Here is a 132,496-nt window from a genome sequence, read left to right on the forward strand (position 1 = left end):
TATATATATTTTATATCTATAACATATATTCTTGGTCTTTTCTAAGCTAAACATTCCCAGTTTCTTCAACATATTCTTATAGAAATGATCTTTACCACACTCCCCTCACCATCTAGGACAATCTCCTTAGTATTCCAGCTTGTCACTTTCAAAACTGACATAATAGTCCTGATGTGGTCTGATGATGGGAGAACACAATAGGACAAATATAACCTTTCTTCTTTAAACTTTTCAGTGGTGTGGGAGAAAGAACCTGGAGCATGGAGTTTGGAGACTTAATTTATAATCCTGGCTTATGATGATTTAGTAATTGTGTGTGTGTGTGTGTGTGTGTTTGTGTGTGTGTGTGTGTGTATAAGTGTATGTCTATGGGTAAACCATTTAATTGCTCTGAACTGAGCTGTTTCCTAATCTTTAAAATGGGGAGAATGATACCAGTATTATTTATATGTTATGTTTATTTTGAGGAAAGTGTTTTGGAAATCTTAGCATTCTAATAACTATGCATGGTTATTCAAAAGTGTGAATTTTTTCTAAGTAAACAAATGAGATGGGTGTCTTGTTACAGTGAAGCAAAAGGGCATCATTTCCTTCTCCCAATGCTCCCCCTTCCATAAATAAATAAACTGACAAGATTTATGGGACTTGACAGAATGACTGAATTTAATGCTTCTTGAGGTTTTCTGTTTCTGCATGGTTTTGTTTTAAAAATAACAAAACGAGATAAAATAAATTAATTTATGTACACTTTACAAATGTTGTGTCGATTGGGGGTTTGCAGCAACAATAATAGAAATGGTAATGCCAACATTATTTGCTGTTGCAAGAGCTCAACCACCTGCAACTTAACAACATCCGTCATCCTGAGAGTAATGAGCACACTGATCTTGTAAACATATTTAGAAGCATTTGCGGTGGACAATGGAAGGTCCAGCTTCATCATATTCTTGTTTGGTGATCCACATCTGTTGGAAGGTGGACAGAGAAGCGAGGATGGAACCACCAATCCAAACAGAGTACTTCCTCTCAGGAGGGGCAATGATCTAGAAAGAGAAAAATAATATCCACAAGGATCAGACAACATAAGAAAAGAATGGTACTGTTAGATTTGGGGGGGGGGGGCACTGACAAAAGGAAAAGCTATATAGATGAGAAGTGCCGAGCCCCAACAGTTTTTCTTTCTCTCAAATAAGTATCATTGCTCAAGGGGGCTTAGAGACAGGAGGTCCTGGGTTTAAATCTGACCTCAAACACTTCCTAGTTCTGTTACTCTAGACAAGTCATCCAATCCCCATTGCCTAACCCTCACCACTCTTCTGGCTTGGAACCAATAAGCAGTATGGATTCTAAGATGGAAGGTTAGGGTCAAGAAAAAAACAAAAACAAAAAAAAAGAATCATTTATCAGTGAATTTGGAGTTTTAAAAATTGACTAAGAGTGATAAACTCTCCACTAGCTCCCTTCCTCCTTCAGGATCCTACCTTGATCTTCATTGTGCTGGGGGCTAGGGCCGTGATTTCTTTCTGCATGCGGTCAGCAATACCAGGGTACATGGTGGTACCACCAGACATAACATTGTTAGCATACAGGTCCTTCCTGATGTCAATATCACACTTCATGATACTGTTGTAGGTGGTCTCATGAATACCAGCAGATTCCATACCTTGGGACCAAAGGGAGGACAGGAAGAGAGGTGGGGGGTGGAGGGAGAGGAGAAGGAGAAGGAGAAAAAGGAGGAGAGCAGAAGATAAGTTTTTAAAAAGAAACAAACAAAAACCCTAAACCATTTGACTAGATGGACTTCTCGTGGATTTATTAGATTATAGACAGACAGCCCCAGAGTAGCCTCTTACCAATAAAGGAAGGCTGGAAGAGGGTCTCTGGGCAACGGAAACGCTCATTGCCAATGGTGATGACCTGACCATCGGGCAGCTCATAGCTCTTTTCCAAGGAGGAGGACGAAGCAGCAGTGGCCATCTCATTCTCAAAGTCCAGGGCCACGTAGCACAGTTTCTCCTTGATGTCGCGCACGATCTCACGCTCAGCTGTCAAGTGGAGGAAAAAAGACCTGATGGGTTAGCTGTAGAAGATGGAAAGCCACAAATGCTCGCCCGTGGGGACACACACAAACCCAGTTACACATCCTATTTGCCTAAGAAGCCAGACCACTGGAGACCCCCATACAGACTCGCTCCTGGCCTTAGCAAAGCTTGTCCTTACTGATTGTTAGGAGTGGAGGGGCTCTCGGGACCCCGCGGCGCCTAAGAACAAGCACTGTGGGTAACTCCAGGGGCCTGGCTGACACCCATATCTTATTCCTCCACAGTTTCAGCCAGTCTACTGCTGCTCACCTGTGGTCACGAAGGAGTAGCCACGCTCAGTGAGGATCTTCATCAGGTAGTCTGTGAGGTCCCGACCGGCCAGATCCAAACGCATGATGGCGTGGGGCAGCGCGTAACCTTCATAGATGGGTACGTTGTGTGTGACACCATCGCCAGAGTCCAGCACGATACCTAAGAGACAGGGAAGATGACAGATGGAAGAGGATTCCAAAGACTTGAGTCTAAAAAAGGCACGAATTGGCCGAGTGTCCACACATACACACGCGTGTACACACACACAGGCACACACACACACACACACACACACACACACACACACACACACACACACACACACACACACACCCCAAACGCAGCAGAGGTATGGAAAGCTGCAATAACATTGTTCTCAGCATCAGAGCTCAGGGTTTGCCTCAAGTGCTGCGAAGGTGGGGAGGGTGGGAGTGCTGAGGCTGGACAGTGCGGCTAAGTAGAAAGGTAGGGTGTGTCCCTAAGTAGGCGGGTAATGCTACTCCGGGATTTGTTTAGGTTTTGCTAATTTCTTTAGTGGTGTAGGTAGATGCCTGAGAGTGTCCTGGATCTAAGAAGCAACTTCGGGGTCATTTTACTGGGGGTAACAACAGGGGAGCTGATTATTTTAAAGGGTGCACGCACCCAGGGCCCTCGCTACCAGCCTGTGTATGGAGAAGGGAAGGGGTGGCAAAGGGCGGGGGCTGAGGCAATGAGGGAGGGGGAAGGGCCAGAACTGTGAAAACAAGCTGAGGAAGAACAAAAGGGACATAGCAAGTAGCTGTAAAGGTGCACCAGCTTTGAGGGTCCGGGGTGCTGTGACTGGGATAGGATGTGTTTCTTTGTAAAGGCAGGTTCCTGTGAAGGAGGAATTCAAGTGGGGGTGGACAGATGTTCTGAGGATCTCTAGGCAGTATAGAGTGTGCCCAAAGGCAACACGGTGGAAGGCCCAGGGTGGAGTTATGTTTCCCTGGCCAAGTTCAAGCCTGTTTGTTTTCGGCCCTTATAGATCAACCTCTTACCGGTGGTACGGCCGGAAGCATAGAGGGACAGCACAGCCTGGATGGCCACATACATGGCCGGGACGTTGAAGGTCTCAAACATGATCTGAGTCATCTTCTCGCGGTTGGCCTTAGGGTTGAGGGGGGCCTCAGTGAGCAGGGTGGGGTGCTCCTCGGGGGCCACTCGGAGCTCATTGTAGAAGGTATGATGCCAGATCTTTTCCATGTCATCCCAGTTGGTGATGATACCGTGCTCGATGGGATATTTTAGGGTCAGGATACCTCTTTTGCTCTGAGCCTCGTCGCCTACGTAGGAATCTTTCTGACCCATACCCACCATGACACCCTGGGGCACAGGAACAAAAGAAAAGAAGAGAAGAAAGAAAAAAGCATTAGAGTCCCCCCAAAAGGAACTTTGGATTGACTGATATCCCGTGTGTCGGATAGACGAGGGGAATAGGGAAACTCCCACTAACTTTGAGTTATCTCTAACCTAGACCCACAAAAGGTCTGGAGGACGAACTGAGTGAGGGGTAAAGAATTCACATTTACATATTACTTGTAGGTTTTCACAAAGAACTTTCCTCAATACCACCCTAAGGGGGTATTTGGCAGGAGTAAAATTGCTTTCCCCTCTCTTTTTTATAGTTGTAGTGCTGTCCAGATCGACTCTTAGAGACCCCATTCAAGTTTGTTTTTGTTTTGGCAAAGACCCTGGAATGGTTTGCCATTTCATTTGACGCTTGAGAAAACGGAGCTAAACAGAGTTAAGTGACTTGCCTAAGGTCACATAGCTAATGTTAGTCTGAATTTAAACTCGCTTTCCCGACTCCAGGGCTCTATTCATTATGCCACCTAGCCACTCTATCTCCCATTTTACAGATGAGCCCACAGCAGCTCAGAGGTGATTTGCTCTAATCACCAAGCTAGTAAAAGTGCCACAGACGGGATTAGAACCCATGTCTTTTTATTTAAAGTTCCTGACCTATTTCCTCAGCACCACCCAGTCTTCACTAGTTGGGCTCGAGTGCTTTGAGATCCATACAAGGTTGGTGCTTTCAGAGGAATAGTACCTCTATGAAGTACTTTCTAAAACAAGACTGATTTCAACACTCCGCCCCTTGCGCCCAACACCCACCCACAGAGAGAGAGAAAAATATTTGGAGGATTAGGCTTCACCTGATGACGGGGACGGCCCACGATGGAGGGGAACACTGCCCTTGGGGCATCATCTCCGGCAAAGCCGGCTTTCACCAGGCCAGAGCCATTGTCGCACACGAGGGCGGTGGTCTCATCTTCGTCGCACATGGTGTCTGGTTTCTGCAAAATGAAGCCCTGCTTTAGTGCTCTGTCTCGCCACCCAACTCCCGCCACCTTCCCTGGGGCATACGAAGAGCTGGGACCCTCGGTCCGCAGCCATTCCGGAAAGGCAGGGAGACATCCACTATTGAAAAAGGAAGGAATCCTCCTTACACTATCTATCACTGTTCCACGCTCATAGTAGGCACTCGCTCAGTAGTGGTGTTGCGCTTCTCGCCCTCCAGTTAAGTACACTTCAGTTGCACACTTTAGCTGAATTACTGTTTCTTTTCATTGTTAGGGTACAACACATTGGGATTGGGCTGAAGGACCCCAAAAGATGGAGATGCCCATCATCTCTCTTTTTAAGACTTAGTATCCAGAGACAATAGGGATTCAGCCTTACTCTCCCCCTGCCCCCTGAATTTGTGAAGTTGAATTATTTCAGCCTGAAGATGTGGTTATTAAAGTAACATGCCACATGCCCTTCTTATACACTAGGAGAGAGGGAAGCTCAAATGGCTTTAGGGACCTTTAAAAACAAAGAATTCCAATCACTGGTTCATAAAATTACAGCTAGAAGGGACCTCGGGGATAAGCCATCTATCTCTGTCTCCCCAGGTGGGACATTTCCATCTGCCTTATCGGATCCTAGGTGGAGAAGGGGAGTGGGGAGGGAAATTGGATTCACCCTCCCTCCCCAAAGGAATCATCTTTCCGGAAGCTCTCTGTTTAAGCCTGAAGAATTTCCCCGCCCGCGTTCCTTGTCGGCTGTCGCTATTCTAGCAGCTGTGACTGAGTGGGGTCCCTGTAAAACCTCAGAATCTAAATCCTAAAGGCTTGGATCTCAAAATCACTGCGTCCTCTCACTGTGCTCTTCATTCTGGGGGTGGGGAGTGAAGGCTAATCTCACTGAAGAAGACACCGTTCTTCCTCTCCTCTAACTCAGCTGGCTTCCTCGTGTTTGGCCCTGGAGCTCAGCTTAGGGCGTGTTTATTCCTTGCTTCCTAACTGTCCGTGGGTCAAGAGGACAGGTCGTCCTTGCCCCTGAGCCGGCTAGATTCCTTTTTCAACTAAATCTGGGATGGAAGGGCAAGCGGAAGCCAGAGCTGAAGTGGCGAGGTTGGGGAGTTGTCCCTAGGGAAACTGTTTAGGGCCCAGAGAAGCGGAGGGAACTCGACGTGAGCAGCTCTAGGAAGAAGAGGTTCTGAGAAGTGAGAAAGTGGGAGAAAGTCGGGGAGGGCGGTGCTGAGCTGGGATGATTGTTGTTCTCTCCACTAGAAAGTGTTCCCACTTCCCCTCCTTTGCATCCTGGCTCCCCTCCCCTTTCTTCCCTCCCTTTCTCCCTCCTCCTCCCCTTCCTTACCTGTGTGGGTGGCTACTGGTGCCTCTTAGCTCCGAACTGGGCCCTTGGGTATGCCGCGGGAGGCGCTTCTCTTGGGCTTGTCCGATGTGGTGGGTCAGCAGCCCCCTGGGCAGGTTTTTATATAGCCCACGAACTCTCTGCTCCCCGCCCCCCGCCCAGACCCGAAGGAATGTCTCTACCCTTCTGTAGCCATATTTGGGTGTTGGGCACTAAGAGCCCCCTCCCCTTTGGTCCCTCGGCCTTGGCCCCCAACCCTCGGGCTCTGCCCAAAGAAGGAGAACCCTGGCCTCGGCCCAGGTAACACGGGCCAGGCCGTATAAGGAGTGTCTCCCCGGGCCCGCAACTCCTCCCCAATCCGCCCCTCCAGCTGGTCAGGGGAAGAGGGGGGCAGGGGAGAGGGTCAGGTTGGAGGGCGGGGAAACAAGAGAGATGTGCACGTGTGTACATGGGTGTGCGCGTATGTACTAGGGTGCTTCCCATCCCTGACCACTAAATGACTATGAACATAGCAGAAACTGGGAGGATGGGTTGGTTTGGGTTTGGGAGTATCAGCGGAAATGCGAAGTACTGGCCCCCGAAGTGCAACCCCTTATTTTGATCCTTTTCACACCCCACCAAATTCTACCGATTGTCCCCTCTTGGGAGCAGGGAGGAGGCGGTGTGTAAGTAGTGGGGGGGTATGGGGAGGAGGAGAGGAACAACAGCTGCTGTCCCGGGATGCCTTCTGCGAGTTCATTTGCCTGAGAGCAAGGGAACAAGGCCACTCCATTGGTTTTCCATCACCCCACCCCAAGGGGAGCAACAGGCAGCCGGACGAGCAGCTGTCCAGGGGAGGACAACTGACCAAAGAATCTGAGCAGGCCCAGAGAGAAAGCGAGGGGGCTCCTAAGGAACAAGGGCCAGGCGAGGTTGCCATACACTCTCAGGGCAGGGACACAGGCCAGCAAGGAGCTGTCCCTCCTCACTCGGGCTACCAGAGCAGAGGAGTCCTCTCCACTGTAGTTAGCTAGTTAGTCGAATTTTGCTATAACCCCAACTTCCTGGCACTACCCTGGCCCCAGGGACTGTGTGGTGGGCAGCTAAGAGTTTATGCCTTGGGCTTTTAAGCTAGTTTCACTGCCCGGGACAGGTGGACTGGAAGTGTGAAGCTGGGACAGTTTGCTGGCGGGAAGAGGAAGACAAGGATAAATGATTAGGGAAATGCTCCTACACAGAATTTCCTCTCTTCTCTCTCTCCATTAAGAAGGCATACAAATGTTCCAGCAGCATTTTATTTTATTTTATTTTATTGCCACTTGAAAAGGCTATATAAAATCAGCTTTATATATAGAGGATGATTACCATCCCTGTGCAGCCCAGGCCACTTGCCAGTATGCATTGGAGAGTTACCATATACCGAGAGCCTGGAGCAATGAATTCTATTTATACCACTGATATGTTAGACTCTATTTTTTCCACTTTTCTAAATGGATTTGAATCTACTTGTGGCAAAGTGGAGGAGGTCCAGTACTAATTTGAGGTCAGTAGAGTTTACATGCACAGTTGGTGACTGTCTTACTTTTGATAAGTAGAACAAGGCTAGTAGCCTGACTGAAGGAAGGAGGTTTGAGGGTTTTATTTAATTCTCAGATTTCAGAGGTGGCCATTAGTGGGTTTTTTGGGCAGTGGGCAACCATCCTGGAATTATTTATTTTTCCAACAGTACTTAAGTTTCTGGTTCATTACTGAAATAGCACTTCACATTTGTTGGAGAAGATAAGCTACTGGAACAGGTGTGGCTTTTCTTTGGGAGGGAGAGAAAAGCAAATGCTAGTCACTCTCTTCTGTTCAACAGCATCTATTCCTCTACATGGTCAAGGGCAAAAGAAAATCAGCTTAAAATAGAGATGGGAGGGGGAGCCCATAGGAATAGTGTTCTGAAGTTTCTGTCTCATCACAGAATGCTATTATTTCTTCAAAGAGTTTTCTCTTCTTTAAGTTTTCCAATTATTTAGTGTTGGCTAAATGGGTCAAGAGAATGAAGAAAACTGCATTTCATTCTTAACTCTTTCCTATTCAATTCTGTGTAAGGGAAATGGAAGCACTCTGGAAAGGAAACCTGCCAGAAAAGCAGAATGTACCTTTTTAAGGGAATGACTGGCTTGGGTCCTTGGAGGTGGTAAGCAATTTGCTTTCAAAAAATAGCTGTCTAAACTAACTTCTTTTGTATTTAAATTTCAATGGGGGAGAGTGAGAATTATTGAAAGTCTTTCTTAGAGTAGCACAATTTTAGCCCTCTAGTAAGGTCTTCCTAACTGACAAAGCCCACTTAGCATCAGCTTCAAAAATACATTAAAGTTGTTTATGAATAATACATGCAAAAGTTAATGGAAATCTGCTGCTAGAGATATAGAGATAGCTCAGGGCTTCGGAGAGGGAGAGAATACCCTATTAGGGGATTTCCTTCTTCCTCACATGATTGAAGTGGTTTAATTGGCATCTAATGGAGTCTTTTAGGAGCTACACATTGTTCCATTACAGACCTGCTAAATTCTTATTGCTTTAAAGGAACAGGCTTGATGGGTATTTTGGGGAGTTGCTCATCCATACATGTACAATTTTGGGAACAGTCAACTGCCTGTCCCTGGGTGAGCTGGTACTCTCTGGATAACATTTGAGAACTATCCATCAATAAAGGTCAACCATGTAGGGTATGCTTGACAGAGATTCTGTTTGGCAATGTTTCTAAAATTCCATGTCTTGGTACTCCCCCAAAAGGGCCCCTTCTGCTCCAGCCTGGAAGCTCCACTCCCTACCCCACCCACCTTCCCATCCTGTTTTCCAGTCCCCTTGTACTGTACCCTACCCCCACCTGAATGCTCTTTTTCTACTTTATATGATTCTAAAATTTTGCTTTTCTTTTTCATATGCTTATTACATTCCGGAGATTCTCCCCCCCCCTCACCACCCTCCCTATATATAACTAAAGCATAGTTCATATCTTTCAAGAAGTTCCTTTAGAATCTCCTTAAAAAAGCAAAACAAAATAAAACTTTCCCTTACTAACTTCATTCTATGTGCTCATTCAACAAAAAACTAAACATTTTTGTGGAAAGCCTTGAATACTGTGCTGGGGGGGGGGTGAGGATGGGAGAAAGAAGAGGTTCTCTAAAATGATATATCACTCACTTTCTACTCTCATAGTAGTTCCATTTTGTATTAGAATATTTTTCTGATTCAGTTCAACAAATGATACATTCTCATTGTACAAATACTTGCTGAGTCTCATGGATGAGTTTCATGAATGTCAAGTAAGTCAAGAAGCTAGATTATAAACTCCTAAAAAAGAGAAGCAAATAATACTGGGCATACAGTAGGTCCTCAATAATTTTGAACAAATGACAAACTAGATTGGAGTAAAGCTGTTGCCATGCTTAAACAAGAAGAGGGATAACTGGCAAAAATTAACACTTCATACCAACCAGATCAAAGTGCATGACAGCCAAAGGACTTGAGTTTTCCCTTTTCCTGTTTGGGAATTCTTTTCTTCAACTCAGACTGGCCTATCTCTGCTTCTGTTCAAGTCTTAAAAATTGATTAGGCAAATAGAATAGCATGCTTCTCCCTCTTCCCCTTTTCCAGCTTTATTTCTGATTATCTGCCTTACAAAGATGAAAAAAGTTAAAAAGATTAATGCCCTTGCAAATTGCTAGGCTAGTTTTATAAAAAAAAAAATAAAGCATCTGTGGCACAAAATCATAATGAATTACTTAATGTTTGGGGATGATGGAATCTGTAGTTGGTATCTGAAAATTAGAAGGATTTTTAAAATACTTAACTAAGACTTTTTCATGTTTAATTGGAAGAATTTTTAAGTGATATATAGAAAAACTATTTTTCCTTTATGTTCTCTCAGGGATTAAAATGTCCAGGAATAGGCAGGTAGAACTAAACCATATTTCACAGAGCTAAGCCACAGCACAGACAAGGATGACAGATTTCAACAGAATAGTGTCTGATGTCCCTGGTGGGAAGGATTTTTTTTTTACCTTTGCTCATATTATTGGAGAAAGTGGAAACAGGTAAAGTACTCTTTCACTAATTTCAATGTCAAAACCAGCTGTGCTTGCATAGTGCTAACAAAAATCCCTTGATATTGATGATAGATATACATTCTATAGATCCCAGAAGGGGAAAATATATTCAAATATTTAACAAAAATTAGTTTGGCATAACTAAACTGGACAACATTAAAAATCTGAAAGTTTTTACATTGAGGAAATGAATTTCAAAAAAAAAAAAAGTTCTTTTTACCATACTTCTAAATCCTTCCTTAATCATTATCACATAAAGTGTTCATTCCAAGATCTTCATGATCCCTTAACCACCACTCTTTTCAGTCCTATCCTTGTTCTTTGTGCTGAATATGCATACATACATTGTCACTTATTTTCCCTGTTTATTACCAAAGAAGTCTTGGATTTCTGCGAGCACTGACAAGCTTCCAAAATGATTGCCTTTGATGCATGCGTTTTGGTAGAAATATCTTATCTGTAATTGGACATTTACTGAATAATCACACCATTTATCATAATTTCTAAAAGTTACTAATATAACTGAAAAAATTCCTATGAGTATTTCTTTCAGAAGGATATTCTTTAGTGTTACTTTATAGAAAGTCATGTAAAAATAGATGCTCAATGTTTTATAATTATAACTGAGTTTAAATGTGTTTAGCTTGGGTTGAGATATAATCAATCAAAAAAGTGTTTATTAAATATTAGCTATATGCTTATATTGTGCTAAATATTGGAAAAAGAAAAAAACTACAGGAGAAAGAAACAAAAGATAAACATCAGATTCCAGAACTATTGAAGAGAGATAATGATAAATCTATAATTTTCTAGGGCATAAAGCATAATCTTACTGACCTAAGTAAATCATTAATGAAAAACAAAAAAACCTCACTCATTAGGTACCACCCGACCCAATTTTTTAAAAAAATTGAATGAAAATAAAAATTATTCTAAATTCCAGTATTTAAAACTAATTTGAATTTCTAAAATGTCACTTTTTAAAGGTTAATAGTGGGGGAAAGTGGTCAAAGGATGGTTCTCAAAAGAACTGCAAACTATTAGCAACCATATGAAAGAATATTCCAAATCAAAACAACTCTAAGTTTTCACCTCCCAGCCTGTAAACTGACAATAATGATTTTTTTTTAAACAGAGGAAGCCAATTTTGGAAGGGTTGTGGTAGGCAGGCAAATACATTGTCAGTGGAGCTGTCAATTAGTATTATCATTGGGGGTCGGGGGGATTGTAATTATGCAAATAAAATGTCCATATCTTTTGACTTGGAGATTCCAATGCTAGACATATATTTGAAGTAGATCAGTGAAACATCTAAATACACCCCAAGATATTTACAGCATCTCTTTTTGAGGTAGTATAGAACTGCAAAGTAGATGCCCATTGATTGAGAAATGACTAAACAAAATGTGGCCGATGAATATAATAGAATATTTCTGTGCTGTAAGAATGAAGGATACAATGAATAAAGAGAAATAAGGAAAATTTTCTATAAACTGATGCTGTCAACAGAGCTAGGAAAACAATATAAATGACGAAAACAATGTAATTGAAAAGAACTGCCACAAAACAATTGAAGATGAATGGTACAAAATAATAGACTGTTACCAAAGAAGACACATGAGAAGATGTGTCCCCTTGCTTCTGGGCACACTAATGAGTGTGAAATGTTGCATACAACAGATTTAAAAAAAGAAGAGAATACGGGTCCTAAATTAGGGCAGTAGTGATGTGAACAGAGAGAAGGGTACAGATTTAAGAGGGAGATCTAATGAGACCTATAAGATAGGTTAAGAAAGAAGTCAAGGATGACACCAACATTTCAAATGTAAGGTACTAGAAAGATGGTGGCACACCCTTAACAGAAATAGGAGCATTTGGAAGAGAGATAGAAGATAGGGAGAAGAGGAAGAAAAGATAATGAATTTGCTTTTGAATATGCTGAGCATGAGATGGTATTGGGGTATTTAGGTCAAAATAGACATTCCAGCAGGCAGCTGATATAGAATTGGAACTCAAAAGAGAGATTAAAGCTGGAAATGAGATTCATTTATGTTGAAATCAAAATTGAACCTATGTAAGAGGATGGTGTCACCATCTTGTTTAAAAGTAAAGGGCAAGAGCAGTGAGGTAGCTTAGTGGATAAAGAGCCACATCTAGAGAGGAGAAGTATTGGGTTCAAATATAGTTTCAGATACTTCCTAGCTGTAGGACCTGGGCAAGTCACCTACTGTGGGTCAGGTATTGGGTTACATATGAAGGATACAAGAAGAAGCCAAAGTCAGCCTCTGCCCACAAGGAGTTCACAATCCAATGGAGGAAGAAGCATGCAAAAACACATAAACAAGTGTGCAGGTGGAAAATTTGTCACACTTGAGCTATATTCCCAGCATCCTTTTAAGGTATGTCCTCATTTTATATAAGGATGTTTGGGAGATAAATTTGGCTGAGACCCACGCTGTGAGGCTCTTTTTCAGAGCTTGTGCTTTTGATAAAGTGCTGCAAGTGTGAGTCTCTGTCTCTCTTTGCTCTGCTCACTTGACTGAAAGAATCTTTTTTTTTTCTCCACCCTTCTCTTTTAATTATTATTAAAAAATTCTACAAAATTTTTGGAGACCATGAAGAGACTAAGAACTGGAGGAACCAGATTTTTTTCTCCTGCCATGGTTTTCCCTCTCCCCTCTCCTCTTTTCCTTTTCCCTTCTCCCTTCTCCCTTCTGAAAACCCTTCAAAGCCTTCTCAGGCTCATTTCCTACACCTGCCCACCAGGAGAGCCTAGTAGCCGTGTCTCTCCCTCACAGAGGCTCTTCCTGCTAACACCTTCTGCTGTCACTGCTGCTTGCTCAGTTTTTGTTTTGTTTTATTTCTCCCCCCCCCCACCTCTAAAGGCAGAACCAATTAAAAAATATATGTGTGTATATACATACAATAACTAAAACACACACACATCCATGCTATATTATTGTAGAGAATAAAAACAGAAAATGATCGCTTCTCTACAAGAAAGTCTTGGCTTTTGTCAAATTGGAAACCATTAAGGTTCCCAAATGGCTCCTTTTCCTAATGCTGATAGGAATTCTTCTTTTCCTACTTATTAATATTAATATGCAAATGGATAAAAATCAGAAATTGCAAGCAAAAATACAAGCAGTAGAAATTCAGTTGGAAAATTTTAAACACTCTTCACATGATCCAGTCAAAAAGGAGGATCCCATTCAAATGTCTAATTCAAATTTTTACAAGCCTGCTCCCAAACTACTCAGAGAGGAAAATCCCATTTCTCTTGAAAAATAGATGGACTCTTCGCATGTGTCTTGGGAAATATCCTCTCTCATTTTGAGCAACTCTTGGCTAAAACTCCTTCTCCTGCTTCTTTTCCTGATGCCCCTTCCTGCCCTGTCCCTCCTCCTACCCCACTACCAATCCCAGCCCAAAAAAACACTCATCCCCCTACCATACAGGTTCCTACTTGTACTACCTCAGTGTCCACACAGACACCTCCTAGAAAACCACAGGAACTGATTGATTCCTATAAATTTTTTCCCCTTAAGGGAAATGCCCACATTAGCACCAAATGGGGACGTCTTAATGTTAAGACAACATAGACCTTTCACACCTCAGGATATTAAAGAATTTAAACAAGATGTTCCCAATTACAAAGATGAACCTATTCTTGTCACTAAAAGATGGCTGATATATTCTTTCATTTTGATCCTTCTTATAAGGATGTTGAACAATTGCTCCATGCCTTTTTCACAGAATGTGAGAAGGATAAGATCATCTCTCATGTTAATCATTGGGACTATAATGATCATGATGAACATAAGCAACTACAACATGCTAGGGATGCCATTTTAAAAGCAATGAGGGAGTGTTCAGAAAGACCTGATGATTGGACTAAATTTGAATGCCTGAAACAATCTGATGATGAGACACCCTCCCAATTTATGAATAGGCTCATTGAACTGGGGGGTAGGTACCTAGACCTTGATATTTCTACAGAAAGTGGTATTAGACATATAAAAAGACATTTTATAAACAACTATTCCACAGTTCCAAGATTATTTTAAAACAAATTGCCCAAAGTGGCCTGAAATGGACGTTGATTAGTTAAGGAAAATTGCTGCTTATGTCTTCAAAGGCAATGAAGAAACACAAGTAAACACTAATGATCTACTAGAAAAGATCCAGAAAGAATTAAAATCTTTAACTGAAAGAATTGATAAAGAAGAAAAATGGCATGAAACTCCACCAATGCCACTTGCTCCTCTCCAAGAACCTAGTTATCGATCCCTTACCTGCCACTTCTGTGGAAAGAAGGGCCACATAATGATGAATTGTCAAAATTTCTTTCAAGTAATCAGAAACAATAATCAATGGAATAATAGATATAGAAATTATAATTACAAAAATTAATTTAGAAATTGTAATTTTAGAACTGATAGCTTTTCTAGAAATTTAAATGAAATAACAGATAATTCAAACCAAATGACACCACAACAAAATCTCTTAAGTGGAACTCATCCATGAACTGCTCAGGGTGCTAATTCCCCTCCACATGGGGGAGAAGGTGGTGTCCCTTAAGTTCTCTTGTTTTTGTTTTTTTGTTGCTATTAACTCTTTTCAGTTTTGTCTCCCCTTAAACATAGCAAAGAAGAAGAACCTGTCTACCCTCTTACTTTACTTGTGCCATCCTGTATTTGACCCCCTTATATTTATTTGTGGCTTTATGGAAGTCTATAACAACTTGAATTTGGAAAACTTATATTTTGTGAATTTTGAAATAATTGGTATTTTCTTTGTACCTATATAACCTTGCAGAAAAACTGTATTAGTGACCTGTACTGACTTGATTTGCATTTTGTACTTTTTTTGTGAAAATTTTGTATCTTCTTCAATGTATTATTGGTTTTATACCTCATTTGCACTCACACTGTGGACCATGGCTAAGGTAAGAGAAAAATGCATTTAAATTCTTGAGTAAGAACCTTTATATTCTATATATAACCCTCCTTAAGTGACACTGATTGTAATATATATATATGTACATATATATATATATAGTTAGTTAGTTAGTTAGTTAGTTAGTTAGTTAGTTAGTGGTAGTCTCTCGGTGACCGAGAATGACTATTGTCTTTGTGCATTATCATCTATTGATGTACCCTCATGTGGCTTTGAAGTACAAAGGCACAGAGTGTGTGGCACATGGGGCATGGGACTCCAGTTGTTACGGGAGATGCATTTGTGGCCTGGTGTCGGCGTTCACGCACAGCGGCAAGACGTCGACATCGTTCATCTTCAAAGGTGGTGGCGGCATGGTTAATGTGGGTTCACCAGCTGCTTCTGTCAGAGGCAGCGAGTTCTAGTTGCTTTGGTGTAATGCCAGCCCACTTCAAGTTGGACTTTAGCTGATCCTTGAATCTTTTCTTTGGTCGACCTTGTTTCCTGAGTCCAGCTGACAGTTCACCATAGAATACCTGTCTTGGTATTCGCTGTGGGTCCATGTGGATGACGTGTCCAGACCATCGTAGCTGGGTTTTGAGGACCATGACTTCGATGCTGGTGGAGTTGGCTCTGTCGAGGACTTCCTGGTTGGTGATTTGGTCCTGCCATCGGATCCTCATGATTGACCAGAGGTAGCGTTGGTGGAATGGCTCCAGCTGTTTCACGTGCTTCCAGTACAGTGTCCATGTCTCACAACCGTACAGGAGCGAGCTGAGGACCACTGCGTTATACACTTTGAGCTTCGTCGCAGTGCTTACACCTCTGTGTTGGAGGACTTTGGAGCGCAGCCGCCCGAGTGCCTGGCTGGCCTTTTGGATCCTGGCATTGATCTTGTAGTCTAGGGACCCGTCGTTGGCGATGGTGCTGCCCAGGTACTTGAAAGTGTTGACATTAGAAAGCTGAGTGCTGTCGATTGTAATGCATGGCTGGTTAGTTGGCCTCCCTGGTGCAGGTTGGAAAAGCACCTCTGTTTTGCTGAGGCTGATAGTCAGGCCAAACAGTTTTGTTGCAGTGGAGAACCTGTCCACAATGGTTTGGAGACGATTTTATTGGTGGGCCATGAGAGCACAGTCATCTGCGAAGAGAGCTTCCAGGATGAATCTCTCTGTTGTCTTTGTTTTTGCAGTCAGGCGGCGAAGGTCGAATAGTGAGCCATCCAGTCGGTATTTGATGTAGACGCCCAGGTCTAGATCCATCACAGCATGTCGTAATACTTGGGTGAAAAATAGGTTGAATAGTACCAGAGCAAGGACACAGCCTTGTTTCACGCCATTGAAGATATTGAAGGGATCGGAAGTCTCTCCACCAGATAGGACTTCCCCTGTCATGTCGACATGAAAGAGCTGGATCAGTTTGACGAATTTTGCTGGGCAACCGAGCTTGCGAAGGATCACCCACAATGCGTCCCTGTTCACTGTGTCGAATGCCTTTGTCAGGTCTATGAAGACAATGTAGAGACTCAGGTTCTGCTCAAGGCATTTTTCCTGCATTTGCCTCACCGTGAAGACCATGTCGATGGTGCTGCGATCTGGTCAGAAGCCACATTGTGATTCAGGCAGGTTCTGCTCTGAAACAGATGACAGGAGTCTATTGAGTATAACACGGGCGAGGATCTTTCCGGCAGTGGAGAGTAGTGAGATACCTCTATAGTTGTCACAGGCTGCTCGTGCGCCTTTGTTCTTGTACAGCGTTATGATGGAGGCATCTCTGAGTTCTGGGGGCATGTCTTCCTCTTCCCATATGCTGGTCAGCACTATGTAGAATGCCTGGAGCGCCTTTCCCTTTAAGGCCTTGTACACCTCGGTTGGGATCCTGTCTTTACCGGGTGCCTTGCCTGCACTCATTTGTTTAATGGCTTTTTGGACTTCCTCTATTGAAGGAGGGACATCAAGTTGTTCAATGGTGCGGTTTTGGGGGATCTGGTCTAGGGTGCTTTGGTCGACTGAAGAGGGTCAGTTGAGAAGCTGACTGAAGTGTTCTTTCCACCTGTTGCTGCTGCCTTTTTTATCTTTTATGAGAGTGTCACCATCAGAGGATAGCAAGGGAGTGGTGGTGGGTTTTAATGGCCCATAGACAGTCTTGAGGGCACTGAAAAATTGTTTGTAGTTTTTCGTATCAGCAAAGTGCTGGATTTCTTCTGCCTTTTTTTCCCACCATCGGTCTTGCATCTTCCTGATCTCACACTGCACCATGGCTTGGAGAGACTTGAATCTGTCCTTTTTAGGAGCAGAATTTGGGTTATTTTGCCACTCCATAAAGGCTTTGTTCCTTTTGCTCAATAGGTTTTCAATAGCAGTGTTGTTCTCGTCAAACCAGTCCTGGTGGTTGCGTTGTTTGGGGCCTAGGACTGCCTTTGATGTTTCCTTCACTGCATCTCTGAACTTGTTCCATTTCTCGGGTGAGCTTCCAGTGAGTGGTCCCTTGGCAGACAGCTTGTCGTCCAGGCAAGATTGGAATGTTTGCAAATAAGATGGATCTCTAAGATGACTCATGTTGTAAAATGCACAAACTGTCTGGGCACCTTTTGGATGGTGAGGCGCAATGGATTTGTAAGGTCACTCTAACCAATCGATGGTCTGTCCAGCATTCAGCTCCTCTCATGGCTCTGGTGATCTGTACATCCTGGATGTCTCGCCGGAGTACAATGATGTAGTCAATGAGATGCTACTCTTTTGATCGTGGGTGTATCCACGTTGTTTTATATTTGTTCACCATTCTGAACACAGTGTTCATGATGGTGAGTTCAAACTCTGAGCATTTGCTGAGTAGCAGTAGGCCGTTGTTCATTTTGCCCATGCCGTGTTTGCCGAGCACTCCTTTCCATCTTTCATGGTCTTGGCCAACGCAGGCGTTGAAGTCTCCCAGTAGTATCAGCTTGTCATTTGTGGGCACTGAGTGCAGGACAGCACTCAGGTCAGAGTAGAACTGCTCGATGGTCTACTCTGTGCTGGTCAGTGTTGGGGCATACGCGCTGATGATTGTGGCATACCACAATCTTTGCTGAGAGGTCTTTGCTGAGATATAAATGGATCTTCATGAGCCTCTCGCTGATGCCCACAGGCAAGTCTGGCAGCTGTTTGAGCAAACTGGTCTTGATAGCCAGGCCAACACCGTGGATTCTGTCTTCATTTGAGGCTCTACCTTTCCAGAAGAAGGTGTATCCAGTGGTGTGTTCGCTCGAGTGATCCCTCTTCTGGTAAGCGTGTTTCGCTTAGGGCTGTGATGTCAATGTTATATTGCGCCAGTTCTTTACCGATTAGAGCTGTTCTTCTCTCAGGTCTTGGGGTATTCTCTCTATCAAGTAATGTTCTGATGTTCCATGCTCCTAGTAGGAGTTTCTTTTATATATATATATATACATATTATTGTCACTGATTATAAGATATGTATATTTTTGAATTTTTAGCACATTTTTATAATTACATGTGCAATTTAATTTTCCTAAGCACATGTCATCTCCCTAAATTGAAAGATTTTAGATTATTAACTTAGTGTGGATTTTCTAACGTCCATTAGTTCTAACTGTAACTGCCTGCCCCAAAAGCCTTAGACTAATGAAACTACCATTAATATTTAAATATTATAGGATTTAGTACATATGTCTAATTCGAAGAAATGGGAACAAAAAGGAACGCAGACCCAATCTACACAGTGCCAAAAAAGCATAGATATCTACACAGTGCTACAGAAGCATGTATTTAACCTGAGTGGTGCCAAAAGAGCACACAGGTCAAAAAAAGAGAAGCCAATCCTGCTAGGATTGCTGAGACTTATTGAGACTTCTATGCCAATAAAAAAAGGACTTGAACCTAGAATGAGACTCAAGGTTGTGGTGCTTAACATATGTTAAGACACAGGACTCCTTGTACCACACTCCTTGTGAAATTTATATCAAGTACCTAACAATTGGCTAAACTGGTTCCATAATCTACTGCTGAGAAAAAATGACAAAAGAAGAAATATATCAGATCAAAAAAAAAAAAAAAGAATCTAGTCCCTTTTCCTAACTCCCTTGCTGTGGCAGTTGACTGTGGTCCTGGCTGCTGAGTGGGTAAGTGCATGCTGTTGGACACAGATTACTTTAATTGGGCATTATTCAAAGTCCTGTTGTAATTTTGTATTTAGAATTTTTTAATATAAAATTTAGGATTGGATGTTTAGAAATTTTATCCAAAAGTTATTTAGCTTTTTTTTTTTGCTATTTTTTTCTGATGATTTTAATTTGCAGTGATTTATATGCCTCATACCTCAGATGTGTTTCCCTGTGTAATTTCCCTGTTTTCTTGATATTCTCCTGGGGTGGGGGGTATTTTATAATGAAAAGTTTTAAGTTCTGTTTGAGAAAAAAAAATTTTTTTAAGGATAAGAAATTTGCTACCTCCCAGAATTCAGAGGCTGATTTCCTTGTGGAAGATGCCATGGAGATGCCCATGGACACCTCACACTGCTCCAGGAGTTCCTGAGCAAAACTGAATGTACATAACTGAACTTTGGGGGATTGAATACATTTGTTTATATGTACTTTGTTGTACCAAAGGGGACTACCCCCTAATTGGTGTTCTTATTTCCCTTTTGTTTCCTTATCCCCAAGTTGTTGTATTTTCCCTGTGTAAAATTGTATATACTTTAGTTAATTATGTTTAAAATGATCCATTGGGGAGACTGGTCTCCCATAGGATCACAAGGGGAGACTATGCAGGTGGAAAATTTGCCACACCTGAGCTATATACCAGAATCCTTTTAAGTTACGTCCTCATTTTACATAAGGATGCTTGAGAGATAAATTTGACTGAGACCCATGCTGTGAGGCTTTTTTTTCGGAGCTTGTGCTTTTGGTAAGCGCTGCAGGTGTGAGTCTCTGTCTATTTGCTCAGCTCACTTGACTGAAAGAACCTTTTTTTTCCACCCCTCTTTTTAAATTATTATTAAAAATCCTACACAAGCTATACACAAGACAGATGGGAAGTTATTAAATGAGAACTCTAGAGTAAGAGGGAATGAGAAAGGTTTCCTATAAAATGGGATTTTAGTTAGGACATTAGATACTTCCTAGCTGTGTGCCCCCGGGTGAGCCACTTTGCCCTGTTTGCTTCAGTTTCTTCATCTGCAAAATGAGCTAGAGAAGGAAATGGCAGAACGCTCTGGGATCTTTGTCAAGAAAACCCCAAATGGAGTCATGAAGAGTTAGCCTCGCCTGAAATGACTAAAGTTGGGACTTAACAAGGAAGCCAGGGAAATAAGCGGGAGAGGATGAGGAAGGAGACAGCCAGAGAAAATGCCCAGAGCAGGGAAAGAGCACATCTTGTTCATGGAACCCCAACACGCCAATGTCACCGGGGAAGCTGGGTGTAAGAAGCCTGGAGAGGCAGAGGGAGTTGGGTGGGGGTGGGGGTGGAGGAGGCCATGAAAGGCCATTAATGCCAAATAAAAGGATTTTTTATTTGCCTCTGAAGGTAATAAGGAGTTCTGATAAGGTGGGAGGAGCAGGAACACAGAGCTGGACCTGTGTCTTTAGAACACTTTAGTGGCTGAATGGAGAATGGATTGGAGTGGCAAATAGTACTGTGATAAAGGTATGATGTGATGAGGCACAAACTAGTGTGGTGGGCAGGATCAGAGGGGAGAAGGGGTTGAGACCAGAAATCCCCAGGCCTAGAAACAGATGGGATATGGGGGCTGAGAGATGGAGAGAAGCCAAGAATGATTATTGATTTCTGAGCCCAAGGGCCTGAGGATGTTGTTATTTTCCATGGCTAATGGGGGGAGGGGGGGAGGTAAGAGTTGGGGAGGAAAGAGGATGAGTTGTTTGATTCAGTTTAAGGTATTCCACTAGAGATTTCTGAGAGGTGGTTGGAGCTCAGATTGGAGGTCCACAGAGAGGTTGGGGAAGATAAGTAGACAATTGCTGGCATAGAGAAGAATTTAATCGATGGAAGTTGGTGAGTTCGCCAAGTGAAAGGAGTCCAGAACAGAACCCTGGGGGACACCTGCGGTCATAGGTGTTTTCTGGGTGAGAATCCAGCACAGGATCCAACAACTGAGGAATGGTCAGATAAGGTAGGAGAGCCCAGAGAGCAGTGTCTTGGAAACCAGTAATGAGAGTATCAAAGAGAGGATGATAATAGTGTCAAAGGCTGCAGAGAGGCCAAGGAGAATGAGGACTTCAGAAAGGCTGATGGATTTAGCAACTGAGATCATTGGGAACTTTGGGAGGAGCAGTTTCTATGGAATGAGGTCCGAAGCTGGAATGTGAGGGGTTAAGGAGAGGAGAGAAAATGGCAATTCTAACATAAACAGCTTTTTCAAGTTTTAACTACAAAGGGCAGAAGATGTAGGACAATAGCTAATGGGGATGAAAGCAGCAAGTGGAGAAAACCCAAATTCCTTATCCTGGCACTTAAAAGCCCTCCATAATGTAGAGCAAATCTGCCTTTCCATGCTACTTTCCTTACATTCCAAACAGGACTACTGACTGTTGTCCAATCTTGGCTTCTCAAGCTTCTTCTTGTGCCTCCATGCCCAAAGCCACAGCTCCACAATTCTCCTTGCTGAAATCTGTCTTTCTTCCAGGTCTAATTCAGGTGCCATCCCCTTCATAAAGCCCACTTCGGTTGTCGTCACTGAAGGTCATCTCTCCCTTCAAATTTTCTTCTGTCACATTCTACTTTGCATATTTGTGTATTTGTCTCATCCTCCTATGAAACTAAAGGCTCCTTGAGGGCAGGCACAGTGCTGTTTTTCATCTTTGTATTCCCCAAACCTATCTTGCACATGAAAGCTGTTTAACCAAGGTTGAATTTAGTCCGACATTCTTTTGAGATTATTTTGATATTCATATTATTTAGGAACAGTACAAATGTTTTTCCGTACAAGAAATCAATAAGCATTATCAAATGTAAAGACTAAAGTTAACTTTCTTTGTTAGTTCCAAGACATGTTACTGATTGGGTTTTTGCGGGCATAACATAATTATGGTGGTTTTGCCATGAGATGCTTGGACACAGACATTCCTAACCTTTTTTATATCTTGGACCCCTCCTTTGGCAATCTGGTGAAGACATAATTTGAATAATGTTTTCAAATAGATAAAATATGTGACATTTTAAAATAAATTACGTTGAAATAGTTATATTTTTAAAAGAACAAATTTGTGGACCCCAGGTTAAGAATCCTTGCTCTAACAAGATCTTTGGGGTCAGGGGAGATGAAACTATCAATGTAGTCAACTCTTCTGCATCTTACGTCTTAGAGTTATGGTGCTGGGGGTGGTACGGAATGGCAGGATTAAGTACTAACATAACTAATAACAGTTGGAAATCCAATGTACATAACACTGGACATGCCAGACTGTATTCTTTTTTCCCCCAAATGTTGCTGCTATCCCACTATTTCCGGCTCCACCCTTAAAATATGCTTAAGTTGGGGAGCTCTATATATGCTAAATTCTCATTTGCAAGTTATAAACATGTAAACAGAAGAATTAAAATGAAGGTAACTCTTTAGATTGCTAATATATTTATTTCCTTGGTAAGCAACTACATCATTAGTCTATTCTTTTAAACACACTCAATCTTTCATTTAAAGCTTCTCTTACCAAGAGTGAAGAGAAAGAAAAGAAGGCTGTGTTTTACAGAACTAAGAACTGATCTCTCCTCAACTAATTTAACTTATGACCTTTTCAGCTGTTGGATCAAGTTGTTTTAGCAGGCATGCTGCCAGAGAACCACAAAGTAAGGATAGTGTAACAACTCCCTATCCAATCTCTAGCTGTTAAGCCATCTGTTAGACAAAGATTGTTTGATGACATTAATCAGAATAAAACAGTTCTTTAACTGCCTTCATCTTCTAGATTAAACTGTATCAGTTTTAGATATTTAAGGAAAACCAAGCCTGGTGATTAACCATTATTGTGTGCTAATATGTGAGCAATTTCATATTCAACATATAAGAATAAAGTTGCATTTAAGTCTAGGGTAGATCCTATAATAAAAAAGTAGTTCTGGAAGGTGGGAGGTGCTTATGAGCTTTAGGTTTAGGTTAGTCTTTTATGAAACAGAATTACATTTAATCTGCTTATCTATTATTTCAAATTTAATGAAGATCCACTTTAACAATACATTTGTCATCAATCCTATATAAAGTAGGCCTCCCTTTGCCCCCTTAACTAAAAAATACTCAAAAATTCTGTAAGGTTTTTACATCTCTGGCTTTTTTATCCTTAAAAGCATATGCCAGGGGAAAGTTAAGTGGCTCAGTGGATAGAACCAGACCTTGAGATGGAAGGTCCTGGGTTTAAATCTGACCTCAGACACTTCCTAGCTGTGTGACCCTGGACAAGTCACTCAATCCCCATTGCCTAGTCCTTACCACTCTTCTGCCTTGGAACCAATACATAATATTGATTCTAAGACAGACAAAAAGAGTTAAAAAAAAAAGCATATGCCAGTTGCTTCTGACTGTGTTCTGATTAGGAAGAAGTCTTAAGAAATTAAACTAGATTAATCTCTCATTTTACAAATGAAGAAACCCAGAGTCAGAATAAGAACCCATGTTTTCCTAACTCACAATCCATACGCTCTTTTGCCATGGAGCCAATACCTAGTGTATTGATTGATTCTAAGACAAAAGGTAAAGGTTTAAAAAAAATGAAGATCAACAACTATGATAACAACAGACAATATGGAATGCTATTTCTAGGATCAAGAGAGATATTTCAGGTTTAGAAATGATGTAAAGAAAATACTGCAGGAAGGAAATAAAGACTAAAATTCCTTAAAGGCATACAAATTTTATGTCAGTTTCTGGAGTACAAAAGAAACATCACCCCATTTAGTCACAAACTTTTAAATATTTTTAATACAACACCAAAAAATTCCAAATATATACACTGATGCAATTCACTAGAAACATTTAATGCCTTTGAAAAAGAAATTATACTTGTCCCTGTACATAATGTTCATAATTTGCTTTCAAGACAAATTCAAAATAAGGATTATTCTTTAAGCTTCCTAGTTCTTCTGCTTGTAGTAAGTCTTTCACCTCTGGTAAATATTCACTGAGCTGAATACCTGTAAACACATAAAAATATATTAGTAACTCCATAAAATTATCTACTCAAGAAATCTTATTGAATATAGAAACACTTATGCTTCCATTAATCATTCTTTTATATTTGATAAGTGTCCTTTTAAAATTGTTTCATTTAAAAAGCATTTCAACAATTCTAACAAAATAATATTCTTAAACAGAAAGTTTATAGGGCTGAATTAATTTTCTTGGATTAGTTTAAATATCCACCATTAAAATCCTATTCCAATGCTTCACTAATGGGATGAAGATCACAAAGTTCTTGAAGTCTAGGTCAATGGAATACAAGCTCTCAAGTGGAAAAGGCTTTACAAGTATGCATATAACAACAGACTTCAGTCCAACAATGGTGCATCTTCACACATGGACCAACATAATTAACTATGGAATGGTTCATCACTACAACGGTAAGCATTCGGTGCTGAATTATTTGGCCACAGTAACTCATGAAGAGTGACAAAGAATAGAGGGTTGTGAGACACAACAGTAGAGATTATAGTGACAGAGATGAAATTACAAAATTCTTTAAAGAGCTAAACTATAAGTTATACATGAAACCCACACCATGATTTCTGAAATATGATTTCCCTTTTGCCCTTGGCTTAGGTTTTCATTTAACATGAAAACTATTACAATTAAGAATTATTTTTAAAGGAATTATCAGAAAACTTGCTCTACTTTTTATTTTATTTGGGGGTTCCTAAATTTTAAAACACTTGTCATTTCAAAATTCTGGCCAAATTTCCTAAGGTATTACAATGTTAAGTTTGAAAACAGACAGATTTAAGGATGTATTTTGTTATTGTCTGTCCACTCAAAAAATCAAAATGAGATATTTTTGCTAGTATAAAAATAACAAAGGTCCAAGTATAATAATAATTTTAAGAGTCCATTTAATAATTATAATCCAAAAATGTATATGTGGAGACAAATTCATTTTGAAACATAATGTTCAAAAATAAGCATATGCATTTCCTTCATTTAATTAAGATCTATTAGTCAAATTTCAAGTTCAAAAATATAAATTACTTGATAACTTAAGATACCTGACTATGAGGTTCTCAATAACAAGGATTTTTTTTTTACTTAAGAACCTCTTTAATAAGACCTATAAGTATGCAGTAAATTTTTTATTGTTTCATATGAAGAGAATAAATGTTTAACAATGTAATAAATTATTAACACTTCCAGTACTTAGTATCCTTGATTTCTATTAGCAAAGAGATGCTAATCATATGGTGTCATATTAAATAATTTCTAAAGGGACAATTTTTGCAAGAAAATATAGAACAACATTATTATTAAAATACAGATTTTAATCCTAACATAAGAGTCATTGTATATATAGACTTAGAACTAGAAGAGACCTTGGAGGTCACCAGTCTAGGGCCCTCATCATTTTGATGCTGTTGATTTTTTTCCCCTATAGGATTCAAGGCAAAATATTTTGCAAGGGGAAAACAGTATAAGTAGTTTAGACAGGGCACTTAAAAATATACGTGGAAAGATGACAAATACATCCACATTTTGCTTATACCTAAAGATATCAAGTGTCAAGCTCAAGTATCTGGTCGTAACCAAGAGGATAGTAATGTAGAGCAGAAAGAAAGGATTTGGAGTTCAAGGCTGATTCTGCCTCTATTTACCCAGGGTGACAGTGGCCAAGTCCATATACTCCCTGAAACTAAAGTTTCTATGAATGAATGACAGTTTTGGATCCAATGACTTCTAAAGCCCCTCCCACCTCTAAATTTATGATCCTTTGATCTTAGCTTATCAACACATGTAGATGGTTTTCTAATGTTATATCCCCCTTACCGCCAATCTTAAAATCTACATTTTCTAAAATGGGCCCATTCTAGTCTAGAAATTCATGGATTGTATTATATTTGGAACTCCAGAAACTGAAAAGTCAAGTCAGCTTGGCAACTTAAATGAATCTGAGACACCAGCTCTTTTGTAGGGATTGGTAAGTATTAAAAAAGAGCCAAATCTGGAGAATAAATTTCTGAAATAGATTGAAAAAGAACCAATTCAAGTCTCCCCATTTGCAGAAAGAAAACCTATCATATATCTTGTCCCCACCAATTGTTATATACATATTATTAGATAATTTTTAGGTGCCTGGCAAACTGCCGTCTCTCTAATTAATTCTGACTTTGAGATTTGATGATACAGATTTTAAATGATTTAAACTACAGTTTAACCACTTAATAAAGAATTAAACTTATCTATAGAGCAGCTAAAGAACTGTTTAAAAAGAACTGATGGTGAAATTATACTTTCTAATTCAACATTTATTCATTCAAAAAATCTGTGTTAAACACTGAAAAATGTGAAGAGTCCTATGCTAAGCACTGGGGGAAATACAAAAAAAAATAATAAGATCTTGCCCTCAAAGGCCTTATAATAGAACTATAACAAATCACTTACCCTCTTTTAAAAGTTTCTCTAAGATTTTCACAAAGATACTGTCTTTAGATACTTCAATTGGATCATCTTTACCATCTGAACTGGACCAACTACAGAACATAAAATCATCATGAGGTTTGAAATTTACAAGGTGAAACTTTACAGTTGACTAAAACATGGAGTCGTAGGGATGGAGAGGGAGCATTTCCCAAAGAAATGTTGCAAGCCAATGGCAAAATGAGTTATGCAACCATAACTTCCCGAAGTACAGGTAACAGAATGCATTAACACATGCTTTGTTTTGTTTTTTAAAGCTCAAGTAAAATGGGCATTGTCTTTGAACCTAAATAAGGTCACACATACAAGCCGGGAAATTTCTGTTGTTTGAAAGCAAGTAAGCATAAATCACAGGTCAATAAAAAGCTATGTGGTCAGTTGTAAGCCTACATTCCATAACTCACTACATCTAATTAAAACAATGATAACAAAACAAATAAAAAAGAACAAGTATGAATAACTTTGTATGAGTGGGGAAGGAGAGAGAAATCAAGAAAGGAGACTTGCTGGATGCTTTTGAGGATGGCTTCTGAAACCAAATTAACAACAATTTTAACTATCTGGGAGTGCTGAGAGGAGGGAGGGGAGTAGATGATTAAGTAAAAATAGCTCTGCTCGCTCCAATAAGGGAAATGGTGAACAGGGGAAAAGTTTTGGCAGTCAGACCAGGACCTCTTTAAAAGTTCTTCACTGAGAAAGAGATCCATGTCCACAACGGATTGTCAATCCTTCTTACATGATAAATTTTAAAGGAATCACTTCCACAAATAGAAATAAAGAATATGTATGAAGAAGGCAGATACATAAAAAGGAGAGACTTGACATTATGCCTTCAAATCTAAGAACTTTTAATCAAAATGAAATTGGTATCTGGGGACCTTAGCTTTGTGAAACAGAAAAAAAAATTAAATTTCTATTATTTTCTCACATCAGTTAACACAGGAAAAAATGTCTTGCATGCTGGATTTCCAAATATTCAAACCAGGCATAATGCTTATAGACATATCCTTCAAATGTTCCATTTTTACCATTAAAAAAATACCAGGATCACATTGCTTCTTTCCAAAACCAGTTCTTAAAATAAGGCCCTTATAGGTTTGCTTTTTCTTTTGCTTTTAAAATGGGCAAGGAGCATTCAACTGAAAATGACACGAGGAAAAATATATCAACAAAGTCTAATGGAGTAAATATGTTGTGCTCTCTCTCAGGTCTTACTTGTCTCTTTGAAGTGCTTTGCAAAGAATTTCAAGTTTCAGGTCATTTATGTTTGCATCTTCCTCCTTCATATGGGGAGAAAAAAGAGATTAAATCCGGATTTCAAAAGAAATGCAAAGATCATTTCTTTTTCCCTAAAATTTTACACCACATTCATATTCAAGGCATGTCAGCCCACAATTATATACTCTTACTCGATTTTAGTTACTTAGGGATGAGAAATAATTTTATTTCTTGTTCAGTGGTGGAATATAATTATAGAAGAGACCCACTACTATCCCCAGGAAGGGGCTTATGAAATTAACTGTATTCAAGAAGAAAAAATAACAGTCACATGTGATGAGGGTAGAAATACTGTACAAGTCCTAATATAAATTCAATTTTTGAGGAAAGAAAAATCAATAAGTTCAGAAATAGTCTGTTATTTTTTTCTTTACTAAATTATTATGAGCCATTAAATCACATAAATAATCCCTGGAAGAAATAACAGAATAACACAATAGGTTACTAAAAGCATCTTATGTGAACTTACCAATACACTCTATGAGAACAGTTAGAAAGCGAAACTGGATCTTGAAAAGTTGTACATATCTGGTTTTTAAAATTTATTCACTCTACTTCAATTACTCAGAGGCAAGTTTCAGAAAAAATAAATATGATCGAGAATTATCAAAAAAACTTTGTAAGTAAAGATAAGATCCCACATCTGTGAGGATCAACTGGAAAAGATAAATGGATAAAATGAATAAAAATAAAGTTCATATTTGACTAATCAGGTATAAATCATTTGAAGATAAATTAAGAACTTGCAGCCAACAGTCCACGAGTCCTTATTACTTTCAAGTCATGGAACCATGTACTGAATATTGAACAGTTACAAGGGGGAAATAATAATCTAATAAATAAGTTACTATTTTATGATCCAAAAATAATGTAGAGACAATGATTCAGGAACTTTTGTGTGCAAATGTCTGTATTCTTAAATAAATCTGAAAGAAGACTTTGAAAAAAATCATAGAACACTTTGCCTGGCACTATGGATTAATGAAAAGCCCTAGGATAATATAATTCTTTTTTCAGTTTGCTTACAAGAGTAAATTTTTCATTCACAACCTAACGGAAAGAGGGTACTCCATGTTTTTCTTGATTGGGAGTTGACTTCTGGGTTCACCATTAATGAACGTATTTCAAACAAAGATGGGGTGGCTACTTAGTTGTATAAGATTAAAATTGTGAAACTGGCTGCCAATTTAATTATTTTATTAATCAGAAAGGAATAGAGAGGATGAAAGAGAAAGGGGGTAGAAAACTTTTATGAAAGATTTACTGTAATATAGCGCTCTCTCTCTCTCTCTCTCTCTCTCTCTCTCTCTCTCTCTCTCTCTCTCTCGTTAAATCTCCTCACTTGGATTTTTCAAGAGATTAACATGAACATGTCCAGTGTCCCCAGTGAATCATTCCACATGTGGAGTCTATCTACTTAAGATTCTCTCCCCTGGGGGCATAAAATATTGCACCTTATATAGAGGGAATGGCCCCTGGAAGCCACAGACCTCAAGTCCAGTTTAGGAGTGGCTGTGGACTTCACCCAGGAAGAGTAGAACTTCTTGGAGCCTCCTCAGAAGGTGTTGTACAAGGTCATGCTGGAGAATTCTCAGAACTTGCTCTCCCATGGGTGACCATAATGGAGGGATCCTAGAAATGGAGCAGTTCTGAATGTCCAGTCCTTCCCCTAAAGAGAACTAAATGACAAGATTCTCTCCATTCTCATCAACTCCCCATGCCCAGGGCTCCCTGTTCCCAGAGAAGATGTGATCTCTTATTTGGAGCAAAGGGAAGCCCCATGGATGCTGGAGCAAGAAGATCTAAGGAGCTGCTGCCCTTTCTTCCACAGAAAGGTAAAAGCAAAGATTCATGAGTGATGACCCCTGTGACTTCACTTGGAGAGAAATCTGTGCTGAATATCAGAGAATCCCCAATGGAGAGAAAGCTTATTAATGCCAACGTTACAGTAAAGCCTTCAGTCTACAGTCATTCTTTATTTACCCTCAAAAAATTCAGACTGGAGAGGAACCTCACGAGTGTCACAAATGCCCTAGAGCTTTTGCTGAACATTCATCCCTTATTAGATATTAGAGAACCCACATTGGGGGGGAAATCTCATGAATGTAATTAGTAGGGAAAGGCTTTCATGCAAAGAGTCAGTTTTGCTCAATATCAGACAATCTACATGGGGGAGAAACCTTATCAATGTGGTCTGTGTAGAAAGACACTCACAAAGAGCTCTAGTCTTGCTCGACATTAGAGAATCCATACTGGGAGAAACCTTATCAATATGGTGAAATCTTCTAGCTAAAGTCAGATCTTATTTCCCATTAGAGAAGTCTTACTTCGTAGAGATCTTACTACTGGCAAAAATAAGTAAAGACATTAGAATGGAGTGCAGAGCAGGGTCCAAGTCATATCTGGCCTCAATGTGGGAAGGCCTTTAGCCATTACATTACATTAAAGGATCGATATCGATCCTTTATCGATCGATATTTTGAATGTGCCCAATGGGGCCATGGTTTTCTCTAGAAGATGGAAATCACTGTGGGATGTTTGAATTTTGTTTCTCACTGCAACAGAATGGCAAAATAAGGAGGAATAATTCATGCCAACCCAACAGGTCACAAAACGGGGGATAGAGTTGCTCAGAAACTACATGAAAGGAAACATTTGGAAGTTCTCAAAAACCGAATGTCTTCCAAACAAGGAAAGAAATTTATGTCAATGTTGTGTTAACTGGGCAATGAGGTTTGGCAAAGGACCTCAGAGCTGTTTGATCAATGGTATCAAAGTTTGGGCAATTTTGGAGAACGCTGTGTTCTCCTAGAGGCCACCTACATGTATGTAATTCAGCCTACTGCAAAATGCAGCCACTACTTAGCAGATAGGAAACCCTGAAGTTTTTGTCTGAAAAACTTCTTGTGTTTGCTCCTGCACTGCAACCTAGAAGGAGAATCTAAAGGAACTAAATTCCATACAAGAAGCACCTAGGCATACATATCTCAAACTCAACATGTCCAAAACAAACTTTGTATTTTGCGCCTCAAACATACTCTGCTTCCAAACTTCCCTACTTCCCTACTACTGTTGAGGACACCATCAGATTTTTAATGATGTAAGTTTACAACTTTAGCATTATCCTGATTCCTCACTTTCACTCAACAATATATCCATTTGTTATCAGATCTTGCCATTTTTATCTCCACACACTGCCTCTTCTCCATTCATATAGCTACCACTCTATCTCAGGCCCTCATGACTTTTCAGCTGGGCAACTGCAATTACCTCCCTGCTTTAAAAGCTCTCTCTACTCCAATCATCCACCACATAGCCACCCAAGTGATTATCATAATGCATTAAGTCTGAATCATGTCACCCTCCTGTTCAAATGATACCAGTGGTTCCCCACTTGTCTCTAAGATTAAATACTCTTCTATTTGACACTAAATTTTTTCTCTCTACCTGGCCCCTTCCTGACTTTTCAGTTTTCTTAGATTTTATTCCCACCCTCACACTTTGCAACCTCACCATACTCTTTGTGATGGTTATTACCCATGTCTAGAATGTGCATACTCACTTATACTTCTTGGAAAGTCTGATTTCCTATAAGACAGTTCAAGAACTATATTCTACAGAAGCCCTTTCCTGATCCCTCTTTCTTCACCTTCTACTCCCAGCTTTTTATGCATCTCCCCTTCTCAAAATGTGTATACAGTTTATCTTCTGTATGCAACATACATGTACACATGGCCTCTCCCATTAGAATGTAAACTCCTTAAGAATCTGTTTCAGTCTTGTCTTTGTATCCCAAGAATTTAGCACAGTGATTGGCACACAGTAAACTTAATAAATGCTGGTTCATCAAACCAGTCATTCATTGACTGGTTCATATGTGTCTAACAATAACCATAGCAGCAAACCAAAATGATCACCAAAAGGTATACTAAGAAAAAAACTAATTTTTAATTGCACAATTACCTTTACAACTACATCTATTTAGGACCTCAAATGCTTGTTAGTAATGTCATCTTTGAATAACAACTATGATTTAATCCTTCCATCTGAAGAGATGAATCTTTCTGGTAAAATTTTTGTTGTTGATAAAGATAAACTTATTTGTCACTAATACATTCAGCTCTAAGTGAGCCATTGAGCCTAGCTGCTGCTCAGTTTACGATAAAAAGTTAAACTATATCATATTTAAAGTTTCTTTCAGTTTGAGAGTTTGAAAATTCCCTTATACATGATTTTCTGAACTATTCAGATCAAAGCACATTTTAAAATGAAAAAAAAAAAGCACACTGAATCTCTATGTTTTAGGATTGAAAAAATCAAGTATAGAATTCTGTATCAGGACATTCAAATGACAGTGTTTCCAGAGGACATTACAGCATGCAATATACTCCAGAAATGTTGCTAGGCCAGAAAGGCATAAGTGTAGTTACCCTGAATGCCCTTCAGTGATAGAGATGGAAATACTAAGTAATGGTCAAAGAGTCTCAGTGCCTTTATTCCCCATCTAGCCCATTTGTTTACTGGCAGAAGTATAATCTCTCCCACTGCTAAGATTACACTTATGCTTCCAAAATGGTATGGATATGCCTCATTAACCAATAGAACAAATAAATTCACAGCAGCCCATAATATATTTCAGAACAAAACAAGCATATCTAATTCATTTTGTATTTTTAAAATAAAGGAAACTCACTGATTAAATGGGTCTATGAATTAAAGTAGAAAAATGTATTCTCAGTGCTATAGATACATTATAATTAAAAAAAATGATTCAAGAGACAACTTGTTTGTAAATGCTATTAAAGATCATACACTATTACAAACTAGCAACTGTTTCAAACCATAAAACAAATGAAAACTATTTTGGAAGAGTCAACATAAATAGGTTTTGTACATTTTTTACTGCTCTTTATACACTGTGCTCTAACCTCCAATTCTGGCTCCTTTATCCTCATCAATCTTCCTTTATTAGCAATCATATTTTCCCAAACTCCAAATTGGATTATTCCCACCACCAAATACCTCCTCCAATCCTACTCATGTGGTGCTGAATGAAGTGGAGAAAATCATGAAATTGCTAAATGAGTCCATTATATAGATTTTTAATCTAATCTACACTGGGGCCATACTGCCATAATATTTTTACATCTCCCCAATGAATTATTTTTTTAAAACTTATACACATTTTCAGCAAAAATTCACCACCCTCTCATCCTCAACTCCACCCCTTTCCAACTGAGAATGAAAGAAAAACAAAGACTCATTATAAACATGAATTGTCAAGTATAACAAATTTCCACACTGGTGGAATCCAAAAAGTCTTGTTCTATACTTCGAGCCCTTTATCTCCTTAAGGAGGTGGATGGCATATTTCATCATTAATCTTCTGAAATTGTGGTTAGTCATTACGCTGAACAGAGTTCATATGTCTTTCAAAGTTGTTTATCCTTTCCATATTGTTGACATTGAATAAATTGTCCTCTTGGTTCTGTTCTCTTTGCTCTGCATCAATTCATAGATGAAATCTCCCTGAATTTCTCTGAAACCACTCTCTTTATTTCTTGCCACATAATAGTATTCCATCACATTTCTACATCATAATTTGTTCAGCTATTCCCCATTAATAGGTATGCCCCTTACATTACCATTCTTTGCCACTTCAAAAAGATCTATAAACATTTTTCATATTATTAGTCAGTTTTGCTAAAGATTAATCCCTCACTTAATCCATTTCCCCCCTAATTTCCCCTTTTTCCTTTCCTTTTCCTTCATGCTTCTTATTGAACAAAATGTATTTATGTTGTATATTATGAACTCAACTATGTGTATTTTTCTGACTAGTTCAGATGAGTGTGAGGTTCATATATCTACTACTTCCCCATATCCTTTCTGTACTTGTAGATGTCTACTTGTGAACCCTATTTATGTGAGATCATTTCCCCCTAGTCTTCCTTTCCCTTTCCCAGTACATTTCTCTTCCTCTCTCTTTTCATTCTTCTCTTAAGATCATACTCAGTTTTCCTGGGTAAGGTAAGTCTAGGCTATAAACCTCTGACTTCTGAAATACTGTCCTCTAAGCTCTCCATTCCTTTATAGTGGTGGCTGCTAAATTGTTGTGTGATTGTGACTGTGGCTTCTTGGCACTTGAATTCCTTATTTCTGGCTGCTTGCAAAATTTTTTTTTTCTTTGACTTAGAAGCTCTGGATTCTGCCTATAATTTTTCTAAGAGTTTTCATTTGGAAGTTTCTTTGAAGAGATGAATGGCATATCCTTTCTATTTATACTTTAGTTTCTGGGTCTAAGAGGTCTGAACAGTTTTCTTTTTAATATTTCTTGAAATATAATGTCCATCGTCTTTTTTTTAAAAACTCATTTAGGTAGTCCAACAATCCTTACATTTTTTCCTCCTGGATCTTTTCTCTAGACCAGTTATTTTTGCTATGAGGCATTTTACATTTTTTTTCTATTTTTTTCAAACTTTTGACTTCAATATTTCATGTTTCATTTAATCATTGGCTTCTGTTTAATCCATTCTGAATTTCAGGGAGTTTATTGCTTAGGCAAGTTTTATATTCCTTCTTCCAAACTCTTTCTGTTAGTTCCCTTTCCAATTCTTTCTCTCATAGGTCTCATTTCTTTAACCCCTCCTTCCTTTTCTTCTTGTCTTTCTTGGAATTTCAAGAGTTTAATTCTTAAAAATTTCAATTTGTAAGTCAAATTGAAATAGAATAGGCTGTAATTTAAATGATAATTAAGACTGTCCCTCTTCCACCATGCTGCTTTATGTAAAGCACTGCTGAGGGACTCTTTAAAATGTCTTATCTAATTAATCTCTTGAAAAAACTTTCAAAGCAAATGCTTCAGATGATCATTTAAAAAAAGATTAGCACCACCACTCAACTGTGCTAAGACATTCAAAGTCCTTTCAAATACTTCACCATCTGAATGGATCTGAGCTGCTTTCAATATAACAATTAGTTCAGGTAATCAAGGATATCAGTTTTTTGGCAGCGACTTCAGCCAAAGAAAATCTTCAAAACTTTCCTTTGATACAAATATACATATATATTTGTATCAAAGGAAATACACACACACACATATATATGTATATATATATATATATATACATATATACATATACATATATATATATATATATATATATATATATATATAGTTATATAGTTGCTAAAATAATAAGAGGATGAAATGCAGGAATTTTAGGATGACACTCCCACTAATCTGTTTTGCTGAACCATGTACCATCTTGCAAGGAATATTTCTTTTGGAGAAAAGAAGAAATAAAGCAATAATAGTCTTTTAAATTTATCCCTTGGGAATACTGTGAACTGGAACGACCTCCAGGAACTGATGCAGAGTGAAAGGAGCAGAACCAGGAAAACATTGTACATAGAGACTGGTACACTGTGGTACAATCGAATGTAATTGACTTCTCTACTAGCAGCAATGCAATAATGCAGGACAATTCTGAGGTGCTTAGGAGAAAGAATACTATCCATATCCAGAGAAAGAACTGTGAGAATAGAAACCCAGAAGATAAACTTCTGTGATCACATGGTTCGATGGGAATGTGATTGGAGATGTAGGCTGTAAACGATCACTCTATTGCAAATATTAATAATATGGAAATAGGTCTTGATCAATGATACATGTAAAACCCAGTGAAATTGCTTGTTGGCTACAGGAGGGGGGTGGGAGGAGGGGAGAGAAAGAACATGAATCATGTAACCATGGAAAAGTATCCTAAATTAATTAATTAAATGAGGTTTTTTAAAAAGTTTATCCCTTGGGCAATAATGAAGGTTTTGTTAGAGCACTGTTAGAAAGCAATGATTTGTTTTGTGTACTATAGTCCAGTGTTTTATTTGGGTGCTTATTGACAATTTTTGTTCATATCACTGTTTCTCATCTGTATGTTTCTATAGCTAATTTCTGCATTATTGCCTTCTTGGTGGTTGCCTCTGAGCACCAGGGGTGCAGATCTCTGCAGCAGTCATATACCTCCCATCCAAAGTCTCCCAGTTTCCTCATGCAGACTGTGGTCAATACAGATGTCTAGCTTGGAGCCCTCAGCCTGAACTAGCTTAGGCTGTGTGGGACAATTTATAAAAACATTAAAGAAAAACTTTTGTTTCATCTCTTTCAGGAATTCTAGTTGAATCTGCCCCCAAGCTGTGTTTTACTTTGAATCTTTGCTCTTGAACATTATGGAGTCATTCTTTTCTTTTGGGTTTGTGTCTTGAGATTCCCAATAACTTTTTATAGTGGGATTCATTTTTGTTGTTTATTGTTCTTCTAATCCAATTCCTGACTTCAGATTTGATGTTGGGGATAGACTCTGGGTACTTTTGGGGGGGATTATCTAGTTTGGACCTGGTGCTGCTTTCTGGGAGTACTGAGTGTTTTGCAGGGACAGCTCAGGCTTCAAGGCCCCATAAATTTTCAGTGCTCTTGAAGTGGTCTGATAAAGCAAAGTTTTATTGCTGCCCTCCAGGTCTGAGTGCTACAAGAACCTGAAATGGGTTTAGGTCTAAGCAACAGTAGACTATTGGACCACCTCCCATCAGTCACCTGGGAATCTCTGGTTCAGTAAAAGAAGTTCTTTAGCTTTTAGCCTAGGCTTCCCTCTTGCCAGGAATGATTTCCTAGGTTTTTCTACTTTAGGGTTCAGACTAGGCTAGAAGCTAAAGAGCTGAAACCACCCTCTACTCTTGGCATCTGGCCACACTGCCACTGTTTGTTTCTGAGCTTGCTCTTCTCTCAGTACACTGCATAGGGCCTATAACTACTTCTTTCCCCAAAATGTCAACTCCCGGGAGAAGGTTCCCATCTCATACTACCCTGGGGTGGCAAAACTTCTAGATAGCACCAGTTTCCATTATGGTACACTGTGTGAATTTCAAAACTACTCAACTCTGTTCAAACCATTCTTTAGAGGATGGGATTTGGCTATTTCCTGATCAATAACAATGGAGATACTTGGAATGACAGAATCAGGTCTTGGAAACTAAAATCTCCACCCTACTCAGGGTAACAGGACTTAGGAAGGGCTGCAGCAAAGCTCAAGATTTAATTATTTGAGAATATGACCTTCAACAGACATGTGCAAAGGGGACAGACCTCTGGGCGGTTCTGAGTTAAGCTAGAACCACCATTGGCACAGGGGAGACACAGGAAGTGAGGTAGAGGACAGCTGAGGAGTCTGGGGACTTCCTGGGTGGAGGTGTGACAAGGAAATCACTTTAAAAGACTGATATATATTAATTTAAGGTCGCCAAGGAATTAAGCTATGTAATTCCTAAATGAAAACTCAAGTCAGCAGTCAACCTTTTAGGGAGTTTAATTACAAACAGGAGGAAGAAAGGTATTAGAGATAGAGAGAGAGAGGGAGAGAGAAAGGGAAGAAAAGGGAATAGGGCTTAAATACCCCTTCTGTTTAGGCTGGGCCAAAAGGCCCAAGCCCTTAGATAGCTGAGGCAAAGAAAGGAGATCAGTCCCTATCACTCACGTGACCAAAATGGAGAAACAGTCTCAGGGGCCTCCACCTCCAGCTTTCTTCAGAGCAAGCTTCTCAGAGCACAACCTCTCAGCGCAAAACCTCTCCAACCAACCACCCCTAGTCCTCAGACCCCGCTATCTTTAAGGAAACCATCCAAGTTCCCTCCCCTCAGTTCTCACATCTACCAATCACTGTTGATGTCTTCACTGTGCCAATGGTGGCTCTACCTTAACCCAGGACCGCCCAGAGGTCTGTGGCTTTGCACATGTCTGTTGAAGGTCATATTCTCAAATAATTAAATCTTGATCCTTTGCTACAGCCCTTCCTAAATCCTGTTACCCTGAGTAGGGTGGAGATTGGAATAATTAAATTTTGATCTATGCTGCAGCCCTTCCTAAATCCTGTTACCCTGAGTAGGGTGGAGATTGGAATAATTAAATTTTGATCTATGCTGCAGCCCTTTCCATTGTTCAGCAAAAGGTTTCTGTCCTAAAGTAATCTTAAGAAGGGAGGAGGAGGAACCTCTCTTGCCAATGGGGTTCACATTCCAATAGAGTTCCCACTATCAGTATGAAATTCCCTACAAGCATGAAACCTTCCAATGGTGAAATTTCCAACATTCACAAGTCTAAGAAATTTTAAGGTTTACAGAGGAAAGGAGGTTGTTGGAGCCTGGGTGCTTGGAGTGGAGGCCCTGAGACTGTTTCTCCATTTAGGTCACGTGAGTGATAGGGACTGATCTCTTTTCTTTGCCTCGGCGATCCAAGGCCTTGGGCCTTTGGTCCAGTTAAGCAGAGGGGGTATTTAAGCCCTATTCTTTTCTCTCCCCCTCCCCCCCCTCTCTCCCTCTAATACCTTTCTTCCTCCTGTTAGTAATTTAAAAACTCCATAAAAGGTTGACTGCTGGCTTGAGTTTTCATTTAGGAATGACAAAGCTGAATTCCTTGGCGACCTTAAATTAATATATATAAGTCTTTTAATGTGATTTCCATGTCACAACTGGTATGGGTCTAGAACCTTCTCTCATTCTGACATAAAGCCTTTTCATCGGGGTTGCGATGTTGTTCCATGCAAAAAGAGCTCTTGGCCAGATCCTTGACCCCAGTGTCCACAGACTTCTACCCAACTCCTTGCATGGACCTGGACAGGAAAAATGACTCCCTGATTATTTTCTTACATTTCTCCATCAGGATTTGGTTTGGGCATTTTTTAGTTCTGTGTTTAGGAGTTTGGGGGAAAAGCTTGATGTTCTACTTCCTGCTACCTTCATCATCTATCCCACTTACCATAGTGGCTATTGCAAAACCTTTCTTCTCTCCAATCACCTCTTCTTTCCATCCTCTCAGCTGCCTCATTCTTTACTCAGAAAACATATATGTGACTGAGCTTCTTCTTCTTGTTCATTTCATATCTCTCTATCATTCTCTAACATCTCCCATTCTCTACTCTTTGGTGATGAAGTGACCCTTCCACCAATTCTCCACATGTTCTCATGATAGTAACCTCCCTCACATTTTCTAGAGCAGATTTGCCCCTATCAACCCCACTCTCTAATCCTCAATTTCTCCCTATCTACTGACTTCTTCCCTGATACCTACAAAATTTCTAAGCCTTCTCTCCTTAAAAACCCTCACTAGATCCTACCATTCCCACCAGCTAGCTCTCTATACTTACCTACCACCATCAGCTAAACTCCTTTTTTAAAAAGCCATTTATAAATGACTTCATATCTTCTCATCTCATTCTTTTCTTTTTAAAAATAAATTGTTGGGGTCAGCTAAGTGGCTCAGTGGATAGAGAGCCAGACCTAGACAGGTCCTGGGTTCAAAACTGCCTTCAGACACTCCCTAGATATGCGACCATGGACAAGTCACTTAACTCCCATGGCCTAGCCTTACCTCTCTTCTGCCTTAGAACCAATACACAGTACTTATTCTAAGGTGGAAGGTAAGGGGTTAAAAAAAATATTGCTATTGATTGCTAAAAAAATTGCTATTGATTTTTTTTTTCTGTCTCCAAAACTTCTACTAGTGTCCTTTCCTCTCTCCCATCAGAGAACCAACCTCTATCACAAATATTAAAAAAAAAAAGTGAAAACAGTCAGAAAAACTAATCAGTACACTGAAAAAGTCTAAAAACATATATGATGCACTATAACCATGAACTCCTTACTTCTGCAAAGAAATGGGATGAGGGTGATAGATCCTGGGCCTAAGTCTCCTTTCCCCCTTCTCCTGTACCTGCTGGAATTCCAGAACAAAGCAGTTGTTCCACTCCATAGGGCATTGTTAATTCCCATGCTATGACCTGACAGATCCATGATAGATTAATTTTCTGGATCTATACTGTCTGTATCATGTTAGGAACTATACAACCAAGGAGCCAGCTACTTCCCACCCTTAAAAAGCCAATGAGACAAGACCCAGATTACTTAATCCCAGACCACCACCCTATAAAAAACTGTCCCCTTCTCCAACCAGGTGGAGATAATCCCTAGCCATTTACTGGTTGTGGGCTCCTCCCTTGCTGTCCCTTCCTCACCACCCCCTCCTTTCCCACAATAAAGCCTTGCTGCATTACTCAACTTTGTCTCATTAGGCTTGGGTTCAGACCCTCATCAGTAGATCTGACAGAGGGATTCTAAACTTTCTGCAATTTGGCTCTCAGTTTTGACATTCAACTAAAACTCTCCAATGTTACTATCTACCTTTTGATTGCAAATCTAAAGGACTTTTTGGGAGCAGAGGAAAGGGAAGATACTCACTTTCTGTGATCTCTATTTGATGTCTGACACTTCTGATCACCTTTCCTCCTGGATACTGTCCCTCTTCCTAGGTTTTCATGATTGCTTTCTCTCCCAGTTTTCCTCTTGTCTGATTGCTCATTTCCAATGCTCTTTGCTAAATTATCATGCTCATTTCCAATGCTCTTTGCTAAATTATCATCAATGTCTTACCCTCTAATTGTGATTGTACACCAAAACTCTTGGGTCCTCACTTTTCTCTCTTACTCAGTGGCGTTATGAGCTCTGATGGGTTTAATCATCACCTGTATGAAGATGACTCTAAGATCTATATGTATTCAGCTCTAATCATTCTCAACTACAATTCTACATCAGGAATTATCTGGACAGTCCAAATTAGACGTTCCCTAGGTATCTTAAATTCAACATGTTCAAAACAAAACTTATGTTCTCCCCATGCCAACCCATCCTTACCCCTACCTTATCCCTACTCCAAGCCTACCATATTTTATCAAGGACACTTCCTTCTAGTCATTTAGTCTTGCAAGCCTGGAATCCTCAACTCCTGCCTCATACTCAATACATATAATCAAACATCTGCCAAATCTTGTTACTGTATGTTCACTACATCTCTGAGTTACATCCTTTTCACAACTCTCCCTATAAAGGCCTCATCTCCTCCCTTCTGAATTACTGCAATAGCTTATTAACTGGTGCCTCTGCTTCAAGCTTTCCTCCTCTCTATTCCATCTCCTACCTAGCTACCAAAGTGAATTTCCTAAAGCCCAGGTGTAACTTTTCCCAATAAACTCCAGTTTATAGAAAACCAGGAGTCCTCTTAATTTGAGGGTCAAAAATAAATTCAGCTATTTGGCACTTAAAGCTCTCTGCAATCTGGCACTGTCATAGTTTTCCATTCTTTTTACACATTACTCCCTTCTACACATTTTGTAATCTAGGCAAACTGGCCTTGTTGCTGTTTCTCACACACAACTCCCTCTCTGATCTCTTACCATTTGCACTGGCCAGACTCCATTCTTAGAATGTACTCTCTATTCACATCTACTTTTTGAAATTTCTGATTTCCTTCAAACCTTAGCTACAATGTCATTCTTTTAGAAGGAGAAATTTTCTGGTCCCTCCAGCTACCAATGCCTCCCAACCTATGGTTATCTTATATATATTCTATGTATTTTATATCTATCTATATGAGTACTGTTTGTCCCAATAGAATGCAAGTTCCTAGAGGAGAGAAATGGTTTCTTTGTCTTTGTATCCCTAAAACCTAACATATATTAAGCACATAATAAATGCATGTTTATTGAGCAAATGGATCAAAAAAATGAAAGAAGAGGCTACACTTACCAGGAAGTTAGAACATTCCTTAGAAATAGCACAAAAGTTGGTAAAGAGACGAGAAATTTTGAATTGAATAATAGGGAAATTATGGGGATATATATATATATATATATACTATAATGAGTAATTAATAGAAATCTTTAGGGCCTATTCAAGAGGATGTTTTAGAGACTGGGGCATGTTCCAAAGCATACATTCTGGAATTAGAGCACAAGGAAGTATGTTAAGAAGTTTCAAATGGAAGGATTTTTTTTTTTTGAGACTATAGGAAGAAAATCATACCTGTGTAGGAAATAATAAAGAAGGGAGTTGGTTCCAACTGCAGAGATTTCCTGAAGGGATAGCCCAAAATATTATTTTTACCAATGAAAAACCTTCCTAAAAAATCACTATCTAAATACTTCATTCGAACTGGTGAATTATTAGGTTCTCCCTTTACATTAGTTCCCTATAAAATCTGACAATGATAAGGAATTTTAAAGGGATATTCTTTTATCATGTATAATTTTCTCTACTGATTTGCTTACCTCATTAATATATTCTAGCAAGTCCAGAGCTTTTTTGAAGTCATATTCATTAGCTCTTCTGTTTTCCTCAGATATGTACAGCTATGATAAAAAACATTAGATAGAGGATTATTTTTAGTAAAGTCATAGGATAACAGCACTTATTATTATTAACTCCAGAGCTTAGCAAAATGCCTGGAACAGAAGATGCTTAATAAATGTTTGCTGAATTGAATTAATAGCTTTTAAGAGTTAGAAAACCCCACAGAAACTTATCTAATCCAATTCCCTTATTGTAGAGATGAGGAACTGAGGCACAGAGAAGTTAAATGACTCATTCAATGTGACACAGGTGTTATATAACAAAGTTGGGGCTGAAACTAAGGCCTTCTGACTCCAAATCCAGCACTGTTCCTATTATCACACATAATATTTCTCTCCACTGGGGCTTCTGGAAAAGTTAATTATGAAGAAGTGGCTATAAGATTGTGTAAAATACATACATTGATCAGCTGTGGTGCAGTCAATACTGGCATTGTACTGAGATTAAACTGTTTTTCAGCTAGTAGCTGCTCAGGTAGGGTCTCCTGATGTAGTAGAAAGTGTTCTTGGTCAGTCATTTCTAGTAATGCAAACGAAAAAAAAAGAAGGAATATCAGTAGAACTTCCAGCTCTATTTTGGGGTAACATAAATATGAATTTTAAAAAAATTAAAAGTTATGGGGCAGGTAGGTAATATAGCAGATACAGAGCCAGGTCTTGAGATAGGAGGTCCTGGATTCAAATCTGACACCCTAGCTTTGTGACCCTAGGAAAGTCACGTAAGCTCAATTGCCTAGTCCTCATGGCTCTTCTGCTTTAGAATCATCTTATTGATTCTAAGGCAGAAGAGTTTAAAAAAGTTCAAAGATTCTCTTAGATCTGTTATTATATGATCTTAGATATGGTATAACAAGTTGGACAAGAACCTGGACAAATGAGATACCTGTAAAAGGCTCTTAGCCCAATGCCTGGCATATACTAAGCACTATATAAAAATGCTTATTCCCTTCCCTTTTCTTCATTTCCTCCTGGGCAACACCAGAATCAGAATGTTGAAGGTAAGTGGCACATGGGCCAATATTATTCCATTTACAAATGCAGTTCATAAATGGTAGTTTTTTAAAGTATTGTTTACATGTTTTATGCTGAAAAAAGGTATTCTCCCAAAGAGGTTATTATAGCACAATTTCATTAAAACAAGGAAATTGTTCTTATTTAAAAAATTTAAGGGAAAGCTGTCCATGTCACATAGAATTAAAAGCATGAACAAAATTATAACAAAACAATTACCATTACAAGGTTTATGATATCAGAATATTGATTTATAGGCTACTAGTGCAGAAATGTATTTTTATTACACAACAAAGTAAAGGATAGTGTCAAATTTAACAAAGGGGAAAAAAGAAAGAAATGGGAATAAAGATTTATATAAATTTTTTAGGATTTCAATACACTGTTAAGTCCTGGCAGAGTCTAAAAAACATGCTTCATCTTCTCAATATGAACTAAATCTAGAGTCTATATACATACTTTAAAACAACTGGCATAGCTATTTTTTTTTTTGTAAAAAAACCTAAGAAACAAAAAACCCCCTTACCTTCCATTTTAGAATCATATATTCTATGAATAATACTGTATGTTGGTTTCAAGGCAGAAGAGTGGTAAGAGCTAGGCAATGGGAGTTTAAGCGACTTGTCCAAGGTTATACAGTTAGAAATATCTGAGGCCAGATTTGAACCCAGGCCTTCCTGTCTCTAGGCCTGGCTCTCCATCCACTGAGCCACCTAGCTGGTCCTAAGCTAAGTCTTGAAGAAAGAGAAAGGTTCTAAAAAGTTGAGGCGAGGAATGTGGAATGGCTTGTGCCAAACTGATCAAGGTAAAGTAAAATGTTTTACTCTTGGAATATAGAAAGTCATATCCCAAAGCGATCAAAGGAGAGGAAAGACACCTGGAAGCTGGTGGTGGTCATCAATTGGGGAAAAACTAAACAAATTATGGTGTAATAGAACACTATTATTATGCCATAGAGATGACAAAAGGGATGATTTCAGAAAAACTTCAGAAGACTATGAAATGATGAGGAGTAAAATGAACAGTACCAAAGCAACATATAACAGGAACAACGTAAAAAAAAAATCTTGAAAACTAATTACAATGACTGACAGACTCCTGATAAAGAAGAAATGAAGAACCTGACAGAGGTTCTCTGACTCAGAGAATAGAATAAGATAATAAGATATACTTATCTGAATATGCTCAATATGGGAATTTGTTTTGCTTGACTATGCACACTTACTCCAAGGAGTTTGTTTTTCTTCTTTTTCCCCCTCAAGTGGGAGTTGGGAGGAGTTGCAATAGAGTTTAAAAAAAAAAGTGGTATTAAAACCTTGCCAAATGCACAGAACAGAACAGAAGGAAATAGAAGTAGGCCAGCTCTTTAAGTTACCTCCAGAATTGATTACATATCTAAAAGGAAAAGCAAACTAAACATTATAGAGATTAAAAAATAATCCTTTTCCTTTTCTAACTGATATAAAAAAATACTCATTTTATTCAGAGTTTAAGTACTGGTCAGTATCTATTAAATGAAGGAGTGAATAGCTTTATGGTGAAATAGTTATAAAGATCTACAAATTACGCTATAGTGTAGGTATTGTAAAAAGGAATTCTTTATTCCTTTTTTAATTTAACAGGGGACCTAGAGGTCCTCTAGAGATATGTAGGGATTAACCAGCCCACAGTGAAAGGAAGTAGGAATAGGGGAGCCCCCTGCTGAGCCAGCATCAGTTGCAGGCAGTTAGTTGCTGACAGGGCTGGCAGTTGCAGGAAAGTTTACTATATTCTTTTACTATCTCTATTTTAATTAAACTGAATTGTTAATTGTTAAAAGCTGCTCTCTTTATTGTGTCAAAACCCCTACTTTAAACCTTACATTATTAGCATACCTGATTTATAAATGTGTTCCAATCCATGTGAATTTAAAATGTACTTGTGAATTTTTATTTGTTGGTTCTACTGGGGAAGGGGGGTGGGGGGCAGGAGCTGAAGCCAAGATGGCAAAAAAGGTACAAAGACCCACATGACCACTACCAAATTACACTCCAAAAAATTATGCCTCAAATACGATGAATATAATGCCTCAAAATGAATTCTGGAGCAGCATAACCCACAAAAAGCAGAGTGAAATAATTTTTTAGCCCAAAACAACTTAGAAAACCAGCAGAAAAGATCTAATGCACCAGGGTGGAAGGTGCACAAAAACAGCATATCAAAGCAGGTGCCACTGTGGCAACAAGCCTTGGGGAGTGGCTAAATCAGAGGCAAAGATTTCAGGAGCTCTCAACTAGCTAAGGACTGGGGAGTAGGAGGGGGGCAGGGGTTCAGACAACTGCACAGAAGGAGATTACAGGGGTTCCTTGGCTGATTCTGGGTACAGCAGTCTCAAGAGTGAGGGGAAATATTAGCATACACCTGTTCTTGAAGTCACAGAGGACCCTGGTCACAGTTCCAAAGTGTAAATAGGGTTACTCACAGACTAGAGCAGAGGCCGAGACAGTATTAAATATACTTCACCTTACATTATACCTCTTTGGAAGAAATGAAAGCAGATATATCCCCAGTGCCAGCTCTGAAGGCAGATATACAAAGAAACCAAAGCTTGGAATAGTGCTCCTTCACCACAATTAGGGAAGCCAACTTTGAAAGTTTTTTAAATTAAAAGAAAAGACAAAGGCAAGAAAATGAGTAAACAATAACAAAAAAGACTCAACACTGAGTTATTTTGGTGACAGTAAAGAACAAAACACAAACTAAGAAGAAGATAACAAAGTCAATACTGCTGCATCCAAAATCTCTAAAAAAAAAATGAACTACTCTCATATAAAAAAAAATAATTGAGGAGCTCAAAAAGACTTTAAAAATCAAATAAGAGAGGTAAAAGAAAAATCAGGAAAAGAAATGTGATACAGGAAGATTATGAAAAGAGAGTCAACAGCTTGGTAAAGGAGGCAACAAAAAATACTGAAGAAATTAATACCTTAAAAAACAGAACAGGCCAATTGGTAAAAGAAGCATGAAAATCCAATGAAGAGAACTTCTTAAAAAACAGAATTAGCCAAATGGAAAAAGAAGTACAAAAGTTCACTCAGGAAAACCATATCTTAAAAATTTTAATTGAGCAAATGGAAGATAATGATTCCATGAGACACCAAATAACAGTCAAAAGAATTTAAAAAAAAAGAATAAGTTAAATATCTTATTGGAAAAACAACTGATCTGGGAAATAAATCTAGGAGTGAGTTTATTTTTCCAGAATCCATAACCTAGAGGCAGGCAGCTAGGTGGCTGAATGTATAGAAAGAGCCAGGCCCAAAGACAAAAGGTCTTGGGTTCAAATTTCACCCCAAACACTTCCTAGCTGTGTGACCTGGGCAAGTCACTTAAACCTCCATTGTACAGCCTTGTTGCTCTTCTGCCTTGGAACCAATACTTAGTAACAATTCTAAATTGGAAGGTAAGGATCTAAATAGGTAAATAACCTATAGAACTTAAAATTAATATTTAAGATATATAATAATGATCATACCCTAAGTCTAAGAAAAAAATTTCCCTAAAAATAAATTAGATTGATTAGAATGTATGTAATTCAGGAAAGTCCTATACTAGAATAATGAATGAACCTTGGTTTAGCTATGCCTTCACCCTTTACATTCAATCAGTTGCAAAGTTCAACAGATTCTACCTCCACACCTTTTATGAACTTCAATACCTCTCTACTTATGTTACTGCTTGGTTCAGGCCTTCATCTTTCACCTAGACTAGAGTCTAGGTTCACAGATCTCCCTCCCTCTAGTTTCTCTCTCCTCTCCAGTCATCCAGCCAGCCAGCCAACCAGTCAGCCATCCATAACATTGCCAAAACAATCTGCCTGTTGCACAAACATGATGTTTTAAATATAGAGTAATGGATAGTTTTGTTTAAAAAATCCATTGGGAAGACTGGTCTTCCAATGGATCTCAGGGGGATATGTTAAGAGTTTTCTTAATCTCTCCTTTTTTCTCTTTAAGAGGCAATGGACCAAAAAGATTTCTGAGGAAGAGCCCCTCTACTTTGCAAGCTGTCAGTTGATGACAGAAGGGTGTGGCTGAGAGTGGATAGGCAAGTTGCAGGCAGTTGGAAAGGGGCTTTTGTCTTTGGGTTCCCTAGAGAGCAGGAGTGATCTGTGACTCTGAGACAAACTGGCAGTTGGAAAATAACTGATGGTGGGTAAAGTGAAACAGATTTAAGGAGGCGGAAGGTGATTAATGCTTACTGATTAAAGCCAATTGATTATCTTAGGTAGGTAGATAGTGGGTAAATTATTAAATGAACAGAGTAGGTAAGTAGGCCAGACCTGGCCTGGAAGAAGCCACTGCCCTCAAAAGCAGATAAGATTTAGGGTTTTTTAGTAAGTTTCAATTAGCATTGGAATCTTAGGTATAGGTATAAGAGTTCTCTCACTTTCCTCCTTTCTATTTCCTATCCGAACTTTCCTCAAAACTGCTCTCCTGATTTTTGTTCAAATTCCTACCCCAAAATTTAACCCTTCACAAAATGACCATATCATTTCCTTGCTCAAAACCCGTCAGTTGCCTGCGGGTTGAAATACAAGTTCCCAGCCTGGCATTCAAGCCCTTCTGCCATCTGGATCCTTGTTAGCAGGCCTGCCTTGCTTCACATTACTCCCATCCATGGGCTCTCACTTCAGCCAAACTGTTCTACTAGCTGTTCCATCTCTTGCCTCTGCACTTTCAGTCTAGGAATGGCTGCCCTGGATGCCCTCCTCATCTTTGCTTCTCAGAATCTTCTACTTCCCTCAGGGTTTAGTTCTCCATAAACAGCCTTTCTAGATTTCCCAACTCAAAGAGCTAGTTCCCTCCTAATCTTTTTCTAAAGATTCTTGTCTGTGTCTCTCTCACCCACATCATTTTTTGTGTCATGCTTCTCTGTATACAAGTCATATTACTTCAAGAATTGTGAGCTCCTTGGGGGGGGGGAGGCCAGGAAAATATCATCCCTAAAACATGTTTTCATAAGAATCCAGGATCACAATAGAATTGTCTTGTTCTTCATTTAAAATTTAAATCCCAAGACCAGCAGAGGTAGGGGCAGAGACAGAAATCAGAACTATGATTTCATCAACAATGGAAATTCTGTGAGTCAATGCAGGTCAAAACTTTGTGGGGTTTTTGCCAAAGGTTCTCCCCTCAATCATTATATGTCAGAGCTAGGCCCTGAGACCATGTTGGTCTCCCTAGCTCCAAGGTCAGCTCATTCTCCACTCTGTTATGGGGTCTCTGTTATTAATAAATGTTGGCTGAATGGAATTAATTGTGTCTTCTGCCCTTTAAAACAGTCCTTTTTTTTTTTACCTTCAACTTTTCTTTGAAGTAAATCCTCTGAAAAATCTGAAGCTAATGCAGCTAATTTACTCAGGCCAAGAAGTGTTTTCTTTTTTGCAAAGTAACGAGTCTCCATATTTGCCAAACCCAGAAGTGTTGTATGAGCCTAGAATAAACAAAAATATAAGAAAAAAAGATCAAAATAATGGGTAAAAAAATGATTATTTTGAAGGGAAGTTAGGTGGCCCAGGAGAGAGTGCCAGGTCTGGAATCAAAAAGACTGGGGTTCAAATTTGGCCTCAGATACTTTGTAGCTATGTGACCTTGGGCAAGTCACTTAAACTCAACTGCCTAGCCTTTGCTTTCCTGTCTTAAGAATTGTTACTAGGACAGAAAGTAAGGTTATTTTTTTTTTAAAGAGGGGAAGGGGGTTTACTCAGGGAAGCTAAATAAATGGAGAAAATAATAGATAATTTATTTTAAATTTATAAAGAATCACAGATTCAGATTTGAAAAGAAACTTAGAAGCCAGAAAGTCCAACTTCTTCAGTTTACAGATGTAAAAACTAGTATAAGAAGAGATTAAATTACTTGTCCAAGACAAAGACAATTAAGTTTCTGAGGCAGGATATGAACCCAGGTCTTTCTCACTATATAGCTTTATGACAACTATTTTATTATTTTGTCTCATTTTTATCAAGACATCTCAACATAAACACATTTCTTTTACTAATCTGTGGAAACAGGACACCTCAAGGATCCACATGCCAAGACTAGAACTTAAGACATTTTAACATTTTACCAAAACTGTCCAAATATAGATTGGGATAAGATTCTATAAATCTAAGTAAATAGGTTCTGATTTTTCTGAGGTTTTAAGTGACAACTGTTTCTTTTCTTTGCCATCACAGAGTAGTTGTTAAAATGTAGTTACACAAAATTATATATCAATTTCTTATTTACAAGTCAGTTTTTTTTAAGTCATGAAAACATTTTAGTTCCTCAATAATTTGCAAAGAAAAGACTTGGTAAATGTGAAAAAATTAAAATTTTTTGTTAGCTTTCTATTTTGTTTGCCTTCACAAAATTAAAAAATGATTGTTCAGGTTGAATTTGGAGCAATTGTTAGCCTGCTAATAAAAAAAAAAATCTGCATTTTACTAGGTTAATAACTTAGCAAACAAACTGTTCTGTGACAGACCAATATTATTGAGAATTTAGTATATAGTCTAAATTGTTTGCTTAAATGTATGGGAAAAGAAGCATAGCTAATATAATCCATTTGTTATCAATTAGTTTCATATTTCCATCAGATACACAGCATGAAAATAGTCCAAGTATGAGTGGAAGTATCACACACACACACACACACACACACACACACACACACACAGATTACAGAAAAATTCAAAGTTAAGGTGCAAAAAAATACAAAAAATTTTATTGATGTTTGTAAATGTCATGTACTTTTGTTATAAAGTAACAGCAATAAATCTATGAGGGCTCAATATAAAAAATAGGGTTCTTTTGAAACTTCCAAAGAATTTCAACATCAAAAAAAATCAAGCTTCATAAAATATTTTATCTAAAATTGATTTAATCAGACACTTCACTTCACAGAAGAGGAAACTGAGGCCCTTAGAAGTTATCTGACTTGCTGAAGGAGTTATTTGGTTAGTTAGTTGTCTGAACAAGACTGGAAGCCAGTTCTCCTGAACCTCAACAAAGAATATCTGGTTAATAGATATTATACTTATTTAATATATAAGTAAATTTCTTTATTTAAATATATAAATCTTTTAATAAATTAAAATAGGTGAGATTCTGAGAGCTTCTTTGTGAAAAAAGGTATGTTACACATTATTTTGCTAACTTTTTTTAGAAGCAAAAAGCAAAACAGTTTTGTTCTGTAAAAAAACCTTTACCTTTTCAAAGTCCTGGCTATTGATTTCATGTAACCAGCTGAGGTGCTCATGGGCCTGCAAGAAATTTGTTAGCTGTCCATGCTGGGAAATGGGTTGCGATAATAGTTTGCCACGCTTTCCTTTCTCCAAATACCAACGGAAAAGGAAATCTGAAAAATTCTATAAGAAATAAAGCCAAGAACACATTAATATCTAATAAGAACACTTTGGGGGTAAAAAAAGACTTGTGATAATAAAACATCATTTATTCTCAAGTCTTATTTGGTCTTCAAAACAGAAATGATTTAAAAATTTGTTTAATCTATGATTTAAAGCCATACAATATTAGAACTGAAAAGTACTTTCACAGCAATCCAGACTGATATCCTCATTTGGCAGAGGAGAAATAAGGCACTAAGAGGCTAAGGAACTTGACTAAGGCTGCAAAGCTGGCAGCCGTGCCAAGGCTAGGGCCTGGGACTTTTTTTTTTTTTAATTCTTACCTTCCGTCTTGGAGTCAATACTGTGTATTGGTAAGGGCTAGGCAATGGGGGTCAAGTGACTGGCCTAGGGTCACACAGCTGGGACACATCTGAGGCCAGATTTGAACCCAGGACCTTCCATCTCTAGGCCTGACTCTCAATCCACTGAGCTACCCAGCTGCCCCCCTGGGACTTTTTGATTCTTCATGAAGTTCTCTCTTCCACATATATCCTACTGACTAATCAAAAATCCTTAATGCTTAATAAAATAACTGCCGAAAACAAATAGAAAGGAAAAGTTTCTAGATTAACTTGCCTAGTCAGTGAAAGGAGTCCTGAACCTTTGAAAACGTCTGTCCTACATTAAGAAAAGCAATTTTAAGAAGAACTGTAATGTTTTATACACACACTTGTTAGGGGGAGTGTCAGGGTAAAAAAAAATCAGCCCTAGAGTCAGTAAGAACTGGGCTCAAATCCCACCTCTGTCATCCTGGGCCATGAAGTCTCTTAGTTTCTAAGTGTTAGAGTAGCCTCTCTAAGACTATAGTACAAGCTGTATTAGTAAATTTCTCATCACCAGAGAATTTCTGAGACCAATTAAATCTATCAGTCTCTATCCCTACCATCATCTGTCTGTATATGTACCCACAATGATCATAAGACTATAGATCTAGAATTGGAAGGGTGCTTCAGAAGCTATTTAGTATTACTCTGCTCATTTTACAGAAGAGGAAACTGAGGTCCAAGAAGTAGAAGTTATTTGCCCAAGGTCACCCAGGTAGTAGGTCAAAGAACCTAGGCCCTCTGACTAGATAGTAGAGCTCTTTCTACTGTCCAATGCCATCTCTAATATAACAAATGATGGCAATGGGTATTAATTTGTAATAGCTAAAGATTATTTGGTGCTTTGGCTACTTTAGGACTAAAGGAGGACATGTGATCCCTACCACATGGGGCTTTTTCTTAAAAATGGCATAATAACTTCAAGTTTCCTGATCTTAATTGTTTCTGGACACCATCATTTCCCCTCATTACTTCAACATTCAACTCGGCTACTACCCCCTCCAGGAAGCTTTTCCTTTATTCCTCTAGTTGCTAATGGTCTCTTCTCAATCACATATACTGGGGCATGTGTTGTATCCCTATCCTTAAGCCACTAGAGAACAGGATTTGAAGATGGTAGGTATAAATTCAAATTCTGTCTCAGAAACTAGCTATATGACTCTGGGCAAAGTCATACTGCCTAAGGTTATTGTGAGATCCAATAAGATAATATCTGTAATGTACTTTGCAAAGCCTAAAATACTTTATAAAAGCTATTAGTAGTGTTATTATTATTACCTGCCCCCCCCAAAAAAAAACCTGCTTTGGGGGCAGGAACTACTTTTTGTTTTGTCTTTATGACCCCATAAGCTAATCCAGTGACATACAATAAAGGCTTAATAAATAACTAATTTAGAATAACTGTACTTTAAAGTTGTTTTCCTGAACTTTTGGTGGGAAAAAATAGGCAGAATGTTTCTTGTGTTTTGGCTGTTTTTCTATTTCCTAAAGGATTTAAAAATAAAAAGCAAACCAAAAAACTCTCTGATATGTCCAAGTTCAAGGAGTTAAATATTCCAAAAATCTCAGCAAATTTCAGCTATGGTCCTATTACAACAAGAGGATCCCTTTGCCATTTTTGACAATTCAAGTCTATTAACAAAATGATCATTCACAGTTATACAACTCACTAGAGAGCTATCCAGACTGTAAGAACCACAGAAACCCAGTAGAATTCTAGAAAGGAAAAAGCATTAACTCAGAGTCACCAAGTCTAACTTGATCTTTCAAGGGCTCTCTCAGCCTTGGCTTCCTTGCCTTTAAAAGGCAAGTACATATATATAGAACAGATACATATAGTACAGAGTTCACCACAAAATAGGCAAGAAAGCATTTTGTAAATCATAAAACACAAGAAAAAGCATTTTCCCCCTGGGGTCAAATATTACTTCTTTTTTTTGAGGGGAAAGGGAATAAGCACTTACATTACTTATAAAGAGCCTATTATATGTAAAGCACTATACTTTACAAACATTATTATATCTGATCTTCACAACTCTGGAACATAGGTACTGTTATGGTCCTTATTTTACAGATGAGGAAACTGAGGCATAGAAGTTAAGTGACTTGCCCAGTCTTCCTGACTTCAGACACTGTGCTACGTACAGCAGCCTGGTATAAGAGAAAGAAAATCTGAACATTGGAAAGATCACTCTGAAGTCATAAGGCTTGGGTTCAAATCCTGATCTTGCACTTATTGAGTGACCTTGGGCATGCCCCTTAACTTTTCTGGGTCTCATTTTTATCCTCTATAAAATAAATTTATAATAGATATAATCACTCAAATGGACCTCTCTAAAGTTCCTTCTAAGGATGAATCAATGATGCTCTAAGTATCAAATCCATGAAGTTAAAATGAGCTAATGTACATCTAAACACTATACAAATGTAAATTATTTATTTCTCTCCCCTTTTAGGAGTAAGGAGGGCCAACATCAAATAAAAATATGAGTTTTCTAAAAGCAAGGAATGCCTGTATTTTTAAAATAGTCCCCCCGCCCCCCTTATAGAAGTTGTAATTTGCTAAACAAATTAGAAGGTAATTTGGAAAAAATAATTTGGTTTTAAAATGAATAGGAAGAACTCATTAGGTAGGGGAATGAGATAAAAAGCAATTCACTTTTTTAAAATGAATTGAGTCTCTAAATTGAAATACCAAGGATTAATATTAAGGGCTTGAGAATCGTCATGTAACTGAGAACTCAATATCTCAAAATGTGACTAAGCTTCCACAAGCCAGTTAAACATAACTAGAAGTGCCACAATAGGAGGCCTTTAAAAGGATGGTCAATTCTGAGACCAGCAGACTCTAAACTTTTCCTAAGCATCCTTTTATGCATATGTAGCTTCTTAAACTCTATAACTGTTCATGAAGCACAATTACTTTTACTATAAGCATGCTCCTTCAAGAAATGAAAACCAAAAACATTCTCAATTATCAATAGATTCTCTAACTTGGAACTCTAGAAAATAAGCATCAATGGGAAAAGAATATAAAAGTACTGGTAATTTGTAATCTATTTGAAAGAAATGTGTTTAACAAAAACAAAAGGACTAACTTTCAGGTATATTCCTTTGCCCAGGCCACTTCTATTGCCCTGACATAATCTTTTCTTTCCAAACAAATATTAAACTTAAAATGTTGAAGTTATGTTGTAAAATTCTCTGCCCAAACATTAAAATGGTTTACCTGATCAGCAAACTGAGTCATGTAACGTTGAAGTCTGGTCTGGTTGTCAGTTTGTTCACACATTTGAACCAAGATATCAAAGTCACAGTATTTCTCTGCCAAAGAAGCAGCCCACTGGTGCTGTCCAAGAGAAACTAGGGAAACCAAAGGAGAAGAAACAATGTATTAAGCAACTAAAGTTAACCTAGAAAGAAAAGCATAATAACTGCACTATTTATATGGAAATACTTAAGACACTTTAGTACTTTCAGTGATTCCATCTTTGCAAAAAATGTATGTGTTAGCCTAAGTTTAATCTATTTGAAATTTAAAATATTAAGTAATGTGGAGTTCAGTTATGGATTTAATTTCAGATACTATACACACTTATAATAGATATAATCACTCCAATTACATTTGGAGAGTGGATTACTGAAGATTTTTTTTTAGATTATTAACTAGTTGTAATTAGGAAAATTATATTAAGTTGCAATTGATTTTACCCAAAGAAATTCTACTAAATATATAGATTTCTCTTTGTACTTTCCAGAAATATACACATGAATACTTACGAAGAGGAGACAAGATATCTGCTCTTTTCTGAATGTACTCCATTTCCAGATTGTTATATCTTTCTTGATCACTGGGTTTGTCCACAGATTTAAGCTGGGAAACATAACTATCCAGATAAGAGTCAATCAGTGTTACAAGCTGCTCAGTAAGGATGTTTCGCAGGTTGGTATCTACTTGAGGATAAACCACCTTCAGAACAATTCCATGTTGCCGCAGTATTGCAGTTCTTATGCCAGCAGGCCCATTGGTTGCTGTAAAAGCAAAGAGAAAAAGAAAACTCTCAAAAAACACATAATAAAACCAATCTTGTCAGATACAAAAACTATTCTCAATTATTCTCACTGGCACTTTTGTTTTTTGTGTGTGTGTTTAGAAATTTGAAGCAGTTTTCTTATATTATTTCTTGCCTTAAAGCATAATAGGTTTTTTTAAACTGTAGTGTTTTTCTTGGAGATTTCTAAGTCTTAAGTTGTCTAGGCAACCCTCCTTGGAGATCTCAATATTTTACTTGTGAAAGCATTTACCATGACTTCTTTTAATTATATTGCCTCCTCTACCTCTTCTTCCAGACTGTTCTTCATTCTGTTTTGCTGCAATTCCCAATTAATTATTCTTTTTTTGTTGTTTGTTTTGTTGAGACATACCATCATGGATTCAAGTTTTTCTATTTAGTCAGCAATTTCTGCTGTGCAGTCCATAAATTCTGCTCTTACAATTCTTATTTCTTTTTTAGATATTTCAAGGACACCATAATGAGTTCCATGTTCTCTCAGGAATATACAGGATTCTCTGTCTTATCAGGTGTTGATTCACTTTCCTTGGTTTTGCAATATTTAATCATATATAGCTGGCCTCTTTTACCTGGAGGCCATATTCCATTCTGTCAGCAGTATCTTCCCTGGGGACAGGTATATAGCACAATTGATGAGTGCCAGGCTTGAAGTTAGGAGGGCATGGGTTGAAATTAGGCCTGACACTTCCTAGCTGTGTGACCCTGGGCGAGTCACTTAGCTCAAATTGTCTTTACAACTCTTCTTCTTAGATACTAAGAGTTTAAAAAGAAAAAGTCCCACTTATCAGTTTTTGCTCAGTCTTAGAGTTTTCTTCCTCCTGAGATCTTTCATAATTTCATTCTTTTCCTCTTGTTTTTCCTTATTAATCTCCTTCTGACTCTTTCCCATTTGGTGCTGGTTTCTCTAGGAGCTGAATGTCAGTCATCTCTGCATCCTTCCACTTCAGGCAATTTATGGTTCATTAGTTTTGGTCTCTGCTTCAAGTGAATTATTGGTGGGGGGGGCGCAGATGGGGCCCCAGATAAATGGTGGAATCTTTTCCTCAGGCTTATTAGGGTATCATACTTTGTTAACCTGTGTCCTGCCCCAATTTGTTTGCTTCCCAATTCTCTGGCTCAGCTCTCTGAGAGATGATGTGATGCTATCCCTGTCTGACTAAGAAGGTATTGGAAGAAGAGGCAGCAGAACTGAATTGTGTTGTAAGCTCATGACTTGGTTTGTACTGCCTTGATGCCAGAGGGGGAGATGGCAGGAGAGGGAATACTAAGGGATGGGGTTAAGGATTATAAGCCTTCTTGGGTTGTTTATCCATTTGGGTTCTTAGTGTATCATAATGAATAGCTAAAATTGCTTTATCTTTCACAAATAATTGATTTTGGAGATGTTGGAAAGGTTATGAAGATCAAAGAAAATATCTAGCCTTCCATATTTTTAGGACACAAGACCAAGACATAACTTCTCCAAAGATGCTAACTAAAAATGGTCATCTCCATTTTTCCTTTCTTTCTTTGTTTTTTTTTAAACTCTTACTTTCTATCTTGGTATCAATACTAAGACTGAAGAGTGGCAAATGTCAGGCAATCTAGGTTAAGTCACTTGCCCAAGGTCCAAGCTAGGAAGTATATATACAAGGCTAGATTTGAACTTGGGTCCTGTCAACTCCAGACCTGATGCTCTATCTATTGTGCTGCCTAGCTGCCCCTATTCCCTCCCTTTACCCCTTTTAATACTTGATTCCTTCATTGTTAAGGTTTTCTTATGTATATATGTTACCTACCTGCTACACACCAAAAAATCTTAATGGACATGTCATACCTTTTTTATATTCCCTATATGTACTTTGCAAGTGCTAGGTCCTCAGTAAATATTTTCAAATGTCAGGCAAATAGAAGAATGACCTCGGTAGGGTGAATTCATTTTGGAATGGTATATTAATTTTGAAATTTTATTTACAAAACTAGTTTATGGAAAAATACAAACTACTTATGGATACAATAAACTATTAGAATTAACATTTCTGAACAAAATGGTAATAAAATAGATTTATGTGGCTAATTTTTAAAAGCTTACCTGTCCAAGGAATATATTCAGGTTCTTTTTCTACGAGTTCTTCTGTTCTATATAAGGAGTTTCTACTTTGGCGATACTGATTGGCTGCTTGTAGCATATCCTGGGAAAACAAAAATACCAATTTCTGAAAATGGAAATTCAAAGTATTTCTTAATCTAAGATGAAACATAAAAATCTAACTGTGCTATTATTGACTATTAAGATGTATGCTTCTAAAAAATTCTTTACATTTATTGCCATAAATTCCAGTTTTTTAATAGCTAAAAGTGGAAATAGTCACCTTACAAAGAAATTTAATTAAAAATTAAAAAACTGTATCTTAGTACATATGCTAGAATATTCTCAAATTGATAGGATCTCATCAATGTGGATGTTCCTTCCAATGATACTGACTGCGAACCATTCATGCCTGCCAAGCCTATGTCCCTTGTCCATGTCATCACATAAATTTATCAAAAATAATCAATCCAAAATGTTAGAGATCTCCTTCACTTTGTCTTGACATCAGGATACCCATGGTACATTCAAAATGCCCGTGTGGCATCATTCACTCTCATAATGTAACTTAGTCTATCTTTTTTTAATGCCGTATGTTTCCCTGTTGAATTATTTTATTCCTATTCTTCAAAGTTCTTCATTGTTAATATGGATCAGCCATATTCAAACCCAACGTGCCTCTCCACTGTCCCTGTGTGATGTTTATTTTCAATTCAAGATTAATGTTTCATTTTTCTCAGTCATAAAATACTGGTATACAGTTTTCAATTTATGTAATTCACATTAGAATTGTAAAAGACTAATTCAGGATAACATTGCTCCCTATTGTCAGATATTCAAGGAAAAAAAGAGAGCCACTGTCCAACTACGTCTCTAAAGCTTCATAAAAAAAGTTGCCCAGCTAACCACCAGTCATAAAGGCTAGGTGCAGTGGTTGGGGAAAGGGCAATATATTGCACACCTATGTTAACTGTACTGCACAACACTGTGGATACTTTATCATTAACCTTACCTTTCATTTCATAATTCTGTTTATTATCATGGTACAGTATTTAACATGTCTGCATTTTAATATATCTTGTGACGTGCATAAAGGTATTATTTTGCATATGCCTTTGCTATATAAGCCAAATAAAGGAGGCAGGTATGGGCAAATTTGTATTTTGTAAAAATCACTTTACTTAGAAGTTTGTGGAATGGTCCATTTAAGGCAAGAATTTTCTGTATTTAAAAAGTTAAGCCTGTTTCCAGAAGACAAGGGATCTTTCAAGGAATTTCACAATTTCCAGAAATCAAGCTTGCCTGCTTTCCTCCTGTTTTATTCTGGAGCTGTGACAGACAGACAGACAGACAGACAGACAGACAGACAGACACACACACACACACACACACACACACACACACACAAAATCTCACTTAATCCTCATAACAATTCTTGGAGGCAGGTGCTAATATAGTCCTATTTCATAAAAAGGAAAACTGACAAAGGATTAAATGGCTTGATTGGAGTCACACAGCTAAGTTGGGGCAGCTAGGAAATGCAGTAGATAGAATGTTAAACCTGGAATTAGAAAGACCTGCATTCAAAGAAAGACCTGCATCCAGTCGAAGACACTTAATAACTGTATAACTCTGGGCAAGTTATTTAACCTCTATTTGCCTTGGTTTCCTCACCTGTAAAGAGGAGATAATAACAGCACCTACCTCCCAGGGGAGTTGACAGGATCAAATGAGATAACAACTGTAAAGTGCTTAGGCACAGTACATGGCACAGGGAAAACATTACAGAACCCTTAGCTAGTAATAGTATAGTAATAGTAATAGTAGTAGTGAGTGTCTAAAGCAGGAAGCAGACTCAGTTCTTCCTGACTCCCATGCTCTCTTAATGCATCACCCAGCTATCTCAATATAGGTTATCCACCATTTAATCACATCATCGTCTGTACAACAGACATTCTTCCTCTTTTTGGTCTTTCCTGTTTGTAGGGTCAGGACAAACTTACAAACTTATTCTGTGTGGTTACAGCTCTCTTCCAGTAGGCTCTACAGTACTTCAGGGCTTGATGCAAACAGAACATCATCAAAAATGAGGAACATCTGGAGCATCTCACTATCCATGGGGAATTACTCTTCAATATGATCTAGATTTCCTACATCTCAGTGATGAGCAAATCTCTCTCTTTTATGACATCTATGACCAGAAAAAAGTCACTGAAAAGGACTGTTCCTATTGTTCTGTTTTTTAAGGAATCAAATGATATTGCTGCATGGATACTAGGCATTGTGCTGAAAGAGAACCTTCAAGGAAGCCTTATGCTCCATTGAATCAAATGCCTTTTCATAATCACTGAGCAATAAGCACAGCAAGGATATTAGAATCTTCTAGATCTTTCCTTGAACTCTGAAATGTAAAAGAATATTACTGGAGAACAGGAATTCCTGGCCTAGCATCTAAGGACCTCAAAGGTCTGTCCTTAAATTTCATAAACTTGGGTGGGGGGAAAAGTGTATCTTTATCTTATATAACTGATTTTCTTTGTAACAGTATGCATTTTATTAATTTAAAAACATAGTCTGAAAAGGATTCATGGGCCTCCATAGACTACTAAATGGCTCTATGACACAAAGAGGCTAAAAATCCTTGCATGGAACATTATTTGTGAAAATGTTCCTGTTTCCTTCTTAAAAACTCTCATTAGGGACAGCTAGGTGGCTCAGTGGATTGAGTCAGGTCTAGAGACAGGAGGTCCCGGGTTCAGATCTGACCTCAGACACTTCCTAGCTGTGTGGCTCTGGTCAAGTCATTTAAATCCCATTGCCTAGCCCTTACCACCCTTTCTGCCTCAGAACCAACATACAGTATTGATTCTAAGATAGCAGGCAAGGGTTTAAAAAAAAAAACACTTATCAAGGATACCCTTAATTCTTGTATAAATGAATCTCATAAATATTTTGTAGAGATGGTAAAGTAGGCATATTGGTTGGTAGTTGGTGTTGTCTCAGTTGTCCTTTTTTTGGACATAAAAAACAGCTGAGATTTTTTTTTCTAAATGTTTGCTTTGTTTCTCTCCTTCCAATATTTTGAGAATTGATTACTCCATGCCTTCAGAATGAATCTCCTCTATATACACCTGGTCCAATCTGTCAGCTTATCTTTAATTCTATTTAATATGATTTAATTTAGGACTGTGATATTGGAGTACAAGTGAATATTAGACTTCAAAATAATTAGAAAACATAAGTGTAAACATTTAATCTATATCAGCCTTAAAAAAAGTGAAAATTCTAGATATTCCTTTCCAAAGAAAATACTTTATCAAGCAGAAATAAAGCAACAACCAACATTAGCCCAAGTAGAATATTAGTTGGTAGTGTTATGAACACAGTAGGTATTTAACAAATATGTGTTAGCTTCATAACTATTCCTCCAGTAAAGTCTTACTAAGATGCTTAATATCAGGGGAGGTACCTAGATTTTAAAGGCAAGCCAATGAAGTATACATTCAGGAAAGCGGAATCTTAACAATCTAAAACAACTTCCAGTATTGAACAAGACTGTCTTGAGGGAAGGCCTGAGTTTGAAATAGGCAACCTGGGGTTGATTTTTTTCCCCTGAGCTCAGGAATGCATAGATTTACCTATTATAGCATGGAAGAGCTATAATCTGCATTGTGGAGAGTCCACATATTAAGGAACTAACAGATCTTTTAAGTATTGATGTATGGTTAATCACTGCTTTTTAAAATTGTATGAATATGTGGTGAAAACCACAAATTTCTGAATAATTACTAGATGAAATATCTGGGAAATCTTTTCACTTCTTTCCACATTGTCTCCCAAGGCTAAAATGCTCTCTTCCCTTACCGCTGCCTCTTTGCTTCCTTTAAGACACAGCTCAAATCACACCATCTACAAAAGGCCTTTCCTGGTGTGAGATTTCTATTTTAGTGAAGTCCTTCATTTGTCCTTTAAAAGACTGCACTGCTTGAGTCTATGTTTTAGTACCTTCAGGATACTGTTCACATTGAGCACCACCTGAGCCCATTCAACAGATTCCATTGGGGTATCTTTCAAGACTTGTTCTTCTTGTTCTAATAAACATTCAAAGATGGTATCTATCTGAGATACCTATGAAAAGAAACACAGAAGACTTACAATGAACATCAAGGTATATAACATGCCAAGAGATAGAAAAATATTTTGATAAAATACAGATACATTTTTGTTAAACACTCTAAAAAGTATAGGCATGAAAAAATTCTTCTTTAATATGATCAAAAACATATGCTTAAAACTAAGAGACAGATTTGCAGTGGAGAAACACTGGAAGTTTTCCCAGTACAAACAAGGGTAAAGTGAGGATAGCCATCTTTCCCTACTATCATTTGGCATAGTTCTAGAAATACAAGCTATAAATATTAGAGAAGGAAATTTAATAATTTAAGATAAAATGTTAGTAAATAGTTATATGTATTCTCAGATTACATGATAGTTCTGTAATAAAACTCCAGAGGATTAGTGAAGAAACTAGTTGAAATTATTAACAGTTTGATTAAAGTAGGATACAAAAGTAAATTCATAAAACTCTTTAACATATCTAAGACTATACAAGTTGGAAAGAAGGTTCCAATCTTCATTGATAGAGGAAGTATCTCATCAAGAGTTCCCTACACCAAAGAAATCACAACTTTGGTTTAAAAAATTAACAAAATATGAGAAGAAAATATTAGAAATTAAATTTAAAATAATTAACACAACAGCAGCTAGTACTTATATAGCATTTTAAAGTTTTACAAAGCACTTTACACATTATTTCTTTTGATCTTCACAGTAACCCTGTGAGGTAAATGCTATTATTATGTCAATTTTACAGTTAAGGAAATTGAAGCTGTTAATGTTGTGACTTGTTGCTCAAAGTCATCTTGACTCCTTGGTGATCTAATTCATGCTAACTTTTACTCTTGAATCCCTTGATTGCCTTAGGTTATCACAATCATATCTTGTTAAACTCCAAACCTACATTACTTCCACCTATAATATATCTGTTTCCTTTGCTCTTATTCATGAACTACTGAATAGAGCTGGAGGAAATCTTGAAATCTTACCAAATGAGGTCCCTGCATATTTACTATATAATCTCAAATGGGTTCTCTCTTCATCAAAGCAATTATTCTACTGCTCCCTAATCATTATCCCATTCTCCATAGTAACCATTCCAAATCATTTCATCTTTCTTCAAGCTTTCACATAATCCTTCCCTCTAAACTCTGCCATGGAACTTGCCTTATAATTTACACACACACAAAAAAAAACCTGAGGCTCCACATAGTGAGCTCATAATTTTACATCACTCAGGTCATCCTCTATTATCTCTCCTTCATTCCTGTGCCTTCCTGTCTTCTCCGAAACACAGTCCTCACATACCCATGTTCCTCCATCCTAAAAATCCCTCAAATCCAATCATCTCTACACATTCTTCAGATGTCTTCATTTTTTCTCCCATTACTTGCTTCTAAGCCCTCTGCAATCCTGTTTCTAATCTCTTCATTCAACAGAAATTGTTCTCACCAAAGTCACCAATGATCTTTTCATTACTAAATCCAAAAATCATTTCTCAATTGTCATTCTCTGAAAAAAAAATTTTTTTTTAAACCCTTACCTTCCACCTTAGAATCAATGCTGTGTATTGGTTCCAAGGCAGAAGAGCAGTAAGGCAATGGGGGTTAAGGGTCTTGCTCAGGGACACACAGCTAGGAAGTGTCTGAGGCCAGATTTGAACCTAGGATCTCCTGTCTCTGGGCCTGGCTCTCAATCCACTGAGCTACCCAGCTGCCCTCAGGAAATACATCTTTGGAAGACACCCTTGGTGAGTGGGCATGACAGCAAAGAAGACTGAAAAGTAGCAGTCAGGTATATAAGGGGAACCAAAAGCAAGCAGTGTCAAGAAAACCAAGAGAGGAGAGAAAATCTAGGAGGAGGTGATCAATAGCTTCAAAGGTTAAGGATAAGTCAAGAAGAATGAAAATTGAGGGGGAAGCTGGGTGGCTTAGTGGATTGAGAGCCAGACCCAGAGATGTGAGATCCTAGGTTCAAATCTGGCCTCAGACACTTCCTAGCTGTGTGACCCTGGCAGGTCACTTAACCCCCATTGCCTAGCCCTTACCACTCTTCTGTCTTGGAACCAATACACAGTATTGATTCTAAGATGGAAGGTAAGGGTTTAAAAAATAAAATTAATTTTTTTAAAAAAGATATATTTCCTGGACCTTGTCACCTGTTTCCTCTATTCCATGTACTGATTTCATCAAATTCCATAGTTCAGTGTTTTTTTTTAATGCAGAGGACTCCTAATATTACATTTCTAGCAACAGTGTCTTTCCTGAGCTCCAGTCCTGCATTATCAAATCCCTTTTAACATCTTGATTTAGATATCTCATAGATATCTTAAACTCAACATGTAAAAAGCAAAATTCATTAACTTTCTCACCAAATATTCTATTACTATCATGGATATCACCCATCTTCCGGGTTATCTAGGTTCATGACTTCGATGTCATTCTTGACACCTTCCTCTCACTCATCCCACAAATTCAATTCATTGTCAAATCCTGTCATTTCCACCTTCACAACCTCTTTCATATATATCACTCTTCTCTCCATTCACATAGCTACCACTTTGGTGCAGCTCTTCATCATCTCATCTGGAGTACTGTAATAACTTTCAGGTAAGTCTCCTTATCTCAAGTTTCTCTCCATTCCAATTCATCTTTTTTTTTTAAACCCCTTACCTTCCATCTTGGAATCAATACTGTGTATTGCTTCCAAGGCAGAAGAGTGGTAAGGGCTAGGCAATGGGGGTTAAGTGACTTGCCCAGGGTCACACAGTCCAATTCATCTTTTACTCAACTGACAAAGTGATTTTTCCTGAAAGACATTTCTAACCATGTCCCCTCTTCCACTCTCAATCCCCCATTCAAAGAACTATCAGTGGCTTCAGGATCAAATATAAAAAATTCTCTAGTGTTTAAAGTTCTTCATAACCTGGCCCCTTTATGCCCTTTCAGTCTTTTTATATTTCATTCCCATTCACATGCTCTACAATACAGATATACTAGCCTACCTGCAACTCTCCTTAAATAGGGCACTCTATCTTTTACTTTTATATTGGCTGCCCCCATGTCTGCTACATTCCCCTTCTCATTTCTACTCCATGGTTTCCTTCAAGACTCAGCTTGAATCTCACTTTCTCCAAGAGGTCTTTCTCATATTCCTCATCTTACAGTACTTTCCCCTCTGAGATTATCTTCCTTCTACAAGGTATGTAATTTATAGATACCTAGTTATTTATATATGGTCTCCTCCATTAGAATGTTAGTTTCTTGAGGGAAAAGGCTATCTGTCTGTGTGTGTGTGTGTGTGTGTGTGTGTGTAAATATGTAAGTTATTAGACACAATCATGGTTGGGTCATCTGCCAGTGATGGCAAACCTATGGCATACATACCAAAAAGGGCACACAGAGCCCTCTCTGTGGGCACATCTGTAGTCACCTGCCAGTTTATTACTAGAAAGTCAGAGGGACTCAGAACGGAGCTATTTCCCTCCCCCTCTCCATGAGCCTGAAGACATTCCTCACCTCACCCCAACCTCTGCTCAGCAGTCCAATGGGAGCATTTCTTCCCTACCCTGTCTGGGGTAAAGGGGGGAGGGGGAGTAGAGCACTCATTTTGGGGGGTGGAAGAGGTGGTTGCCAACACTCTGTCTCTAAAAGGTTCACCATCACTGCTATAGATCAAATTGCAAAGGGGACTCTATACTATACTTCAAACCATATTACAAAAATGGTAATTATAGAAACTATTTGGTACTTGTAATCTTCTAAGTAGGAACTATAAAACTATAGCCAATATAATCTTCCATATGGAAATACCAAGTTGCTATTGTTTGACCACTAAATATGTCTATTACTGTATCTTTCTAAAAGGACACATTTTTTATGTTAATGATGGACTACTATACATTTACATTCCACTTTACTAACACTGGTTTATAAAGTGAGGAAGTTATATGCTGCTGTTGCAATTTATCATGTCTAGAAAATGTAGGATCCAGTTTTAAATTACATAGAATACAGATTACATACGTTTTTGTTGAAGTAAATGATAAAAAAATATGCATTAACCTTTTATTACTTTTTTTAAAAAACGTTTAAAGTTAAGTAGGTTAAGTGGGTTGCCTAGGATCACACAGCTAGGATGTGTCTGAGGCCAGATTTGATCCAAGGACCCTCATGGCTCTAGGCCTGGTTCTGAATCCACTAAGCCACTTAAGCTGCCCCTTTTAAACCCATTTCTATTTAAATTATTATTCAAGGAAATAGCACTATATTTATATTATATGCATAAATAAGTCTTACATTTTTGCACATTTATATGTATTTATATCATAGCTTTACCAAGTAGATAAGTACCAAGAAAAATGACATCTTACCTCTCTAAAAAACACATCTGCAGGAGTAAGACTTGGTGGGACATCACATTCTCTTTTGTTTAAAGCATTTAGGATAGCAGTATTCACCAGGTCAGAAAGTCTAGAATGGTGGTTCTTGAGAACAATGGCAGCTGACAACTTTTCAGCATGTTCACAGAGCAAGAGTCGTGTTGTCATAGGCACCCCTCTTACTGGGAAAGTGCCCAGGCGCTCAAATAGGCCAACCTTATATAAAAAAGACAGACCACACACTGTTGGAAACAATTTAAAAATCTAGTTAAATTTTCATTGAGATTAAGTTTAATTTTCTTATAGTATTTGACCCTTTTCCAACCAGGGTCATGGAGCTCTTGTAGACTTCTCATTTTTATTCTATCAGAAGCAACAAGAAGCCTAAGGGCAAACTAAACCTGAATAATCACTTAAGTAATTTTTCTTGAAGATACACTTGCTTACAACTTCTAGACTCTCTTGGTTTGATATCTCCTATTTGTCTTAACTTCTGTTTACCTTGTAGCAAGAGACTTAACAGTTCTGAATTTTCAGGAATATCCTTGATTTAATAGCATTTGCCTAAACATTTATTATTGTGAAAGATAATTTGTTTTAATATTGTAGCACAAAATGATTCTTATAAAATGAAACTCATTCTAAACACATAATATTATGGTTAGATTATGGTACCATATTTCCATGTTCAGTTTACAAAGACTTAACCCAGTGCTTCTATTTAATGAATAGACACACACAAAAAACCTTGGATACTTCAATTCATCACAAAGGAAAAAAAAAAGAGTAAAAGATGATAAAAATATGTGTAAATTCTTATGTGAAATTCTTGGAAATTCCCGTTTGGAGGACAGAAAAAATAAAGGGATGAATTAGATAGCAAATTAGCACTAAAGTTCTCTTGCCTAGAGCTAAAGGAATAGAGCAAGCTCTAAGTGGAAAGCATGTAAAATTTAGGAGAGGAAAGTAACAAACCCTTAGGGACAGATTAAAAAATATTTTTTAAACCTCATCACAACTGTGTTAATGAATTAGAATGTGTTTTTTCCTTTATAAAGTAACTACTATTTCTTGAAGAAGATTAATCAATTACTTTGGAACAATTATGTTCAGTAGCAAACATTCTTCCTAATCCATATTTAAGAAAACTACAATAATCTGATCAAGCAAGTATTTCTTCTTTTGATGGAGTTGGAAAACTGTGTTTAAATGCTAACTTCTACACAACTGTGGGCAAATCTCTCTGAATGTGGTCCTCTTTGGGCATAAAATGAGAATAATAATATTCATGGCAACTGGATAGGGTTGTTAAGGGTAAAACATTTGGTAAACTTTAAACCATTACATAAATATGACTATTGTTACCTTTCTTAATGAACCAACTTTTCTTCCTTCCTTCCAAATTCCAAACATATTTTTTATATTAGGAAGTTCTTCCCCAAATTTCCAGAACTTTTTCTTCTTAAGTACAGAAAACATATTATTTATGTATGATTACAGATCAAGACTACAAGAGTAGAGCTCTCAATAAAGTACATTAAGGGGATTGAATTTTCCAGTGTCTTCATTGTCATAGATGAATTGGAAGGAAGTTTAGTTCTTCGTGATTGTTAGGCAAAAAATGGTTTTAAAAGGAAAAAACAACACAGACAATGTTTGAGGGAAAGAAAAGCATATTAGCACTACTAGTAGAGGGAACTCTGATTAGTTTTATCATTGTGGAAAACACTGTGCTATGCATAAAATCACTAAGTTGTTCTCCCTCTCCCTCTCCCTCCCTTTCTCCCTCTCTCGCCCCACAGTAGCACACTTTGTGGTAACAAAAATCTAGAAATATTGGATGATATTTGATGAATTGGATGAAAAATTGGATGAATAAAGTTAAATGTAATGGAATATTATGCCATAAGGAACTATATGAAGAAATCAGAAACTTTGGAAGACTTTTCTGAACTGAAGTAAGTTGAGTGAAGTAAATAGAACTAAGAGAAAATATACACAATACACCAAAAAAACATCAGAATTCAGATCAATGCAATTATTAATCTTACTCCAGGAGACTAATGATGAAATGTCCCTCTTTTCTCAGTAGAGAAGAGATGGACTAACAAGGGATGAATGAAGTATATGCTGTCAGACAATCAATATGTAAGTTTATTTTCAAGTGTACTTTGTTATAAGAACGAGTTCTACTTATAGATCAGGAGATAGAGGAGAGAGAAAGATACTGGGAAATAAAAGTACTGATTTTTTAAAGTATCAATAAAACATTTGTTCAAAAAATGTGGTAAAAGTACATGTTCCTGGGATTGTTTTGGTCCTGATGCCTGAAACTGTAATAATTTAGAATCTTACTTGATGAATAAAATCCATAAGGAAACAATGGGCTTTCATCTTGTCTTCTAGCTGATGAAGAATAATAAGTGATGTGTTACTGAATCCTGGTGCCTCTGTTAAAACATAATAAAAATTTAATACTGAGTACGTTCTAGCTTTATGTAATTGCTAAAAATAAAGATAAGAAAAAAATCAAGCATTAGGCATAGAGATAACTATCAGTGACATCATTTTAGAACTGTAAAATTTAAAGGAACATTTTTTTGAGACAAATAATTCTTTATTTAGACTGTTTCAACTTCTTTAAAGAATTTCATTACTTCCAAGAAAAAGATCCTCTCTCTGATATTTTTAGACGATTTTTTACATGGTCATCTCTAAAAAAGTTATATAATCATTTACAGAATTTAAAGGTTGACAGCTGTAAAGAAAATAAGCAGTCCACTGAGAAGCAAGTAAGTATACTTAATTTTCTTAATTTTCGCAATGGAAACTACTCAAAAACAAAACTACAATGCAAATTCTGACAGTCTTTTACCAAAGCTAACAGGGGATTAAAGGAGAATCTGATAAGTAGAATTGTTACTTCTATAGTTCTACATACATCATTTATATCTGTTAAAAGCAATGATCATCTTAAATTTACTATTTAGTTTACAGATTTCCCCAAGATAGCATAGTTAGAGATTTAGAGCTGTCCTGCAAAAAAGATAGCGGGCCCAGTGCAGTCCAGATAAACTCAAAAGTAAATTCTATCAAAATCACATAGTCCAAATAGTTCCTAAATTAATAAACCTTTCAAAACACAGAAAACTACCCAATTCCTTCCATAAGCAAATAAGATATTGATCCACAAACTGAAAACAGAGCTAAATAAGGAAAACCACTCACAAATGGCACAGATTTATTCTAAAATAAAATACAAAATAAAATATTTTCAATTAGAATGTAACAGTACATGTTTTTAAAAATCTACTTGGGTGAAGTAGAATTTATAAGTAGAAGGCAAAGATGGTTTAACATATGGAAATAAAAATCTTAACAAGAGAAAAATAAAAAATAAAAATGTGATCATATCATTAAATACAGAGAAAGCATTCAAATAAAATATATTAAGAATATCTTTAAAATACAGAAAAGAATCTTCCAATAACATGATAAAAATATTCACATGAAACCACAGTTGGTATTAAATAGATGTCTTCTCTAATCACTCATATTTACCATAGGCATCTTAGCAATAAGGTTTAAAAAAGAAGCTAAATTATCTCAACTTAAAGACTAAACAATTGAATACCTAGAAAACCCAAGACAGATAAGAATTGAACAAATAGAAAATAGCTACGTTTTGCAAGTATAACAGAATACATATGAAACCAATTTGCAGATTTATTACAGTACTAATCAAAATGATCAGATTGTTTCATGGAATTAAGATTTTTTTCTAAAAATGATATGGAAATAAAGATGGAAAGGAATATTAATAACAGTAAAAAAATAGACTAAAAAAAGACTTTCTAAACACCAGGAAAGGGTTTTTTTTGGACTTTTATGCTGTAGGATTTCAAAACCTTAAATGAATCAATTATTATAAAGTCTGTCCAGCACTAGAAACATACTGAAATAGATCCACAGAACATAATAAGAGACTTAAGAATTTGAATCCACTATATAGAAAAGTTTTGTGTTTGATAAATTCACTTAAAAAAAAAAAACACCTTACCTTCTGTTTAATAATATTAAGTATCAGTTCCAAAGCAGAAGTATGGTATGAGCTATGCAATTGGGATTAAATAACTTGCCCAAGATCACTTAGCTAGGAAGATAAACCCACTTTTATGAATCGTAGGAACACTACAAAGTGGTCTGGCTTAATTTTAATTGTTTTCTACAATTATACAGTTTGGGGAGGCTAAATTAAGTATTTGTGGGGAAATATCTGTTATATTTGGGAACAGCAAGGTGGCATAGTAGATAGGGTGCTAGGTTTGGAGTCAGTAAGATTCTGTTTCCCGAGTTCAAATCTGACCTCAGATAATAGCTGTGTGACTCTAGCCAAGTCACTTAACTGTATTTGCCTCAGTTTCCTCATCAGTAAAATGAGCTAGAGAAGGAAATAATAAACTACTCTTGTTATCTCTACCAAGAAAATCCCAAATGAGGTCACAAAGAGTTGGACACATCTGAAAAACAATAACAAGGTAGCAGAGTGGATAGAGTGCCAGGCCTGGAATCAAAAAAAAACTCCCAAAAGGGTCACAACAAACAGTTCCCAACTGAACACATTTGCTATAGCAATAAATAAATAGCCACTAACAAATAATTATTGAAATGGAAGAAAAAAATGGAAAGAGAATGGAATTACTTATTTTTAAGAAAACTGGTTATCTGGATGGCAAAAATGGGTTTAGAGCCATGTACCACAATCAATCTTTAGCAGACCAATAATTTTAAAATTTTCTAAAGAAAGAAGTATTAGAAAAAAATACACACATTATCTAAGAAAAGGAAAGATTTAAATCAAGTATAAGAAGTCATTGAAGATAAAATCAATACTAGTCCAGAGATTAAAGGATTTTACATTTTTTTAAAGCATATTTTTAAGAATTAAAAGAGATTAGGAAAATATTTGCAGCAAATATATTAGATAATATCTGGCATTCCTAAGACAGTCACATCTTTGATCTTGTCAACACCAGAAATGCACCACTTCAAGTTCATAACTCTAAAATTATCTTCTATGCTCTATTATTTTTCCACCTCTTTTTTATACCAAATCCTACTCATCATCCACAGGACCTCCAATCCCTAAATCCCTAAACTCTCACACAGGCCATTCATAACCACCCCTGCAAATAGCCATACTCTCATCATTTCTCGATCTTGATCCCTCGGTTAACCAATTGAATTCTACACAGTGCTCTTCTCTCTTGAGTCCTTTTCCCCCTTATCACATTGCCAATTGTATCTTGTCAAGTCTTAGCCTCAGATCACTCACACTATATGTTGCTTGACTCCCACACAGGTCCTACTAAAAGAAGATAGAGAAAATCACAACCATTCTGACCGAGTCCACTATTATGTTACATAATCTAAAGAGTGCCCTCACTGCTCCTAGGCAATCCTTCTACACTTTCTTAATTAACTTACCGCCCCACTCACCACAGAAGCTCTTCTAAACCTTTCATCCCTCCTCAAACTTCCCATGACACTCCATCTCCAACTCTTAGTTGAGAACGTTGTCTCATATTTCACTGAAAAACCCAAGGCCATTCACTGGAAGCTGCTGCTTCTCTCCTCTTTCTCATCTCATATAACTCAGATGCCTTCTGCCACTATCTCCTCTTTCCCTGTTGTGTCACATGAAGAGGTGGTTTGGCAAGACAAACTCTTACCTGCCCAGGTGATCCCATTCTATCCTATCTCCTTCATCAGACTCCCCTTTTTTCATTACCCATTCTCATTTATCTTCATCTCTGTCTGCTATTTGCTTCCCTACTGCCAATAAGGATGCCCAGGTCTCCCTCATCCTCAAAAAACTTGATCCTTCCATCCCTGTTAAATGTTGTCTCATATCTCTTCTGGTTTTGTGGCTAAAATTGAAAAGGCCCCCTACAATTGGTGCTTCTGCTTCCTTTCTCTATCTTCTGAACTCTCTACAATTTGATTTTCAATCTCATCAATCAAACTATTCTTTGCCAAGTTAACAATCTCTTGATGATCAATGGCTTCTTCTCAATTCTTATCCTCTCTCTGTAGTCTCTGACACTGTTAATCACCCTTTTCTTTTTGATGCTATTCTTTATGGCTTTTTGAACAAGACCCTCTCCTTGTTCTTCTATCTGAGCACTCCTCAATCTCTTTTCTTGAATCTACTTCCAAGTTATGTTCACTAATTGTGCCTGTGCCACAGGGTCCTGGGACATCAGCTCCATGGATTTAGTTATTATTCCCATGCTGATGATTCTCAAATCAATCCATCCAGCCATAACCTCTCTGCCAACTTTTAGTCTCATGTCTAGTAGTGTGAATCTTAAAACTGCTCAGACTGTACCTTAGAAGATTTGGTTAAGCTATTCCCCATTTTAAACAATGGAGGTACTTGATCAGGAATGTATTGGGAATTTTTAACATTACTCCATCCATACTTAGGCATACTTTAGGGGAAGATAAAGTTGTAAACTCCTTACTGAACAATGAAAAGTCCCCAACTCATACTGATAGTGAAGCAAAAACCCTAAGCTAGGTCTATTTTTAAATCTAATACAAAAGGGTGCTAAGTACCCATAAAGGTTAAATTAATCACTAAAAAGGTCAAAGCAATTTACAAAAGGCAAGAGGTGTGAAGTTTTAGTCTACTCAAATAAGGTGATAACAAAAGAAGATGTGAACTAAGAATGGTCAGTCCTGGGGAAAACATCTACTGTGATTGGTAGATGTGAAAATTTAGGGAAGGTGACATAAGAGAAATTTCTCTTTAAAAGGAGCTGGTCTTTCTGAACTTGGAGGGAGTTTGGAGTTAGTTTGGAGGAGCTGGCTCTCTGAACTCAGTTCAGGAGTTGAGGATTTCAGTGAAGGACTGGAGTTTTGCTTGGGACAAATCTTGTGGTGAGTAATAAAAGAATGACTAGTCTCTCTTAAGGCTCAGGCATAGGCCATTTGGCCTAGACCCTTCCAACTATTTCCTCTTACTCTCTCTCTTTTTCCTTAATTTCTTCATTTGTATTAATTAAAATCTCCATAAACCCAGCTGACTTGGGTATTTTCATATTTGGGAATTTTTCCCATAGCGACCACTTATTTTTGATTTAAATCAAGACACTAAAAATTATCTTTACAGTTTTGGCAATTCACAGTCTTGAAACCCACATTTTCACAGCTACAGTAGACATCTAAAACTAGATGTCCTGTAGACACCTTAAACTCAGCATTTCCTAAACTAAATTCATTATCTTTCTCTCTAGACCCTCCTTCCTTTCAAACTAGATTATTACCATCAAAGTACCATCATCTTTCCAGGCCCCTAGGACTAAAAGCCTCCTTTCTCAATCTTGATGTCATCTTTGACTTCTCAATTTTTCTCATTGCTTCTCCTCCACCCCCATTCAATCTGTTATAAAGAACTATCAATTTCACTTCTGTAACAGCTCTTATATATACCTCCTCTTCTCTGATACTGCCACCACTCTGGTACAGGCCCCCATCTCCTTCCTTGTTGGTCGGCCTACCCCATATGTCCCCCACTCCAGTCCATCCTCTATACAGAAACCTAACTGATTTTCCTAAAGGGCAAGTATAATCATGTCACACCTCTCTACTCAATAAACTTTAGTGGCTCCCTATCATGTCAGGAGCCAAACACAAAAGTTTCTTTTGTGTTCACAGTCCTTCTTAACCTACCCCCACCCACCTTTATAGTCTTCTTATACCCAGACTCTCTCTTTGATCCACTGACATTAGCTTCTTTACTGTTCCTCAAACAAGACACACTATCTCTTAATCTCTGGACATTTCCCCTGTCTCCCATTTGGAATGCTCTCCTCCTCATTTATAACACCTGGCTTCTTTGAAATCACTTTAATATTTTTATATATATTTATACAATAAATATATTAAATTAAAATAAAAATATTAAAAATAAAAAATATATAATATTTTAATATATGTTTAGATAATAAAGATTTTTATTAAAATCACTTTAAAATCCCACCTTCAACAAGAGAGCCTTTCCCAGTCCCAATTCTATTGACTGTTCTCTATATAGTTTGTTTCCTATGTTGTCTCCTCCGATAGACTGAGAGATCTCTAAGAGCAAGGAACTCTTTTGCCTTTCTTGTAACCCTAGGGTTTAGCACTATGCCTATCACATGAGCAGGCACTTATAAAATGCTTAATGACTGGCTAAGGTGTCTTATGATTTCATAAATATCTGTAATAGTGGTTAGTCCTATAATTATTTTTGTAAAAGAAAATGAAAATATCCCTTTTCCTTAGAATAATATTAATAAAAATGTTACATATTTATTTTTCATTTTCTTACCCTCAGGAACAGACTCGGCCCACCGTGGATCAGAAGCTGGGTAATCATCCACTAAGTCAACACTGATTTGGGTCACAGCTCTGTCTAGTTGAATGTCAGAATCCGAATCAGGATGAGATGAAAACAGTTCATCAACCAGGATTTGTGCATTAACTAAATCTTTCCTGCAATAAAATTGGAAAAGTTTTTAAATTACCTATGTAAATCAATAATCACACACTAAATATCTTTCCCTGAAGGAACAAGTATTAGAAGTTGACTGATGCCTAACCTGATTAAGAGAATAATTCTTAAGAAATTAAATTGCTTCTGTATAATTTTAATATTGATTCTATTCTGAAATTGAACCTATCCTGTATTACTGTTCCATTTTGTATGACTGCTCAAGCCACATTTCTTTGTCTTTTTGCCTATAAGTTAAGTTTAGTTCAGTTCTCAAGCTAATCGCTGTTCTATTCTTGCCTCAAAGAACTCTATTATTCTTGAGGGATGGAAGTGGACACTAGAAGTCCATTTTAATATTATTACACCACAAAACATATCTTGTTATCCAACACCTGGTCCACTGTCTCTAAACTTGTAGGTATGATGAACAATTTTTAGTCACAGGAAATGAGGAGGGTAATTGTTGGGGGCTTCTCATTCCCAGTTTCCAACCAATTATATTATCCCACACACCTCAACTCTGTAACCAATCATAAAGGTTTCATCATTTATGATGTCAAGTTCTTTTATTCAATCATAATTTGTTCCCTGCCTATGAAGTCTTATTCTTTGTTCTGCATCTCCACCCCAAAAAATTAATAGGGTAGTATTCCCTTTGTCCGCGTCTAAGTTTTGCTAAGAAAGCTGAGATCCTTTTTATTGGTAAATTTGAAATTTACTAATAAATTGATCATGCTCAGAATTTTATGCCTTAATTTACTTTACTTTGACCATACTAATACTTAAAAATAATCACAGCCAAAATGCAGAAATATATATTTTCTCTGGGTAAATATAATGGTATATCAACTGCTTTGAAAAAAGACTAAATAAACCCAAATAAGTCATCAGAATTTCTATATATTTCCAACACATCTCAGCAGCAAGAATTAGAAAGAGAAATTCCATTTAAAATCACCCTAGACAATATAAAATACTTAGGAATCTATCTGCCAAGCCAAACACAGGAACTATATGAACACAACTACAAAACACTCCACACAATTAAAACTAGATCTAAATAACTGGAAAAACATTAATTGCTCATGGGTACAATGAGCTAATATATTCAAAATGGCAATCCTATCCAAATTTATTTACTTATTTAGAGCTGTACCCATCAAACTACCAAAAAACTTTTTGACTTAATTAGAAAAAAACTATAGCAAAGTTCATTTGGAAGAACAAAAGATCAAGGATATCCAGGGAAATAATGAAAAAAAATGTGAAGGAAGGTGGTCTAGCAGAATCAGATCTCAAACTATATTACAAAGCAGTGGCCATCAAAACAATATGATACTGGCTAAGAGACAGAAAAGAGGATCCGTGGAATAGACTTGGGGTAAGAGACCTTGGCAAGACAGTCTATGATAAACCCAAAGATCCCAGCTTTGGGGACAAAAATCCACTATTTGACCAAAACTGCTGGGAAAATTGGAAGACAATATGGGAGAGATTGGGTTTGGATCAACATCTCACACCCTACACATTCAGAATGGGTGAATGACTTGAACATAAAGAAGGAAACTATAAGTAAATTAGGTGAACACAGAATAGTATACATGTCAGACCTTTGGGAAAGGAAAGATTTTAAAACCAAGCAAGACTTAGAAAAAGTCACAAAATACATCAAATTAGAAAGATTTTGTACAAACAAAACCAATGTAACCAAAATTAGAAGGGAAGTAACAAATTGGAAAACAATCGTCATAACAAAAACCTCTGACAAAAGTCTATGGCAAAGGTCATGACAGCAATGGAAAGTAATGAATGCTGGAGGGGATGTGGCAAAGTTGGGACATTAATGCATTGCTGGTGGAGTTGTGAATTGATCCAAACATTCTGGAGGGCAATTTGGAACTATGCCCAAAGGGCGCTAAAAGACTGTCTGCCCTTTGACCCAGCCATAGAACTTCTGAGTTTATATTCCAAAGAGATATTAAGGGAAAAGACATGTACAAGAATATCCATAGCTGCACTCTTTGTGGTGGCAAAAAATTGGAGAATGAGGGGATATCCTCTGATTGGGGAATGGCTAAACAAATTGTGGTATCTGTTTGTGATGGAATACTATTGTGCTCAAAGGAATAATAAAGTGGAGGAATTCCATGGGAACTGGAATGACCTCTGGGAACTGATGAAGAGTGAAGGGAGCAGAGCCAGGAGAACATTGTACACAGAGACTGATACACTGTGGCACAATTGAATGTAATGGAGTTCTCTATTGGTAGCAATGCAATGATCCAGAACAATTCTGAGGGACTTATGAGAAAGAACACTATCCACATTCAGAGGAAGAACTATGGGAATAGAAACTCAGAAGAAAAACAACTACTTGATTACATGAGTCAATGGGAATATGATTAGGGATGTAGACTCTAAATGATCATCCTAGTGCAAACATCAACAACATGGAAATAGGTTTTGATCAAGGACACATGTAAAACTCAGTGGAATTGCGCATCGGCTACGGGAAGAGGTGGGGGGAAGGGAGGGAAGGAACATAATTCTTGTAACCATAGAAAATATTCCAAATTAGCTAATTAAATAAAATTTTTTTAAAAAGACTAAAAGTTGAAAAAAATGTCAGAAATTTGGGAATGAAATAATGATTTAAATGCATGGATGGGAAAACACTGTTGGAAACAATGAATCAAATGCTTTTTCATAATCATCAAATATTATACACAACGGGATCTTATAATTTCTGTATCTTTCAGTCAACTGAAAAATGGTAAAGATTGTAGTCCATGGTTGAATATTGCTTGTGAAATGCTTGTTCTTTACTAATACCTTCCTAAATATAGACAATGCTTAGAGATTTTTATAAATGGGAGAATAGGCATACAGTAAACTATTTTTGGTACAAAGTCTGAAAATTTTTCCATACCTTGATTATCTTTTTTTTTCAGCTACTTTACATATTAATCCCTCATTGCTCTCATAATTTTGTCACAGTTTTACTTTATGTAAACTTAATACAATATAGCTTGTCTAGTTTTATTCACTTTAGTGAAATTCCTGTCATTTCTATAAGTACCTACAAGACTGTGATATTAATGTCCTAGTGTGATTGCTCCACTGTCCTTGAAGATTTTTTTCCCTCAAATAATAATTCTAATACTTCTTTATTTCACTTTTTAAAAAGCTGCAATTCAAGAAGAAATTAGTATGTCATTATATTTGCCAATACGAATGAAGATTTTTTTTTTTAAGTATGATATAGTAGACTTTACAGATCTTTTCCTCTTTTCTTCTATTTGTTATCCTTTTTCCATTTTCATCTTTAAATGCTCTAGGGAACAACTCTGCTTAGTAGTATCTCTAGCCACGAATTCTTTTTATTTTAAACCTGTAGCTTTAATTTTAGAATCAATACTGTGTATAGGTTCCAAGGCAGAAGAGCAATAAGGAAAGACAATGAGGGTTAACTGACTTGCTCAGGGTCACAAACCTAGAAAGCAGGTCTGAGGGCAGTTTTAAACCTACGAACTCCCATCTGCAGGCCTAGTTCTCTATCTACTGAACCACTTAGCTGTCCTCGATGATTTCTTTAAATAGGTTTTACTCTCTACTGCTTCTTGTATTTGTGAACCAATATGATTCATGTCTATTATTCTCTTTATAAAATTTTACAATCAAGTTATATTCTAAACTGGTATTGCCCTTGGCTGCCAACTCTGGTTGGTAAGCCAAATATTTGCTGCCTAAGGAGATTTCTGAGACTGTCTGTTGTTATTGTGGTGATACATTTATAACAGTTGAACTTTGGTATAAAACTATCATAATCAATGTTTATGTAATTTCTATGGTCCATTTGCCAGTTTCATTGCTATTTTTTCAAATTTAAAGTTTTCTATAAAGTCTCAGATGCTTCATAATATTATAGAGGTCATGACCCTATTTTCTCCAAGTCTATGGTAGCGGAATGTAATCTCTGGAAGGTTCCAAAATGTTAGAGAAGCTTTGAACATGATGCCAGCCTGAGACTGTCCTGAGGACCGGATCAGCTAAACATGAAGGGATCCATCCATCATCTGATGAGGTTTTTTGGCCATAGAAATCCATGAAACAAAACTTCAAAGTGGCCCCTCAGTCCAATGAGGCACCCTTCAACTCTCACAGTGATTGTGGCAAAGGAGACAGAGGATGAGAAGAATCATTTTTTTTTGTTAATCTCTTATCTTCTGCCTCAGTATCAATTCTAAGATAGAATGGCTCGGAATTTAGGATTAAATGACTTGCTTAGGGTCACAGCGAGGAAGTATCTTGAGGCCAGATTTTCCCCATAAATCAACACATTTAAAGACTTTCATTATAAAGGAGGGGAAAGGAGAGAGTGGTGAGAAATAGAATAGTTTGAGCAAAAAGGTATAAGAGAGGCCTCAGGTCTTTTACATCATAAACATTTTCTTTGAAAAATTAGCTGCTATGTGTTGGCTATGGTAATCACAAATAATTAATATTTTAAAAAGAAATGGACTAGGATTTAAAATACAAGAAGTGGGAATTACTCATGAATCAGTTATCTGTGTATAGTTCAAGATCAGAATTGGTAAAAAGCAAGAAAGCTAATAATGAAAACAAGATATAATGTACAATTGGAATAATTTCATTTTCATCTAAAAAAGGAATTAGCAATGATTATCAACTTTATCTTTTAAAAAAGTGAAACAGGACCCTCCCAACATTACCCTTCAACTTTAAAGTAATATCTCAAATATAATCCAGGAGTCAGAGAATCAACAAAAGGTCAAAATGAAATATTATTCCAGTCCAAGATAACTTAGGAACTTTGAAAAAGAGATTCATGACAGTGGAGGAAGCTGATCCAGAGCCTCTATGTAGTGATTGGACTAGGTGGTGGTAACAGAAGGAACAACATCTTCAAAAAGTGTACAGTTAGAATAGGCAATTTTCAGATAAAGAAATCAAAACAGCCAATAATCATGTGAAAAAGTGTTCTAAATCCTTCCTGATTAAAGAAATGCAAATCAAAACAACTCTGAGGTGCTACCTCATACCTAGCAGGTTGGCTAATATGTAATAAATGTTGTAGAGGATGTGGCAAAATTGGGACACTAATACATTGCTAATGGAGTTGTGAATTGATCCAACCATTCTGAAAGGCAATTTGGAATTATGCCCAAAGAGCTTTAAAAGAATGCCTGCCCTTTGATCCAGCCATACTACTGTTGGATTTGTACCCCAAAGAGATAATAGGAAAAAATATGTGTACAAAAATATTTATAGCCACGCTCTTTGTAGTGGCAAAAAACAGGAAAATGATGGAGTGTCCATCGATTGGGGAATGGCTGAACAAATTGTGTTATCTGTTGGTAATGAAATATTATTGTATTAAAAGGAATAATGAACTAGACAAATTCCATGTGAATTGGAACGACCTCCAGGAATTGATGCAGAGCGAAAGGAGCAGAACCCAGAGGATGTTGTACACAGAGGCAGATACACTGTGGCACAATAACATAATAGACTCCTCTACTAACAGCAATGCAATGACCCAAGACAAAAGAAAGACAGAGAAAGAACTGTGGGAGTAGAAACACAGAAGAAAAACATTTCCTTGATCATATGGATCAATATGGATATGATTGGGGATGTAGACTCTAAATAATCAGTGTACTATGGTGAATATTAATAATATGGAAATAGGTCTTGATCAATGACACATGTAAAACCCAATGGAATTGCTTGTTGGTTACAGGACAGGGGAGGGAGAAGGGAAGGGAAAGAATACGAACCATGTAACCATGGAAAAATACTCTAAATTAAATAAATAATTTTTTTTAAGTGTGTAGTTAGTAATCATAATTGAATGTGAATGGAATGAACTCAACCATAAAATAGAAGTAAACAGCAGAATAGATTAGAAACCAGAATCCAACAATATGTGGTTTACAAAAAACACATTTGAAATAGAGATACACAAAGAGTTAAAATAAGAGGCTGGAGCAGAATCTATTTTGTTTCAGTTGAAGTTAAAAAGACAGGGAGAGCAATCATGATTTCAGACCAAAAAAAAAAAGCAAAAATAAAACTTAATTTATTAAAAGGGATTAGCAGGGAAACAACATCTTGCTAAAAGGAACTATAGTCAAAAAATAGTAATACTACACATATAAGAACAAATGGTATAGCACAGAAATTATTAAAGGAAAAATTAAATGAATTATGGGAGGAAATAAGACAACAAAACTATACTAGTGAGGGACCTCAATTGTTTTCTGGGATCATACAGTTTGGGAAGGCTATGTTAGAAGAAATACTTAGGAAAGTTCCTTACTCAGAAGGTTACAAGTCTAAAACAACCCACCCCTCCTGCTCAAATGTCAAGACCTATAGTATTCTGTAAAACCTAAAGGGATAGATGTGCTACAGTGTTTATTTATTCAACAGTAAGTACCTATTATATATAAGGTATTGTATTAAGTATTGTAAGGAATGCAAAAACTGATAATAGCATCTTATTATGCCATCATAGGTCATACATTGCTCCTAAGATTGTTGCATTCTGGAGCCTTCAGTAAAAAGTTCAGGATCTGTTATTAAGTCATTTGCCACATTATTATCAGCATGGCCCAATGGAAAAGCACTCAACTGGGACTTAGAAGACTTAGATTTTAGCTGCAGTTATGCCACTATTTAGTGCTATGTGTTTTGGAAAAATCACTGGGCCTCAAATTTCCTCATCTAGAGGATCTCTAAGGTCTCTTTAAGCTCTGAAATTCTATGATTCCTTTCCATCTTGACCTAGACTATTGAAAATCTGCCAGAACTTTCCCTGTCCACAGTGAAGTCACAACATAATTATAAAACAAATGGAGAAAAAGTAGGAACTACCACTTAAGTGCTAGGTCTTTTAAAACAGAAAAAGCTTGCCTCATTGCCCCCCCTACAGACCAGAAGACTGAACATAGCTATGGAAATAGTATAAAAAATAAATGTAAAAAAGCAAGAACTTTAGGAAAGTATATTAGAATGCTAGTACAGGGATTCCCAAATCTGGGGAGGAGAAAGGTAATTACTTTTCATTTTCTAAAAACCTTGAAATCATGAAAGTATGCCATCACACATGGGTAATGCATAACAAATAAAAAATATCTCTGACAAGAACAGAGAACAAAATATTAACAATTGTATTCTCCTTCCTGAAAATCCCCTCATTTACTGAGAAGGGAACGTGGGACAAAATATAATAGTAATTGGCTTGGAGAGCAACCAAGTAAAGCTCTCAGATCCAATACATCTAGTAGTTCCTAACCTACCAGCAAGAAACCCTTACCTAGCCCAGCCCCTTTATTTTATAGATAGCAACACTTAAACTGAAGGGTCAGACTTGCTCAAGGTCACATATCTCAGTATAGAGCCAGGATTAGAATCAGAAGTCATATATATTCACTAAAAAATTATTCAAATATACTAAAAAATAGACCAGTCTTTTATATTCCTCCATAGGAAAGAAAATTTGAGTTTTCTTCAATTTCATATAAAAGTACATTAGATTAATCTGCTGCCTTTATGGCCTGATTTTCATATATGCATAAATAGCCCACTCCTACCCCTATAACACTCTGAAGCTCAAAGTCACAATTCAATATCATTAGCAAAATTTCTAATTCCCACCCTTTGAAGGTTTGACTGTTATTAGATCATAGGATTTAGAAGTAGAATAGACCTTAGAGTTCATTTATTTTAAAATGTTTTCACTTAATTGATAAAGAGACTGAAGTACAAAAAAAGCAAAGTAATTTTCCCAGGATCACACAAGTGAGATCCCAAGGGTAGCAGATCTTGGTAATAGTAGTAGAATTTGCTGCCTTTGAAGGTAGTTGCTACTCTCATCATGAAAGGTCTACAAGATGCCAATCTAGGCCTTCTAAATTCCAAAATCATTACTTTCTCCTTCATTCCATCTTACTAAGTTTTTCAAAGTACTATATTAAATAAAATTTATCATGCTTAACAAACACTTTATTACCTGCAGTATTGAAGAAAAGCAGCTTTTAGCAACCTTGTCTTGTCTTCTTGTGCTATGGTATCCATTTTTGATGTGTTTTCAAAAACTGGACTCTGGAATAATAAATTATATTTTGGAGATGGAATACCAGGACATTTGAAGTTGTTAGAATACATAACTATACTTTCACAACAAAAAAAAGTTCAAATATGTACAAAATATGCCCATAGACTTATTTGAATGTTAATAATAAAAGCAAACTAGGCAGTACCAATCTGAATTTCATTTAATCATTTAAATTGCCTTTAATAATTCTCATTTATACATGAGGAATTATACCAGCTAACACATACAAAGATAAAAAAAAGCAATTGCTACGCTCAAAGTGCTTGAATCTAGCAGTGGGGATAATATGATAAAAGAAACCTGGGAAAAAGTAGAGATGAGAAAAAGAATTTTAGAAAAATCTGAGAAACTTTTAGCTTAGGGATATTAGGGAACATACCCTAAAGCTCAGCCTGGAGGAAAGTAAAAAATTCTAACAGGTAGAAAGAAAGAGAGAGGGCAATCTAAAGAAGCACCACGGCACAGCAGGAAAAAAAAATGCAAGATCCCAACTGATATTTATTTTAAGAAAGCAAGTATCCAGAAAAGGGCAATCAGGATGGTAAGGGTTAGGATAACCATGAAAGTAACTGAAAGAATTGAGAATGTTTTGCCAGGAGAAGAAAAGATTTAGAAAGAATATGAAAGCTACCCAAATATCCAAAAGGCTATATATAGTGAAAAGGGGGGATTATTCTAATACTCCATACCTCAAGAGGTTGGAAAGTAAGAATAATGAGTGAAGTTGCTGACAAATTTAGATTTGAGGTAAGGAAAAGAATTCATAACATTTAGGAATAAACAAAAGTGAAATCTGCTGCCTTTGGACACAGTTGCCACTCTCATCATGAAAGGTCTACAAGAAAAGATGGAATGACTACTTCTTGGGTATATTATAGATTAGATTTCTGTTTAAGGTTAGGTTTGAATAATGGCTTCTGAGGTCCCTTCTGAAATAGGTGAGTTATTTGACCCTTAAAGATGGTAGATGGTCAAGTGATATTCTCTGGTAGTATCAAGCTGTAGACCCAGATGGTAGGCCTCAGGTCTGATCCAGTGACAAAACACAAGCTGATTGCTAACTTTTCCAAACAAAAAGGGTTTAGGGTGTTTTAACACAGGGAAAGGAAGGAGGGCCAAAGGTGGTTTCCCTAATCTATAATTCTCTAGATCTCCTCCCCCAAGCTGCGAGATCCTTGCGAATCTGCCTTCTGGTCTTCAAGCTGCCTATCTCTACTCTGTCTTTGAACCCCAAAAATCTTATCTCGCTTTCCTATCTATCAGCCCCCCAAAATAGTATTAGTAGACAGAAGATTGTTCAAGTAGCTCAGATAGGGTGAAGGTGAATGGCAAAGTCCCCACAGAGTCTAGCCAAGAGGCTACATGTAGGCTTCAGATGACAACAGACAGATCTTTCTGGCTCAGGTTCTTCTCAATTCTTCTCAATAAATCAGATAGTAAAAAGGGAATAGTAACTCAGGAACACAATCAGCAGGAACAGCTATAACTCCAGTAGATATATCTCTATTCAGAGACCAAATAGATAATGGGAGAACTCTCAGGTACAGGGCAAATGGCTTCCAACCAAAAGTCCATTATTCACCTGTGAATTTTAAAAGTCTCCATCTTGGTATAGCACCCAAAAATTGTGCACACCCACACTACACGGGCATGTGCTAGTCAATGACAAATCAGAAATAACTAACTGTCCACCTGGGCTGTCCTAAGCCAAGCTAGAACCAACCATTGGCACTTGTGAGACACAGGAAGTGAGGTAGGGAACAGCCTCTGGAATTCGCTCACTTCCTGTGGAGAGAGCTAGACGCCAGTTGGTGTTAGGAGCTTGGACAGGGAGGATGCCCGCAGACAGCTTTCCTTCAGATCACTCACGTGAGTTAAGGACTGATTCTTTCCACCTTGGCCCTTTGGGCCTAAAACTCCCTCTGCCTTGGTCAGAGGTTGAGTAGCCCCTTTCCCTTTTCTCTTCTCTCCTTCTCTCCCTCTCCTTTCCCTACTCCCAGTGTGATTAAACCTCCATAAACTCCATTCTGACTTGAGTGTTTCATTTTAGGAATTTCATAAGTAAATTCCTTGGCGGCCATTGTTCAATATTACATTAATTTTAAAAAGGTGAAATTTCCACCATTACACACCTTGGCAGGAAGTGAAGTCTCCAAGCTCCCTGAGAGATAGGCACCAAAGTTTCCCTCCAGGGCTTTGTTTTTATATTTTCCTGACATTCTTTGGAACTTAATCACCTAGTGTTCCTGACATTCTTTGGAACTTAATCACTTAGTGTTCCATGCATGAGTTCCCCTGGATTGAAACCAAAGCCTCTGCTTTTTGCACACCTTTTCTCTTGCTTTTTCTCATTCCCACACTTCAAATTCAGAGTTAATGTGATTCTCATGTCACCTGTAACTTGTACAAGCCAATGATATGAACAGAATCCTGCATTAGGAAGATTTTGAAAGCTATGTGAAGATTATACTGGGAAAGACTGGCAACAGGGAGACCAGGTAGGAGGCTATAACAATAATCAATGAATATAATATTAGTATATATAATGCTAATAATCATTAGAAGCACAAAAAATGGTGAACTAATCCAAACTAAGCTCATTATTTTTAGTTTTTTGGTAAAATACTGACACAATTAACTTGAGGGACTATGTAATACCTCATTATTTGGCCCACTAACTGAAGATGCCAGGGAATCTTCAAGATCTTCTGGTAATACTGACACATTTTCCCTTGAAACAATTGCTACTAGTCCACTGTTTCTGGAGAAAAAAACTGGAACACTAGCACAGGAACCAGCTCCTAAAATACTATCTCCTAAAGAAAGGAAGGACATACAATATAGATTATGAGACAGAAAATAAATATTTTACACAACATGATTTTATAGTATAGAAATTTATCTTAATCTTTACCTGCCAATCATATTCTAATCAATCACATGTGATATTAAGAATTAAACATAAATACAAGGTGTTGAAAAATTTCTGAAGAAAGTTGTATTTCAAAACTTTTAAAATAAATTCTAGTTTACTCTTTAGTATTACTCTTCAGTATTTCTCCAAACCAATACTCAAAAATTTGGGGGCAATTTAGTGGGAAAAGGAGATGGAACTGAGCATTAGCAGAGATGCTAGAGTACTGGAGTACACTTAGAAACCCCTATAAATGGGGAGGCTGATGATAGTTTATCTCTTGAGTTTGAGAGTTGTTAAGCACTGTGTGCTAAGCCAATTGGGTAGCTGTACCAACTCAACATCAATTTCATGAGTCCCTGGAAGCAAAGGGCTATCATACTGCCCAGGAAAAGTGCAATTCCAAAACAGACCCTGTCAAAGCTTCTAGTATAATCAGTCATGGGATTAAGTCCATGAATAACCACTGTATTCAGCCTAGGCAACAGAAGTCCTAGTCTTTAAAAAAAAAAAAAAGAAAGAAATTGCAGAATTGAGTTAAAATCTGGATTCTCAACAACTATGAGTGGTGAGACCAGGAGTAGTCACTTCTATGAATTTAGTTTGCTCACCTATAATATGAAGCTAATAAATAACACTGGTATTACTTAGTTCTTAGTTTTGTTATAAAGCTAAAAGCACTACAGAAATATTACTGCTTTTCAAAGCAGAAGAGGCAGTTACGTGCAACACAAAAGAACCTGCAGGAAAATCTTGAATACAGGTGCCCTGGCCCTAATTCTGGCTCTTCCATCAATTAGTCTTGCTGTATATATACAAACTGCTAAAATTCTTGGGATTTTGATTTACCTCTTTGAGAAATTAGGAGTTTGAATTAAATCACTTCTAACATTCCTTCCCAGGATGTTATCATCATGCTATCACAGTAAAAAACAAAACAAAACAATGGTATGTAGAATTATATAGAATTATAGACTCTAATTTCTAATTTTCTCCATCTTGTCAAAAGCAATTTAACAATATTTATAGTGTCTATCATGATTTGATCACCTCTTTTATCAGTTTCTTTCCTATCTGCTTCTCTCCTGTAGAGAAAATTATTATGTATTTCTCTCTTTAATAACATGAAAAATTTACAACTTTATGAATAGTAGAGATAAGTGTCTTGTAAGACTTTGAGGACATTTTATATGGAGAGGCATTAGACTAGGGAAAAAAGTAAAAGAATGGTCAAGCTGATAGAAACATATAAGCTATGTTTCCTAGAATTACTACTTTACCATGGGCACTGAAGATAATTTTCTCCTGAGGTAAAGAACATCTTCCAGTTCCTGTGGAACAGGCAAAGACAGAATTTTCACCATAGAGGTAGGCAGCCTGGTTCGAATAATTGGGGACCAATAATCGGCATGTCATCAGTTCTTCGGACTGAATAATTTATTTAAAATTTCAAAAAAGCAAAGAAAAATAAAATTACCTTTTTTTGAAAAACTATTTCACATTATATGCAAATCTATAAAAAAAAATTAAACTTAAACAACTCTAAAGGTCACAAAATAAACAAGCCCAACAACTTCAAAGTTCAATTTATCTATAAGTGTATAAGGAAAACAAATCATTTATTATAACCAGAAAATCTAAAACCTAATTGCACTTAATAAACAATAGTTGCAAAATGTCAAATAAATATTAAAATTGTCACATGTAATCTAGAAAAAATAAAAATTAATAATAAAAGCTGACAATCATAAAGTACCTAAATGTATATAATGCTTTAAAAACATTATCTCATTTCAAGATAACAAAAACCCTCTAAGGTAGGTTGGTTGCTATTATTGCCCCAAATGGGAAAACTGAGACCAAGGCCACAGAGGTATTAAGTGTCTGAGGAAGAATTCAAACTATAGTCTTCCTGATTCCAATTACACTTCATTATACACTAAGCCAGCTAGCTGCCTAATTCTTAGACAAGAACTATAGGCATCATCTACAGAGAAGGAAATTGAAACACAAAGGACATAAATGTAAGGAGCCAAATTTAAATGCAGATCTTTTTGATTCCAAGCCCACCACTAAAAATCTTCTAGAAAAGTGAGAATTTGTTTAAAAATAAAATAATTTAAAATATTTAATATAATTAAAACATATTAATTTAAAATTATTAATTTATTGACTGAATTTAGAATTGACGTAGCATAAGATATTTTTATTCTTATTTCCTTGACCAAAAACAGGAACCCCCCCACCCCAAACTAAGCAATTTGTTCAAGTTCATATAACAAGTCAGTGAAGAAATCAGAAACAAAAACCAGTTAAGATGATCAAATTCTCAGATGAGATATTGTCATTGATGGGCAATATTTTCCTTTGTAGTATTACATAAAGGTATTAAAATATTGGTTATATTAAATCAATTCTATAATAAGATTTTGAAGAAGTCATATGAAATATATTTAATATTTATTTAAAAACTAAATGAAAACAGTATAATATATAATTTAATTTATATTCATAGATTTTAACTTTAAAGGTTCTAACTTCTGAAACTTTCTTAAAGTCTGGTTCTTCTCCTACGTGTCTGATGTCTTCTTGGACTCCTTTCTCATGATCCCTATTCTGGCTACTACAGTAGAATATACCACACAGCCTCTTCTCTTGTCACTACACTCTCTCTTTTACTAATTTCATCAGCTTACATAGGTTGAATTGTCTTTTTGACAGAAATGTCAAATCTACTTATTTTCTTAGCTCTCTCACCTGAGCTCCAGATTTGCCTTACCAAGTGACTACTGGATATCTCTACTTAAATAATCAATAAACCTCTCAAACATAATATGTTCAAAATACAACTCATCTTGCCCCCAAACCAGAAGTTCTTCATCTTTTTTGTGTCAGAGAACCCTCTGGCAGTCTGTTATTAAAAAGCACTTCTCAAAATAATGTGTTTTAAGTATATGAAAAGCACATAGAAAATAAGTTCACAAACCCCAGGTTTAGAACCCTTGTCCTAAATGCATCCTTCTTTCTAACCTCTCTATTTCTATGAAGGGCATAACCATCCTTCCAATCACCCAAGTTCTTAACCTCAATCATCATTGTCTCTTCACTCTCTCATCTCCCATACTGAATCAGTCATTAAATCTTGTCAACTCTATCCATATCTCTCACATTCTTCTTCCTTTTTTCTCTCACAGTCACCACCCAAGCTCATGTCCTTAATTCATCTCTCTGCTTTCATTCTTTCTTCTCAGCTCCTTCCACTGAAAAGCTCCTATTGCTCTGTTACATTCAAATCAAATATAAACTTCTCTATTTGGCATTTAAAGCTCTCTCCAATCTGGCCCCTTTCAACCTTCCTAGTCTTCTCACATTGCTTCCCTCCACACTCCATGATCCAACCATACTGGCCTACTTTTTCCTCCCTGACCACAACAATCTCCCATTTGTATTTGCTGCATCTTATATCCAAAATGCTTGGTTCTCATACATCTGACCCCTCTATCCTAAGCTTACTTTGAGATTCAGCTTAAATTTCATCTTCTTCAAAAAGTTTCCTCATCCTGCCGGCTTCAACCACTTTCCCCTCTCAAATGATTTTCCATCTATTCTGCATAAAGTTTGTACAAACCTACTAATTTACTTGTTATCTTCCTGAATATGATGTAAAATCCTAGATAGTAAGGGCTATTTTTGACCCTTTTCTTTTGCATCCACAATGTTTAACACAGTGTGATAACTGCCTGTTGAATGATTAGATCACCTCAGAAATCCCAACAAACTCCAAGACTGTGCTATAGAAAAACAACGATTTAAGGCAACGAGATTCAATATTTTTAAACCACCATCACCCGAAACAAAATCAATGTAATTATGCAATTCCATAGATGATTTAGATAAAATTCCATATAATTCCTTACCTGAAAAGGTGGATTATACTGAGTAACTTCTACAGTAACTTCCCCAGAGAGTTGGTAGCCATTATCCTCTACTGTTATTAAAGTATAATACGTGAGACATGGATTATCTCCTGGGTGCCAGGCTGATGCCAAAATCACAAGTCCATCACTATTCAATTAAAGAGAAAGAGACTCTCAACAGATCATCTAATCAGTCCTATAAATTCACTTATTATAACCTAAGGAAAATAGAAATGTTGATTATTTGTATGAGTTTGTGAAATCTCTGTTAGGTGTTCACAACTCTTACCTCAGAGATCCAGGATATATGTACTTTTAACCAATTATACAAACTTAAGCCACTGATTCTCCAAGTCTAACACTGCCTCAACTAGCAAAAGAAAAAAAATTTTTTTTCTTTCCCTCCTACTGCTAACATCCAGTGGAATCCTTAATACTTCTATTCAGTGTAAAAAAATGAAAACAAAAAGGTATCTTCCTGCTGTTAACACACAAACAAAAAGAATTATTACATTTCACATGACTGGTTACTGATATTTGAAATTAGTTAGAAAATTGATTAGTTTTTATGAAAATCAATTCTAGTTCAAATTGACTTCAAATGCCAAGGGTGAGTGAACAATTTTAACAATTGCAAGCATTTGTTCAAAATGCTTTACATCAGAAAAACACACATACAAAGTTGCCAAAGTTAAAAAAAAACTATATATCCTCAATATTCAGATATAATAATGAAAGTATGTATGAATTCATATATCACATAAATTTCACTCACTGACATATGGGTACATATTTTACATATTCCACTAGTGTTGAAAAAAATAAAAGAATAACCTACTGGTTATAGATGACCACTTTGTCAAATGGTTTACATAAAGGTTTAGAAAGGATCTAAGAAATTACAGACATCCAAATAGAATTTGTAAAACTCATTATAAAATGCAAGTCCCCTGAAAATTTAAATAAAAATAACCCAGACATTAAGACAAAGTGTCACAGCCATCAAAACGATATGGTACTGGCTAAGAGACAAAAAGGAGGATCAGTGGAATAGACTTGGGATAAGTGACCTCAGCAAGACAGTCTATGATAAGACCAAAGATCCCAGTTTTGGGGACCAAAATTGGATAAAAATTGCTGGGAAAACTGGTAGACAGTAGGGAGAGATTAGGTTTGGATCAATATCTCACACCCTACATCAAGATAAACTCAGAATGGATGAATGACTTGAATATAAAGAAGGAAACTTTAAGTAAATTAGGTGAACACAGAATAGTACACGTCAGATCTTTGGGAAAGGAAAGATTTTAAGACCAAGCAAGAGATAGAAAAAAAATCACAAAATGTAAAATAAATAATTTTGATTACATAAAATTAAAAAATTTTTGTACAAACAAAACCAATGCAACCAAAATTAGAAGGGAAGCAACAAATTGGGAAACAATCTTCATAACAAAAACCTCTGACAAAGGTCTAATTACTCAAATTTAAAAAGAGCTAAATCAATTGTACAAAAAAATCAAGCCATTCTCCAATTGATGAATGGGCAAGGGACACGAATAGGCAATTTTTAGTTAAAGAAATCAAAACTATTAATAAGCACATGAAAAAGTGTTCTAAATCTCTTATAATCAGAGAGATGCAAATCAAAACAACTCTGAGGTATTACCTCACAACTAGCAGATTGGCTAACATGACAGGAATAATAGGAATTAATGAATGCTGGCAGGGATATGGCAAAGTTGGGACATTAATGCATTGCTAGTGGAGTTGTGAATTGATCCAACCATTCTGGAGGGCAATTTAGAACTATGCCCAAAGGGGGCTAAAAGATCATCTATCCTTTGATCCAGCCATAGCACTGCTGGGTTTATACCCTAAAGAGATAATAAGGAAAAAGACCTGTACTAGAATATTCATAGCTGCGCTCTTAGTGGTGGCAAAAAATTGGAAAATGAGGGGATGCCCTTCAATTGGGGAATGGCTGAACAACTTGTAATATATGTTGGTGATGGAATACTATTGTGCTCAAAAGAATAATGAACTGGAGGAATTCCCTATGAACTGGAACGACCTACAGGAATTGATGCAATGAGAGGAGCAAAACCAGGAAAACATTGTACACAGAGACTGATACACTGTGGTACAATCGAATATAATGGACTTCTCCATCAGTGGCAATGCAGTGAGCCTGAACAACTCAGAGGGATTTATAAGAAAGAATGCTGTCCATATTCAGAGGAAAAACTGTGGAAGCAGAAACACCAAAGAAAAACAACTGCTTGATTACATGAGTCGATGAGGATGTGATCAGGGATGTAGACTCTAAATGATCATAGTAGTACAAACATCAACAACATGGAAATAGGTTCTGATCAAGGACACATGTAAAACCCAGTGGAACTGCGTGTCAGCTACAGGAAAGGGTAGGGGGAGGAGAGGGAAGGAACATGATTCTTGTAACCAGGAAAAAATGTTATAAATTGACTAAATAAAATTTTCAAAAAAATTTAATAACAAAGACAAAGTGTCTTCTGCAAAGAGAAATTATGAACAACCCATGTTGGAGTATAGGCCACAAATCAGGACACTGTGTAATTGGAAATCTAGTTACCCTAAAAACTACATTTCCGGGGAGCCCACTGACTTACTGTCATTATATATTTCCTGTAGACAGGGGATATTAGGCAGTGGGGTGGCTGGTCCCTGCCTCTTTACTTCCTGTCAGCAACTGTGGTGGTAAGCAGGGATTTTTGAACAGGCTGATTAGCCATGGGCACGTGGTCTTTTTATTTTGTTACCTTTTTATTCCTTTATTTCTAATGATCATTAATAAGTCTTTTTAATATATTTTAGTTATTGCACATTAATTTTAATTTTTTCAGCATGAAGAAGAACAAAGATGTGGCTGATCTGGGCATGCTCCTTAAAATGGAGGTTCTAGGAAGAACTAACCAATCAGAGGAAGAGGCCATAGGGGCTGAGGGTACTTCCAGTCTAAGACTTCTAGAGCTTCCTTCTGGTTTGTCATTTTGTCCTAATTTGGCAAAGTATTCTCATCACAGAGAAATGTGATGAAAGGGCATAAATGATCTTCCTGATTTGATCCTCCCAATCAGAGGGCAGTCAGGCAGAAGGGCAATAGCTAAACAAATGGAGTTGTGATTTGCCCAGGGTCACACAGCTAGTTAGTGTCTAAGGGTAGATTTTAACCCAGGACGCCTGCTGCTCTAACTATTGTGATCCCTGGCTGCCCCTCCTGCTTGAATTTATATTTTTCCATGCTCGGCTCAGTGACTGGCATATAAGTGCCTAATAAATGGTGGCTGAGTTGAATTAACACCCAAAAAAAGATATAAAAAGAGATCAGAACTGAGAAAATTTAATTAGAAAAATTCAAAAGCAGATACAGAACTGATCTGTGTATTACAATATATTCACTTATCTTCATAATCATCAGAAAATATATGTCTAACATCTTCTATAAGAAGGAACTAACTCATTTTAGAACGTTTTCTATCAGAGCAGCTAGGTAGCACAGTGGATAGAGTGCCAGGCTAGGGTTCAAATCTGGCCTCAGACACTTCCTAGAGGTATGATCCTGGGTAAATTTAGCTCTGATCACCTAGCCCTTATCACTCTTCTGTCTTAAAACTGACACTAAAACAGAAGGTAAGGATATTTTTCTCAAGTTTTCTATCAAAAATAGCCAAACTAAATACAAATTTGGAAGTAAAAGTGTTTAACTTAGTTTATCTAGAAAATTCACTGAGGCAATCTTTAATGACATCTGACAATTGAAGTATTTCTATGGAAAAAATTAAGGATACTGTGAATATCATATTAGAATACTATGGTATCCTTCCTAGCTATGTGACCCTGGGCAAGTGACTTAATCCCCATTGCTCAGCCCTTACCACTCTTCTGCCTTGGAATCAATACATAGTATTGATTCTAAGATGGAAGGTAAGGGTTTAAAAAAATTACCATGGTATCAATCCCATAATAAAATAACATAAACAATGATCTAAAATAGGATGATAATTTGATATTGAAAGTGAAAAGAATAATAAAAATAAAATAGGATGGTAATTCCTTTATTTCTATGAATGTTTCTGTTTTGTACCTTCCACAAGGAAGAAATGTTATAGGTGGGAAAGCAAGATATCCTTAATAAAATAGCACTGAATTTGAAATGAGTGAAATGCTTGTCAAAAGTATCTGGCCACTGTGTGACCCTGAACAAGTCACCTACCTCCATTGCTCAGCTCTTACTGCTCTTCTGTCTTAGAACCAATACACCATATTGATTCTAAGATGGAAGGCAAGGGTTAAAAAAAAAATTTCTGGTCATACTAGTAAACAAAATCAGTGAGGTTTTTAAAATCATACATTGAGGGGGCAGCTGGGTAGTTCAGTGGATTGAGAGCCAGGCCCAGAGATGGGAGGTCCTGGGTTCAAATCTGGACTCAAACACTTCCTAGCTGTGTGACCCTGGGTAAGTCACAACCCCCATTGCCTAGCCCTTAAAACTCTTCTGTCTTGGAACCAATACACAGTGTTGATTCCAAGATGGAAGGCAAGGGTTTTATTTATTTAAAAAAAAAAAGAAGAAGCATACACTGAGACTGAAAAACTAGTATATATTTTAATTATAATTCATATACATCTTGAATAATTCAAGTTTTTCTAAACTATATAAAATAAGGCATTTTCCTTTTATGAAAAATTTTTATTCTAAAAAACTGATGTGTAAGTCAGCTATTTGAAACTAAAAAAAACATTTCTCATAGAGACAATGTTATAAATAGCAGTTACCATCACAGAACCATAGACCAAGAACATTGGAAAGGATGTTAAAGATTTGTTTCTTGGTTTACAGAAGAAGCCTAGGGAGGGGTAAAAAATTTGAAGTTTACCCAGGAAACAAATAAGTGTCAAGATTTGAACCTAGGTTCTCTGATCCAAAATCCCAAGATATCTTCCCTCTAATATGCCATTATCAGAAAGCTAACCTCAGGTTGGCCTATAATGAAGACAGTTTGGCTGAGTATTTGAACAGTGTTGTTCAATCATTTCCAGTCATATATAGCTCTTTATGACCCCATTTGGGGTTTTCCTGGCAAAATGTTGGAATGGTTTGACATGGATTGCTTTTATGTGGGATGTTGTTTTGACTTCTACCTTGGAATATAATTTTACTTTCCCCTTTCCTCTTCCATGCTAAGAGACAGAAGCAGAAGCAACACTGCTGAGACTGCCTAAAACATAGGAAAATATGAAAAGGAGAACGTCTCCAAACATCTCCAGTAAGAGAGGACAGCAGCACTGTCAAGTTGTGTGGTATGATCAGGATGTTTTTTACAAAGCTTAACATTCTCAAGTCAAAGATTAACATTTCACAAAATGTGAAATTAAAAATTCCATTCATAAAATATGGAACATGTGGAAAGGCAAAGATGAAGAATGCTCATCATTTTTTGACAGGGCCAACAATCTTTACAAATTATCATCCCTTCTTCCTTGTGAAAAATTACTTACCAGTTCTGCTTCAATCCCAAATAGGCAACATTGACACCTCCCTTGATATCTTCATAATTACTTTCTGACCCCTATAGTGAGACATGAATTACAATACTAAATAAACATAACTAATTTTTTTTAATGAACACGTTAATGAGAATTCCTAGAACTTTGAAAGCTGAACATTATTCTTTCATCTTGCAATGGCACCCTATATGTACTACTGTAGAGAAGTATTACATAGTGAAGTGCTATATAAAAGTGCTACATTCTCTTTAAATATAAAAAGAATCAAAATTAATTCTGTTTTGAGAATTTCCAGATGCTCTTATTTTATTTTTTTTTTAAATCCTTACCTTCTGCCTTGGAACCAATACAGGTTCCAAGGCAGAAGAGTAGTAAGGGCTAAGCCAGTGATGGGCAACTTTTTGACCTTGGTGTATCAAAATTCACCAAAAAACTCAGCATAACTCAGGTGGTATGTCATTTCAAGAAAAAAAACAAAACATAATTTTGCAATATTTATATATGTATATCAATTATCTATATTTAAAATATATGAATAAATATTTAAATAAAAAGCATATAAATATGTTTTTAAATAACAAAAATGTATAATTGTAATATATAACTTTATTTAACAAACCAAAAACTAATTATCTAACTTACCTGCTTAGTGACTTCTTTGCTCATCTGTCAGTTGGTTTCTTTTGTTGGTTTTGATATTATTTAACTTGTGTGGGGTGCCATGAAGTAAGATAAGTGAGGGGGAGGGGGAATTTTTTAACTAACCTACCTATTAGTGACTTTTTTGTTGCTGAATTTCATTGGTTAAATCTTCATTTGAAGGTTGGTATTTTGTACACTTCAAGACCAAGCAAGCGCTACTAACTTCATCTGTCAATCTATTTCTTTTGTTGGTTTTGATATTATTTAACACTGACGTGGGGGGGGGGGGGGGGCAGCTGGGTGGCTCAGTGGATTGAGCATCAGGCCTAGAGATGGGATGTCCTAGGTTCAAATCTAGCCTCAGACACTTCCCAGCTGTGTGACCCTGGGCAAGTCACTTAACCCCCATTGCCTAGCCCTTACCACTCTTCTGCCTTGCAGTATTGACTCCAAGACAGAAGGTAAGGGTTTAAAAAAAAAAAACACTGAGAATAAGATCTCACAAAAGTACGTAGAGGGAAAAATTGTGAGTAAAGACATTGCTATATTTTTCAGGGTGCTAAAAGTTTCTGGTAATTTGGTTCCAGGCACTCCTCTTTTGCACATGGGCTGGAGCCCTGCCCAGACTTCCAGTCTGCCCTGATCCTCCCCTTCCCAGTCACCTGGCTGGGGAAGGGGGAGGGGAGGGGATGCCAGGAGAGCACCAACTGCTGCCCAGCAGCCTGCCTGTCTGTGTTCCCTCCTTCCCCAGGACTGTTCCTCCTCCCTGCCCCCACGGGATCCCCATGCCACCCCACCCCCAGCACTGTGTAGCAGCCCTCTCCTCCCCTGCTTCCGGGGCATGGCCATGGGCATGGTTGTGGCTGGCTCCTGGGTCCTGAGACTCGCTGAGCCTGCATGCAGCCACGTCATCGAAAATGGTTATGCGTGTCAATGCTGACACACGTGTCACAGGTTAGCCATCACGGGGCTAGGCAATGGGGGTTAAGTGATTTGCCTAGGGTCACACAAATGGGAAATGTCTGAGGCCAAATTTGAACTTATGACCTCCTGTCTCTAGGCCTGGCTCTCAATGATACTCTTTTAAAATAACTGGGGCTAACCTCCTCTTTCAAAAAATGAGGGACCAGAGAAATGGGTTTGGGGGTTTGCAAAAGTGACTACAATGTAAAACAAAAGGTTATCAAATTTTAAAAAATGTTTTAAAGAGAAATAAAAGCAATGCAAAGTATCATAAAATGAAAGTTGAAGGAAATCCAGTGGAGAGCATTTTCCCCCTTACCCAAATTGCATCTGTGATGTTTTCCTTAAGGGCTTTATTTATGTCCCAATTTTGGCATTGTCTTTCTGAAGTACTATCTATTTCCCATTTGCTTAGTGTTGAACTTGTAAGGGTGTAATAAGTTGACTTCTCTTTGTCCCAGAAGACGCTGGAAAGCTGTACAGGTGAGGAAAAGTCATTCACAAGTCAGTTATAAAAAGTACTATTTTTATCACAAACTCCCAAAATATTTTGTTTTTTGATTAACTTATTTATAATTTCAGCACAATTATTTATAAGGTAAGATCTTATAAAACTATAACATTCAGAACTATATAGATTTACTTTGTTAATATGAAATGTAGCTTCTAACAAGGAATTTAAGTATTATGGTTAAAGCAGATGAACTCTGTACTTGGAGCAATAAATGAAATGTAAAATAACTATTACAATCTGTTAGAGGTAATAGCCAAATTTAAATATATTTTTATTTAAAAAATTTATTTTACTTTTAAAAATATTGCAAAGTAAGTACATGGCAGTGATGGAGAACCTTTCAGAGACTGTGCCAAGCCCCAACCCCGCCTTACCCCACACAGGGGAGGAAGCTCTCCCATTGGGCTATTGGGTGGAGGAGTGGATGAAGTAAAGAATGCCCTCAGTGAGTATAAGGGGGAGGGGAGTAGCCCAAGCTCTCTGCTCCCCTCAGCTCTGCCACCTGTGAGCCACCCACTTTACCTCATGTGCACTCCCATTGGACTGCTGGGCAGAGGGGCAGGGGATGTGAAAAAATGTCATCAGGGATGCTGGAGAGGGGGAGGGGAACGGCTCCACCCGAGTCCCTCTGCCTTTCTAGTAACAAACTCAGTGGAGTGACATGGGGGAAGAAAGGAGTGGGGCTGGCATGCAGACCCATAGAGTGCTCTATGTGTCATCAATTCACCATCACTAGTATATGGTTTTAAAGTTATATAAAATACTGATAGTTAACACCATCTGATGATTTTAGGGGCCTGTATAGATGAGTTCTTAATAAATATTATTTGATGAAAATTCAGTTGCACTTTTTGAGTGATTCTAGAAGACTATACTATTGAAGAGAAAAATATCATCAGAACATTACAGTTAAGTGGAAAGCTAATCAGGTTCACATTAATCCTTTTAAAAGTCCTTTTACCTTTGTTTTTCAAACTTACTGTGAGGTCATTGCTAGGAGACAAAATTCCTAAAAGAGAAGAAACTCTTCGACCAATTCCTGAAAGCATGCCTTGACCCTGTGGAAGGATTCGTTGATGGATCTTGCCCAAATTCTCAGGTATCAATCGAATTAGCTGGGCCCTTGAAGAGGCCAAAATAAAGCTACCACCCTAAGAAAAAAACAACACTGCAATCAAAATAGCTTTTTGCATGGAAACTTTTGAAGAAAATGAATAGTAATAAAAAAAAATGCTCCCTACAAGCAAAATTATATGCATCCTAAAACTAAGTGTTACAAATTAAAGTATTGTTTTTAAGGTAATTTACATAGCAGCCTAAAAATTTGGCAGAAAAAACATTTTCTGCATAAAAATCCCCAGTCTCTCAAAAAGCCATGTACTTTTTTACTAGGACTATTCAATTACAAATATAATAAATCATTTATTAAATTTAATGATACTATTGATAATGAATTTAATCATTAGGAAAAGCTGTTCTTCAGAATTTATGTTGTGACCTCTAGTCATCTGATAAAAATAACCTGTTTTCCTAAAATGCTATTTAAAACAATCCTGGCTTATCATATTATTCTGATGTATCAGAATCCCATTAGAGCATTATTCCCCATACTGAAATATAAAAATACAGGCTTGAATTGAAGCCTTTCTCCAGACTATCTCACTTCTCTTTCTTCTTGTTCTCTGACCAATCTGATGTGAAGGGTGGTCCTATTGTTCAACCATCTAACTTCTACTTCGCAGATGTCCCACATATAAGTTCTATGACACAAAAGAAAATATACACTACCTGTATAGCTGTTAGAAAACTCCAAAGCTTATCTGTACTTCCAAAGTCAACAGAAGTCTCTATATAGCTGTCTTCATGGGCAAGGCTAGGCCAGTAGCGAACAGATCCTTCTCTGGTAGCAACCATTACAGCCACAGACTTGAAATTAGATTATATTAAAACATACTTAGCAAACTAATATGTAAGAAAACTGCTGATGTGATGATTTCATAATGCTGGGAAAGATGTTAGCTTATAATCTGAATACTGAAAAAGTTAAATAAAAGCTGGGTAACTATTTTTGCTTTTGATTCAAACTTGTGATTTTTCATGTGATTTTGGAGGGAACCTCAGGTGTAGAAACTCCTTCTTCAATTATAACTAAGTCTTAAAGGGTTGTCAGGAACACTGTGTTATTAAAGTTTAATTAATTTATTAGATATTTAAGTCATTTACCTGAACAGAATGGACTTTATAAGTTGCAGGCAGGGAGAGGGCTACCAAATCAGCATTCCACTGGAAATCACTGGGTGGTAGCTGAAGTTCCTTGCAAACTGATAACTGTAAGAAGTATCAAAACATAAGATTCCTCTAATCAAATCCAAATGCACATGAGATTTCTCTCCTTTTTCTTCTGTTCTGAACTCTTATCCACTGGTCAAAATTGCTATAGTACTTTTATGCCAAGTGAGTCAAGAAAAACAGTCAAGAATGCTTCATTCCAAAGCCAGTAGTGCCCCTTCAGTCATCTACAGGGGTAACTCCTGGAAAAATGTGGCCTAGCACCATCCTGTGCAAGGACAACAGCCCTCACTTCCTCAGAAATCAGAACTATTGAAGACCCAGAAAAAGAAAGTTTTCCTCAGTCTTTAGCTTTATCAAATGATTCCATATTAGAAAACTTCTAGGATTTCATCGATGGAAATGGCACCAAGGAAGAAGTTTTATTATCTGCTTTGCCACTGCATCCTTTTAAGAACCATCCATTAGTCTTTCCATCAGGCTTGCAGCTGCAATTATCCCATCAGACCATGGACTGCTATTTATATATCTCTAATGGTGCTTTGTACACAGTACTTAATAAATGCTTCTTTATTCATTTTTTGTGGTTTAAATTACAAAATAGCTTTTGTTTTTAAAAATCAAACATTCATCTTCCTATTGTTTTTGTAAAATAAAGAAGTTCAAAGAAGTGACTAGAAAAATATATTAGCTATTATAAAAGTTGCTTGGCTACTGTAATTTAACTGGTATTTTCTCAGTTTGTTTATCTGCATGTAAAATCAACTCATAAATTAATACTTTTGGTTATCTCTTTCCTATCTCTCAGCTAGGCACCAAGGATCCTTCCCAACTTGTTTAATGGGACCCTTTGCCCAATGATATTATTTCAATGACAGTAAGAAATCATCTAACTTTGAAAGCAGTGAGCAGAAGAAATGAGGCCTCATGGGCTAACTTAGGATGGAGGCTACAATAGCCAAAAAGTGAGAAGCTGAGGATTACTTTTACACTTAAGACATATTTATGTTCCCTCTCCTATTAGAATGGCTTTAAGTTACCTTTAACATTTTATCAAGCATTGTACAGTATACATAAGAGAAAAATAGCTCTAATGCCTTGGGGGAAAGAGGTATGTCAGGTTCTTTCTAGTTCTTATATGAGAGTTCTTTAAAAAATTGGCTGAAAAACCATATAATCAATCTGGCCCTCTTAAAACCAATTTGCTATTATCAGTCTATCATGCTCCATTTCCTACAAACTAATTCTGATAACAATAGTACCAGACTTTGGCTTTGGTCACTGACACCCTGCCCCCTCTCCTGTCTTTTGTTTCTCACTTACACTCAGCATTCCTGACCAGTATATAGGAATACTTTCCACTTTATTCTTCTAGACATGTCCACTTTTCTGTGTTGCTTTGGCTAATTTTCCCCAACTTGTAATATATTCATCAAAAATTTCTATTTATTCAATTTAATTAAGCCAATTAACAAACCATGACTCAAGAAGATATCTGGAGGGGCAGCTAGGTGGCTCAGTGGATTAAGAGCCAAGCCTAGAACCGGCAGGTTCTAGCTTCAGATCTGGCCTCAGACACTTCCTAGCTGAGTGACCCTGGGCAAGTCACTTAACTCCCATTGCCTAGCCCTTACTACTCTTCTCCCTTAGAACCAATCTGCAGTATGATTCTAAGATGGAAGGTAAAGGTTTAAAAAAAAGTCTGGAAACTCTAAAAAGGGAAAAGGGAGAAATGACTTGGTATTTCCCAACACATTTTTATGTATACACTGTATCATAGTTACTTTATAAAAATGGCATTATATATGTACATATAGTCATAAAAATATAAAGAATAATTTGGTTTGTTTTCCAGTAAAAGAATTGTTTTTAAACCCTTACTTTCTGTCTTGGTTTTAATTCTAAGACAAAAGAGCGGAAAAGGCTAAGCAACTGGGGTTAAGCAACTTGCCCAGGGTCACATAGCTAGAAAGTATCAGAGGTCAAATTTGAATCCAGGTCCTCTAGGCCTGGTATTCTATCCACTATGCTACCTAGCTGCTGTCCTAGTCAAAAATTTTTTTAAAAAATTATTTAATCACTTGTCTCTTCTTGACAAAAGCCTTACCTTAGAAACTGGTGACTGTCCAATCCTCCAAATAACAAGTCTTTCTTTAAAAACCAGCCATGCCCATCCACTTTCATCTATATGGACAGACAACTGATCATCAGCTAAAAGAAAATGAAAAATTATATGGTAAGCTTTAAAGTAGGACTTCAAAATACCAGAGAAGCTTTGCAAAACTGCAAAATTTATATTATCAAAGCCACGCTAGACTATAAATGGACTTAATATAATCCAAAGGTAACTTAATCTAATATGAAACTAATTTAAAAAGGAAAATATCCTTGGATAACTCAATAAATTAATAATTATCCTATAGAATTTATCATAACATCTATCATCTATGTCCCCTTCTCTCTTCTGACACTGTCATCATCACCCTGATGCAGGGCCTTCTTCACTTCATGCTTAGACCACTGAAACAGCCTTCTGATTAGTCTCTCTTAAGTCTCTCCCCACTCTAGTCCATCTTCCAATCAGCTATCAAATTAATTTTCAAATATAAAATCCTGTTGTCTTTTAAAGCTCTTCATAACTTAGTCCCTACCTTTTCAGTTTGGCATCCATCTACCCCTCTATCTACCCTGGCATCTCTGTACACTCAGTGTTTAAGCACAAAGCCTGGCACTAGCAGCTACTTAATAAATGCTTATTGACTGTTTCTTGCACATACCATTCCATTTCCCAATTCCAGTAATTTCACTGGCAGGTAGCCCATGCCCAAAATTCTCTCCCTTTTCATTTGTCTCCTGGCTTCCCTAATTTCTTTCAAATTTCAGTTAAAATTTACCTTCTGCAAAATGCCTCCCACAATCCCCCCTAACTTTAGTGACTTCACCAAGATTATTTCCAGTTTATCCTGTATATATCTTATTTGTACATAGGTGTTTGCATGTTGTCTGCCCCATTAGCCTGGGAGATCCTTGAGGGCAAAGACTGGCTTTTAAACTCTTTTCTTTGTATCTCTAATACTTAGCACAGCCTATTTAAATGATCTATTTATGTATAATGCTCGATGAAATCTCAATGTTTAAATATTATTGCTGAATTCCTTTACAAAAATGCTAAGAAACTCCAAGATCACTGAGATAGCAAATGGGAATTAAAGTAAAAATATTTAATTACCTAGGAAAGCCTAGCTAATCAAGTAAAGTTAGCAAAGATTTATTAAGTACCTATTATGTGCCAGGTGCTATGCTAAATGCTGGGATTTAAAGGAAAGCAAAAAAACATCCCTTGTCCTCAAAGAGTTTACAATCTAATAGAGGGAGCAACATGCAAACTATATATACAATATATAGGAATAATCTTATAGTGTGAATCTTGAAATTTCTCAGACTTGTGAATCTTAAAAATTCTCAGACTCTACCTTAGAACATTTTTGGTTAAGGCTGCTATCCACTTATTATAACAATGAAGGTACTTAGTCAGGAATGTAGGTGGGAACTCTAACATTACTCCACCCATACTTGGGCATACTTTAGGGGAAGATAAAGTTGTGAACTCCTGATTGAACAATGGAACAAAGTACTCAACCCATACTTAAAGTGAAGCAAGAACTCTTAAGCTAGGTCTATTTTTAGATCTAATACAAAGGGATGCTAAGTACCTATGAAGATCAAATTAATCAGGCAACTTGCAAAGGACAAGATTAGTCTACTCAGGTGTGAATTACTCAAAAGTTTTAGTCTACTCAGGTGTGAATTAAGAATGGTCAGTCCTTTGGAAAATGTCTACTGTGATTGGTAGATGTGAAAACTTAGGGTAGGTGACATAGGAGAAAATTCTCTTAATTCAGCTTTGGAGCTGAATTGGAGGCTGGTCTCTGTGGCTGAAATGAGTGCAGCTTTGGTAGCTGTGTTGGAGCTCCGACTAGTTGGAGTAGCTGGGTCTCTCTGAACACTAGAATCTTGCTTGGGACAAATCTTGTGGTGAGTGGATTAAAGACTGACTGGTCTCTTTTAAAGCTCAGGCCTAGGCCAATGGCCTAGGCCCCTTTCCCATTATTTCCTCTTACTCTCTCTCTCCCTTTCCTTAATTCCTTATTTGTATTAATTAAAATCTCCATAAAAACCCAGCTGACTTGGGTATTTCATATTTGGGAATTTCCCCATGGCAACCACTTTATTTTTTAATATAAAATCAAGACACTAAAAATTATCTTTACAGTTTTGGCAATTCAAAGTCTTGAAACCATATTTTCGCGGTCACAGTTTAAGGCAACCACTCTTTTAACTGTAACAATAGAGAAAGCATTCAGATTAAGTAGGCCTGGAAAACACATTTTCTAGAAAGCAGAACTTTAGCTGTGACTTGAGAAAAAAAAACAAAGAAATTAGAAGTAAAGATGAGGAAGAAGAGAGTTCCAAGCATAAGGACCACCAGTAAAAATGCCTAGAACTGAGAGAGAGTGCATAGTGTGCAAGGAGGCAGATGTAACAATAAAGAGTATAGGAGAAAGTGAAAAGTTATTATGTAGAGATGAATTCTTAAATGGGTCATTTGGCTAACCTTAAACCTTGTGTTTCTTCACATTCTGTCTACAGTCATAACATAATAAAGAAAAGAGAAATGGAATATTTTCCTGTTCTGTTAGAATATCTTTCTTTAGAATTTCTATGATAGAACTCTCATTGTGAAGGCAGAATCCTCTTTGAATAAACATGTCAAAGATCAACGGACAAACTTGTATGAACAGATTCTCCCCTTCACTATGAGCCATCCAAAGGTTATAGAAATAAGACTTTGGATAAGACTTATTTAATATGTGCTCTCCTTGGTTTTTACTGGAAGAATTAATATCCTTTTCAAAATCCTATTGGTGTCTATTTTCAATGGTTGACACTTCTATGTTTTTATAAGTTTTGAGATTGGTTGAGATTTTGGATGAATAAAGGTTAAAGCTGTAAAAGTTAATTTGGTTATTCTGGAATCAACCCTAGTGGTCATTTTGTTACTGAAGTTACTAGTTACATTCCTCAATGGTCTTGAACACAATGTGAAAAGCAGAGTCAAACACATGTAGAAACAAATCATAAATTCTGGTTTTTTTTATTTTTGGTCTAGGCTTTCAGTTAAAATTTCTAAAAAACTCTAAATGAACATCCTAATGCAAATATCAACATCATTGAAATAGGTTCTGATCAAGGACACATGTAATACCCAATGAAATTGCACATCAGCTGCGGGAAGGGTGGGTGGAGGGGAGGGAGGGAAATAAAGTGGGTATTGTAACAAAAAAATAAAATTAAAATTAAAATTTCTAAAAAAAATTAAAATGACCAATATCACCTACCTTCAGCCAGTGCTAGAGCTTCCATAACTTTAACAGGAAGAGAAGATCCAAAAGTTTTCACATCATAGTTGATAGTCTCACTGACAGACTGGTGTTGTACCATTCTTGTGGGCGTTCCACTAAATGAAACACAACTTGTAACTTTTTGGTAAGTTAATTCCCTCCATTAACTTAATTTTGATATAATTTTAGTTCAAAGACAATCTAGTTATCAGAGGACAGGGCAAAGGAAAGTGAGGTATTGTAGGAAAAGCACCATTCTGGTAGTAAGAAGCTTAGGTTCTAGTACCAGTTCTGCAATAACTAGCTATCTGAACTTGGGCAAATAATTTATCTTTCTAAGCCTTAATAAAATATGAATGAATTAATGAGCCCTTCTAGCTATAAAATTACATGAGTTTATATGTTCCTTTATGGTACTCTACAAGAAAAGTAATGAATTGATTACCATCTAATATTTTTGTTCTCACATCATTCTTTGGAGCAAATATGGTAAAGTGGAACTATTTCCTTCTCTCTTTTTTTAATCATTCAAAATGCACAAATTTTCCATTTAAACAAACATTTACAAAGCACTTATTCCATATACGGCACTCTACAAGTCAAGAAAAACAAAAAAATAAAGTCACTGACCTCAAGAACTTTACTTTCTGTGGGAAATCTTATTCTGAGGATTATGTTAAAAGGTTCAAATATTTTCCCATATACATGTATATACTATTCTCTCACTAAAGCACGAAAAGGTTATAATATGGTTTTAAGCAGTTAGGTGGGCCAGGATAAAATGCTAAATTTAGAGCTAGGGAGACATGAATTCAAATCAAGCTTCAGATATTTGCTAGCTAGCTAACCTGGAGCAAATCATTTAAGTTCAACTCTGTTTCATCCTCTATAAAACAGGATAATAACAGGATCTACTCTTCACAGGGATGTAATAAGGATCAAATGAGGTAAGTAAAGCTCTTTGAGCTATATAAATAAATGTCTGTTGTTATTATGGGGCATTACAATATTTGAAAGATTGTTAATTCAACTATAGGCAAACTAAGGAATAAATAAAATAAAACTTAAAGAAGACATGGTTCTAGTCCACTACAAATTCTCATTAAAGCAACAAGTCGCATTACAAAAATATTTTGTAGAGCATTTTCCCCAAACTTTAATGAAGTCACTTATTAAATTTTTTTTTCCATAGAAACAATAAAATGAACTTTTCCCATAGAAACTATAAAAATACCAATCTATAGTTCAAGGCCTTCCTACTTCTATAAGGAAAATCACTAGAGCAAATTCTACTCAGAGAAAATGTCCAAGAAAAAGACAGATATTCTTCCCCATGTTTTGGTTATGAAAGACATATAAATTGTTTTTCATGATGTATAACCCAGATCAAATTGCCTTCCAGCAGTGGGAGGGGGAAACAAGGGCAGGAGATAGTTCAATGAGATAAGTTCAGTCATAGAACTTATGAAAACTTGTGTAGAAATTTATTACATGTAATTGCTTAAAAAAATTTTAAATTAAAGTATGAAAGATACAAAAGTAAGCTCCCCCAAATATCTAACTCTAACCACTCCTTTACTTCTCATAGTTTATATTTTTTCTTAAGCACCTTAAATTTCTCAAAATTTCTTAAGTACAAAGCACTGTAATGGTCATTAGGGAAAAATATAAAGTTTAAATAAGTCCCATCTATCATGTAACTTGATGTCTAAGTGGTCATGCCCTACAGGCTCAAGGAGGAAGTAAAGTGATCAAAGTCCTGAAAAGAGGCAAGTGGCAGAGTCTAGATGTGAACTTAATAACCCTTTTTTCCCCTGTCAAAGTTGCCTTTCTGGAGGAATAAGCCAGAAGTACAATGAATTACAACACAATATATGGGCATCAAAAAGTTGCAAAACAAAGGGCAAGTGAGCTCTGAGGCAGAAAGAGGATTATATATGTTACCTGATTGGTAGTAATTAAATGAGTAAGTGAAGTTGTGGAGGGAAAATGCCATCCATTCTCCACCATTTAGATGACAAATTGATATTCCTAAAACACAAAACCTGATTATGTTACTAACCTCCCCTAACCCCCCTATTTCAAACATTTTCAGTGCCTCTTTATTATCTCTAGGATAAAATACCAACTCAGTCTGAAGCCCCTTATCCTTCAGCTCCAATTACTGTCTTCTGGCAAAATCTATATTCCAATCAAACTGGCCCATTTCCCATACATGACCTTCTACTCATTGCTCTTGCACAGGTGGTTCTCCATGTCTGGAGTGGATTCCTATACCTCCACCTCACAGAAATTCTAGCTTCCTTCAAAGTACAAACCAGGTTCTACTGTCTACCTTAAGTCCCAAGTTATCAGTATAGGATCACTCTTGAAATTACTTTGTATTAGCATAATCTGGATACATATGACCTCTAAACTCTGCAGGGGCAAAGACGCTTGTTTTACCTCTGTATCCTAAATGCCATCACAGTGCTTTGCTCTGAGCACTTGAATTTCACACACAAGGAATAGTATGAACAAAGGCAAAGAGACAAAGTTTATTTAGAAGTAGGATTGATACACAAAATAGTTCACTTTGTGGGGGAAAGGCTGTGGAAGATAAGATTGAAAAAGCAAGATAGTGGAAGATTATAGAGAGCCCTAAAGTGCTGGCAAAAGAGTCTGAATTAGGTGAGCAATAATAATTCATAATTTACATGATATTTTAAAGTTTGAAAAATGCCTTCTTCACAACATCCGTGTAAGGCAGGCAGGATTTGGTTGGTTTTGTTTGTGGTGTTGTTTTTCTGTCCTTTGATTTGTACCTATGCTTTCACTGGGAATTCCCAATGAAAAAGCTCCCTTTGCCAATTCAAATATACAGTAACTCTCACAACTTAAAGGGTTTCTGTGGCACCGTGAGGTAATGATTTGCCCATTGTATGTTGTCAGAGGTTGCAATGATTGCAACCCAGGCTGCAATGATTCTAAGGCTCTAAACTTTTGATCAAGCACAATTCCCATAAAGCTTCTGCCCCCACCTTTAAAAAAAAAAACAAAAAACCCTTATCTTCTATTTCAGGATTAATTCTGTATATTGGTTCCAAGGCAGAAGAGCAGTAAGGGCTAGGCAATGGGGGTTAAGTGATTTGTTCAGGATCACATAGCTAGGAAGTGTCTAAGGCCATATTTGAACCCAGGACATCCCATTTCCCAGCCTGACCCTCAATCCACTGAGCCACCTAGCTGTTTCCAAAGCTTCTTTCTAAAGAAGAATTTAGATCCAGGTTTCTGGACTAGATCCAAAGCTTTATCCACTACTTTATGCTGCCTCTAAATAGAGTTCCTAATGATTTTTCATCAAAGGAATGACAGCAAAAGAATGAACAGATCTATGCACAAGAAAGGATATTCTGTCAGTTGCATGAATAACTACTACTCATATTTATATTCAGAACTGCTTTATAGAAGGATGGCTGGAAGGACAACAGATTAGAGGTAGAAAGGACTTATTAAGAGGTAAATATAATAGTTGAGGCAGATGATAAAGAGATAAAAAGTGGTAAGCAGTGAGACTACAGAGGGATAGATAATACAAGTTGCAGAGGCAGAATCAATAGAACTGAGAAACTGAATTGTGATAAACAGAGAAGTTAAAAATAAGCTCAAGGAATCAAACAAGGGAAATAATGTACCATAGACAATTAACAGTAAAAGCAGGTTAGAAGAAAAGAGCTAGGTTTTAGAAATGCTGAGTTTCAGATGCTAGTGCAATATCAAAGTTGAGATTGCTACAGAGAGGTGGACACACATGGCTAGAGTTAAGAAGAGGTCCAGCTGTCAAAGTAATATTTCTAAAAGACAAATCTGACCATGCCACAACTCCCCATCTTTAATAATTTTTAATTTCTTGCCTGTAGGATAAAATGCAAAACTATGCTTTATATTTTGTTAAACTTCTCACTGGATTCTAAATACTTTGCAAACTGGATTCCAAATTCATCATTCAATTAAAACTGCCTTCTCCAGTTACCAAAGATCTTTTAAATGCCAAATCTAATGACCTTTTCTCAATCCTCATTCTTTTCAACTTTTCTGTAGCGTTTGTAATATGTCAATCACCAGGATGCTCTCTCTTTTCCCGGTTTGGTTTTCAGGATACTGCTTGCTCTCTTTGGGTTATCGTCTGTCTTGGTCTTGTTGACTAGAGGTTTTGTTTTACTAACCTCTGATTTCCCTCAAGACTCTGTCCTGGGCCCTCTTCATTCTTCCCTCCATACTACAGAAATCTCAATTACTAAGGGTTCAATTAGTATCTTTATGATATGATTCCTAGAACAATTTAACCACCTCTCTAGTCTCCCACTAGTGGTAATCATGCATCAGCTGCCTTTTGGACATTTCAAAGTGGATGTTCCAAAGGCATTGCAACTCAACATGTCCAAAACAGAACTAATTTTCTCCCTCAATCTTCTTTCTCCACAACTTTTCTGGAGTCAAAAGCACCCAACATCATCTCTGAATCACTGAGAATTGCAACGTCGATGTCACTCACTCTGGGGAAAAAAAAAAAGTCATACTTGCTCAGTGGACTCAACTGGGTTTTTGGTGAGGAGAGCGCTTTGTAAACCTTAAAAAAAATTTTATCAATGTGGCTCATTATGATTGACTGCTCAACAAGCATTTTCTCCTGATTCGTGCGAAAAAGCCATTAGGTGTGGGGGAGGGGGTTATATGGGATGGGAAATTTATTTCTCTCGGTACTTTCCGTTGCACGATTCAATTCAATGCAATAAGCATTCCTCCGGCAAGGCCAGAACAGGCCGAGGGCGGGACCGTCAAGGTGGTCACTCTGTCCCTGCAGCCCCAACGCTCCGAGCTCGCACACAACGCGGGATGGTAAACAGCGCAGCTCCAAAGGATGCCAGCGAGAAGATCCACGCGAAAGACGATGTAGCGAAAGGAAGGAATAGGCTGGGGGAGGGGGTGTAACTTACCGCGCGCTCAAGGAGCTCCGGCGGCTAACCGGGGAGAACAGCCCTGGAGAGCTCAAGGCTGGCCCCAGGGTCAAGCCCTTTCTACCTCCCGGGCGGGGAGTGGAACCTGACGTGACTCCGCCCAATGGGCCCCTACGGACCGGGGTCCGCGGGGAAGCGGAGACGGAGGGGAACATGACGTGAACCGACGGGCAGGTACCGATCCAAAACACCGGAGACCAGGGGAACGCGGGCCGACTGAAAACGAGGCGCGCTGAGATGACGTCACAGCGCCTGCAGAGTCTGCGTATGATGGGAGTGAAATTGGAACTGTAACAGGAAATCCCGCCGCCTCCATCCCGGAAACTGGTCTGTCCCTCCTGTGTCTAAGAACTCGGTGATGAGACCGAGACCCTTAAGTGACTCCCTCGGTCCCATTAAGGGTCTGGAGGCTTCTCGTGTTTAGGTCAAGGATGTAAGCAAGTGAAGTTCAAGAGAGGCATCTCCAGGCGCCAATGTACGGAAAAACAAGGACTATGCAAAAATATTACTTGGTCACCTAAGTAGCGAGGTGGGACAGTTTGTTGAGTTTTGAATTTGAAACTAGGAAGCCCTGAGTTCAGATTCTACCTCTAGGCAGCCATGTGCCCCTGGACAAGTCATTTAGCCTTCGCTTCCGTTTCTTACTGTTCAGTTTCTTATCCATAAAATGGTAATAAAAATAGCACTTTTCTGTCGGGGTTGTTGTGAGCAAAGTCAAAAAAGATTACTTGTAAAACCCTTATATCTTGTAAAGCGCTTTGCTTAAGTGTAAACGACTATTGTTCCAAACCTTCTGAGACAACTGGACGAATGCTGTAAAAAAGAGTGCAATTTGGAGATAGGACCTGGGTTCCCCTGCCAGTTCAAGTGACGTCTGGCAATTGCCAAATCCTGTCGTTTCTAACGTGGACCTTCTGGCACTACTGCTACCCTGGTTCAGGTTCTTATCACCTCACACCTGATGTCTTGCCATTTCCTGAGCCTGAGAGCTTCTGGGTTCTCTCCCAAACAGACCTTGTTCGTACAAGGTCTCCATTTGACAATAAATTCCTTGAAAGCAGGAAACATCTGCTTTCAAACTACTGCAGGAACCTGCTAGCTGGTTAACCTGCCACATGTCTCTATGCACTCCATTTGGTTTTATTTTAATATCTTATTCAATAAAATCAAGTGATTTCTTATTACCTCCTGACCCTGAGTTTTGCACCCACACGTACACACCACCAACAACAACCCTTTGCAACTTTCTCCTCACCTGTGCCTTCCTTTGAGACTCATCTAGTCTCATTTTCCACAAGAAATCATTCCCAGTTCTCAGCTAAAGTCACACCTCCTGCAATAAATCTTCACTGATCTTTCTTATTACCAGTTATGCCTTCGTTTTCTCCATTCCCTGCTGAATGTATCTTGTTTCTACAGTTGTTTGCATTTGTTTTCATTGTATAGCAAACTCCTTGAAAGCAGGGACAATCTTTTGCCTTTATATATCTTCTGCACTTAGCACAGTTCTTGGCACATAACTGGAGCTATGCTATTTGACTTGGCAAATCACACCTCACACCACCACAGCCTATTTTTCTTTTTCTGTAAAATTAAGAGGTTGGAAAAATTGACCTCTAAATCCCTTCCAGCTTTGACTGCATGTCAAATTTTTAATTTAGGTAGTTAGGTACAACATTCCTCAAATACTTATTGGGCATTTAATTAGCCCATGTGAATGAATGAATGAATGAATGAATAAACATTTATTAAGGGATTCATTACAATATATTAGACTTTGCTCTCCTGGAAAAGAGATAGCCCTGACTTTAAGTAGTTTACATTCTAACAGAGACACACTTAGAAAAATGATGTCTAGTGAGGGGAGTTTCTGAATGGGAAGTTAAGAGAATGTTGAGTGAAAAGACAGAATAATTGGTTAACATGTTTTGTTTTTTTTTCAGAAGCTATGGTAGTATTCGTTTGCTTACTGTTTCCAATCCGTCAATTAGCATTTAGTAAGTACCTACTATGTGCCAGACACTGTTAAACACTGGAGCTTAGCCCAGAGGAAAACATGAGAAAGAGGGTAGGAAAGATAAGGAAGGAGAGATATTGGGAAATGTAGTTAACTTGAAAATTAAAGATATCCATAAAATTTTAAGAAAAATTATAGTGACAAGCATTGATAATAGAACAAGTCAGAAGACATATCATAAGGGTATATATAGCTTCCACAGAAAGAAAGGGATGTAGAACATTATTGGGTGGAAATTAAAAGGTCTACTAACTGTTCTCATACCCAGCACTCCATCTCCCAACACCATCCTTTTAACCTCTTACCTTGAATACTCACCCAAGATCTCAGAATTTCAGGATCCTTCAAGATTCAGCTCACAGGCTATTTTCAAGAGTTCTTTCCTCTTCTAGTCCCACTTTCCCCCAGTTGCTAATGCCTTCCCTTATAAAGTACCCTTCCATGTACTCTGTATATGTACATGCATATATCTATATACATGTTGCCCTTGAGGTCAAGGACTGCTTTTTGCTTTTTTTCTTTGTATTCCTAGTGGTGCCTGCCACATACCATGTGTTTAATGGATGGCCACTAATTAGTTGATAGGTCCAAGTGTTTTTTAGAGTTAAGGGAATAATGCATAGATTAAAGATGGGAGAAGATAATGGTAGAATAAATCAAGGGCCCAAGTAGAGGGTTTTAGTTTTGACAAGGAAAGAGATATTTCTTCCTGTGATACTAGACTAAAGAAGGAAAGAATGGGGATGAAGATGAGGGCATTTGAGGTGTAGAGTTAGGGAAAAAAATTCACAATGGGATAACTTCAGTCTGTTTACCAATATGATATGAGGTTCTCAGGTTAGGGCAGAGGCAAGTAGTAAAAGTGGTTTGAGAATGAAGACAAAGTCTGGAATGGTTGCTCTGGGCATTTCAATAGACTCTTAATGAACAAAAGATAATAGAATTGCATTTCAGCAGTGAGAACAGATTGAAGTTCTGTAATATAAATTTGCAGTGGATCCAGTCTTTGAGAGAATTTTCAGTTTTGGATCATGAAGGTTGAATAGTTAGAGGTGGTTATGATGAAATCAGGGGTATGATTATCCTTGTGTGTGACAAAGATGTCACATAGATGCCATGTCATGATAGTTGGAATTAAAAGAGAGGACAAGGTGTTCGAGGAGATATCAGATATACATTGAAGACCCCAAGTAGGAGAAGAAGGGCTAGGGTGGAGGGGTAGGCTGGCCCCTGGTGCCTGGAGATAACAGTAACAAGGATCTCACTAAAAGTGCATAGCTTCATGGAGCAGAACTCAGGTAGGTGACTCAGTAAATAAAGTACCAGGCCTGGAGTTGAGAAATCTGAGGTTCAAATCTGGTCTCAGACACTTCCTAGCTGCATAACCCTTGGCAAGTCACTTAACTCAAGCTGCCTAACCCTTATCACTCTTCTGCCTTGGAACCAATAGTATTGATTCTTAGACAGAAGATAAGGGATAAAAAAGAAAGGTTGTTGAGCCATAGCATCAAAAGAAAGGGTATGAAAGTGGCTGTGAGAAACAAGGAGGCTTATTCCAGGATTGGAGGAGTGCCAGGAAAGAAGGAAGCAAGCATGAAAGACACTGTGTTTAGGATTGGAAAATGGTGACCAGAGATAGTTCTGGGGTAAGCCAGATTTCTAGGGTTTAAGATAAAAAGTACTGAGTCTAAAAGAATGGGATTCTATAGAGCAAAATGGAAGGGAAGAAGGTTGAGTGGGAAAGGGCCAGTGGAGGAAAGAGTGATAATAGGGAGATAGTAATAATAAGGAGAAAGGGAGAGCTTTCAGTAGAGAACGAATTTTTGCCTATATAACCTTCTTAAGGACATTTAGAGAGGAGAAAGGTTGTCAGCTCTAGGATAATAGATGGTTATGGTCTTCCCAGTAAGCAATGATAGCTCTGTCCCAAGCCCTGGTATAATAGTCAATCAACACTTTTTTAATCATTCACTTAAGCCAGACAAGTTCTGGGGATGTAAAGAAAAGCATAAATAATTTCTACATTCAAAAAAGCAATATATTCTAATAGGGGAGACAACAACTAGGTACATATAAAATATATACAGGGTGGATAATATATATATGTATATATATTTTTATATATATATATGCAGGTAAATCTGTACAATTTAAATGTAATAACAATAACTCCAAGTATAATTTGTATAAAGTTTATTAATAGTCACTTGAAGCAGAAAAAAAATGAAGTAGAGGTATAAAGTCTAATCTAACCTAACTGACCACCACCTGGTTCTCAGCCAAGCTCCTCAGTCCCATTCCAGGAAATAGAGAGAGGGGGCAGTACCACACCAAAACTTTTATCCTCCATCCTTCCCACATACATTCCCACATTCATGTCTGTCCAACAATGCAGTGTAAACACAGTGTAAGCATGCAAATGGGATGCTGGGTAAGATGAGCTGCGTTGGATGACCCTTGGGGAGAGAATTTTATCTATACAATCCCCCTGTGATACTTTGGGAGACAAGCATGTTGAAATCTCTGAGATTTACATGCTTAATCACTCCCAATGAATCATTTCACATAACCAGCTTCTATCTCTAAAGATCTCTTACTAGAGGTGGATATAATATCACACTTTATAAGGGAAAATTACAATAATTCATGGATAAGAGGGAGATAAAAAAGAAAGAAAGAAAAACCAATGATTGCTAGGCACACTGACAAAAAGCCAATTGGGGGCAATCCCCTTTGGCATAAGAGTAAATGTTTAACACCTTTCAGTTCAATTCACTACATCTCAAAGTTCATTCTGGATCTTTTGATGCAGTGTGTGGTTTCTGCAGGGATCTCTAGGGTGCCTTCTCCAAAGAGTTTACTTTCTTGATTCTTTTGCTGAAATTACTCTCAAAAAAGAAAAAAAAATTAAATCTTGGATTTAATGAAAATATACAATCCCCTGAGGAGGTTGTTGACCAATACACAGAACAACTCAGGATACATGATTGAATTATGGTGTATACAAATCAACTGTCAAAACAAAATCCAAAAACTTAAAATAAAATAAATAAATAAAAATAAAAGAGAAAAAATTAAATTTTGGGGGAAAAAATCTCAAACTCTACATATATAAAAATTCCAAGTAAACAAGAATAAGCCCATAACAGGTCCTTGAATTAGGGCTCAATTGATGTGATATATGTCTCACAAGCTTGTAGGACAATTGTAGCAATTATGCACCTAATCAATCAGCAGACAAGACAACAGAAAATTGCTATACTATGAAAGAGAGAAAAGGGCCTAGATTTAGAAGTAAAAGGGAAGTATCATTCTCTGGTCTGACTTTACCTTCACTCTCAGGGAGAGTGGAGCCAAAATGGCAGTCAAACTGAGGTACTTGTCAGAAATCTGGCATGAGGGAATCCTGCATCTGATGTTGTCAAGTCAAACAGTCACTTCCTTGAACCCCAAAACAATTCCTCTGTCATGGTGAAGATTTTCATCAATCTCACCAGGATTGGTTGGTCTCCTTAACCTTGTGCTACTTGGCACTGTACAATGGCTCTTTTGTTATCCCTTGTTTCTGAAATCAGACACAATTATTAGTCAGAGTCCCATAATATTTAACAATCAATGGCAGGTTTCCATAGTCTAAAGCTTTTGAGTATGCATTGATAATAGGGCTAATGGATATTTTTAACTCATTTAGTGCAAAATCAAAAAATTGTAAATTCTGGTTATATGTACTTCAAGTACAAAAAATAAGAGAAGAAAGAAAGTTCAAATATCCTATTGCATATAAGAAGAAAAACAATAATGAAACTTAAAAAATAATAAAAAATTTATAGTACACATTCCATGACAATGTGTCAGCCAAAACTGTATCCAACTTGTCTATGGACTTATATCTCCAGTTCAGTCATAGAAGGAGTAAAATAAAAACAATGGAAAAGAACATATAGCTAATAGCCAAAACACAGTAACTGAAAGTGACACAGAGTAAGAGACTATATTAGATCAGATAAATATGTGAACTTAAAAACAAATAAAATCTTAAAACAAACAATCAGCAAATACAATAAGCATGACAGGATACAGTCATTCAGTGTCTATACATTTACATGTGAACAATGAATCTAAGAGTCCCTTTTGCCAATTTTGATAGCTGTTGGAGTGGTTAACAGGACTTGGAACAGACCTTCCCAGGTAGGCTGAGTTCCCCAATGCACTGGAAGTTCTTTTTTTTTTTTTTTAAATTTTATAGTATTTTATTTGATCATTTCCATGCATTTTTCATTAAAGACAAAGATCATTTTCTTTTCCTCCCTCCCACCCCCCGTGGCCGACGTGTGATTCCACTGGTATCATATGTGTTCTTGACTTGAACCCATTGCCATGTTGTTAGTATTTGCATCAGAGTGTTCGCTCAGAGTCTTTCCTCTGCACTGGAAGTTCTTTATGTACACCTTGTCTCCTGGATGTAGGTCATGGAGTGAGAAGTCTATACTTCCTGCTTGTACAGCAGCTCCAGATTCATGGAGTTCTCCCAATTTGATCTTTAAGTCCTGCATATTTGAAGCAACGGAAGTGTTCCCCACCCGCACACCTCACCCCCCCCCCCCAATAATGATGTGTATACAGGAGAAAAAGGCTTAGCCTGAATAGGGGGATGTCCAAAAAGCATCTCAAATGATGAGATGTGTAGATCTTCCCTGGGCCCACTTCAAAGAAAAAATAGGGCCAGGGGAAGTGAGCCTCCATGCACAATTTTCAATCATAGTCTTAAGATCTCTATTCATTCTCTCAAGTTGGCCTGAGCTCTGGGGATGATATGGTATATGGAATTTGAGAGCAATCCCCAAACAAGAACATATCTGAGACAAAACCAAATCAGTAAAATGAGTTTCTCTGTCTGAATCAATTTGTGCTGGCAGGCCAAAGCAAGGAATAATCTCTTATAGAGCACCTTGGTAACAAAAGCTGCTGTGACTCAGGCACTAGGAAACACTTCCATCCATCTGGTATATAATTGAAAATGTGTTATCCTAAAAAAAAAAGAATTACATTTCCCGGGAGCCCACTGACTTCCTGTCATTATATACTTCCTATTGACAGAGGATATAATAATACAAGGACAGGGAGAGTCCCACCTCTTCTTGGGCTTGCAGCCAGCAGTGATGGTGGTGAGTGGGGATTTTTAAAAATGACTAACTAGCCATGGGCACGTGGTTTTTATTTTCTATTCTCTTTATTCCTTGATTTCTAATGATCTTTAACAAACCTCCATAAAATATAATATTTTTATTATTAGAGATTAATTTTTACACTGGTCAACTGATCCACTATGACCAAACAAAATTGATAAGGTCCAGCTTTTGGCAATGTAGAATTGAAATTCTGTTACCCTAAAAAAGAACTACATATCCTGAGAGCCCACTGACTTCCTGTCATTACATACTTCCTGTAGACAGAGGATAAAGTAAGTTTGCATTGAGTCTCTGCCTCTTCTTTTGGCATACAGCAAGTGGTGATAGTGGTAAGGTTTAGGATTTTGAAATAGCTAATTAGCCATGGGCATGTGGTTTTTATTTTGTATCTTTTTTGTTCCTTGATTTCTAATGATCATTTTAAAAAATCCCTTAAATTATAGTATTTTTTAATATTGAGATTTTAATTTTTACAGTTGGAGCTCAGAATGGATGAGAAAAACTCAAAAAAAAATTTAAGATAACCTAGATAATTTCTTTAAACCATGTTTATCCTGCTAAGGCTTTTATCCCACCCCACCCACCCGCCCACCCTCTCAAACTCCAAGAGAACTCTCAGACTCTCTTTGGAGCTGCTGCCTTTTTCTTTTCCTACTTTTTGCCTGGTTGTTTGCTCTCCCTACTGGCCAGGTTATTTTTTAGCTGGGAGACTCTTGTTGGAGAAGAGATAAACTGCATCTCCTGATTCCACTAGTTCCTGTTGCTAAATGCTAGCAGCTTCCTTCTACTCTTGCTTCTGTTCCCACTACTGCCTGCTCCTGCCTCCTGGGTTACCCCAGCCATCCACTCCTGACCTTCTTGACCCAGATCACTCATCCAGCCCCAGCCCCAGCCCTAGGTACCAGGCTGCTGGTAGTTGCCACTGTGTCTTTGGAATCACAAGCCAACTGGTAAAAACTGGGGTGTTCTTTCCTTAGGCAACAATTAGCCTCCACGTGGCAGGTGACCTGGGGGAGGGGGGAGAGGAAAGAAGGAAGTCACTCTTCTGAACAGAAAGTTGATAACAAGGATGGCGTACTCTATGAAAGAGCAGTACCTTGCCTATTTCAAACAGCTTTTACTATTCATGAGTGCACTGATCCTTTCACTTATCTAGCCTGAGATTCAGGGGAGAATCAACACTTTGCCATTCTGGCCTGCCCAGTCTCTAAGATTCATTCAATTTAGGATTCCTTCACACTATGATTAGCAAGGAGTTCTCCCTCACTATGGGAGATCCTATAGCACTGACAGTGCTGAATAGATAGAAAAAAGGAACTTTAAATTAGAGTCCGGAGGTGAAATTGTAAGCCTTTTCAGACTCCATTTTTTAAATCAAAGTCTCTGTATCTTATTGTATTTGGCTGATTGTTTTGTTTAAGATTTAATTTGGTGGTTTTAAGTTAATATATTAATGTATTCAATACTATTCTGTTACACTGAATCATTTTAATGTGCTAGGTTTTAACTACTGTTATATTATGTTACTTTTCCCTTATAACTATTGTAAAGATTAAAATTTAGGGGAACTGAGACAGGTAGAAATTACTTTCTCTCTGCAAGGAGTATTATTTTTATGAGGTTTATTAAAGGTCAAGGGTTAAAGAAAATACAAACAAGAGAAGCACGTGCTAGGTGGGCCATAAGGCCCACCCCAAATTTCACTCACATCATGAGATGCGTCTGTTTGCCAGCGGAGCCAGGAAGAGAAGCCCACAAAAGCCTTTCCAATCAGGTTAAATACCCCATCTCGGATCTCAGCCCAGGTGAGAATTCTGTGAGATTACAAAGAATTCTGGGGAAGTGGAGCAAGGACATCTGGGAATTGAAGTCCTGGATTCAAGTCCATTTTTACATTCCCCATTTGATCCTCTTGGGAAGAAGGACTTCCCCAAAGGATCATAAAAACATAATAATCAATTTAAAGATTACAACAATTTGAGGATAAGAGGGGGGTAAAAACCAATAATTGCTGGACACATTGACAAAAGGTCAGTTAGGGGGCAGTCCCCTTTGGCATAAAAGTATACATACAAATAAATGTTCAATCAACCACACCCAAAGTTCATTCTTGTGCAGCTTGTGGTCTAGAGGTTTCTTCATGGTGTCTTCTCCAACAGTTCAGTTTCTGGATTCAGGAAAGTAGCATCTTTCTTTACCTAAAATTCTTCTCAAAAGGAATTTAAATGTTGTAATTTAAAATAATGATATTTTTTACATTCCCCCGTTAAGAGGGTGATTGAAAAATACAGGATCACTTATGGATGCATGGCTGAAGTATGAGGTATATGAATCAATTGGCAAGAGAAATTAAAAAGATATCAGAAAAATCCAAATAAAAAAGAAAAATTTCTGGATGAAACTATAGACTATCAAAGTCTTATGTGTAAAAATTCCAAGTAAAAAGAAAAATAAATCTATAACAGGTCCTAGAATCAGGGCCAATTAAAATGATCGAAGCAATGATGCATTTACCCAGTAAGTAGCCAGGACTACAGAAAATTACCACACTATGAAAGGCAGAAATGAAAGGGACCAGATTATATGAGCCAAGATTTTAGGGATACTCATCTGTGAGTATTTTCAGAGTGAGTGTGAACACAATGAAAGCCTATGTCATAACAAATGTTAAACACAGTAACCTCTAGTCTTCACACTAGGTTCAAGACTTTTGTATTGGCCTAGAAGTGCATCAATCCATCCTGGATTGGCTTTTCTTTGGCTCTGTGCAATGGCTCTTGTGTGTATATCTTGTCCTGGAATCAGACAGAATCATTAAGCAAAGTCTCATAATTTTTAAAAATAATTAGTGGCATCATCTTTATAGTCTCTAGCTTTTTGGGCATGCATTGACAAATGTATTTTAACCTTCTAGTACTGAAAAGTCAAAAAGTTAAAGAAAATATTAATGCTGGTGACATGTGCTTCAAATATAAAAAAAGGAGAGAAAAAATAAAAAAAAACCTGCAATAGAATATTGCACATGCAAGAAAATATAATAATAAAAGAGCTTTAAAAATTAAAAAATGTAGCTTATAATCATTGATACACTGTGTTAGCTAAGAAAATAAAGATTAAAAGGCTTTATCACCGAAAATGAGATCCATTTACTCTTCATAAGTATGAGCAAATGAATTGAACAAGGTAACATTTTTCATTTTTAAAGAACAGTAGTACAAATATGTAGTTATCAATATCCCCAAAATTCTCAATAGCCCAATTAATTACAATAGCAAACACACACACAATCATATTTCACATAAGTTGCTGTATGGCATTTTTTAAAACCTATGAATTGATGGATATTTGTCACAAGTTTTTACAATCATAGCAAATCTTTCAACCTTGACAAATAAACATATTTTTAAACAAAGTAAAACTCATTTTGGGTTAAGAACATAATCAAGGAATCTATATATCATTCTGGTGGAAGTAAAATAATGAGCTGAAGGGTATAAATGAGAGGTGCTCCTTTTTTGGAGGCTTTTTTAGGGGTACAAATGCCCTGAGATTAACTGCCCCAACTTCCATTCACATATTTAGAAATGCAGGAAGGTTGGGAGTTATAAAATGTATTTCACTTCATCTAGAATTAGCCTTACACCTCGTGTTAGGGGCAGGTAAAAATAACCAGAGATTATTTTAAAAATTCCAAAAATCATATTTAAAAAACCCTTAAAATCAGTTGAGATATTTAGCACATTAAATTTTCCAAAGGTTGTTATAGCAATTGTAACCAGTTCTGATGAAGTCCATCTATTCTCTATGTGACAATTTACAAAGGCAAAATAGAAAGGCTATTTTTTCATATATGGGTTTAATTACAACGATCTCAATATGGTTATAGGGAAAAGCAACAGAATTTTAAAACTCAGTACATTAAATGAACAGTATAACAGAATAATATTGAATCCAGTACTATATGAACTTAAAATCACAAAGTTATATCTTAAACAAAACAATCAGGAAATGCAATAGAATACAGAGATTCTTTATAAACCATTGGAGTCTGAAATGCCTCAAAATATAGCCTTTAGTCTCTTTAAAGTTCTTTGTTTTTTTTTTTAATTATCCATTTAGATGCCTATTGTTGGAAGGCAGAGTGGTAAGGGCTAGGCAATGGGGGTTAAGGGATCTGCTCAGGACCACACTGCCATGAAGTGTGTCAGGCCAGATTTCAACCAGAGACATCCCGTCTCTGGGCCTGGCTCTCAGTCCACTGAGACACCCAGCTGCCTCCCCAAAGTTAGCTAAAAGGAATGCAGGTGAAGTCAATAAAAGGATCAATGCAATTAAAAGATATCCTTGTAAAATAACCATGCTTTTAAGTTCCTGGTTGAAAAAACCTTTCTTCTTTCCCTCTTGTCTCTCTCCCCCCTACCTCCAATCTGCCCACGTGGAGCCCAATCCAACCACATGGAGCCAATACCCCCATTTGTTACCAGCTGGTAGAAATGAGTCCTGCTCCAAGGCTAGAGTTTTGCTGGGGCTGGTAGGCGGGTCAACAGGTGATAGAGATCCGGGTTGAATCAGGTGGGCCAGGTGAGCAAAAGACCAGGCGCAGCAGCTGCCAGAGAAACAGGCAGGCAGAATGAAACAGCCAGGAACCAGGTGAGCGGCAAACAGATCTGGAGCAGGGGCTGCAGGCAGGAACGCACGCAGGCAGGGAGAAGAGGCCAAGCTGGTGGGAGGGAAGGGCTCAAAAAACTCTGAAGCAGATGGCTGCCGGCAGGAACTGATCAAGATGGTTTTCTAAGAAAGCATCTTGGAGAAACGTGGCTTAAAAATATTTTTTTCTAGGCAATAGCTATTAAAGGCTGAACTAAAGATCAGTAAAGAAAAGAATCAGAAGATTGAGAGTATTTCGTCTTCCCGTTAGGTCACCAACTGTAAAGATTAAAATTTAGGGGAACTGAGACAGGTAGAAATTACTTTCTCTCTGCAAGGAGTGTTATTTTTATGAGTTTTATTAAAGGTCAAGGGTTAAAGAAAACACAAACAAGAGAAGCACGTGCTAGGTGGGCCATAAGGCCCACCCCAAATTTCACTCACATCATGAGAAGCATCTGTTTGCCAGCGGAGCCAGGAAGAGAAGCCCACAAAAGCCTTTCCAATCAGGTTAAATACCCCATCTCGGATCTCAGCCCAGGTGAGAATTCAGCGAGATTACAAAGCATTCTGGGGAAGTGGAGCAAGGACTTCTGGGCATTGAAGTCCTGGATTCAAGTCCATTTTTACACTATACTGAACAAATATTACTGAATAAGCCCATATAAAAAAGCAGCTTCCCCACCCCCACCCCCCATTTTGGCTTTGAAAATTGTAACATAGAGGATGGATGAACTTCATAAAAAAACTGTTTACAATTGTATAACAATCTTTGGAAAATTTAATGAGCTAAGTATCTCAAATTTATTTTAAGGGGTCTTCAAACATGAATTTTAGATTTTTTTTCTCAACTCTGATCATTTTGCCTGCCTCTTAGTTATTTGTAACAAGATGTAAGGTCCATTTTATTAGCTGAAGTGAAGTATAATTATAATTCCCACCTCCCAATGGGATATTACAGTCTCATACCAAAGGAGCTAGGAAGTTGATCCCAGGGCATGGTACCCTTGGATGGCTCCCAAAAGAGGGGCATCTCTCATTCCTAACTCCTCAGCTCACTTTACCCTTTCACCAGCATGATATCTAGATTCTGGTGACATTCTTAGACCCAACATAAACAGTATACAGGTTTTGATTTTTCTAGACCCCTCTGCCACATTTTTGCAGTTGACAGTAATAGAATTAAATAAAATTAAATAGAATTAAAAAAAAATCTCAGCCAAGGTTAAAACATTGCTACACCTGAAAAACTTGTGACAAGTATTCATTTTCTTTAAATGTGTTACAGCAGACTCGTGTAAAATATGATAGTGGGTTTGTTTGCTATTGTTATTAAATGGGTTATTATAACTTTGGAGATTTTGATACTTTTTGAATGTTCACTACATGCTGTACTATTGTTCTTTATAAAAACTGTTAATTTGTGAAAATCATTTGCTTGCACTCACAGTGGATCATGGCCAGGTTTGAAGAGGAAATGGATCTTATTTTTGGTGAGAATCCTTTGTATTCTACCTTTCCTTGGCTGACACAGTGTGTCAATGATTATAAGCTATATATTTTTTATTTTTAAAAACTTTGTTATTATTGTTTTTTCTTGCATGTGCAATATACTATTTCAGTTTTATTTTTTCTCTCCCTTTTGTATTTGGAGCACATATCACCAGTATTGAGAAGATGTCTTTAACTTTTTTGATTTTTCAGTAATATGTTTAAAATACATTTGCTATTATGTCAATGCATACCCAAAAAGCATTAGACTATTAAAATGATGCCATTAATTGTTTAAAAAAAATTATGGGACTTTGTTTAATGATTCTCTCTGATTCCAGGAGAAGGGAATACAAAAAGAGCCATTGTATGGTGCCAAAGAAGCACAAAGCTACTTGCATAGTGCCAATAGAGGACAAAGTCAAAGAGACTAAACTAATCCTATGTGGATTGATGACATTCTGCACAAAGAGCGCAAGGAGTTGAACCTAGTGTGAGACTTGAGGTTGCAGTACTTGACATATGTTAAGACGCAGGACTCCTTGAACCATACCCCTTGTGAAAAATATGTAAGTACCTAACAATTGGCCATTTTTGCTTCCCTATCCCTGAGAGTGAAAGTAAAATGAGATCATGGAATGACACTTCCTTATCAGTCCTTTTTTCTTTCTTATATTATGGCAACTTCTTGTAGTCTTGGCTGCAAATGAATAAGTGAAATATTACTGCATTTTGTCCTACAGACTTGTGAGATAGAAATCACTTTAATTGGGCCCTGATTCAAGGACTTGTTAAAGGTTTATTTTCCTTTACTTAAATTTTTTACACATAAGACTGTGATGGTCTATATTTCATCCAGAAGTTATCTTTTCTCTTTTATTTGAATTTTTTTGTGTTTTTCCTTTCTCTTGCCAATTGATTCGCACACCTCATAACTCAGCCATGCATTCCTAGGTGATCCCTGTGTTTTTCAACACCCTCTTCAGGAGGGAATGTATAATTATTCTAAATTGCAAAGTTTAAATAATGTTTTAGAGTAATTTTAGGTAAAGAAACATAATACTTCTCTGAATCCAGAAAGTGAACTGTTTCTCAAATTATTGTAATTTCAAAGTTGGTATGTTTACAAGACCCATTGGAGAGACTAGTCATCCTCAGTTCTCAAGGGGAATTGTATAATTGAAATTCTGTTACCCTAAAAAAGAACTACACCTCCCAAGAGTCCACTGACTTTCTGTCATTACATACTTCCTGTAGACAGAGGCTAAAGTGAGTTGGCATTGAGGCTTTGCCTCCTCTTTTGGCATGCAGCCAGTGGTGATGGTGGTAAGGTGGGGATTTTGAAATGGCTAATTAGCCATGGGCACATGGTTTTTATTTTGTATCCTCTTTATTCCTTGATTTCTAATAATCATTTAATAAATCCCTTAAATTATAATATTTTTATTATTGAGATTTTAACTTTTACAGCATAGTGATAAAACCAATTTATAGGTGTTCAAAAGGTGTGTAAGCCAGAGGATGCCCACCAAAAGCTTTGCCACAAAAGGCATGCTAATTATAAGCTTGACAGTGGAGCAGGCTGCACACAGGGGCTATTCATACTCTTTTAACAGTGTACAATTCCCTGGATGTCAAAGTCATTTCTGTGAATGGATAAGCATATCTGGTGATAAAATCTTCTTGGGAGTAGGGGTTTTCCTTCAGATGATACCCATATTCCATTGATCTGTTTTACTTTAAACTTTTGCTTCTATTTTCCCACTTCCTGTTCATTATAAAAAATGATAAGTTTGAGTTGTTATTAGTTGCCAAATTTAAAATTAATTCAGGCCCTTCAGAGGCAGCAAACTTTGCTGCAGTATCTGCCCAGTGGTTCACTCTAGAGGAGAAGGTTAGTTAAACTTGTATAGGTAGAGTAATGAACCACAGCTAGGGCTTCAGGGAGCTAGAGAGCAGAAAGCACTTCTTTAATGATTTCTGCATTTGTAATACATTTTCCAACTGAGGTTAAAAATCCCCTTTGAAGCCATAGCATACTCTTTGCATGGCATATTTCAAAGGCATATATAGAGCTGTGTAAATTGTTGTCTTCTTATCTTACAGACATGTTTTAGATCTATCAGTTCTGCACCTTGAGCACTTATATTTAAGGGCAGTGAGCTGACCACACAGTAGCAAATTCTGTGACTACAGCAGCTCCAGTGTCACATATGCCATCCCCCATGAAAGAAGAACCATCAATGAATAAGACTAAGTCTGGGTTTTCTAACAGAGTGTCCAGGAAATTGTCTTGAGGTTTTTCAGCCATGGACACTAAAGATTCACAACTGTGCAATAGTTCTCCTGAAACTGGTAAATATGGAAGCAAGGTGGCAGGATTAAGAGTTGTACATTGTTTCAAAGTAATATTCTTATTACTTAACAAGGTTACTTTGTACCTTGCAAGTGTTTGATCAGAAAATGCCTGTGTTCTATGTCTTAGCAACAATACTTAAACTTCATGTGGGCACATTATGGTTAATGAGCACTCCAATACTAAATCAGCAGATTTGATAACTAACAAAGCTTTGGAAGGTATGCCTCTAAGACAGGGTGGGACTCCTGAAGCTACTGGGTCCAGCTGGGCCGAATCATAAGCAACTGGATGCTTAACAGGCCCAAAAGTTTGAGTTAAAACACCTGATGCTACCTCTCTCTTTCGTGTACATACAAAGTAAATGGCTTTTTTTTTTTTTTGTAATCTGGGATGCCTAGAGCAGAGGCAGATAGGATTGCCTGTTTTAATTTTTAAGAGCTGACAGGTGTTCTGCCTCTAATCTAAGTAGTTCAGGGACTGAGTTTTTTTGTCAGAGCTATAAGGGGTTTAGTGATTTCCCCATGACAAGGGATTCATTGTCCATAAAACCCTGTTGCTCCTTCAATGGCCCTCAACTCTTTTTTTTTTTTTGTGGAGGGGGCACTCAATTTCTGAATATCTTCAATGCACTTAGGGGAAATGGAGTGGGCACCAGCAGTTAAAATAAACCCTAACTATTCCACTTTGGGAAGATATCACTTAACCTTTGCCTCCGCGATCTTGTGGCCTCTCTTATGTAGCTCTAAATTTTAGAGCTGTTTGCTATCTTCCTGATATGCTGTGTAATTTGATGATGCCAAGAGCAAATCATATACAAATTGCATCAAACAGCTATTCTAAGAACTAATATTTGCTAAATCCTGTGTTAAAATTTGTGAGAACAACGTAGGACTGTCCACAAACCCTTGTGGAAGCCAACACTAGATCCATGGGAGCCTTTCCAAGTGAAGACAAATATATTCCTGGAATTTTCATGAAAAGGGATTGACATGAATGCTGAGCACAGATCTACCACAGTAAAATGTGGCTGTGCTAGGAATAGAGGAGATAATTGTGGCTGGGTTTGGAACCACAGGGTGCCTTTTTATTGCATGATTATTTACAGCCCTTAAATCCTGTATAAATCTATAGGTTTTCCATTTGCCCCTAATTTTGGCTTTTTTTACAGGAAAATTGGTGTATTATATTTTGATTTGCATGGAATAATTATTCCTTGCTCAATTAATGAATCTATCACTGGAGTAATTACATAAACTGCCTCTTTTGATAGAGGATACTAAGGAATAGAAAAAGTGGACCACCTTTTGTCTTAATTTGAATAGGAACAGTTGATTTAAGGAGACCTACATTGGAAGAAGATGTGGCCCATAGAGACTCAGGTATATCAGCTGGGATTTTAAAGGTCTGAGGCTCCTTCACCTCCTGACTATTTAACAGGAAGCAAATTTAAGGATTCCTCAGGCAATTCTAGTGTCAGAGAGCCATCTTAAGAGCATGTTACTGTGGTTCTAAGTTTGCATAATAGGTCTCTCCCTAGCAAATGTATAGGGGAACCAGGCATTAAAAGAAAAGAATGTTCTACTGATAAGGGTCTCATAGATAGTATTCAAGGGGAAAGTTTTTGGATTTTTTGAGGTGTTCCTGATACACCTTCTACATTTAGAGAACCAATATAATTGCATTCAGCATCTGGTTTACTCCCCAATACTGATCTGGAAGCTCCAGTGTCTAAGAGGAAGTCTTAATACGTGTTTTCAACCTTTAGGGTTACAGGAGGTTCATTTTTATGGAGGGGGTAGGGAGAATGGACTGGGATAACTGGTGTTAAAACATCAGGGTCTGGAAAAGTAAAGGTTTCACTCTCTGCTTCCAGTGCCCTTGCCCATCCCCCTCACACCTTAATAAAGATCTTTGGCCATTTCTCTGGGGTTCCCCACATTGACCCTGAGTATAGCATAGATGAACCCCATTTTAGGTATTTTGGTGAGTTATTGGTTGCCTCATTTGGATTATTATTTCCGTAATTGTTATTATTTCTAAAGTTGTTATTATTTCCATTTGCCTGATTCCACTTCTTACATTTTATCATTACATAGCCCCTCTTTCCACAGAAATAACACATTAATGGTTGACTTGTGGATTCCTACAAAGGGGCTATGGCTTCTCTTTGATTTGCTTTTTCTTTTTTAAATTTTTCCTTTAAAATTTTTATTTCTTTCCTTAAGGCTTCCATTAAGTCATTGTTCTCCTCAGCTTTCTTTTCAAGGCCATTAAAGGCATAAACCACTACCCTTCTCAATTCCTCAATTTGGACAGTTAGTATTTTTTTGGCTATCATAATCTTTATTTTTTTTTCACTTTAAACATTATTTTATTTGGTCATTTCCAAACATTATTCATTGGAAACAAAGATCATTTTCTTTTCCTCCCCCCCACCCCCTTCCCACCACCTCTCCCATAGCCGGCGCACGATTCCACTGGGTATCACTTGTGTTCTTGGTTCGAACCCATTTCCATGTTGTTGGTATTTGCATTAGTGTTCAATTGGAGTCTCTCCTCAGTCGTATCCCCTGTAGTCAAGCAGTTGCTTTTCCTCGGTGTTTTTACTCCCACAGTTTATCCTCTGCTTGTGGATAGTGTTTTTTTAGATCCCTGAAGATTGTTCAGGGACATTGCATTGACACTAATGGAGAAATCCATTATCTTCAATTATATCATAGTATATCAGTCTCTGTGTTGTAAAGATTAAAATTTAGGAATATGGGGAGACTGAGGCAGGTAGAAATTAGTTTCTCTCTGCAAGAAGTATCATATTTTTTAGAGGTTTATTAAAGGTTAAAGATTAAAGAATATACAAGTAAGAAACATGTGCCTAGGCCAGAGGCCTAGACAAAATAACCTCACATCACGCAAGAGATGCGCCTGCTCCAAAACGGAAGTCCAAAAGACCCCCCAAAACCTTTGCCACCAGCTTAAATCCTTCCTCGATCTTGGCCCACCTCAGAATTCCCGTGAGATTACAAAGCATTTTGGGGAAGTGGAGCAAAGGCTTGTGGGGATTGTAGTCCTGTATTTGAGTCTATTTTTTACAGTGTATGTTTTCCTGGTTCTGCTCCTTTCGCTCTGCATCACTTCTTGGAGGTCGTTCCAGTCTCCATGGAATTCCTCTACTTATATTATTCCTTTTAGCACAATAGTATTCCATCACCAACATATACCACAATTTGTTCAGCCATTCCCCAATTGAAGGACATCCCCTCATTTTCCAATTTTTGGCCACCAAAAAGAGTGCAGCTATGAATGTTCTTGTACAAGTCTTTTTACTTATTGTCTCTTTGGGGTACAAACCCAGCAGTGCTATAGCTGGATCAAAAGGGCAGACAGTCTCTTATCACCCTTTGGGCATAGTTCCAAATTGCCCTCCAGAATGGTTGGATCAATTCACAACTCCACCAGCAATGAATTAATGTCCTTACTTTGCCACATCCCCTCCAGCATTCATTACTTTCCTTTGCTGTCATGTTAGCCAATCTTCTAGGTGTGAGGTGATACCTCAGGGTTGTTTTAATTTGCATCTCTCTGATTATAAGAGATGTAGAACACTTTTTCATGTGCTTATTAATAGTTTTGATTTCTTTGGCTGAGAACTGCCTCTTTACGTCCCTTGCCCATTTATCAATTGGAGAATGGCTTGATTTTTTGTACAATTGATGTAGCTCTTTGTAAATTTGAGTAATTAAACCTTTGTCAGAGGTTTTTATGAAGATTGTTTCCCAGTTTGTTGCTTCCCTTCTGATATTAGTTACATTGGTTTTGCTTGTAGAAAACCTTTTTAATTTGATGTATTCCAGATTATTTATTTTGCATTTTGTGACTCTTTCTAAGTCTTGCTTGGTTTTAAAGCCTCTCCCTTCCCAAAGGTCTGACATGTATACTATTCTGTGTTTGCCTAATTTTCTTATAGTTTCCTTCTTTATGTTCAAGTCATTCACCCATTTTGAATTTATCTTGGTGTAGGGTGTGAGGTGTTGATCTAAACCTAATCTTTCCCAAACTGTTCTCTAATTTTCCCAGCAGTTTTTATGAAATAGTGGATTTTTGTCCCCAAACCTGGAATCTTTGGGTTTGTCATATACTGTCTTGCTGAGGTCACTTACCCCGAGTCTATTCCACTGATCCTCCTTTCTCTCTCTTAGCCAGTACCAAATTGTTTTGATGACCGCTGCTTTATAATATAGTCTGAGATCTGGGACTGCAAGGCCCCCTTCCTTTGTATTTTTTTCATTATTTCCCTGGATATCCTTGATCCTTTGTTTTTCCAAATGAACTTTGTTATGGGTTTTTCTAGATTAGTAAAAAATTTTTTTGGAAGTTCCATGGGTATGGCACTATATAGATAGATGAGTTTGGGTAGGATGGTCATTTTTATTATATTGGCTCATCCTACCCATGAGCAGTTAATGTTTTTCCAATTGTTCAAGTCTAGTTTTAGTTGTGTGGAGAGTGTTTTGTAGTTGTGTTCATAAAGTTCCTGTGTTTGTCTCAGGAGATAGATTCCTAGACAGTTAGTCTTAAAATAGTCTTTGACCACTTTACAACACTTTTTTACAAACTGTCTCCCCATTTGTCTAACATCCCTTTCTCTGGAAAGATCCAGTTCTATATATCAACCTTCCAGATCAAGAAGTCTATCCATAAACTAGGAGGGATTTTCCTTCTCTTTTTGCTTAAGATTTTTGAACTTTGCCCATGTACCAGGGCTATCAGAACAATCTCTTATTGCTTTTAATAAAGCCTCTATAGCCTGGCATAGTTTTACATAGTCTTGTTCATTGTTCAAATTCCATTTTGGGTATTGCGGGGGTCAATGAATTACTCTCCATCCCTGAGCTTAATTAACAAGTGAAACAATTTTATTTTTTTTCTCGTTCTGTTAAAAAGGCTTGGAGCAAATTTTCTATGTTAATCCACATGGGATCATAAGAGCAATAATTACTTTCTAGCTTTTTTTTTTTTCTATAACTACAATGGGCTCATCTTCAAAGGAAGGAGCATTTTGCTTGAATCTCTCAGTATCTTGTGGAGTGACTGGTCTATGGTGCCTAAATCTCCACTTTTATTGTAAGTGGGTATTTCACTTAAGGGGAATAGGTATTTAACGGAATTATTTTCGAAGTCTGTTGCTTGGCTCAGTGTGGGTTGCAGTGGAGTTGGTAAGGGGAGGAGGAGGAGTGGGGAAGGTGGGCTGGGCAGGGAAGGGATGAGAGGTAGGAGCAGAAGGGTGTTGGGTTAGGTAGGGGAAGGAGGAGCTGGGGGAGGGGTGGGCAAAAGGATCTGGGGTGAGATTGTGGGTGGGGAACTGGGGGTTAGAGGAGGGAGGGGCTGAGGCAGAGAAGGAAGAAGAAGAGGCAGGGCAAAGGGAGATAGAGATGGGATAGAAGTGCAAATGAGGATGGGGAGAGGAGGGCAAGGGCTGGGCCACCAGGGAAAGGGGAGGGGACAAGGGAGACAGAGATGAAAGTAGAGCAAGGGGGGAGAAGAGGGTAGATTCAATTCATGGGTGGTTAAAAGCTAAGCAATGTAAGAGAGAAGGTAATTAGGGTGAGATGATTTTCCCTTCTGAATCTTGAGATTACTCAAACTTTTCTCCAGGTGTTCTATCTCAGTGCTGAGATCAATCAAGCCAAATTTCTGTTGTTTCTTCTGGAGTAGAAATGGAGAAATGGCAAGGTATCCAATTAGTAATAGCACACCCAGGAATAGTGCTAAACAAAGCCATCCTGAAACAGTGAGCTGTTTGAACTTAGTAAAGTTCTCTGGGAACAGGAGCTGGTTCAGATAGGCAGGAAACTGTTCTTTCAGATTTGACACCATTCCTTTCAACACCATAGTCAGATATGCCTATTCAGTGTAAGTATAGGCACTCCCTGTACTTACTGTATTTAACTTGCTTTTGAATGGAGAGTGGCTAGGCTTAGCTAGAGGCCAAATTTGGGAGGGAAGGCAAGAAAAAGCAAAAGCTTTCTATTTAGGCTCAATAAAACACAATTTCTTGAAGGTAAAAATCCCCCAGGGTACAGCCAATGTTTAGCTAAGAGGTTTGGGTGAGTTTCCTTCCTTCCCCTCCCCACTAGGGGTAAAAATGCCAGGTTACACATGCTACCAAGTGAGAGTGCTGGAGCACTAGATTAGGGGCTCCTACACCCCAGTGCTTTAGCCATATGGGGGTTCAGGAAAGGCCTTAAAGATAGAGCAAACTTCTAGGAGTAAGATAAGGCTAAACTTTCTCAATTTAGCCCATTTAATACCTCCTGATAACAATAACAACAACAAAAACTGAGCTGAAATTACTAACTTCCTCCAACACTCTGGGATTCTGGGCTGCGAGATGGTAGCTTGTAGGGGAGGAGGGGCAGGGTTGCTTCCCCCAGGTGAAAGGAGTCAGGAGGGTTAGAGGCTAATTGTTGCTAAAAAAAACCCACACACATCTGGCTTACCAGGCTGCAGTGAGCAATGACTATCCAGAAGCTTTCTGTTTAAGAGGAGAAAATGGGATTTAGATCTCACCATTCCACTCAGGAAAGACAAGGTGCTTCCAAACAGCTCTTGGGCAGGCAATCATCAATGGGAGGCAGCAGCAGGAGAAAAGCGGCATGGAAGGCGGAAGTGGCTAGGCTTCCAAAGCTTTATAGTCTTAGACCAATGACTGAGGCCTTGAAGCTAATCTGTCCTTTTGTCTATTTTAAAAACTGCTCTATTCACTTAAAGAGGAGTAAGGGTCCTTAACTTCAGACTTCAAGTCGCCAGAAATGTAAAATTTAATGAACATCAATAACAATAACTCTAAGTATTATTTTTATGAAATTTATTAATAATCATTTGAAGTAGATAAAATAAAAAGATAGAGGTATAAAGCCTAATCTAACCTAACTGACCACTACCTGGTTCTCAGTCAAGCTCCTCAACCACATTCCAAGAAATAGAAAGTGGGGGTGGTGCCACACCAAAACTTTTATCCTCCATCCCTCCCATGTACATACATTCACGTCTGTCCATTCATGCAGTGTAAGTATGCAAATAGGATGCTGGGTAAGATGAGCTGGTGTGGACGACCCTAGGGGAGAGAATTCAATCTACAAATCCCAGAGGGAATATACCAGTCTTAATTCCAAGAAAAGCTTCTTACAGAAGATATGATTTTAGGTGAGACATGAAAGAAGTCAGGAGGCTAAGGTGAGGGGAGAGAGCTTTTTAGACATAGGGAAAGTCAACAAAAATAAAGATCTGGGAGAGGGAGGATTTTGTGCAAGGAACAGCACAGAAGACCCGCACCACTAGCTTGTAGAGCATATGGAGG

At 37.4% G+C, this 132,496-nt stretch overlaps 2 protein-coding genes and 1 long non-coding RNA gene across 3 annotated transcripts; 1 reads left to right on the forward strand and 2 right to left on the reverse strand.

Moving 5' to 3' along the window:
- Window positions 1-635: 635 nt before the first annotated feature.
- ACTA1 (actin alpha 1, skeletal muscle) lies at window positions 636-6,174 on the reverse strand. Its single transcript, XM_003340176.4, has 7 exons — window positions 6,018-6,174; window positions 4,532-4,672; window positions 3,374-3,698; window positions 2,352-2,513; window positions 1,854-2,045; window positions 1,482-1,663; window positions 636-1,043 (listed from the first exon to the last, which is right to left on the reverse strand). Exons 2-7 carry the CDS (start codon window positions 4,658-4,660, stop codon window positions 900-902), a joined length of 1,134 nt encoding a protein of 377 aa, XP_003340224.2. The 5' UTR covers window positions 4,661-4,672; window positions 6,018-6,174; the 3' UTR covers window positions 636-899.
- Window positions 6,175-23,919: 17,745 nt separating this feature from the next.
- NUP133 (nucleoporin 133) lies at window positions 23,920-109,700 on the reverse strand. Its single transcript, XM_001369235.4, has 26 exons — window positions 109,416-109,700; window positions 104,437-104,555; window positions 101,145-101,248; window positions 98,972-99,076; window positions 98,537-98,674; window positions 97,729-97,899; window positions 96,554-96,709; window positions 94,621-94,691; window positions 89,080-89,227; window positions 86,443-86,590; window positions 84,907-85,064; window positions 82,144-82,235; window positions 73,941-74,104; window positions 67,919-68,013; window positions 65,555-65,779; window positions 61,072-61,194; window positions 57,070-57,169; window positions 54,706-54,957; window positions 54,155-54,288; window positions 50,402-50,560; window positions 48,507-48,642; window positions 42,558-42,676; window positions 42,076-42,156; window positions 27,863-27,927; window positions 26,612-26,700; window positions 23,920-24,159 (listed from the first exon to the last, which is right to left on the reverse strand). The coding sequence occupies exons 1-26, from the start codon at window positions 109,589-109,591 to the stop codon at window positions 24,023-24,025; spliced, it is 3,465 nt and encodes a 1,154-aa protein (XP_001369272.1). The 5' UTR covers window positions 109,592-109,700; the 3' UTR covers window positions 23,920-24,022.
- On the forward strand, window positions 83,846-95,103 carry LOC103094844 (uncharacterized). The gene is made up of 3 exons (XR_001627965.2): window positions 83,846-84,746; window positions 91,965-92,101; window positions 94,308-95,103. It is a non-coding gene; the product is annotated as an uncharacterized LOC103094844 (long non-coding RNA).
- Window positions 109,701-132,496: the final 22,796 nt, after the last annotated feature.

Source organism: Monodelphis domestica, chromosome 2, assembly GCF_027887165.1.
Source record: "Monodelphis domestica isolate mMonDom1 chromosome 2, mMonDom1.pri, whole genome shotgun sequence".
In the NCBI taxonomy this organism is placed as follows: domain Eukaryota; kingdom Metazoa; phylum Chordata; class Mammalia; order Didelphimorphia; family Didelphidae; genus Monodelphis; species Monodelphis domestica.

Coding starts and splice junctions, on each gene's coding strand:
- ACTA1 (XM_003340176.4), bottom strand. CDS start 4,660: ATGTGCGACGAAGATGAGACCACCGCCCTCGTGTGCGACAATGGCTCT. Junction 3,699..4,531: donor TGGGCCGTCCCCGTCATCAG/GTGAAGCCTAAT, acceptor CCTGTGCCCCAG/GGTGTCATGGTGGGTATGGG. Junction 1,664..1,853: donor CTTCCAGCCTTCCTTTATTG/GTAAGAGGCTAC, acceptor TTTGGTCCCAAG/GTATGGAATCTGCTGGTATT.
- NUP133 (XM_001369235.4), bottom strand. CDS start 109,591: ATGTTCCCCTCCGTCTCCGCTTCCCCGCGGACCCCGGTCCGTAGGGGC. Junction 54,289..54,705: donor AGATATCTTGTCTCCTCTTC/GTAAGTATTCAT, acceptor TGGTTTCCCTAG/TTTCTCTTGGACAGCACCAG. Junction 27,928..42,075: donor TGCTAGAATATATTAATGAG/GTAAGCAAATCA, acceptor CCCCATATGAAG/GAGGAAGATGCAAACATAAA.